Source organism: Salvelinus namaycush, chromosome 1 (genome assembly GCF_016432855.1).
Source record: "Salvelinus namaycush isolate Seneca chromosome 1, SaNama_1.0, whole genome shotgun sequence".
Classification (NCBI taxonomy): domain Eukaryota; kingdom Metazoa; phylum Chordata; class Actinopteri; order Salmoniformes; family Salmonidae; genus Salvelinus; species Salvelinus namaycush.
Window position 1 is genome coordinate 40,906,375 of NC_052307.1, and position 144,179 is coordinate 41,050,553.

Consider the following 144,179-nt stretch of genomic DNA (forward strand, 5'->3'; position numbering starts at 1 on the left):
CAGGGATGCGTGCTTAGTCCCCTCCTGTACTCCCTGTTCACCCATGACTGCCTGGCCAAGCACAACTCCAACACCATCATTAAGTTTGCCGACGACACAACAGTGGTAGGCCTGATCACCAATAAAGATGAAACAGCCAATAGGGAGGTGGTCAGATACCTAGCTGTGTGGTGCCAGGACAACAACTTCTCGTCCAACGTGATAAAGACAAAGGAAATGATTGTGGACTACAGGAAATGGAGGGCCCCCATTCTCATCAATGGGGCTGTAGTGGAGCAGGTTGAGAGCTTCAAGTTCCTTGGTGTTCACATTGCCAACAAACTATCATGGTCCAAACACACCGATAGAGTTGTGAAGAGGGCACGACAATGCATATTCCCCTCAGGAGACTGAAAAGATTTGGCATGGGTCCTCAGCTTCTTAAAATGTTCTAAAGCTACACCATCGAGAGCATCCTGACTGGTTGCATCACCGCCTGGTATGGCAACAGCGAAACGCTACAGAGGGTAGTGCGAACGGTCTAGTACATCACTGGGGCCAAGCTTCCTGCCATCCAGGACCTCTACACTAGGCGTTGTCAGAGGAAGGCCCTAAAAATTGCCAAAGAACCCTAGTCATAGACTGTTCTCTCTGCTACTGCATGGCAAGCGGTACTGGAGTGCCAAGTCTAGGTCCAAAAGGCTTCTTTACAGCTTCTACCCCCAAGCCATAAGACTGCTGAACAGCTAATCAAATGGCAACTGGGACTATTTGTATTGACCCCCCCCCCCCCCCCCTTTTTTTACACTGCTGCTGCTCGCTGTTTATTGTCTGTGCACAGTCACTTTACCTCTACCTACATGTACATAGTATCTCAATTACCTCGACTAACCTGTACCCCCCGCACATTGACTCGGTTCCGATACCCCCTGTATATAGCCGTTATTCTTTTCTTTTTTACTTTAGTTTATTTAGTAAATATTTTCTTAATTAACTCTTATTTTTTGTTGTTTAAGGGCATGTAAGTAAGCATTTCGGTAAGGCCTACACCTGTTGTATTCGGCGCATGTGACAAATACAAATGTATTTGATTTGATTTTGGTTTATTAGGCCAGGGCATGCCTGGCTATAAAGAGGAGATTCTTTGACCTAGTAAAAGTATTTTAGAGTCATAACGTGTTGGGTGGTGTCACGCCCTGAACATAGAGAGCTTTTATTCTCTATGTTGGTTAGGTCGGGGTGTGATTAAGGGTGGGTCATCTAGGTGAATTATATTTCTATGTTGGCCTAGTATGGTTCCCAATCAGAGGCAGCTGTTTATCGTTGTCTCTGATTGGGGATCATATTTAGGTAGCCATTTTTACATTGTGCTTTGTGGGATCTTGTCTATGTATAGTTGCCTGTGAGCATTATATTAGCGGCACGTTTCGGTTGTTTTTGTTGTTTTGTTCTTTGAAGTTTCCTATTCCAAAATAAAGGATGGAAACATACCACGCTGCATCTTGGTCTACTCCTTATAACGACCGTGGCAGGTGTCTAGTACAAAATGAATACATGGGTTAAGCCAAATAACACATGATTGTGTAAAGTATTCTTCCATTGTGTGCCTAGAACTTAGAAAAGCCTATGGTGATTGTCAAGCAATAAATGTGAGTTTTACTACCTGAAATGTATTGCTTTCAGTGTATTCCTTTATCATAAACATTAAAATGTATCATCACTGTCAAAGTACAATCTATATTTAATCCTTACGCCTGTACAACAATACATGATTAATCAGATTATCTGTTCCTAAATTCAGTCTTCAGCATAGTGACAGATGATGTGAGGGGCAGAAAGAGTGGAGATGAGAGATGGAGGGGGGGGGGGGGGGTGCTGTGGTGTATTGCGTTGTGTAGCTGGAAGAGTTGGGCTGTCTAGGATAGCTGGGGAAACATTATTATTCTGTAATGTGTTGTGTAGGGTTATGTTATGTATGGCCGTGTAGGCTTGCTGGGGAAATCTCTGATCCCTGGGGGCATTGCGTCAGGCACATGCACCGGCTGCCCCCCGCAGACCCAGCCTTTTGTTATGCTGATGGCGGGAAACTGCTTGGCCTTTTGTCCAAGGCACAGAGGAAGAGAAGCAGAGATGGAGGGAGGGAGAGAGGCAGGGAGAGACTGAAAGAGAGACACTGAGTAAGAGAATGAAAGTAAGGTGACGGAACAACGAGGCAAAGAATAATTGGTAAGTTAATAGGAGGGGAGAGAGAGAGAGAGAGAGAGAGAGAGAGAGACAGGCACACAGACAGACAGAGGATCCCCAAGGTGTCCTACTCTCCCTGACCTATCCCAGCCTCCCAACACAACGTCACATTCTGAGAGAGACAAAACAAGCAGCCGTCAGCTAGGCTCCTCAGTCGCTTTGAACACACACCGCTCGTACAGAACACACGCATACATACACACTCACACTCACTCATGACCCTGCGCGCCCACAAACTCAGACATACACAGTCAGCGAAACACTCGCCTCAGCTCTCAGAACTCATCCACGTGCTGGTGTGTTGAGAAACACTCTGTCACACACTCCGTCCGTCACTGGCTCCTTGGCTCTGACCGGAGAGAATGCTTCTGCTGTATCGCATATGACTCCATGCCTGCTCTAACTGAAGACTGCTACAGAACACAGAGCAGAGCGGAAGCAGCAAGCAGCAGCTGTGACTGAGGAACAGAGGAGGAGAAACGCTAACCCCCCTCTGAGAGAACAAAAAGCAGCCTGACGTTGTGGCAGCAGCAGAAACAGCCTTTGTCTTGTCCTGCTTGGTTCACATGCTCCCCCCGTAGAAGAAATCAGAAGAGAGGAGACCAGAGGAGAGGAGCCGCACTGAGCACTGACACACTGGCCTACTCTACCAGAGAGAGAAAGGGTTTGCTGTTTGATGTGTGTTATCCTGTTGCTCTTCCCTGTGTGGATTCAGTACTTGGACAGCTCCAGAGCACTAGGTCCGCTCAACAACACAGTGTGTATTTTTGCTGGTCGTGTGTTACAGTCTATGTGAAGTCTCCCTCGTCGAGACTCCATCTCCAGGGAAGCCCTGGACCCCCATCCCCAGCCCTCCATGGCTCTCTCCCTGGCTCCCTGCAGCCCTCTCTCCCTGGGGACAGCAGACAGTATGGCCAGCCTGGAGCACCAGGGGGAGAAGCAGCTCTTTGAGAAGTTCTGGAAAGGGACGTTTAAAGCTGTGGCCACACCGAGACCAGAGAGCATCATCGTGGCAAGCATCACCGCCAGTAGGAAGGTTATCAGGTCAGTTACTGTATCTCGCTATCTCTCCTACTGTAACTAGTTATTTTACCCTTCATTTTGTATTGAACACATCTATAGCTCTCTGAATTCAAGTTATATTTGTGCCTTGGCTTATCTTAGAATAGTGCATATATATGATGATAGCTAGCAAGCAGGTGATTCGATTTTGAATGAAGCAGGTGGTTGGATTTCTTGTAGCTATGTGCACACAGCACTGTCCAACATCAAGAAACGCATGAATAATAATCTAACTGTTTTGGGGGATTTCAAGGGCATTTTAATTTCATGCATTTAACATATCATATGTAAATAAAGGATTATATCACATAAAGGGAATCCCTCACAGCAGACATGCCATGTAAACATGACAGAGGCTTCAGTATAATTGTCCCAGGCAGGCTTTTAAAGGTTACGTGCATGTCTTCTCTTCTCTCTCCGAGCCTCTAATGTCAGCCACGTCCCCTCCAGTGGCATGGTGGCCGTATGTTGCTGCCTCTCTGTGAAGTGCCACCGCCGTGTGTTATGTATTCATGCCCCTTGTCAGTGTGTGTGTGTTATCTATTCATGCCCATTTTCATCATTGCAAAGGTTATCCTCTACGATCAGCCCTCAGAGCAGACAGGCAGGCAGGAGAGAAACAGACAGGGAGAGACATGTGACATCAGTGTATCACTTTTGATCTATTGTCTCTCTCTCTCCTCCTCTTGTCCCGCTCTTCCTGTTTTCCCTGATCCCGTCCTCACAATCAGACACGATCCCCCAGCGCTAACAACTTTATCCCTCACCCTACCGCCCCACCCGACGAAAGGGTTTGTCAAACACTAAGGGCTTTTCACACTACTGAGCCGAACCGAGTCCGGCCAAACCAAGCTGTATCGAGCTGGCCTGGTTATGTTCCAGGTTGCTGGAACCATGCTGAAAAGGCAAAATAGTGAGAAATGGGTATCAATATCTGTAGCAGTGGCTTTTGGGTATGGCCCTAACACACGAGAGAACAATCACTGTCACAATCAACAGTTCTGAAGTCCCACACGCGAAGTTGATCTTCGAGTGTGGCTCAGTTGGTTGAGCATAGCGCTTGAAATGTCAGGATTGTGGATTCAATTCCTGCTGGGGCCACCTGTATGAAAATACATGCTTGCACTTCTGTAAATCGCTTTGGATAAAAGTGTCTGCTAAATGGCATATATTACGATAATTATTGTATTGTTTTGACACCCACCATCATCGCTGAATCTTATTTCACACTGTGTGCTCCTATTAGAATTATAGTTATTTTAATGGGGATTATGATGGTTCATTTCACCTCATATGCTACATGGGTGGGGAACAGGCACATTGAACCATGAAATAGGTCATTAACGGATTTAACTTATCCTTTTAATAGGCTATTCCTCATTCACAAAATGAGTGATACTGTATTTCTCTGAATATTTGGTTTGTCATCCAACCTGTGGCTCGATTAAGGGTTATTTTGTGTGTTGAATATGAAACAGACAATGCAACTGACAATGTAACGTCATCATAGCCAGCCAATTCACTGTCTGTCCCAATCAAAATGAGAAAGACAGTTCTCTCACTATTTCTGGATATATATATATATATATATATATATATATATATATATATATATATATATATATATATATATATATATATATATATATATATATATATATATTTAAATCCCCCAAATATACCGTCACTCATCTAACATGGGCTTATAAGACACAATATATTCAGAAAGGACACAGTTCTCTGAGTTGAACTGAGCAGTGTCATTATAATGCCCAACATTAGAGGAGACTAACGAGGCTGTCTCTTCTGTTTGAGCCCTTCCATAAAGCACGTCCTCCAGCAGCGTCTCTGCCTCTCCTCTTCTCTCATCTCCTCTGGAGGGGCTGGCTCTGAATGACATTGACATTGACGCAAGCATCGCGGGGAGAGGGGAGATGACAGACAGATTTACAACTAGCTAACTAATGTTGTTAATTCAGCTCCAACCAGCCAGCCAGCTAGAGCCTAGGCTGACACTCCTAATTGTTTTCTCTCTCTTTCTCTCTCTCTCCCTCCCTCTCTCACTCTCCCTCTCCATCTTCCTCCCTATTTTTCCTTACTAGATTCTTCCCAGGTCTATAGCACAGGCAGAGCAGAGTGAAATGGTCTAATGTGCTCTGGCAGAATGTGTAGTGTAATGTAATGAGATAGAACAATGCACAAAGACAACACAAGGAGATTGTAGATGGGTGGAGAAGCATCCTACCTGTGTGCTGTATGTATGCTGGTGATGTTCTGTCGTGTTCTGACGGTAACTGGGGAATGCTTAACCCGACAGAACACATAGCCTCAGGCCTAGTTCCTCTCTTCTAATTGTGAGCTTTCTCTCTCCGTTTATCCCTCTCTCATTCTTTCTCTCTTTCGATGCACTGTAAAACAAATCTACTTAATTCAACTAATTATTATTTAGTATCTGGTTCCACAGCCTTTTTAGTTTACTCAACTTTTCGCCATAGTGTTACCTGAACTTAAAATATTTAGTTTGCCAAAACTTAGGTTAGGGACACCCAGACATCGTGCCTTTAACATACAATGTTTACAACGTACCTATTTGTCACAAATTATTACACTGTGCATATGCATTTATACACAAATTATTATTCAACATGTCCTCCCCTGGGATTTGAACTCACAACATGGCGTAGCAGGAAGATAGGAATGCTTTGAATCAAGAGGTTGTGAGTTCAAATCCCAGATGTTGAATAGTAATTACTGTATAAATGAACATGCACAATGTCATCCTATATGTCAATGTGTGTCAAATATGTTTTTTTTTAAAAGCACTTTGGGTGTCCCTAACCTAAGTTGTCTCCAGTTGCAGCCAACTAAAAATGTTAAGTTCAGGTAATACATTGACTGAACAGTTTAGTAAACTAGAAAAGGCTGTGTAACCAGTTACTGAATAATTCTAAGTTGAATCATTAATCTCGCTCTATACCGCCCTCTCCCCCTTCCTCTCTCTCCCTGTCCCTCGCCAGAGAAACATCATTATTCACTGTGTATAACCGAGGGGTGATGAACAATCCTAGTCAACTCCAGGGCAGTGACAGTCAGTGTAGAACAGATGGAGAGAGGGAAGAAGGGGGGAGAGCTGGAAGAGGGAAGGCAGATAGAGAGAGATGTTTAAGTTTAATCAGCGTCTTCCCTTCCTCCTCCTGCCCCCCTTTTATTTTCCTTTTATTTTTTCATTCTTCTCTCTGTCTTTTCATTCTTCCAGCATTACTGGAGCTTGAGAGTCACAGAGCAGTAATTAGAGCTGGTCATTCCATCTCTTCTCCCCCTCTCTTCTTTCCTCTCTCCTCTCTCTTTTCCCCTCTTCCATTGTCTCCCCTCGCTCCTCCCAGTCTTCCCCTCTTTTTCACACGGGTTTGCAGAGGGAGGGATGAGGTTACTAGCTCTGCAGCTGGAGGGTCACGCCCTTAGCTATTATAGCCCTGCAAGCTGTTTTGTTCAGGAGCTCTCTTCATAAAAAATGCAGGCCGCTGTGGTTTAGAGTTGGGGGTTGTGGTGGTTTGTGTGTCTGACCTGCATGCCTGTGTGGGCTTGTTTGTGTGTGTTTGCAGGGGTTAAAGGATATTTGTCCAGCACTGAGGCAGATGGCAAGCTAGGGGAGCTGTGGGAAGAGTAGCGGGGGGCAAGACTCTTACCTCAGCCTTCAGCAGATGCTGCCCTAACGAGGAAAGGAAATGAGAGCTAAGGGATTGGGAGAGGTTGCATCCAAAGGCATTGGGGATACACTTGCTAACACACATAGAAACAGCTACAGCGTAGCCTGTACTGTAAATTAACTAGGAATTGACTGCTGTTGCATCCGAAGGCATAGGGGAAACACTTTGACACAGAGGCATATACATGTGGATGGACATTGATACAGAGGCGTGATATGAACACTTCTCTCAGCTCTAGACCAGTGGGACTACTCCCTCTTGCATCGAAAAGCATAGAGAGGGGATACACTTTCTAACACGCATGGATACAGACTCAGTGTAGCTGTAAATGAACAGGGAATACGCCCTGTCTCAGATGTAGCTAGACCAGAGGCAGTAGTACTTTCTGGGGAGAAGCTGCTCTAGTCTGAACAACATGACAAAGATGATTCAATGATGTATGAGGTGGTGCTGCCGGAGTCAAGTCCTGGCTCTGTATATGCGTCCCAAATGACACCCATATGGGCCTTGGTCGAAAGTAGTGCACTATGTAGAGAATAGGGTGTCATTTGGGACAAAGTCTGTATCATGTACAGTTCTTTTAACAGACTGGATTCGATTCCGTTATTGATTTTTACACGGCCTTTAACATTGAATCAAATCAAGCTGGGTTCTCTTCCCTGACACATTATTTAACATGGCTGTGGATTTGGAGGTTGTTCAGATTATCATTGAATATCATGCCACATTGAAGCATTTAATGGTAACTGGTAACTAATGGTAACCGTCTTATGTACTATAGCTTGCTAGTGTCTGTATGCATAGATGCTGCTGAATCTGTACCTGTACATACATTGACTCGTTGACATTTTCTTTATGTTATGACTCTGAGGCCACTGTGGTGCTAAGCCCCTCTGTGCAGTATTGCTGGGACGGGTTGGATTTCCATGGTGTTGGGCTGGAATGCTCCTGGCTGTGCTGCTATGGTATAGTACAGAGCTGTAGAGTGGCTGATACCCAGGCCCTGTATTTTCTCCTCCAAACCTAGCTGGGGTTCTGTGGACTCTCTCAAAGTACAGAAATGCTCACGGTTGAGCTGCTATGCTACAGAGCTGTAGAGCAGCTGATATGCCATTCCCCTGGGGGTTCTCCGCAGTAATTCCTCCATAATCTAACAGCAGCATTTCAGCAGTATTTCACAGGATGAGAGGAAAGGAGAGAGACACATTTAACCCTTTCAGTAGACAACAATGTCACAACGGTTTTTGACTATTTTCAATACATGTATATTATGGAGTTGTCTCTTGAGTCTATGCATGGTTTTGTTTGAGTATATATATATATTTTTTTGTTTTGTTGATATATTATGGTTCCACTTAGCTACTGTAGTTCACCCACTTTTTAACCATTGTCTAACTAGGCCTTGATTTCCCTATATTTTGTTCTGCTTCGAGTGAAGCTGTGCGCTCTTGAGTGAAATGTTTCGTTCATACATACCAAGCTCCTTGTGAAAGAAAACATGAGGAAAATGCGTGTGAGGTCTTTGTGAAGCGTGACTGACTGACGTAGCCGATGGGGCTGAGGGTTTTAAATGGGCCCTCTGCAATAATTCCGACAAGGCCCTGACAACTATATTTAACCTGGAGATATGTCAAAAAAATAATTATGGGCTGGCGAGGTCGCCATTTGTCAGCTCACAGTGCACTTTTGTGTAAAAATCAAACACATTGATATGTAAAGAGTCTCGTGGCATTTAAAGGCTGTGTTCTACTAGCATAGGTACCATGAAAGATTTGTTCCAGTCTGTCAGTATACCAGCTTCTATATAAACTGTTTGTAAACTTAGTTTATAGAAACTGAAGTGTATAAACCCTTATTTTACCAGGTAAGTTGATTGAGAACACATTCTCTTTTACAGCAACAACCTGGGGAATAGTTACAGGGGAGAGGAGGGGGATGAATGAGCCAACTGGAAGCTGGGGATGATTAGGTTGCCATGATGGTATGAGGGCAAGATTGGAAATTAGCCAGGACACTGGGGTTAACACCCCGACTCTTACAATAAGTGCCATCTTTAGTGACCACAGAGTCAGGACACCTGTTTAATGTCCCATCCGAAAGACAGCACCATACACAGAGCAATGTCCCCAATCATTGCCCTGGGGAATTGGGATATTTAGACCAGAGGAAAGCGTCCCTCCTTCTGGCCCTCCAACACTCCAGCAGCATCTGGTCTCCCATCCAGGGTTAACCCTGCTTAGCTTCAGAAACAAGCCAGCAGTGGGATGCAGGGTGGTATGCTGCTGGCGCAAAATAAGGGAAAGGAAGACATACCGTATGTCCTTAACTGACACGTTGATATAGACTACAGTCTCTAACCCGCTGAGACATTCTCTAGCCTTCTCAGAACCATATGTTCTCGTTGGGGTTGGAAATTTATAAAACTCGGACTATTTTTGCTTGACATTGAACCACCTACGTATTAATCCTCTATGACAAAGTGAAGAAGTTTGATGCTGCTTACTCAAAGGTGATTGTGTACCCAAGGACTCTACCAATTTCCTTCTCCAGAGAGAGAGAGAGAGTGAATGAGTGAGGCACTTTGTATATAAAAGAGAGCGATCAACTGTGGGTCATTGTGCTTGCTTGCACAAAGACATTCACAGACAGAGAGGGATGGAATAATGTGACTCAAAAGCCATATAAGTATAGGCAGAAAGGGAAAGAGAAAAAAAATGAAATAAAGAGAGATACATAGAGAGACAGAAAGAGAGGGAGTACGACAGACCTAAAGAGAGACAAAGGAGAAAGAGTAAGAGAGGGAGGGAGGGGCAAATCAAGCTGGACTTTTAATAAAGTGGCATTGGCGCTCAATACTTTATGTAGTGGAGTAGGCCGCAGGGAGAAGTATAATGAGTGTCAGAGAGAGAGAGTGAGGCAGGGAGGGAGGGAGGGAGGGAGGGACGAGGGAGGGAGGGAGACGTGGACAGAGAGGGAGACGAGAGCGAGATAGAGGACAAGAGAGAGAGACAGAGACCGGTGAAGAGTCAGACCTTACTGTCAGAAATGTGAGTGAAAGCATTATAGTGTTATCGTGAGTTAAACCTATTTTGAGTCTGGCAATTTGCGGAAATGGCAACTCCACTCAAAGTCATTATACTGTTATGTATAAATAAATGTTCCAGTTTCCGATGTGCACATCAATTCATTTTTCTCAGCTGGATGACTTAAAACAGGTTATGACCCCACAGTAAAATGTGTATAGTGGAATAAACTTAATAATGAAGAAATGAAGAGGGTAAGAGAAGGGATGAATCTCCTTTGTCCTTTACTGATATTGCATTAAATTGAAGGCATGACTTCTTCCTTTGAGCTATTCATTATGACTAATCTTGCAGTGGTTTAGGGGGAGAGGGAAATATGGTCATTGTTTCCTATTAGATCTTCATAATCCAAAGAAGCCTAGGTCTCTGCACATGTTCTTATCTGCCGCAGAACATACAACCAGCGGCCAATTGCTCTGCTATATACCAAAGACAATTTGCCAAGATGATATTAAGCATTAAAGACAATATTTTAAATCTTGGTTAGAGCTCTAGCACAGCACAATTATGATATAAAGAGAGTAAATAGCCCACATTTTGTCTCACAAAGTGCCCTAACCAAGAAAAGTTTACATTCACACCTCAATTTGATATAGGACATATTGCAAAGGGCTCAACTTGAGTATAGCAAAAAGATGTGACAATCCTTAAGATTTAAGGGTCAAAACATTTCTTCTTTTCCTTTTCCTTGAAGTACTTAAATTGATCATGATCAGAGCATTTTATGGCCTGTTCTATAGTGGTCAGAAGACTCAGTGGGTGTCACTAAAGATCACTTGCATGGTGTGACCAATGATGTTTATATGTAAACCCTGGTATTTATCTGGGATTTATCCGATAGCTCTGATGCTCGTCGGATGTGGCACGGCTTGCAAACTATAACAGATTACAAAGGGAAACTCAGCCACGAGCTGCACAGTGATGCGAACCTACCAGACAAGCTAAATGCCTTCTATGCTCACTTCAAGGCAAGCAACACTGAACAATGCATGAGAGCACCAGCTGTTCCGGACGGCTGTGTGATCACGCTCTCCGTAGCCAATGTGAGTAAGACCTTTAAACAGGCAAGCTGGCAAGTGTCTTCACTGACATTTTCAACCTCTCCCAGATCCAGTCTGTAATACCTACATGTTTCAAGCAGACCACCATAGTCCCTGTGCCCAAGAATGCCAAGGTAACCTGTCTAAATGACTACGCCCCATAGCACTCACATCTGCAGCCATGGAATGCTTTAAAAGGCTGGTCATGGACCCACTCCCTGGACCCACTCCAATCCACAGTTGATGCAATCTCTATTGCACTCCACACTGCCCTTTCCTACCTGGACAAAAGGAACACCTATGTGAGAATGCTGTTCATTGACTACAGCTCAGCGTTCAACACCATGTTGCCCTCCAAGCTCATCATTAACCTAAGGTTAAGATTAATTACCTCCCTCTGCAACTGGATCCCCCAGGTGATGAGGTTGGGCAACAACACATCTGCAACGTTAACCCTCAACACAGGGGTTGCGTGGCCGTGCACGTTAACCCCATGACTGCTTGGCCGTGCACGAATCCAATACAATCATTAAGTTTGCTGACAACAGAACGGTGGTAGAACTGATCACTGACACCAATGAGAGCCTACAAGGAGGAGGTCAGAGACCTGGCAATGTCGTGCCAGTACAACAACCTCACCCTCAATGTCAGCAAGACAAAGGAGCTGATCGTGGACTACAGGAAATGGAGGGCTGAGTACACCTCCATTCACATCGACGGGGCTGTAGTGGAGTGGGTCGAGAGCATCAAGTTCCTCGGTTTCCACATCACTAAGGACCTATCATGGTCCAAACACACCAACACAGTCGTGAAGAGGGCACAACAATGCCTCTTCCCCCTCAGAAGGCTGAAAATATTTGGCATTGGCCCTCAGATCCTCAAAAGGTTCTACGACTTGAGAGTATCTTGACTGGCTACATCACCGCTTGGTATGGCAACTGCTTGGGTAGTGCGTACTGCCCAGTACATCCCTGGGGCCGAACTCCCTGCCATCCAGGACCTCTATACCAGGCTTGAAATCTAGGCTGGTCATGGACATCGATGTTTCACAAGTTTGGACAGCACAGAACAGTGAGGTACATTACAGTGCAGTTGGGCACAGTGTGATAGAGAGGATAGAGAGGAAGCCCCTAAAAATTGTCAAAGACTCCAGACAACCAATTCATAGACTGTTCTCTCTGCTACCGCAAAAGTGGTCCCGGAGCACCAAGTCTGGGACCAAAAAACTCCTGAACAGCTTCTAACCCCAAGCAATAAGACTGCTGAACAGTTAGTCAAATGGCTACCCAAATTATTTGTATTCATCCTCTTTCTTTTGCACTGACTCTGTTGCACTGGCTCTATGCACACTCACTGTACTCTACCTACACACTAACACATACTACACTGACACTCCAACACACAAATACATAACCACACACACACAGTGCATATGCTCACACAGACACAAAACACACCCACACACACATATTGCCACCATTATCAATCCTGATTGCCTAGTCACTTTTACCCCTGCCTACATGTACATATTACCTCAATCACCTCAACTACCTCGTACCCCCAGCATTTTGACTTGATACCGGTACTGGTGCCCCTTGTGTATAGCCTCGTAATTGTTATTTTATTGTGTTACTATAAAAAGAATTCTGTGCTAATTTTTGTACTTTTTAACTCTGCATTGTTAGGAAAGAGCTTGTAAGTAAGCATTTCACTGTAAAGTCTACACTTGTTGTATTCGGCGCATGTGACAAATACAATTTTGTTTTATTTGATTGCTGATGGTATGTATTGGCCAATGATAGGCTTTGAAGCCACCGGTTGGCCACATTGGCACTCCTCAGAAGAATCAGTCCTCCATAGGAATGAATGGAATTCTACAGTATTGAAATTAAATGTTTCAAGGACAAAATGGCATGTATTTAAGTATATTGTTGTCTAGTGGTGACAGTTACAAAAAATGATGCTTTAAGGAAAATGTTTTTAGATATTTTTTGATTTGTAATTTTATATTTAGCTAACATAATATAATGTAAAAGTATGCATTAAGGTGTCTGTAATAAAATACAGGTGGCAAAAACAAATGTAGACATTAATAAAGGCATTTCCATAGCTTCCAAAATGTTTTTTTACAATAGTGGGGGAGCGCTAAGATGGAGGCCCGGTGGCTTCAAGACAGCGCTCCCTGTCAGTCATGTAGTGTATATATATATATATATATATAAATCATTGGGTGTGACCCGTGCCATGTGGGAGTTAACGAGAGCGAGAGCGAGAGCGAGAGGAGAGCGAGAGGAGAGCGAGAGGAGAGGAGAGGAGAGCGAGAGGAGAGCGAGAGGAGAGCGAGAGGAGAGCGAGAGGAGAGGAGAGGAGAGGAGAGGAGAGGAGAGGAGAGGAGAGGAGAGGAGAGGAGAGGAGAGGAGAGGAGAGAGAGAGAGAGAGAGCAGCACTGCATTGGGAGAAAGCACAATACTCACTATCCTCTGATAAACCATTCCATTGAAACACTGCACAGGGCCCTTACACACATCACTTCCACCCGAGCACTGCTCCCACGGTAACAGCATGGTAACTAATGTAAAATGGAAAGGGAATGGCTGAGATTTAATCTCTCGTGGACAGACTACCTAAACATAACTGGTACGGTAGATCTGTCGGCATGCTATGAATGCGTGAGATAATGAGCAGCATTACTTCCAAGTCTTTGGTTTTTGTCACTGGTTATTTAGACGTATCAGGATCAGGCGAAGGCGGTGCTAAAACATCGCTTCGACGGATGAGAAACACAGTTGAAAATATGCAATCTCAATTTCTAATATGCTCCCCACCAGAACCTAATCGAGCATCTGACCAAATTACACAAGATTTTAGTTCCAGGTTAACCGAGATCAGGTGGGATTAGGAAAACTTCTTGAACCGCAACAGACGAAACGTGTCAATAAACCAACCCACTTTCCACCGCTTTGTCATAATTAAGATCTGGGAATGTGTTTTTTAATGGCTGTCAACTCATCGTTAAGAAACACATTTGCGTCAGTCTCCCATCTGTAATGCAATGAAACTGTGGTGTTGGACAGATCTCCAGTAAACGTGATGCTGAGAAAGTATTAATTGTAATAAGATCAGCAGTGCTTTGAGGAAAGACAGATGATGAGAGATGATGGGTTGTGTCCCAAATGTCACCTATTTCCCTTTATAGTGCACTACTTTTGACCAGGGCACATTATTACCATTCAGACTACACCCATGGGGCCCCGGTCAAAAGTAGTGCACTATAAAGGGAATAGGTTGCCATTTGGGATGCAGACATGGTTATTGCCAGTTCCAACTGGAACATTCCACAAGGTACAGCAGCACCATCACTCATAATGACTGTGCAGTGGAATGACTCCTAGCCAAATAGATTGCACAGAGACCCAAGACTCATTAAAAATACATACACTCTGAGTCGACATATTGGAAAATCCAGAAAAATCCTGCATAATAGCTTGACACCGCATCTCCCCAGTGGCAAATTCAGGTCTGAAGGACGAGGACGGTAGAAAAAAATGTATCCGTCCCAAATGGAACTGTATTCCCTGTGTACACTCTTAGAAATGTGTTTTTTAAATTTAGAACCTAAAGGCTTCTTCGATTTTCCCCATATGAGGAACCTTTTGATGATCCCTTGCTGGTTCCAGGTAGAACCCTTTTGGTTCCAAGTAGAACCGTTTTGGGTTCCATGTAGAACCCTTTCCACAGAGGGATCAGCAAGGGATCATCAAAAGGGGTTATCAAAAAGGGTTATCCTATGGGGTGAGCTGGAGAACCATTTTGGAACCCTTTTTTCTAAGAGTGTAGTACACCACTATTGACCAGGGCACTATGTATGGAATAGGGTGCCATTTAAGACACACACAGTATTTACAACAGGTTTAAACACGGGAGACAGACAACCAGACAACCAAACAAGCTGTGGTCTCTCAATAAAACAGATCTGAGGATCCTCAACGTTTTGTCCGAGGTTATTGTCTCTGTCTGTCAGCTTGCGAACTAAAGCCAGTCCCTACTTGCAGATTTCTTGCTTGGTCTGCACAATATTTTCTTTGTGGCTGCTGACCGGACCCCCGAAGCGATTGGAGAGCCATTATAACAATGCAAACTTATCAAAGTCAAACCCTCGTCACTAACATTAAATCATTTCACTTTATCCTGGTGCCGGGTCTGCCCCGCACATTTCCATGTCATTTCCATTGTTTCGGTTAAGTTCCATTGACCACTTTATCGCATCTATCTGATTGCATTGTGTTTTTCCTGTAACCAAACATTCTAAATTAATGGGGGAATAGGTTGGGATTAACAATAACTTTACAAATGAATATACATTTCACAGGGCATTGATAAACATTGACAAAACAATTAACACGATGAAACAAGTAGTGCACACGAATTGGCGGGAGTCCGTGCGCAATGGTGGAGAGTGACGGTGCCTTTAACCTGTCTTCGCCACACACCCATCCCCTTTACTCTGGTCTCGACATTTAAAACGATGCTCGAGACACGTTCCTCACACACATGCAGCAACATCCTTAACATTGTCAGGATGTAGCAGTGGTCATTTTCCCTTCCACTGAAATCATTACTGTCCAGTATTCCTAACCGCCCCCCTTAAACACACACACTACCCAAACTAATGGTCATGTGATAGCAAGGCAGAATGGCACATTCCAAACAAGAATGTATGGCTCATTGAAAAAAAGCTGAGCTAATATGCTTAATAAGGTCGTGTGAGGATTAGAGTAATTATGTAACTGCTATGGGCTAGGACTGCTTTCTTTATTTTTATTTTCTTCAACAGGGGAAGGTTATTTTCCTCCCCGTGCCCCAGAGAAATCAATGAGAGAGGGCAACGGGAGTTCACATTACACATATGATTGCATCGTTTGTTTACATCATTATTTTGTACAATTATTTGAATAACCAGACCCTATCTCAGTCTCTGGGACCATAGTTTTCTTTGTTGGGTTTCATGGCTTAACATACACTACATGAACAAAAGTATATGGACACCTGCTCATCTAACATCTCATTCCAAAATCATGGGCATTAATATGGAGTTGGTCCCCCCTTTGCTGCTATAACAACCTCCCTTCTTCTGTGAAGGCTTTCCACTAGATGTTGGAACATTGCTGCAGGGACTTGCTTCCATTCAGCCACAAATGAGTGAGGGCGGCACTGATGTTGGGCGATTAGGCCTGGCTCGCAGTCGGCGTTCCAATTCGTCCCAAAGGTGTTTGATGTGGTTGAGGTCAGTTAAGTTCTTTCACACCGATCTCGACAACCCATTTCTGTACGGACCTTGCTTTGTTTAAAAAAAATAATAATTTCACCTTTATTTAACCAGGTAGGCCAGTTGAGAACAAGTTCTCATTTACAACTGTGACCTGGCCAAGACAAAGCAAAGCAGTGCGACAAAAAACAACAACACAGAGTTACACATGGGATGAACAAAAGTACAGTCAATAACACAAAAGAAAAATCTATATACAGTGTTTAAAAGTGGAGTAAGGAGGTAAGGCAATAAATAGGCAAATAGTAGCGAAGTAATTACAATTTAGCAAATTAACACTGGAGTGATAGATGTGCTGATGATGATGTGCAAGTAGAAATACTGGTGTGCAAAAGAGCAAAAAAAAGTTAATAAAAACAATATGGGAATGAGGTAGGTAGTTGGATGGGTTATTTACAGATGGGCTGTGTACAGCTGCAGCGGTAAGCTGCTCAGATAGCTGATGCTTAAAGTTAGTGAGGGTGATATACGTCTCCATATCACCCTCACTAACTACAGCGATTTTTGAAATTCGTTCCAGATAACTGGAAGGAAAAGCGGCCAAACAAGGTGTTGGCTTTGGGAATGACCAGTGAGATATACCTGCTGGAGCGCGTGCTACGGGTGGGTGTTGTTATTGTGACCAGTGAATTGAGATAAGGTGGAGCTTTAGCTAGAAAATACTTATAGATGACATGGAACCAGTGGGTCTGGCGACGAATACGTAGCGAGGGCCAGCCAACGAGAGCATTCAGGTCGCAATGGTGGGTGGTATGTGGGGCTATTTTGTAAATGACATCGCCGAAGTCAAGGATCGGTAGGATAGCCAGTTTTACGAGGGTATGTTTGGCAGCGTGAGTGAAGGAGGCTTTGTTGCAAAATAGGAAGTTGATTCTAGATTTAATTTTGGATTGGAGATGCTTAATGTGAGTCTGGAAGGAGAGTTTACAGACTAGCCAGACACCTAGGTATTTGTAGTTGTTCACATATTCTAAGTCAGAACCGTCCAGAGTAGTGATGCTAGTCGGGCGGGCGGGTGCGGGCAGCGATCGGTTGAAGAGCATGCATTTAGTTTTACTAGCGTTTAAGAGCAGTTGGAGGCCACGGAAGGAGTGTTGTATGGCATTGAAGCTTGTTTGGAGGTTTGTTAACACAGTGTCCAAAGAAGGGCCAGATGTATACCGAATGGTGTCATCTGCATAGAGGTGGATCAAGGAATCACCCGCAGCAAGAGCAACATCATTGATATATACAGAAAAAAGAGTCGGCCCGAGAATTGAACCCTGTGGCACCCCCATAGAGAATGCCAGAGGTCCGGACAACAGGCCCTCCAATTTGACACACTGAACTCTATCTGAGAAGTAGTTGGTGAACCAGGCGAGGCAGTCATTTGAGAAACCAAGGCTGTTGAGTCTGCCGATAAGAATGTGGTGATTGACAGTCGAAAGCCTTGGCCAGGTCGATGAAGACGGCTGCACAGTACTGTCTTTTATAGATGGCGGTTATGATATTGTTTAGTACCTTGAGCGTGGCTGAGGTGCACCCGTGACCAGCTCGGAAACCAGATTGCACAGCAGAGAAGGTACGGTGGGATTCGAAATGGTCGGTGATCTGTTTGTTAACTTGGCTTTCGAAGACTTTAGAAAGGCAGGGCAGGATATAGGTCTGTAACATTTTGGGTCTAGAGTGTCACCCCCTTTGAAGACGGGGATGACCGCGGCAGCTTTCCAATCTTTAGGAATCTCGGACGATACGAAAGAGAGGTTGAACAGACTAGTAATAGGGGTTGCATTAGCGGATCATTTTAGAAAGAGACGGTCCAGCTTGTCAGGCCCAGCTGATTTGTATGGGTCCAGGTTTTGCAGCTCTTTCAGAACATCTGCTATCTGGATTTGGGTGAAGGAGAAGCTGGGGAGGCTTGGGCAAGTAGCTTGCGGGGGGTGCTGGGATGTTGGCCGGGATTTGGGTAGCCAGGAGGAAAGCATGGCCAGCCATAGAGAAATGCTTCTGGAAATTCTCGATTATCGTCTTTAAAATTAGAAGCTCGAACTGTTTGGGCATAGACCTGGAAAGTATGACAGAACTTTGCAGGCTATCTCTGCAGTAGATTGCAACACCTCCCCCTTTGGCAGTTCTATCTTGACGGAAAATGTTGTAGTTGAGGATGGAAATCTCAGAATCTTTGGTGGCCTTCCTAAGCCAGTATTCAGACACGGCAAGGACATCCGGGTTGGAGTGTGCTAAAGCAGTGAGTAAAACAAACTTAGGGAGGAGGCTTCTGATGTTAACATGCATGAAACCTAGGTTGCATCTCTGGAGGCACTAGTTATGCTAGGTGAGGTCACCGCATGTGTGGGGGGGTGAAACAAAAGAGGTATCTGAGGCATGTTGAGTGGGGCTAGGGGTTCCACTACCCTAAACAACAGGAAACAATGCATATTGACATTAGAGAGAGACATAAAGTGAGGCATAAAGCAATCACAGGTGTTGATTGGGAGAGCTAGCTAAGACAACAACAGGTAAGACAACAACAGCTAATCAGCTAAGACAACAACAACAGGTAAAATGGCGATGAATGGGCAGAGAGGGTCAGTTAACTACACACAGGGCCTGAGTTCGAGGCTGGGGCCGACAGATAAACAAAATAAACAAAAATGGCTTCCCTGTGATTAATGAACAGTCCAGCAGGCATCAGCTGTGTAGCCAGGTGATCATAGGGTCCAGTGAACAGCAATAGATGAAACAGGGAAGCCGTTAGGGAGTCATTACTATGCTAGCAAGCGTGAGACACGGCGTTCATAAAGTTAGCAGGCCGGGGCTAGCAGAGGCGTCTTCACCGACGTCCGACATTGGCCGGTTGAGGGCACATCGGATGGAATTACGTCGGCAGACCAGTCGTGATGGATCGGTGGGGCTCCGTGTCGACAAAGGGTTTAGGCCAATTGGCAAAAGAGGTATTGTAGCTGGAGTAATTTTGTTTGCTAGCCAGGATATGCACCTGGCTCGAGGCTAACTGGTGCTAGCTTTGGGACAAGGGCGTTAGCCACTATAGCCACTCGGTAGCAGCTAGCTAGCTGCGATGATCCGATGCAAAGGTCCAGAGCTTACGGCAGGAATCCGGTGACGTTGTGGCTTCTTGTCGTGTTAGTGAAGAGTCCGGGAGGCATCAGCTGTGTAGCCGAGTGATCATAGGGTCCACTAAGCAGGCCGGGAGACGGGCCTGGCTCAAGGCTAGGTTCGGGGCTGGCCCACTCGGTAGCAGCTAGCTAGCTGCAATGATCTGTTGTAATGGTCCAGAACTTACAGCAGGAATCTGGTGATGTAGTGTAGAGAAGCAGTCTAATATGCTCAGGGTTGATATCGCACTGTGCAGACTGGCGAGTATTATCCAGGCTAAAAGCGGCTGGTGTCTGAGCTAAAGGTAAAGGCCGCTAGCAGTGGCTAACAATGACTAAATAGCTAGTAGCTAATTATCTGGTTAGTATCTCATGGCTAGCTTCTGATGGAGGTTCTAGCTATAAGGTTTAAAAATAGCAGATCCGTATCACATTGGGTGAGGCAGATTGCCGGAAGGTATATTTAATTTTAAAATGGAAAAAGAGATTGAAAAATATTGAAATATATACAAAAAAAGACTGGGGCACTGGGGCAGTGTAATTCTGAAAAAGGAAAGGGCCTTCCCCAAACTGTTTTCACAAAGTTGGAAGCACAGAATTGTCTAGAATGTCATTGTATGCTGTAACATTAAGATGTCCCTTTACTGGAATTAAAGGGCCTAGCCCGAACCATGAAAAACAGCCCCAGGCCATTATTCTTCCTCCACCAAACTTTACAGTTGGCACTATGTATTAGGGCAGGTAATGTTCTCCTGGCATCCTCCAAACCCAGATTCGTCCGTCGGACGACCAGATGGTGAAGTGTGATTCATCACACCAGAGAATGTGATTACACCACTCCAGCCGACGCTTGACATAGCACATGGTGATCTTAGGCTTGGGTGTGGCTGCTCAGCCATGGAAACACATTTCATGAATCTCTCGATTAACAGTTATTGTGCTGATATTGCTTCCAGAGGCAGTTTGGAACTCGGTAGTGAGTGTTGCAACCGAGGAGAGAGAAAAAACACTGCACTCGGTGGCCCAGTTCTGTGAGCTTGTGTGAGCTACCACTTCGCGGCTGAGCCGTTGTTGCTTCTAGACATTTCCACTTCACAATAACAGCACTTACAGTTGACAGGGGCAGCTCTAGCAGGGCATAAATTTGACAAACTGACTTGTTGGAAAGGTGGCAGGCCTCCTATGACGGTGCCACATTGAAAGTCACTGAGCTCTTCAGTAAGGCCATTCTACTGCCAATGTTTGTCTATGGAGATTGCCTGGGTGTGTGCTCGATTTTATACACCTGTCAGCAACAGGTGTAGCTGAAATAGCATAATCCACAAATTTGAAGGGATGGCCGCATACTTTTGTATATATAGTGTATGTAGTTCATATATATGCATGACAGACTGAAAAAATATATAATTTCAGCAAAGTAATGTTCAATCAGAAGTAAAATAAATGGGAACACAAAAATAAGTAACTAGTGTAAGCCTTTGAGAATGTTGTCAAACAGAAACGGAAAAAGGGACACGGAAAAAGGGTTGTATGAAAAGGGCATGTGTTCTCCAAAGCTGCATGTTACATACAGTAGTGATGTTCCTGGCTGAGGCTCTACAGGCGCAGTGGGACTGTTATTCTCAGTGGCGTTCCAGTAGCTGAGGATGATTAGGAAGAATGAAGCTGACAGGTTAGCTATCTTCCAGGGCCGGCCTGGATATGTTGGGATACTCTAGGAAGAGCAGTAGTGAGTGGAGGTATAATCAGTTGTTATTGTGTCTGGCCAAATCACATTTAGGCTGGCTTATTAGACACCTATGACAAAAAAAAAAAAAATTGGATTGGATTTATAAGATCATGGATCCTCTGTAATTGGTTGACCTCCTATTAAATGTATCTATATGGATCTGATGGGGATTTGGGAATAGTTTGTCAATTATAGAAAAAAGTTTAATTAATATATCTCATATAATTTCCGTGGCTTAATCATAATCACAACTGAGTTAGAATGGGACGAGGGATGGACTCAATTTCCAAACGTCTTAATAGCCTATCTATTTCATTTTGTGTCAATGGGAAAAAATCGGTTATCACACTTTTCTCTCAGTTCATTTGGAAAACATGAAAGCCTTTGCAGATAATCCCATAATTAAACAGTTATTTTAGGGGTTTCAATTAAAATGTTGAGCTCTGCAGTGTCCTTGTGGTGAAAGAGATGGAATTGCTTTGTCTCAGCAACTCTCTATGACTCACAAATGACACCATATTCCCTTTATAGTGCACTCCTTTTACCAGCGCCGTATAAAAGTAGTGCACTATAAAGGGAAAAGGCAGCGATTTGGAATGCAGGCAGTTTAAGGACATCAAATTGCGGTAAAACCTCTAGATCTGCCTAAGAGGATAGGCTCAGAATGAATGATGTGGCTTTGATCAGAAGGCAGTGATTTCTGGTGTCCCATCTAAATGAGTTTCAAATTCTTCTCTCTGGATTTCTCTTGCTCTTTCTCTCTCTCACGCTCTCTCTCTCTCTCTCTCTCTCTCTCTCTTTCTCACTCCCTCTCTCTCTCAGTAGATGTTGAATTATTTAAGCAGAGTTTGAGATTGGAGTTTTTTATTTTCCGCCTTTCTCTGTTGTTCTTTTCCGAGTAAACCTCTGAAATGATACAAAACTAGAATAACGTAAAATATATATAAGGTATGGTATGTGCTTCAGCCGTACATATGGACTGGGTTTTCAATGCACTCATGAATACATTGATCAGTCACAGTAGTGAGCACCCATTCTTGCTTTTGTCAATGCTTATTTCAAGAATTTATAACATATATTTTGTTAACTGTCAAGTAAAAAGTAAGCAGTATAAAAACTTTAGCTGTGGACTCTGAATTATATGCAGTCGAGTGTGATCCTGATCCCACCTCATTGAATTTAAAATATTCAGTTAGAGTTAGAGGGACGATGGCCTTTAAAGTGATGATGCAGCTAAACTAATGGATCTTGACTGGTGGCATAATTCCGCTCATGATGGCTAAAGGGTATCTATAATAGACTTAGATATCAAAGTCAAGAATGCACGGAGCACACACATATTCTTGTGTATAATGCAATAATCGAACTCTCTGACTTTTCATATTTGCATGCTTCTGAATTGCTTTCAACACCTAATGCTCATACGCATTGCATAACATTGGGTGCAATGTAGCCTATCAAAAGAGTGGAGAGGGCATTGCCTATTGGGGGCGTGACTTTCAATTTGTACCAGCACTGAATTTTAAATGATATCTGCATAAGTACTTTGATACTAAAGAGCCTGGAAAAGTTCCCATTGATGAGATGGTCACCATTTGGTTACAATATTGTTGTCAATGGCGTGCGTACTTGGAGCGGAGTCAGGTGCAGGAGAGCAGAGAGTTGTGAACAGGCGCACACTTTATTTAGGCAGGAGAAACCTCCAGCCAATGCAAAAGTGCAAACGCGCAAACAGTCACAATAATATGGTATAAACACAATAACATACCTCGTGAAATAAAACACGGAAATAAACGCATACGAGTAAAGCGCGTCAACATAGACACTTAACCCCAATACAATCTCACACAAAGACATGAGGGGGAACAGAGGAATAAATACATGTAGTGTGATTGGGGAATGAAAACCAGGTGTGCAGGGAACAAGACAAAACAAATGGATAAATTAAAAATGGAGCGGCTATGGCTAGAAAGCCGGTGACTTCGACCGCTGAACGCCGCCCGAACAAGGAGGGGCCGACTTCAGCGGAAGTCGTGACAGTTGTAACCAGTTAATGTGAAAGTCTTATGTAAGAAAATAGTTTCTGGAGTCATTATTTCATGTTATGGAACAAACGTAATATCTTGATAAACAGGAAATTGATTTCATTGCTTGTAACCCCTGTGAGTAAGAAAGATTATGTTGAAATGACGTGTAAAATACGCATTTCCAGACGTTGAAGTTAGGTTCAATTTTGGTTCTGAATGAAAGATGAAAATATATATTTCCGTACCTTTAAAATACATATTTTCCAGGATGTTGAAAAGGCATCTTTTCCGGACGTTGAAATCAGGTTCATTTTTGGTTCTGAATGAAAGTTGAAAATATGTATTGTCCCAATGTTGAAATCAGGCAGGTTTTTGGTTCTGAATGAAAGTAATTTATAGACGTCAATGTTTGGGCCAAATCAAGGCTGGTCCAGGCCGGACAAAATCTGAACCAAACATAGACGTCTATGATTGGTTTAGATTTTGTCAAGGATCAACAAAAAAACAATGTCCGTGTATGTGGAAGATGTCCAAAAGACGGCTCGTGCTTGCTGGGGTGTACCCTACCATGTCGGCCACAATGGATTATTCTTTTTAAATGGTGGTAGTCCCACCATTTGTAAAACAGGCCATTGCATTGGCTTTATTAGTCTTGATTCCTGTGATGAATCAATTTGGCTATTTACAGTACATTCGGGAAGTACTCCTTGCTGTCCCCAGTCCACCTGGCCGTGCTGCTGCTCCAGTTTCAACTGTTCTGCCTGCGGCTATGGAACCCTGACCTGTTCACCGGACATGCTACCTGTCCCAGACCTGCTGTTTTCAACTCTCTAGAGACAGCAGGAGTGGTAGAGATACTCTCAATGATCGGCTATGAAAAGCCAACTGACATTTACTCCTGAGGTGCTGACCTTTGCACCCTCGACAACCACTATGATTATTATTATGTGACCATGCTGGTCATTTATGAACATTTGAACATCTTGGCCATGTTCTGTTATAATCTCCACCCGGCACAGCCAGAAGAGGACTGGCCACCCCTCATAGCCTGGTTCCTCTCTAGGTTTCTTCCTAGGTTCTGGCCTTTCTAGGGAGTTTTTCCTAGCCACCATGCTTCTACACCTGCATTGCTTGCTGTTTGGGGTTTTAGGCTGGGTTTCTGTACAGTACTTTGAGATATCAGCTGATGTAAGAAGGGCTATATAAATGAATTTGATTTGATTTGGTTTGATTTATTCAGACCCCTTGACTTTTTCCACATTTTGTTACGTTATAGCCTTATTCTAAAATTTATTAAATATTTTAAAAATGTCATCAATCTACACACAATACCCCGTAATGACAAAGCGAAAACAGGTTTTTAGAAATGTTTGCAGATGTTTTATATAAGTATTCAGACCCTTTGCTGTGAGACTCGAAATTGAGCTCTGGTTCATCCTGTTTCCATTGATCATCCTTGAGATGTTTCTACAACTTGATTGGAGTCCACCTGTGGTAAATTCAATTGATTGGACATGTTTTGGAAAGGCACACACCCGTCTATATAAGGTCCCACAGTTGACAGTGGATATCAGAGCAGAAAACAAGCCATGCGGTCGAAGGAATTGTCCATAGAGCTCAGAGACAGGATTGTGTCAAGGCACAGATCTGGGGAAGGGTAACAAAAAATGTCTGCAGCATTGAAGGTCCCCAAGAACACAGTGGCCTCCACCATTCTTAAATGGAAGAAGTTGGGGATCACCAAGACTCTGACTAGAGCTAGCCGCCCGGCCAAACTGACCAATCGAGGGAGAAGGGCCTTGGTCAGGGAGATGACCAAGAACCCGGTGGTCACCCTGACAGAGCTCCAGAGTTCCTCTGGAGATGGGAGAACCTTCCAGAAGGACAACCATCTCTGCAGCACTCCACCAATATGGCCTTTATGGTGGAGTGGCCAGACAGAAGCCACTCCTTAGTAAAAGGCACATGACGGCCTGCTTGGAGTTTGCCAAAAGGCACCTAAAGGACTCTGAGACCATGAGAAACAAGATTCTCTGGTCTGATGAAACCAAGACTGAACTCTTTGGCCTGAATGCCAAGCCTCACGTCTGGAGGAAACAGAGAGATCCTTGATGACAACCTGCTCCAGAGTGCTCAGGACTTCAGACTGGGGCGAAAGTTCACCTTCCAACAGGACAACGACCCTAAGCACACAGCCAAGACAACGCAGGAGTGGCTTCGGGACAAGCCCGGATTTGAATCTGATCTATCTCTGGAGAGACCTGAAAAATATTTGTGCAGCGACGCACCCCATCCAACCTGACAGCGCTTGAAAGGAGAAGAATGGGAGAAACTCCGCAAATACAGGTGTGCGAAGCTTGTAGCGGCATACCCAAGAAGACTCGAGGCTGTAATCACTGCCAATGGTGCTTCAACAAAGTACTGAGTAAGGGGTCTGAATACTTATGTAAATGTTATATTTTCAGTATTCCTTTTTAAAACTTTTGCAAAAATGTCTAAAAACCTGTTTTTGCTTTGTCATTATGGGTTGTTGTGTGTAGATCGATGAGAAAAATAAAACAATTTAATCAATTTTAGAATTAGGCTGGAATGTGACAAAAATATGGAAAAAGACAAGGGATCTAAATACCTTCTGACTGCATGGAAGCTCTGAATATCAGCTACCCAACTTTATCAGGAGTTATCGTAAGCTTATTTGCAATGTGTTTACACAGCGGGAAATGCAGAACTATTTTCTTTTTCACTATGATCAGCTTGTCAAAAATGTTCGGATACAAACTCGAAACCAGTGATCCTGACAATGGGGTGAAACTCCTGGACAACAGTTGTGATTGTCCATTTCATATTGTCCATTTTACTTTGACCTGCCCTGTTTTTTTACCCCTTTTTCTCCCCAATTTTGTGGTATCCAATTGGTAGTTACAGTCCTGTCCCATCAATGCAACTCCCGTACGGACTCGGGAAAGGTTGAGAGCCGTGCGTCCTCCGAAATACAACCCAGCCAAGCTGCACTGCTTCTTGACACAACGCCCGCTTAACCCGAAAGCCAGCCGCACCAATGTGTTGGAGGAAACACCATTCACCTGGCGACCGTGTCAGCGTGCATTGCGCCCGGCCCGCCACAGGAGTCGCTAGTGCGCAATGGGACAGGAACATCACTGACGGAAAAACCCTCCCCTAACCCGGATGACGCTGGGCCAATTGTGCGCAGCCCCATGGGTGTCCCGGTCGAGGCCGGCTGCGACAGAGCCTAGACTCGAACCAGGATCTCTAGCGGCATAGCTAGCACTGCGATGCAGTGCCTTAGACCACTGCATCACTCGGGAGGTCCGACCTGTCCTGTTTCTTTTGTTGTTTGTTTATTAACGTGACAGTGCAGTTTTTATTTGATTGGGCGCCATTTAGGTTAGAGAAACCTTGCATGATGTAAAAAGTGTCCATCTCATTACATTGTCATACATTTTATATCCAGCCTGTAGGCTACAGAAAAGGACACATACTCTTTCTTCTCTCCAACATCACCCTGGAGAGGCGTGCTAGGAAGGGACAAGCAAAATATTTTGCGCCCCTACCTTTGACAGAGTGGCCACTGTTTATCACAGGCCAGCATTAGCGATCATCTAAAAAGCCCATATGCCACTGGTTGAGAGAAATGTACATTGTTTTGGGGCATAACTATGTGAGGTTGTATGTGTTGTTGTTGGAGGTGTGTCTTGGTCAGTTTAGCTCAGACAATCCCGCACTTGTTAATGTTCCGCCATAGTCGGCCGACTAATCCTGCCTACTGAGCGGACCGGCCGTGTTTGTTAATAATAAAATATAACAGTTGGTATTGAATCATATATTTGATTTCCACAAATATATATTTGCTGTACAAATGAAGTATGGACCAAGAAAATGGGGTATAGATCTGTAATAGTTAGACTATAATGTGTACATCTGATCCTGTTTAGTAAGACCCTTCTCTGGATTCCAAGTTCCCACAGGACATTGAGATATTGACTTCCCACTGGGCACAGATGTCAATTCAACATATCTTCCACCACGTTGGTTCAACCTAATTTCATTGAAATGACGTGGAAACAATGTTGATTCAACCAGTGTTTGCCCAGTGCTCTTCATCCCTCAAGTACTTCACTGTGCCTCTCTCCTCCCATCACTGCCTCAGCAGCACCCCATCCTGTTGAGAATATAGCTTGGGAAGATTGAGAGAAGGAAAGATTAGGGGTGATACGGGAGAGAGGGAGAGGAGGTCTAATCTCAGAGTAGCACTATCTAGTATGCAGCGTTCCTCCAGCTCCCTCCCTGCACAAACTGACAGACACTTCAGAGCCATTGAACTGTGTGCGTGCGTACATGCATGCCCGTGTAAGTGTTGAGCCCAATGTTAGGCTCTCTACATCAGATTGAAAGACATCTCTGGCTCTGCTCAGCTCAGTGTCTGAGGCTAGGTAGAGAGGCTACGTCGACACTCCTCCTTCCTCCGACCGACACGCTGCCATCTCGCCTATTACTACTCATTGAGCCCACGTTGCTGCTTCGTCACCCTCCCACCGCACACACACAGTCCTGCTCTCTTAAACTCTCCTTCTTTCATCTGCCAATCCCATGCTGGGTAACACTTTATTTTAAGGATCTGTAATAAACCATTTATAAGGCATTTATACATTGGGTGTTCACCATTTATTAATCCAAAGTTCTACATTAATGAACCATTTACTGATCATTAGTAGTCTTTTTGCAGACCCTAATCTAAAGTGAGCGCTATTTATACTTTATAACTACTTTATAAATGTTTGGAGTGAGCAGTGTCATTTCTCACAAAAGATGGGGCATGCCATTGGTAGACATTCCTGCAGAACCTGGTAAAAGAATAAGCACACAACACAGGATTTTCTAAAGATGAAATATGTCACTTTTTGGGTAATGCGACCAAATTCATATACAAATGTTAGTTATCGAGCTGTCATTCTCATTGAAAGCAAGTCTAAGAAGCGGTAGATCTGTTCTATGTGCGCTATATCTATGCCTCCCGTTCTTTATTATTTATTTTTTAGTCTTTTACTTTTAGTTTTGTACTAGAGGTCGACCGATTATGATTTTTTCAACGCCGATACCGATACCGATTATTGGAGGACCAAAAAAGCCGATACCAATTAATCGGCCGATTTTTTAAAAATGTATTTGTAATAATGACAATTACACCAATACTGAATGAACACTTATTTTAACTTAATATAATACATCAATAAAATCAATTTAGCCTCAAATAAATAATGAACCATGTTCAATTTGGTTTAAATAATGCAAAATCAAAGTGTTGGAGAAGAAAATAAAAGTGCAATATGTGCCATGTAAGAAAGCTAACATTTAAGTTCCTTGCTCAGAACATGAGAACATATGAAAGCTGGTGGTTCCTTTAAACATGAGTCTTCAATATTCCCAGGTAGGAAGTTTTAGGTTGTAGTTATTATAGGAATTATAGGACTATTTCTCTCTATACCATTTTTTATTTCATTAACCTTTGACTATTGGATGTTCTTATAGGCACTTTAGTATTGCCAGTGTAACAGTATAGCTTCCATCCCTCTCCTCGCTCCTACATGGCCTCGAACCAGGAACACAACGACAACAGCCACCCTCGAAGCAGCGTTACCCATGCAGAGCAAGGGGAATAACTACTCCAAGTCTCAGAGCGAGTGATGTTTGAAACGCTATTAGCGCGCACCCCGCTAACTAGCTAGCCATTTCACATCGGTTACACCAGCCTAATCTCGGGAGTTGATAGGCTTGAAGCACAGCGAAGAGCTTCTGGCAAACGCAGGAAAGTGCTGTTTGAATGAATGCTTATGAGCCTGCTGCTGCCTACCACCGCTCAGTCAGACTGCTCTATCAAATCATAGACTTAGTTATAACATAATAACACACAGAAATACGAGCCTTAGGTCATTAATATGGTCAAATCCGGAAACTATCATCTCGAAAACAAGATATTTATTCTTTCAGTGAAATACGGAACCGATCCGTATTTTATCTAACAACCTTCAATGTTATGTCATAATTACGTAAAATTCTGGCGAATTAGTTTGCACCCAAACTGCTGCATATACCATGACTCTGCGTGCAATGAACGCAAGAGAAGTGACACAATTTCCCTAGTTGAATATTGCCTGCTAACCTGGATTTCTTATAATTAAATATACAGGTTTAAAAAAAAAATACTTATGTGTATTGATTTTAAGAAAGGCATTGATGTTTATGGTTAGGTACATTCGTGCAACGATTGTGCTTTTTTTCGCAAATGCGCTTTTGATAAGTCAATCCCCTGTTTGGCGAAGCTGGTCTTCACACAGTTCGCAACGAGCCAGGCGGCCCAAACTGCTGCAAATACCCTGACTCTGCGTGCAATGAACGCAAGAGAAGTGACACAATTTCCCTAGTTTAATATTGCCTGCTAACCTGGATTTCTTTTAGCTAAATTATGCAGGTTTAAATATATATATACTTCTGTGTATTGATTTTAAGAAAGGAATTGATGTTTATGGTTTGGTACACATTGGAGCAACGATACACACCGCATCGATACGCACCGCATCGATTATATGCAACGCAGGACACGCTAGATAAACTAGTAATATCATCAACCATGTGTAGTTAGCTAGTGATTATGATTGATTGATTGTTTTTCATAAGATAAGTTTAATGCTAGCTAGCAACTTACCTTGGCTTCTACTGCATTCGCGTAACAGGCAGGCTCCTCGTGGAGTGCAATGTAATCAGGTGGTTAGAACGTTGGACTAGTTAACTGTAAGGTTGCAAGATTGAATCCCCCAAGCTGACTGTCATGTTTTGTCTTTCATCATGTCTTGTCCCTGTGCTTCCCTCTGCTGGTCTTATTAGGTTCTTTCCCTCTTTCTCTCTCTCTCTCTCCTCCTCCCTCTCTCCCTCTCCCGCTCTCTCTCTCTATCGTTCCGTTCCTGCTCCCAGCTGTTTCTCATTCTCCTAACGACCTCATTTACTCTTTCACACCTGTCCCCTATTTTGCCCTCTGATTAGAGTCCCTATTTCTCCCTCTGTTTTCCGCTTCTGTCCTTGTCGGATTCTTGTTTGATGTTTGCTGCTCCTGTGTCCTTGTTCCGCCCTGTCGTGTTTTTGCCTTCTTCAGATGCTGCGTGTGAGCAGGTGTCTATGTCAGCTACGGCTTGTGCCTTCCTGAAGCGACCTGCAGTCTGTGGTCGCGTCTCCTGTCGTTCCTCTCTACTGACGAGAGGTTTTCAGTTTCCTGTTTTGGATTTACCTTTGATATATCCAGGAGAATCATTGTTTGTTTGATACTGGAATAAAGACTCTGTTTCTATTACGTCGCTTTTGGGTCCTCATTCACCTGCATAACACTGACAAGGTAAAAATCTGTCGTTCTGCCCCTGAACGAGGCAGTTAACCCACCGTTCCTAGGCTGTCATTGAAAATAAGAATGTGTTCTTAACTGACTTGCGTAGTTAAATAAAGATTAAATAAAGGTGTAAAAAAAATAAAAAATTATAATAATCGGTGTCCAAAAATAACGATTTCCGATTGTTATGAAAACTTGAAATCGGAATGGCCGATTAATCGGTCAACCTCTATTTTGTACACCAGCTTCAAACAGCTGAAAATACAATATTTGCGGTTCAAAAGTTGTTTCACAGTAGTTTAGATGGTACAATGATTCTCTAAATTCTTTAAACTTGTTTTGTCACAAACTAAAATTAGGCTATTATAATTGTAGCAACCAGGAAATGGCGGAGCAATTTCTGCATAGTGCACTTTTAAGGAAGTATATACAGTATACATGCGTGAATAACTAGCTTACTAACATTTAGAAATATAGTAGTAAATATTAATCAATAGTGAGCAAACGGTTTGTTAATGCCTTATAAATGCCTTATAAATGGTTTATTATGGACTCTTAAAATAAAGTGTTACCCCACTCTGTAACCCGCGTGAAACAGAGTGCATCATAGGATATCTCCGGCTCCGAGAGCTCTGCGAGCCTCACACTCTTTGCCTTTTCATTAGGGCTTTAAACCTTTACTTAACACCCATCCCGGATCCGGGAGCATCCTCATCGGTAAAAGCTGACTAGCATAGCCTAGCATAGCGCCACAAGTAAATAATAGCATATAAATATCATGAAATCACAAGTCCAATACAGCAAATGAAAGATAAACATCTTATGAATCCAGCCATCATTTCCGATTTTTAAAATGTTTTACAGCGAAAACACAATATGTATTTCTATTAGCTAACCACAATAGCCAAAGACTCAACCGCATATTTTCACCATGTTTCTACCGCATAGGTAGCTATCACAAAACCGACTAAATAGAGATATAATTAGTCACTAACCAAGAAACAACTTCATCAGATGACAGTCTTATAACATGTTATACAATAAATTTATGTTTTGTTCGAAAATGTGCATATTTGAGGTATAAATCATAGTTTTACATTGCAGCTACCATCAAAAATATCACCAAAGCAGCCAGAATAATTACAGAGAGCAACGTGAAATACCTAAATACTCATCATAAAACATTTATGAAAAATACATGGTGTACAGCAAATGAAAGATAAACATCTTGTGAATCCAGCCAATATTTCCGATTTTTTAAGTGTTTCACAGCGAAAACACAATATAGCATTATATTAGCTTACCACAATAGCCAAACACACAACCGCATTTATTCACTGCATAGATAGCATTCGCAAAAACCAGCAAAAGATATAAAATTAATCACTAACCTTGACCAACTTCATTAGATGACAGTCTTATAACATCAGGTTATACAATACACTTATGTTTTGTTCGAAAATGTGCATATTTAGAGCTGCAAACCGTGGTTATACATTGTGAATATGTAGCATCGATTCACCAGAATGTCCGGAGCTATTTTGGACACTCACCTAATCTGACCAAAGAACTCATCATAAACTTTACATAAAAATACTTGTTGTATGGCAAATGAAAGATACACTGGTTCTTAATGCAACAGCCGTGTTAGATTTTTAAATATAACTTTACCATAACAAACAGCTTGCGTTATTGCGAGACAGCGCCCGCCAAAACGGCAGAGAATAGAAATAACATTTTCCACAGAAATACGAAATAACATCATAAATTGTTCTTACTTTTGCTGAGCTTCCATCAGAATCTTGTACAAGGAGTCCTAGGTCCAGAATAAATAGTTGTTTGGTTTTAGAATGTCCTTTTCTCCTGTCGAATTAGCAACCTTAGCTAGCCATGTGGCGCGAACATGCCCATCTTCTCTTGACGCAAAGAACGGAAAATTCCAAAAGTCCCAATAAATGTTGAATAAACTGATACAACTCGGTTGAAAAAAACTACTTTATGATGTTATTATCACATGTATCAAATAAAATCAGAGCCGGAGATACACGTTTTACGTGCTCCTAACATCTGTGTTTTTTAATTCGATTTTTTGCGTTGTTTGTAACTTATTTTAAAACTTATTTTGTACATAATGTTGCTGCTACCGTCTCTTATGACCGAAAATAACTTCTGGAAATCAGAACAGCGATTACTCACCATGAACCAGCAGAAGCTTTTTTTTCTCCCTTTAACGAGTCTGACGAACCCGACGTGAACGACATACTGCTTTCCCGGGAACAGGCCAAAATCCCTGTCATTTGCGTGAAGAGAAGACGGAGAAAGAGGGCAGACGTCGAGCTGCCTTCTGAGAATCCGTAGGCGATCGAATAAACCCCCACTGCCTTCCGTTCTACTAGCTAATGATCAATCATTGGAAAATAAAATCAACAACCTACGAGGAAGATTAAACTACCAACGGGACATTAAAAACGGTATTATCTTATACTTCACGGAGTCGTGGCTGAACGACAACATTATCAACATACAGCTGGCTGGTTATACACTGTATCAGCAGGATAGAACAGCGGCGTCTGGTAAGAGAAGGGGTGGCAGACTATGTATATTTGTAAACAACAGCTGGTGCACGATATCTAAGGAAGTCTCAAGGTTTTGTTCGCCTGAGGTAGAGTATCTCATGATGAGCTGTAGACCACACTATCTACCTAGAGAGTTTTCATGTGTATTTTTCATAGCTGTCCACATACCACCACAGACCGATGCTGGCACTAAGACCGCACTCAATGAGCTGTATTCTGCCATAAGCAAACAAGGAAATGTTCATCCAGAGGCGGCATCCTAGTGGCCGGGGAATTTATGTAGTCTGTATGTAGCCTCGCTACTTTTAAAGCCTCGCTACTGTATATAGCCTGTCTTTTTATAGCCTGTCTTTTTTAAATTTTAAATACATTTGATTTGATTTTTACTGTTGTTTTATTTCTTTACTTACCTATTGTTCACCTAATACCTTTTTTGCACTATTGGTTAGAGCCTGTAAGTAAGCATTTCACTGTAAGGTGAAACACCTGTTGTATTCGGCGCACGTGACAAATACACTTGGATTTGATTTAATGCAGGGAAACTTAAATCCGTTTTACCAAATTTCTATCAGCATGTTAAATGTGCAACCAGAGAGAAAAAAACTCTAGACCACCTTTACTCCACATACAGAGACGCGTACAAAGCTCTCCCTCGCCCTCCATTTGTCAAATCTGACCATAATTCTACATCAAAAATGAAAGCAGGAAGCACCAGTGAAACAGTCTGATGAAGCAGATGCTAAACTACAGAACTGTTTTGCTAGCACAGAATGGAATATGTTCCGGGATTCTTCCGATGGCATTGATGAGTACACCATATCAGTCATTGGCTTCATCAATAGCTGCATCGATGACGTTGTCCCCACAGTGACCGTACGTACATATCCCAACCAGAAGCCATGGATTACAGGCAACATCCATACTGAGCTAAAGGCTAGAGCTGCCGCTTTCAAGGAGCGGGACTCTAAACCGGAAGACTATAAGAAATCCCGCTATGTGAACCATCAAACAGGCAAAGCATCAATACAGGACTAAGATAGTATCGTACTACACCAGCTCCGATGCTCGTCGGATGTGGCAGGGTTTGCAAACCATTACAGACTACAAATGGGAAGCACAGCTGAGAGCTGCCCAGTGACACAAGCCTACCAGACGAGCTAAACTACTTCTATGCTCACTTTGAGACAAATAACACTGAAACATGCATGAGAACACCAGCTGTTCCAGATGACCCTGTGATCTTGCTCTCCACAGCCAATATGAGTAAGACCTTTAAACAGGTCAACATTCACAAGGCCGCAGGGCCAGACGGATTACCAGGACGTGTACTGCAAGGATGCGCTGACCAACTGGCAAGTGTCTTCACTGACATTTTCAACCTCTACCTGTCAGAGTCTGTAATACCAAGAAGACTAAGGTAACCTACTTAAATGACTACCAACCCATAGCACTCACGTCTGTCGACATGAAGTGCTTTGAAAGGTTGGTCATGGCTCACATCAACACCATTATCCCAGAAACCCTAGACCCACTACAATTTGCATACCGCCCCAACAGATCCACAGATGATGCAATCTCTATTGCACTCCACACTGCCCTTTCACACCTGGACAAAAGGAACACCTGTTTGAGAATGCTATTCATTGACAACAGCTCAGCGTTCAACACCATAGTGCCCTCAAAGCTCATCAATAAGCTAAGAACCCTGGGACTAAACACCTCCCTCTGCAACTGGATGCTGGACTTCCTGACGGACCTCCCCCAGGTGTTAAGGGTAGGTAACTACACCACACTGATCCTCAACACAGGGGCCCCTCAGGGGTGTGTGCTCAGTCTCCTCTTGTACTCCCCGTTCAATCATGACTGCACGGCCATTCACGACTCCAACACCATCATTAAGTTTGCCGATGACAAAACAGTGGTAGGCCTGATCACCGACAACGACGAGACAGCCTACTGGGAGGAGGTCAGAGACCTGGCCGTGTGGTGCCAGAACAACAACCTATCCCTCAACGTAATCAAAACAAAGGAGATGATTGTGGACTACAGGAATAGGAGGACCAAGCACACCCCATTCTCATCAACGGGGCTGTAGTGAAGCAGGTTGAGAGCTTCAAGTTCCTTGGTGTCCACATCGCCAACAAACTAACATGGTCCAAGCACACCAAGACAGTCATGAAGAGGGCACGACAAAACCTATTCCCCCCCAGGAGACTGAAAAGATTTGGCATGGGTCCTCAGATCCTCAAAAGGTTCTACAGCTGCACCATCGAGAGCATTCTGACTGGTTGCATCACTGTCTGGTATGGCAACTGCTCGGCCTCCGGCTGTAAGGCACTACAGAGGGTAGTGCGTATGGCCCGGTACATCACTTTGGCCAAGCTTCCTGCCATCCAGGACCTCTATATGAGGCAGTGTCAGAGGAAGGCCCTAAAAATGGTCAAAGACTCCAGCCACCCTAGTCATAGACTGTTCTCTCTGCCATCGCACAGCAAGTGGTACCGGAGCGCAAAGTCTAGGTCCAGGAAGCTTCTAAACAGGTTCTACCCCCAAGCCATAATACTGCTGAACAGCTAATCAAATTGCTACCCAGACTATCTGCATTGCACCCCCCTCTTTTCCGTGGCTGCTACTCTCTGTTATGATCTATGCATAGTCACTATAATAACTCCACCTACATGTAAATATTACCTCAATTACCTCAACTAACCGGTCCATTGTTGGTTCGGGGCTTGTAAGTAAGCATTTCACTGTAAGGTATACAGCTGTTGTATTCAACGCATGTGACTAATACAATTTGATCTTCTCTCTTTTCCTTGTGACATTTATTCAAAACCAAGAGCACTGTACTTCACAACCGAAAGTAGACTAGAGGTTTTCTCACACAGCTACATGTTAGCTCTGTTCTCTCGATGAAACGTTGGATTCCACCACAGAATTAGAACTCATTTTAATTCTATGGATTCCACAAACCCTGTGAACCCAACTTAAACATACGAATTCGACAGGTTCCTTCTGTTCCGGATATTCTTCTGCTGAATATGCATGAGTGAATACTACTGTAGCAGTGCATAGTGAATTAATAGTGACTGAATCAGTGCCGATGAAGCCGCCTTTAACTTCCACAAGGATTATCTCCTAAGAAGGTTTGAACCTCATTGTCTTATAGACGACTATTTAATTCAGCTAATTCAGCCAATCATTTTGAGTCGCATGGCTTTGATTTCTTTTCAATTAGCTTTCATTACCGTTTCATTTCCGTACAGTCTGTTTTTGGGGCATGATCTTAACACAACAGAACGTCAATAAGGTCGCCGACCACCTGGTCCAATGTGTGGTTGTGTCACGCCCTGACCATAGTTTGCTTTGTATGTTTTATGTTTTGGTTGGTCAGGGTGTGATCTGTGTGGGCATTCTATGTTGTATGTCTGGTTTGTCTATTTCTGTGTTTGGCCTGATATGGTTCTCAATCAGAGGCAGCTGTTTTGCGTTGTCTCTGATTGGGAACCATATTTAGGTAGCCTGTTTTGTATTGTGGGTTGTGGGTTATTGTCTATGTCTATACGTTGGTTGCTTGTGTCTGCACTTTTGTTTTATAGCGTCACGTTCGTTTTGTTGTTTTTGTAAGTTTGTTGATTGTTTTTGTCTTCGTTAAATAAATCTACTATGTATTCATCAAACCACGCTGTGCTTTGGTCCGATCCTTACTCCTCCTCAGACGAGGAGGATTACGACGTTCGTGACAGGTTGGTTCTAAATTAATCTGTTTCGCTGGATATTATTAGGGATTCACAGCAAAACCGTGAAATCTATTGTTATTTTTAGATTTAAAAAAATCCTTGACATGGTCAAATAACTCAAGCAGATTTTACCATGTTTTTTTCTAATTTGGCAAACTAGAGGCCATGAGTAACTTGATCAAAGATAATGGTACCGATTGGCCTATAGGTGGCGCTGTTATAAGCAGTCTCACTTAAGCCCTCGTATCTGCTACCCCGTTTGACCTAGAGACTTTAAACTTTGTATGTAGGTGTCTTTCCTCATGCTGAACAAATTTGCCGGAAGGACCCACAATTAACTTTTTTGATATTTCTTAGATTATATATATTTTTCCTTTCCGGAGGCAAAGTCATTCATACCCGTCAGGTGATTGGTTGAGGCTTCTTGGCTGAAAGACGTCACTCTGAGCCCTTACCAAAACACCAAACATGGCGGAAAGTTTCTCTCTTCATCTGAATCCAGTAGTAACCACCATCAGAATTAGCATTTCGCTAGCTAACTAATGCGTGAGCTAGACTGCTTCTAGACTTGGGAGTTCATGGGGGTTTCAGGAACCATTGAGTTAGAATCTAAATCTAGAGCCACATGTAGACACGTGTACACATTTGCTGATATTCCATACTAGTTAGTGAGTTATTTGCACCATTATATCAGATTGTTGGTCAGCAAACAGGGTTCTTATGGTCATGAAAGTCGAGGGGACAGTTGCTCGAGGAGAAAGGGAGACATTGCAACAGCAGGTAGGCTAGCCTACAGCGCATTAGGAAGGTATTCAGACCTTTTTTACTTCTTCCACATTTTGTTACGTTACAGCCTTATTCTAAAATGGACTCAATTGTTTTTTAAATCATCAATCTACACACAATACCCCATAATTACAAAGCAAAAAACGTTTTTTCATGTTTGAAATGTATAAAAAAATATGGCAATGTCACATTTACATAAGTATTCAGACCCTTTACTCAATACCTTATTAAAGCACTTTTGGCAGTGATTACAGCCTTGAGTCTTCTTGGGTGTCACGCTACAAGCTTGTCACACCTGTATTTGGGGAGTTTCTCCCATTCTTCTCTGCAGATCCTCTCAAGCTTTGTCAGGTTGGATGGGGAGCATCGCTGCACAGCTATTTTCAGGTTTCTCCAGAGATGTTCGATCGGGTTCAACACTTGGCTCTGGCTGGGCCACTCAAGGACATTCAGAGACTTGTCCCGAAGCCACTCCTGTGTTGACTTGGCTGTGTGCTTAGGGTTGTTGTCCTGTTGATGAAGGTGAACCTTCGCCCCAGTCTGAGGTCCTGAGTGCTCTGGAGCAGATTTTCATCAAGGATCTCTGTACTTTGCTCCGTTCATCTTTCTCTCAATCCTGACTAGTCTCCCAGTCCCTGCCGCTGAAAAACAAACCCATAGCATGATGCTGCCACCACCATTATTCACTGTACTGATGGTGCCAGGTTTCCTCCAGACGTTGTGCTTGGCATTCAGGCCAAAGTTTTCATCAGACCAGAGAATCTTGCTTCTCATGGTCTGAGAGTCCTTTAGGTGCCTTTTGGCAAACTCCAAGCGGCTATCATGTTACCGTCTGGTAACTCTACCATAAAGGCCTGAATGGTGGAGTGCTGCAGATATGATTGTCCTTCTGGAATGTTCTCCCATCTCCACAGAGGAACTCTGGAGCTCTGTCAGAGTGATCATCGGGTTCTTGGTCACCTCCCTGACTAAGGCCCTTCCTCCCCGATTGCTCAGTTTGGCTGGGCAGCCATCTCTAGGAAGAGTCTTGCTGTTCCAAACTTCTTCCATTTAAGAATGATGGAGGCCACTGTCTTCTTGGGTACCTTCAAGGCTGCAGAAATGTTTTGGTACCCTTCCCCAGATCTGTGCCTCGACACAATCCTGTCACGGAGTTCTACGGATAATTCCTTCGACCTCATGGCTTAGTTTTTGCTCTGACATGAACTGTCAACTGTGGGACCTTATATAGTCAGGGGTGTGCCTTTCCCAATCATATCCAATCAATTAAATTTACCACAGATAGACTTCAAACAAGTCTCAGAAATATCTCAAGGATGATCAATGGAAATAGGATACACCTGAGAACTTAAAAAAACATATTTTTTTTGGAGAATATGGCTGTAATGTACCATAATGTGGAAAAAGGGAAGAGGTCTGAATACTTTCCGAATGCACTGTATAAAATAAATAATGATAACTAGATAGCCAATTCAAAACATATTGTATAGTCTAGTCTGGCTAGCTTTCTCAGTAGTTAACTATGTAGTCATTAGCAGCATGTATTATTGTCTTTGTCATGTCCTATGTTCTGTATCTGTCCTGTGACTGTCCCTGTTTTACTGCCCTCTCTCACGCACACTCCCTCTCCCTACTTCACGCACGGAGTGAAGTGAGAGATGAATTCTGAAAGCGCAAGCATATGACGGTTGATCAAGATTTCAAAACGTAATTACAGGTGAAGTATCAGCTTTCTGTGAGTATTGAAATTATTTCTCAACACTAAATATTGAGGACATAGCACCACTTTACAAACTGAGAATGTAATTGAGATGATGCTCTGGCAGAACAGAGCGGAGCGCTCCATTTGCAGTGAATACATCAATTAGCCTATATAGGGCTAACAATTTACAGTGTTTGTTGGACATAAATATCATGAATTAGATGGCTATCTAGGAACAATATCATATTTAGGGTTAACTAATGTGTTTTGAGTTCTCACTTCCTGGTGAATTATGAAGTATGTGTACAAAAAATATGCAGGCAAATTAATCTCTTAACAGCAAAAATGTATCTGATCATTTTGGATCGTATATTGACATGTTACACATCAAAATATCCATAATGTATTCAAATCAAATCAAATGTATTTATATAGCCCTTCTTACATCAGCTGATATCTCAAAATGCTGTACAGAAATCCAGCCTAAAACCACAAACAGCAAGCAATGCAGGTGTAGAAGCACGGTGGCTAGGAAAAACTCCCTAGAAAGGCCAAAACCTAGGAAGAAACCTAGAGAGGAACCAGGCTATGAGGGGTGGCCAGTCCTCTTCTGGCTGTGCCGGGTGGAGATTATAACAGAACATGGCCAAGATGTTCAATCGTTCATAAATGACCAGCATGATCAAATAATAATAATCACAGTAGTTGTCGAGGGTGCAACAAGTCAGCACCTCAGGAGTAAATGTCAGTTGGCTTTTCATAGCCGATCATTGAGAGTATCTCTACCACTCCTGCTGTCTCTAGAGAGTTGAAAACAGCAGGTCTGGGACAGGTAGCATGTCCGGTGAACAGGTCAGGGTTCCATAAACGCAGGCAGAACAGTTGAAACTGGAGCAGCAGCATGGCCAGGTGGACTGGGGACAGCAAGGAGTCATCATGCAAGGTAGTCCTGAGGCATGGTCCTAGGGCTCAGGTCCTCCGAGAGCGAGAAAGAAAGAAAGAGAGAAAGAGAGAATTAGAGAGAGCATACTTAAATTCACACAGGACACCGGATAAGACAGGGGAAGTACTCCAGATATAACAGACTGACCCTAGCCCCCCGACACATAAACTACTGCAGCATAAATACGAGACACTGTGGCCCCATCCGATGGTACCCCCGGACAGGGCCAAACAGGCAGGATATAATCCCACCCACTTTGCCAAAGCACAGCCCCCACACCACTAGAGGGATATCTTCAACCACCAACTTACCATCCTGAGACAAGGCTGAGTATAGCCCACAAAGATCTCCGCCACGGCACAACCCAAGGGGGTTGCCAACCCAGACAAGAAGATCACGTCAGTGACTCAACCCACTCAAGTGACGCACCCCTCCTAGGGACGGCATGGAAGAGCACCAGTAAGCCAGTGACTCAGCCCCTGTAATAGGGTTAGAGGCAGAGAATCCCAGTGGATTCAGAGCCTTTACGTTTACCTTCACACTCCTGGGCCAGACTACACTCAATCATATGACCTACTGAAGAGATGAGTCTTCAGTAAAAACTTAAAGGTTGAGACCGAGTCTGCGTCTCTCACATGGGTAGGCAGACCATTCCATAAAAATGGAGCTCTATAGGAGAAAGCCCTGCCTCCAGCTGTTTGCTTAGAAATTCTAGGAACAATTAGGAGGCCTGCGTCTTGTGACCGTAGCGTACGTGTAGGTATGTACGGCAGGACCAAATCGTAAAGAAAGGTAGGAGCAAGCCCATGTAGTGCTTTGTAGGTTAGCAGTAAAACCTTGAAATCAGCCCTTGGTTAACAGGAAGCCAGTGTAGGGAGGTTAGCACTGGAGTAATATGATACAATTTTGGGGTTCTAGTCAGGATTCTAGCAGCCTTATTTAGCACTAACTGAAGTTTATTTAGTGCTTTATCCGGGTAGCCGGAAAGTAGAGCATTGCAGTAGTCTAACCTAGAAGTAATGTTACGATGTTGCAATGTTACGTAGATGGAAAAAAGCTGTCCTTGAAACAGTCTTGATATGTTCGTCAAAAGAGAGATCAGGGTCCAGAGTAACGCCGAGGTCCTTCACAGTTTTATTTGAGACGACTGTAAAACCATCAAGATTAATTGTCAGATTCAACAGAAGATCTCTTTGTTTCTTGGGACCTAAAACAAGAATCTCTGTTTTGTCCGAGTTTAAAAGTAGAAAGTTTGCAGCCATCCACTTCCTTATGTCTGAAACACAGGCTTCTAGCGAGGGCAATTTTGGGGCTTCACCATGTTTCATTGAAATGTACAGCTGTGTGTCATCCGCATAGCAGTGAAAATTAACATTATGTTTCCGAATGACATCCCCAAGAGGTAAAATATATAGTGAAAACAATAGTGGTCCTAAAACGGAACCTTGAGGAACACCGAAATTTACAGTTGATTTGTCAGAGGACAAACCATTCACAGAGACAAACTGATATCTTTCCGACAGATAAGATCTAAACCAGGCCAGAACATGTCCGTGTAGACCAATTTGGGTTTCCAATCTCTCCAAAAGAATGTGGTGATCGATGGTATCAAAAGCAGCACTAAAGTGTAGGAGCACGAGGACAGATGCAGAGCCTCGGTCTGACGCCATTAAAAGGTAATTTACCACCTTCACAAGTGCAGTCTCAGTGCTATGATGTGGTCTGAAACCAGACTGAAGCATTTCGTATACATTGTTTGTCTTCAGGAAGGCAGTGAGTTGCTGCGCAACAGATTTTTCTTTTGAGAGGAATGGGACATTCGATCTAGGCCGATAGTTTTTTATATTTTCTGGGTCAAGGTTTGGCTTTTTCAAGAGAGGCTTTTTAACTGCCACTTTTAGTGAGTTTGGTACACATCCGGTGGATAGAGAGCCGTTTATTATGTTCAACATAGGAGGGCCAAGCACAGGAAGCAGCTCTTTCAGTAGTTTAGTTGGAATAGGGTTCAGTATGCAGCTTGAAGGTTTAGAGGCCATGATTATTTTCATCATTGTGTCAAGAGATATACACTGCTCAAAAAAATAAAGGGAACACTAAAATAACACATCCTAGATCTGAATGAATGAAACATTCTTATTAAATACTTTTTTCTTTACATAGTTGAATGTGCTGACAACAAAATCACACAGAAATGATCAATGGAAATCAAATTGATCAACCCATGGAGGTCTGGATTTGGAGTCACACTCAAAATTAAAGTGGAAAACCACACTACAGGCTGATCCAACTTTGATGTAATGTCCTTAAAACAAGTCAAAATGAGGCTCAGTAGTGTGTGTGGCCTGCACGTGCCTGTATGACCTCCCTACAACGCCTGGGCATGCTCCTGATGAGGTGGTGGATGGTCTCCTGAGGGATCTCCTCCCAGACCTGGACTAAAGCATCCGCCAACTCCTGGACAGTCTGTGGTGCAACGTGGCGTTGGTGGATGGAGCGAGACATGATGTCCCAGATGTGCTCAATTGGATTCAGGTCTGGGGAATGGGCGGGCCAGTCCATAGCATCAATGCCTTCCTCTTGCAGGAACTGCTGACACACTCCAGCCACATGAGGTCTAGCATTGTCTTGCATGAGGAGGAACCCAGGGCCAACCGCTCCAGCATATTGCCTCACAAGGGGTCTGAGGATCTCATCTCGGTACCTAATGGCAGTCAGGCTACCTCTGGCGAGCACATGGAGGGCTGTGCGCCCCCCCCCAAAGAAATGCCACCCCACACCATGACTGACCCACCGCCAAACCGGTCATGTTGGAGGATGTTGCAGGCAGCAGAACGTTCTCCACGGCGTCTCCAGACTCTGTCACGTCTGTCACATGTGCTCAGTGTGAACCTGCTTTCATCTGTGAAGAGCACAGGGCGCCAGTGGCAAATTTGCCAATCTTGGTGTTCTCCGGCAAATGCCAAACGTCCTGCACGGTGTTGGGCTGTAAGCACAACCCCCACCTGTGGACGTCGGGCCCTCATACCACCCTCATGGAGTCTGTTTCTGACCGTTTGAGCAGACACATGCACATTTGTGGCCTGCTGGAGGTCATTTTGCAGGGCTCTGGCAGTGCTCCACCTGCTCCTCCTTGCACAAAGGCGGAGGTAGCGGTCCTGCTGCTGGTCCTGCTGCTACGGCCTCCTCCACGTCTCCTGATGTACTGGCCTGTCTCCTGGTAGCGCCTCCATGCTCTGGACACTACGCTGACAGACACAGCAAACCTTCTTGCCACAGCTCGCATTGATGTGCCATCCTGGATGAGCTGCACTACCTGAGCCACTTGTGTGGGTTGTAGACTCCGTCTCATGCTACCACTAGAGTGAAAGCACCGCCAGCATTCAAAAGTGACCAAAACATCAGCCAGGAAGCATAGGAACTGAGAAGTGGTCTGTGGTCACCCCCTGCAGAACCACTCCTTTATTGGGGGTGTCTTGCTAATTGCCTATAATTTCCACCTGTTGTCTATTCCATTTGCACAACAGCATGTGAAATTTATTGTCAATCAGTGTTGCTTCCTAAGTGGACAGTTTGATTTCACAGAAGTGTGATTGACTTGGAGTTACATTGTGTTGTTTAAGTGTTCCCTTTATTTTTTTGAGCAGTGTAGTACTAAAACACTTGAGTGTCTCTTTTGATCCTAGGTCCTGGCAGAGTTGTGCAGACTCAGGACAACTGAGCTTTGGAGGAATACGCAGATTTAAAGAGGAGTCCGTAATTTGCTTTCTAATGATCATGATCTTTTCCTCAAATAAGTATTCCCTGAACATGTTAGATGAAATAGCTAACTTCTTTCATGTCTTACTTGGCAGACCAGAAAAGTCAGTCTAGTGTCCTAACGGAAAGGAACTGTGCGTAAAACATATACATTACAGTACCAGTCAAAAGATTGGACAAACCCACTCATTCCAGGGTTTTTCTTTATTCTCACTATTTTCCACATTGTAAAACAATAAAGAAAGCATCACAACTATCAAATAACACATTTGGAATCATGTATTAACCAAAAAAGTGTTAAACAAATCAGAATATATTTTATATTTGAGATTCTTCAAAGTAGCCACCCTTTGCCTTGATGACAGCTTTGCACACTCTTGGCATTCTCTCAACCAGCTCAATGAGGTAGTCACCTGGAATGCATTTCAATTAACAGGTGTGCCTTGTTAAAAGTTAATTTGTGGAATTTCTTTCCTTCTTAATGCGTTTGAGCCAATCAGCTGTGTTGTGACACGGTAGGGGTGATATACAGAACACTATTTGGTAAAATACCAAGTCCATATTATGGAAAGAACTGCTCAAATAAGTGAAGAGAAATGACAGTCCATCATTACTTTACGACATGAAGGTCAGTCAATGCGAAAAATGTAATGTACTTTGAAAGTTTCTTCAAGTGCAGTCACAAAAACCATCAAGCGCTATGATGAAACTGGCTCTCATGAGGACCACCACAGGAATGGAAGACTCAGAGTTACCTCTGCTGCAGAGGATAAGTTCAGAGTTAACGGCACCTCAGATTGCAGCACAAATAAATGCTTCACAGAGCTCAAGTAACAGACACATCTCAACATCAACTGTTCAGAGGAGACTACGTGAATCAGGCCTTTATGGTCAGATTGCTGCAAAAAAACACTACTAAAGAACACCAATAAGAAGAAGAGACTTGCTTGGGCAAAGAAACACAAACAATGGAAATTAGACCGGTGGAAAATCTGTCCTTTTGTCTGATGAGTCCAAATTTGAGATTTTTGGTTCTTTGGTGTCTTTGTGAGACAGAGTAGGGGAACGGAGGATCTCCGTATGTGTGGTTCCCACCGTGAAGCATGGAGTATGGGTGCTTTGCTGGTGACACTGTCAGTGATCTATTTAGAATTCAAGGCACACTTAACCAGCATGGCTACCACAGCATTCTGCAGCGATACGTCATCCCATCTGGTTTGCACTTAGTGTGACGATAATTTGTTTTTCAACAGGACAATGACCTAACACACCTCCAGGCAGTGTGAGGGCTATTTGACCAAGAAAGAGAGTGATGGATTGCTGCTTCAGATGACCTGGCCTCCACAATCACCCAACCTCAACCCAATTGAGATGGTTTGGGAAGAGTTGGACCGCAGAGTGAAGGAAAAGCAGCCAACAAGTGCTCAGCATATGTGACCCGATTCATGAAACTAGGCGTATGTCGCAAGTCACAACTTCTCAGGAGAGCTGTTTGAACGTAAAAAGTATTTTTTTGGCAGAAATGCCTTCTCGAACATGTGAACTTTCATGTGCCTTAATATCAAACTTGTATGCCATCTGTAAATATGAATAAAATTGTTAAATTATGAGCCTAGGTGGTTTACCCACAGAAAAGTGAGCAACCTTCCCGCTAGTCATGATTGGCTGAGATAACGAGTGGGCTGGACATGCCTTGAGATGAGTTTGGATTGGTCTAACATATAGCACGCATCTGTCTATTGGAGCTGATCAGTATGTTTTGGTAATCGCATCGAGCACGGCTTTGGAAAAAAAATGTGCGTAGTAAAACTGCATAAACCTCATGTCAAGTTAAAGTGTACTGTTAGCTAGCTAACGTTATGTGTATGCTCGCCACTTTCTGGAGGACCAAGTTTTGAAATCAGTGGAATTCGAGTATGATAGCTAAGGAGATGGAGAAAACACCAGTCTGGATTATATTGTCGTTGTGAGTTGTGATTATGGTCCATTGTTTAGCTAGCTAGCTAGCTACATGTCTTAACAAAAGACTCCACTCTAATTTTGACAAAGTATTACATTTCAAGTTAAAGTGTACTGTTAGCTAGCTACTTAACGTTAGCTGGCTGGCTTGCTAACTAATGTTACATCACGCGTTGGGATTCATTGTTTACCTAGCTATCTATCTAGCTACATTTCTTAACAAAAGACTCTCGTCTTAGTGTGCCAGAGCGCAGAATAACTGATGCATTTTTGAACGCTCAACACCTGTTGAATATGTCCGGTGTCAGTAACTGTCAGCAACAAAGCGTAATTCAATTGTTGCCAGCAGATTCTCTGTATGGTAATAATAATGATAATCATGAATTTAACTTTGTAAACTTTGTAAAGCGCTCAAGTTTGCCACTTGAGCGAGAAAATCAGAGGGTTTCTCATAAAAGTTAATGTCAAGCCCTGTAGATGATTCCACCATGGGCAATAACTGTTTACTAGAACTGAACCATTGGACATGAGTCAATGACCTTTGGTATGTAAACCTAATCTATCTGTCCTTAGAAGCTGTGTGAATATAAAGTCACTACAACCTTGTCACACCCTGATCTGTTTCACCTGTCTTTGTGCTTGTCTCTACCCTCCTCCAGGTGTCACCCATCTTCCCCATTATCCCTTGTGTATTTATACCTGTGTTCTCTGTTTGTCTGTTGCCAGTTCGTTTTGTTTCGCGAAACCTACCAGCGCTTGTTGCCCTGCTCCTGTCTGTTCTTGCACCTGTTTTCTAGTCCTTCCCGGTTTTGACCATTCTGCCTGCCTTGACCCTGAGCCTGCCTGCCGTTCTATACCTTGCCCCACCTCACAGGATTATTGACCCCTGCCTGCCCTGTCCCTGAGACTGCCTGCCGTTCTGGACCTTTTGCACCCTCTCTGGATTTGCCTGCCCCTGTACTAGAAATAAACGTTTGTTTCTTTGACACTGTCTGCATCTGGGTCATACCTGATATAAAGAGCATTTGTGACCGACCACCTTGACTCAGTTTAATGTAGCAACATTTTAACTTGTGTTTTTTACATTGGATAAAAACTGAGACACAGAGCTATACCATGGTATATCATACACTGCATTTGAGGAACAATGGTAAAGTAATTCTTCTTTGAAAGTTGATACACTTGTAACCTCACTTTTGAGAAAATGGCCATTGAATGTTTTGGTACCAACTGGAGAGCTCTTCTTTGTCTACACCCATTCAGCATTGTTCACACCCTCTTAAGATTTAGCCCGACCCATCTCTTTAAGAGTTGATCCGGATGTTCTGTACTAACAACAGCAGTCTAGTTTCCAAACTAACTTGTTACTTCCAGATACAAAGAATAGCTCACTGAACATTACTCGCCCTAGCAGAGCAAGTTAAGCCATTTTTATATTATCCAGAGAGCTGGTGACTGTAACTGTGCTGCTGGCAACAATTTAATTATGCTTTTTTGCCGACATTTACTGACACCGGCATATTCAACTGGTGTTGAGTGTTTGTAATATCATCAGTTATTCTGCGCTCTGGCACACAAATCGGAGTAGATGGCCAGACTGAATTTACAAACTCACCCGAAATTTTACTTGCATAGTGGAGACTTTTGTTAAGACATTTAGCCAGCTAGCTAGGTAAACAATTAACCATAATCCCAACTCATGATGTTACTACCCTGCATGAACCTGAACCTATCAACCATGTTCAATGTTAGCTAGTTAACATTAGGTGAAAACTAGCCAAGCAAATGGCTCTGAGATACGAATATTAACATCATACACGTAATGTTAGCTAGCGAGCCAACCAGCTAACATTAGCCAGCTAGCTAACAGTACACTTTAACTTGAAATGAAAACGACTTTGTCAAAATTACTAATGCGTAATATCTGAAAATGTATCTAGCTAGACTATCTTACCCGTATACATCATGGTTGGATGCCTCTCCCTGTCACGGATGCCATGGTTGGCCTTAGTTTGAAGATGTAATCCAGAGACAGGTGTTTTCTCCATCTCTTTGGCTACCATACTCGAATTCCACTGATTTCAAAACTCGGTCCTCCAGAAAGTGGAGATAAGCCTTGTTAGACAGGATTACCGACACATACTAACTAGCTCAAATAGATTGAAGCCTGCTATATGGCAGACCAATGTCTTTTCTGTGGCTAAACCAACTTGGCGCCTAATTTAACAATTTTATTCGTATTTACAGATGGCATACAAGTTTGTTATTAAGGCATATGAAAGTTCACATGTTCCAGAAAGCATTTCTGCCAAAAAAACACAAAAAATAAGATTACGTTCAAATGGCTCTTGTGTGAAGTAGTGACCCGCGACATACACCCAGTTTCCTGAAACGGGTCATATTTACACTATACAAGCAGCACTAGCCTAGCCACACTAGCCTCGCCCTCCTGTGGGTGCTAACAAGCTAGCAAGCAAGCTAGGTAGTGCTATGTATCAACAGTCATTGTCAGCCAATCCAGTAAGAATTGAACGTTATGGTGAGTTTCGATTGGTCACTCTTGTTGCGATATCGCGGAGGATTTGAATAACTTTCCCCAACTTTAGTCCCAATTGATCAGCTCCCTTGCCCATGCTCGCATCGCTCAACGGTTCCCCGCCCGCTTTCCTTCCATTGAAAGTGAATGGCTTCCAATGCCTCTTCCTGGTGTAAATGTCCCGTTAGATGGCTGCACCAGACCAGTTGGTGGTACTGTAGATGCCATTGGCACCAGTGGCACCATAGGATACTAGAGCAATAACTATTGATAAAGTGGACTTTGTCTCATGCAAAATAAATATCCACATAAAGGAAGATAGTTCCCCCATGATAGAGTGCTTGCTTTATTATCCAACTGATCTTGTGTCCTTTCTGTCATCCTGTGAACCCCATTCATTGCTGCTCGCAGCTATCTTTGGATATGCTTTGCTATGATTGATAAAAAATAAAATAACAAATCTATCAACCTCAGATCAACCTCTGCATTATGTTGACTCACTCATAAATCTATAAATGATAAGATGAATACAGACTCAATCAAAAGTTGCTTAATCAGAGTTGATTCTAATTCTCAAGCAGTTGAACATGAGATCCCCACATTTCTTTGTATAACACCTTTTCTAATAATAGGTTCAGTAAGCATAAACAAACTATGTACCACTCATCTATTAATCATGTATACTGTATTACTGACCTCACGTATGCCCAAAAGGACAACAGAGGTCACATGATTAATACAACTGAACACTCCATGGCTGCCCCGAAGGCCTTGACGTCTTTACCTTTAGCACATTAAAGATAATAGAATAATAATTTAACTAACTAACTTGTCCTTAAGCTGGCAACCTGGCGCGCACACACAAACACACACGCACACACACACACACACACACACATCCATACTGAACTTTGTATTGGGCCTCCAGCAAATTTAATGAACCTCCCTCCCATAAAAACGGTAATAGACTTCCTACGATGGGCCACAAAATAACATGGATGGGAGAGGAGGAGGAGGAGGAGGAGGAGGAAGAGATGAGCCAATTAATAAGTCTGCGTCTTCGAGACGAGAGCGACGCCCTCCCTACTTGGCAGGGATGTGCCTCACGGAGAAGGTCAATCTCTCGTTGATCAATGGTCCCCATAGGGGAATGACAATTATGTGTACCAACACACAGTAAGAAGGACCTATAGGTCTCCTCCAACCTCATAGTGTACAGGAGAGAAAAACCACTCAGGGACATTGTTTCCTCCAAAGGAATCTTGTGGAATTTCCATTGCTTTGGTATAAATAGGGACTGTTTATCTTTGCCCTTAGAAAAAAAACAATACAGTTTCACCCTGAAATGCAGTACAGTAGATACATGGATCATTTCCTATACTTTATGGTACATAACATTCCATTTTCCATTCCATTATCTTGATTGATCTTAATTTGTAATTTAGAATGTGCATAACATAAAGATTTCTATCATATCTCATGTAAAGGCATGGCATTGTACAGTAGCATACATACATAGCATTACATTACGTCATCAGCCTGCTCCTCTATGGAAATAACTAGCCATGGTCTCTCTCTCTCTCTGTGTAGGAGCTGAGAGAGAGAGAGAGAGAGAGAGAGAGAGAGAGAGAGAGAGAGAGAGAGAGAGAGAGAGAGAGAGAGAGAGAGAGAGAGAGAGAGAGAATCTTCTGTGGTTCTCATTAAGATGGTGGCTATATCAGGCACACAGGATCGACATGGGATTAAATCTGCCCTGTCCATCTGCCCCGTTACACTACACAGGTGGCCAGGAGATGGCAGCTTCCTGTGGGACAGATATAGACCTGGTACCCTCGGGGTAGACTCAGTTTGTGTGTGTGAGAAGTGGGGAGACCCCTGGTGAGAGCTCACCTGTTCAGACAGACTGTTTCTGAGCCAGCCTAGCGTGAGACCAGGTACAATGTGTTCGAAAATACACAGGTGAAGTGTTTGTTCCCGGCCCAGGTGTAGTGTATGTGTATAACAAAGAGGGTCCTATTCAAAACCAGTAATTGGGTTTGTGGAATAAGTCAATACTTGTGGAATAACTCAGGCTCCCGAGTGGCACAGTGGTCTAAGGCTCTGCATCTCAGTGCCAGAGGCGTCACTACAGACCCTGGTTTGATTCCAGGCTGTCACAACCGGCCATGATTGGGAGTCCCATGGGATGGTGCACAATTGGCCTAGGGTTTGCCTGGGGTAGGCTGTCATTGTAAATACGAATTGTTCTTAACTGACTTGCCTAGTTAAATAAAAAATATTGTGAATGCTCCTTTGGATTCATGCACAGGTGCTCAACAAAATAATGTTTGCAGTGAGTACATAGAAACATAACCTATTTTCCTGTCAAAAGGAGGATGGTATGTTTTGACTTTGTGACATACCTTTTCGGGATTTGGGGGCCCTAAGAATGACTTTGTTGAACCTCTCAGGAAATATAAACCAAGCTGTTACTGTATGTAGTGTGTTTAGGATGCATGCAGGACTTAATGAATAACCCAGACCACAGTAGTATTACAAAGCCACTCTCAACACTTGAATGCCATTGTTTATGAACCCAGGAGTGAATACTGATCTATCCTGTCTCCACATTATCCTAATTTACACTTGGATCTTTTATAAGAAACTGACTGACAAAAAAAACACCTCAGCAGTCAACATCTCCAGATGTTGCTTGTCACATTGTCACATCATTCATGTCTCTCAACCACACCGCCAGATTGGTCAGCTCCTATTTAGTCTCTTTTAATATTCCTGATATACTATATATTCATATTCTATTCGCTTTCATTATTTAATGACGGAGGGATCGAGTGAAGTGTGTTCGGTGGCCGTACAGTGGACTTTGTGAATAATTCACCGGGTTGTTTTACATAGCAAAGGCTGTCCGGGCTTAGCGAGGGATGAGGGAAGGGTATGGGGGGGGGGGGGGGGGGGGGGGGTGTAGAGAGAGAGAGAGAGAGAGAGAGAGAGAGAGAGAGAGAGAGAGAGAGAGAGAGAGAGAGAGAGAGAGAGAGAGAGAGAGAGAGAGAGAGAGAGAGAGAGAGAGAGAGAGAGAGAGAGAGAGAGAGAGAGAGAGAGAGAGAGAGAGAGAGAGAGAGAGAGAGAGAGAGAGAGAGAGAGAGAGAGAGAGAGAGAGAGAGAGAGAGAGAGAGAGAGAGAGAGAGAGAGAGAGAGAGAATGTTCAGATTTATGGAACAAACCAATCTCTCCCCTCATCCTCTCCCAACCCACTCTTCTCTCTAAATGAATTTCCTCGGTACTTCCAGCTCCTTGTCAGACTTTGTAACTATCTTTCCTACACACAGCAATCTATTGCCCCATTGGGTTACACTCTCCTCTCTCCCTGCCATGCCTCACTGCAAGCCTGATATGTTTACTGACACAAATTAGCCCGTTACCCAAGAACCTCATTACTGCAGAGTTCTGTTGTGTCCAAAGCTGTTTCCCCCACACCGTAGTCGGTGTGTCTGGGCAAGCTTTGACAGTGTGGACTTACCCACAGAGTGGATACAAGGAAACGTGATGGGGCATAATTGGGGAAGAATAAAAGAAATAGAAAGATAGAATATAGAAGAAGGTCTCTCTCTCTCTTTCTCTCACACACTCCCAATGCTGCGGTTTGCGGTTGATGGTCTGTCAAATCGCATTTTAATTTGGATACTGGATACTGTTTCTTAAGGTATGAAAAACGAATATTTATTTGTCTCTTACACAGCTGCTGACAGAATGCTACTTGTCTAATTGAGGAGGGAAGTTTTACCTAGAAAGCAATTCATAATAATATTATCTTCTCCCTGTCTTCTGAATTTATATGAACAGTCTTTCTGGCAAGAGAAACTTTATTTTAAAAAAAATAATAATAATTCACCTCTGGAATTAAGTATCCCTGCCCAAAGTTTCCCCAGTTACCTTTGACTATCACCATCTATCCCCAAAGCATCCAAGTGTAAATGGTGTCCTATTTCAAAAGGAGACAGAAACTTTTCACAAAGAAGCAGCTGACAAGTAGAGCGGTCCATCTCAAGCTCAGCCATCTGCCTGTTGTTAAGTCCTAACTCCCTGCCAGGACAGGACCCCTATTGGCTCCCTAGTCCAACTCTCTAGCCACTCCCTTAGCACCTGTTTGGCACTGGCACTGGCTCCTCCTTAACATGCACAAAATCTCGGAACCAACCAACACTGCTTGCTTTGCTGACACTACACCACTGCTTTCTTTTTTCTCCCCACTAACCTCCAATCACACTATAGGTCCAATCCTCTCCTCTGCCAGACAGCTGGCTCTCTGGTGTAGTGGCGGACATCTCTGGTGCCACAGTGTTGTAATTAGAGGCAGGGTAGAGCATGCATCAGTTATTTCTGCTTGCTTCTCCATAGACATTAGCACAGACACACACACACACACACACACACACACACACACACACACACACACACACACACACACACACACACACACACACACACACACACACACACACACACACACACAGATCAAACCGGGGCAGGAAGACAGGAAGAGCCACCATCATCACAAGTTGCAAGCCCTCCTAATTAAACACTGTTTCCCTTTCCCTCCTTCCTTTTTCTCCTACTCTCCTCTCTCTCTCCCTTTCCTTCCTTCCCCTCCTCCCCCTGCCCCTCATCCGCCCTTCTCCTCTCCTCTCTTTCCCTCCGCCTTGGCACAATATAATGCCTAATTACTTATAACTAACTTGATTGGGGGGGAGACTAATTGACACACTGTCGTTTAGAGTTTATAACCCGTGAAAGAGCAGAACCACTTTAATTTTCCCTTGTTAACGATCCAAGCAAAAAATACATACAGTGCTCTCTGGTATTTATAGATGATGAAATTAGCATAGTTGATTTTGACCTTGATGGCGGTGCCAATGTCAGAAGGGCGAGGATGTCAGAGGCCCATTATGCCTAATGGGCCTCTGTTAATCAGAACATTTTCATGGCAGAAAGCGGTTAGTCAGGATGCTGATTTGTACCCATTGTTTTTTAGCCAGGAGGAACTGGTTCTAATTCCGCTGCAATCAAATCCCTTAGTTCTTCCTGCTTGGAAGTGGAAACAGGAATCTGGAACTGGATCTGTTGGCCCTGTCCTCCTGTTGGAATCATCAACTGTCCCTGCCACTAAATTGGCTTATAAGTCATGGTAGCTTTTTTGTGACGCTAACAGAATGTTAGCAGTCTGAGGTGATAGAGGCAGCCATTTTGGGGAGTTTAGGGGAGGTGCCGTGTCATGAAGTGTCTAGGGCAAAGAGAGAGGCTGAAATTCCTTGACATCTAGTTTATCTGACTTAATGCAATTATGAGTATTTGGTGAACTTCTACCTTTGCTGACACACAGTGATTGCCAAGTTTTATTCGATTTGTGAAAAGGGAAGACTGTCAAGGTCAAATCAGATCAGAAGTGATACGTGTTATGCAACGTTTATAACGGCGTTTCTCAAATGTCATTCCTCTCTGAAGCCCCTTCTCTCTTCTGCCTGCTCTCAGGCAGCGGTTGGTTTGTAATAAGAGAAATCAGAAAAATAACAGCCCTTGTGAATTTAATTTAGGTACCACCGAGAGCCCTCTGAACGCCTCTCGGGGGAATCGACAGAGTTTTGCCGGTGTCTGCTGAAGCCTTTGAACTATGAGTCATATATCTGTGTAAATGCATTTTACCAGGCATAGTAATTGAGTAGAAGAGTTTAATCGTTAGTTGGTTTCACATCTTTTATTTTCACAGCTCTGATGTGTAATAGATCCGCGTCCGTGTTAAGATTATTTTAAAATTCATTCAGATAACTGTACCGTATGATGAATGATGCTGAATTTCAATGTGTTTTCAGTTGCTGGGCAGAATATGATTGCATTATATTTGAGGACCAAATACAGCATTTGAGTGTATTTATTTAGTCCAAACCACCACAAAATGTCCTAAAATAGCTCTATTTAAATGAAACCCGAAAACAACAGAGATCTAATTAAATTCTAATAGGAGTTCTAATATTTAATTCTGTGCCTAAAACCTTGTGTGTTTATTAGACTTTGTTGTGCTGTTGTGAGTAGACCTGATGGAGTGAGACCTGGGATCAGGGTTTGCTTTTCAGCTCTGCTCTACCTCCGTTTTGCTCATGTATCGATCCCATTACTTATCAGATACGTCAGATCACCCAGAGCCCTGATCAAAAGTAGTGCACTATATAGGTAATAGGATGCCATTTGGGACGCACTGGAGGCTTACATAACACCGTTGGGTCTGTCTGTCAACTCAGCCGCATAAGAGCTAAGCCCCAGCCAATGACGCGTCCTATTCACAGACTGCCCAGACAGCACAGTCAAGTGCTCTTACTTAGTTACTCATCTACCTCAGGAGGTTAGAAGTTTAGGATACAGGAGTCTCCTGTACTATGTAGATATTTCATCATATCATGTAATTTCATGTGGCACTATTATGGTTTTAAATGGATATGAGGTCATATTGAGTTGTGCATGCTGTGAGTTAGAATTGTATTGCAATTTCAAAGACTATGCTGCAGTAGGAAAGAGTTGATTGAACTGCAGCACGCTACCAAGCCTTCCTTATGGCTAATTAAACACAACATTCTCCATTAAAGTCCCCCCTTCCTCTCCAGTCATGGCAGCCTTCCATTCATCCTTCCTAACTGACCTTTATTTGTCTTGTAGCGAGGAAAGAATACCGTTCGTGAGCAAACAACACTTCCATGGCCGAAGGCCCTGAAGCTAGGCAAGGGTTTGACCTAATTTGTTCTGTTTGGACAGAGGAAGTGATTGCCAGGGCGTCTTTCCAAATGGCATCCCATTCCCTTTTTAGAGCACTACTTTTGATGAGAGTCCTGTGGGCCATCGTCAATAGTAGTGCACTACAATAAGGTGCCATTTGGGACGGAGCACAATAGATGGAGAGTGGACGAGACTTGCCTTAATTTGATTGATGTGTGGTTCACAGAGCGGTGTACTTTGTTGTAATTACTCTTTGTGCTAGCTGTGATAACGGAAATTAATCAGTCCATTACGTTGCTCCACTTTATCATCAAGCTGCAATAATTGACTAAACCAACCTCAATTGTCTTTAAAGTCACTTCGCTATCTTGCTACATTGCGCTTTACTGGCCATCTCAATTGTTTGAAAGTCTAGAAAGGGCTAGCATTCAATGCAGCTGATAGTACAGGCAGGTGAGAAGGTTGGATTTGTTTCTTCTACCCAATAACTTCTCTGCCTATTTGCCTCTTATTTTGTTTAAGCGTTCTACTTGAATTTTACCCCCTTATTCACCATCTGTTTTCCTTGTTCTTTGTGTAAATCTCAAATTATTTGTTTATCTCTCTTAAAAATCTGAAATATGTCTTAGTATTTTTTTTCATGGTTTTGTTTTATAATCAGTTAAAGGGGAGGTGCCTACAAGCCCCTCTGGATTTCTTACCTTTCATGCACAGGTTATTTTTGTTCATCTTTTAAAACTTTATCATATATATATTTATTTTTTTCTTCTTGTGTGCAAAAAATAATAATCAAAAAAATAAGACAGAATACAATGACTGGAGAAGTAAGACAATGAGACGTTTGAAACCAATGTATTTCACAAATCCTCAGAGTTGTCTGTTTATAGTGCATATAAAATAGTTCATATAATATATAGACCTTCCTTCTAGCATAAAAGCAGAGAAAATGTCATCACCCGTCCCTGTGCGGTGATCACTGAACCTATCAAAAACCCTGTGTAGTTATATCTGAATATCTTGTCAAAATCCTTATAAGTAAAACTGGACACAAGGTTTGGCGAAAACCCTTAGAGACGAAGAATAACCCACGTCTAGCGACCAGCGATACCTCCTAATTGTGTCTGAGCGACCATTAAATCCTTGATGTCCACTTCTATCATCCTACCTTCCAATCAGGCAGTGCAGGGGTGCGTCCCAAATGTTACCCCATTCCATATATAGTGCACAACTTTGGACAAGAGCGCTATGGGCCCTGGTCAAAAGTAGTGCACTATATAGGGAGTAGGTTGCCATCATTTCAGAAACATCCCAGAAGAAGGCGGTGGCCAATTTGAGCTTGTCTCGGCTGCCCAGAAGGATTTGCATCCATCCCTGTGAATAGCAATTAATTCTGGCAGCTAGGAGTGTTACTAAAAATCAATTACCCAACTACGTTAATTTGGGATTTTCTCTGAGAAATTGTCTCTTGCAGGAGAGGGCCAGGGAGTGTGTGATGAGATTTTTCTCTCCGTGAGACAATGACAATGAAATAGCACTTTTACTGAAACAGACTGAATGTTCTAGATCAGTGGTTCCCAACTACGGTCCTCGAGTACCCCCAACATTACACATTTGTATTGTATCCCCAGACGGCTGCTAGATGGTTGCTATGTGGCTGCTAACCATCCATGAACGTAACACAGTAGCCTGTGTGACACAGCACAGGCAATGACAAAGATCATTAGTACCATTAGTACCAGCATTACAAGTTACTTCAATAATATACAGCTCTGGGAAAAATTAAGAGACCACTCCAAATTAAGAGACCAATCTTAATTTGTTCCAGAGCTGTATTAATGTAGCCTACTGATACACTAATGATAGTGAGTATGATAATGAGATAATGAGTGAGTATGAGTATTTTCTTTGCAAAGGTGGAGAAGGAAGCAGCACTAGAGCTTCAGGTGCTCCTGCAGAACTGGAGATGGTGGTCAGTTCAGAGTCAGATTCAAAGCAGGAACCTTCAGGTATAACTTAAGAGCACAAACCTAAATATGTAGGCTATGATTTTAGATTAGTATGTGCTTTATTTATGAGATTATCAGTAGGACTGTAATCAGGGGGCACACAATCGATGACTGCACAAGCAATACAAGTTTAAGTTTAGGTTATTTACAAAGTTAATCTCATTCTGCAGAGCAACCAGATATGCAGAGAGAGAGAGAGAGGTACATAGAGCCCAGTATAAGGAAGATAGAAAGGGACAGCGAAAGCACTGAAAATCCATTTGATTATTTTGCCCGTTCTCAGTACATGGATTTTGACTTATTTTTTTCAGTACCAAACAAAACAAACCCCACAAAGCGTCATTCCCAATGTATTCCACTCCAAAGATGGCACAAACATAAAATGGCTGACATACAAGGAAGTAACTCACTCCTTGCTCTGCTCAGTATAATCTTGCATTCGCAAAACCTTCAGCCAGTGATAGTGCATTTGTCAAAGGAGGCATGCAGGCCTGGAAACATGCCCATCAGAGAGTACAGGAACATGAGAGAAGCCAGACCCATAGAGAAAGTGCAGAAGCCTTTTTCCTCAGAGCCAGCAGAGCTGACATCCGTACCCTTCTGAGTCATAAGCAAACGTCAGTTCAACAAGACCAGGTCAGAAAGAGGAGGCAGGTCATGGAACGTGTGATTGATGTAGTTAAAGTCATTGGTAAATGTGGGCTTAGCTACAGAGGACACAGACACGAAGCTGTATATAACTTGGGAAACATGTTTCTTAAGCGTATATTGTTGCTAAGCAAATATGATGTCTGCCTACAAGAGCATGTTAGTGATTGCATTGAGAAGATGGGAAGTAAAGGAAGAGGGTCCTTGGTAACTATGACGTCCAAAACAACAGCAAATAAAGTCATTGAAGTCATCAGAATGTGGATTCAGCAGATAATTGCTGTTGAAGTGAGAAAGGCAGGGATGTTCTCAATTACAAATGGACACAACACAGGATTTAACATCCAAAGACCAGTGTGCAGTAGTTCTGCGATATGTCACTGATGTTGTCCACGAGAGACTCATTGTGGTCATTGACTGTGAGTCATCGTCTGGACAGTACTTTGTGGACCTTGTGAAACAGACCCTTGAGAAGATGGATATAGATATCAAACAGTGTGTTGGTAATGCAACAAACGGAGCAGCTAATATGCAGGGGCAATACAGGGGCTTTTCTGCATTGCTCACAGGAGAGTCTCCTAACCAAATACACATATGGTGTTACTCACATGTCCTCAACCTTGTGCTAACTGAAAATAATTGATGGAAAGAATTGAAAAGGATGTGACCATAAAACCTTGCCATCTGAAGCAAGGCTTCAGGGTACAAGGATGCTCTCCTAAAGTATGAAACCATAATTACAGCTGAGGTTTGTAATGCAGTGCTGTGTGCAGATGTCTCCTGCATGAATCCTAAGCATTTTCCTGAGATCAGAGAAAAGGGCCTCCCAAAGACAGCCATGAAGGAGCTCCGCAAATGCTTACTGGAATTTGATGAACATGCCACTGTTGAGACATAGCAGGCGGAACTGATCAGCCTTGCACAACAGTGGAAAAGACTGCCACCAGTGATGAATCAGGGGAAGGCTTTGAGCATCCTAATGGAAGTGTGGAGTTGGTGAGCAGAAGTTGTTCCACATGTAAAAACTGCCTGATATGCTGCTATCTTCTCCTGTCTCAGTACAATCTGCTCACGGATGCGTATCACATCATTGGTTTGGGCTACAAGTTCCTCCTCACCCTATCCATCACTCAGGTGACTTGTGAAAGGACCTTCTCCACCCTGAAATTCCTGAAGAACTAAAAACCTCCCTCACTCAAGAGAACCTTGAAGCGTTCCTTTTGATGGCAACAGAGAAGGAGATTCTTGACAAAGATGGCATCATTGACAAGATGGCATAGAGCAGTGAGTTACTGCTCCGCCTACTGGTTTACTAGTGGTAATTACTTACTGGTTACTCTGAAGTAGCTATGCTACGACTCTTCCTTAATAACAGGCTGACAAGGGTGAAAGAACATTTGCTGTGAGTTAAAGCTTTTGTACAGAGGCATGTTTTGTGGACTTTCGTATTATACTTGCAGTTATGTAGCCAATGTTCAATTTCATTGACTCAGCGTATAGATGTGTTTATTTTTGTGTTGTTTGCTTTATGGACACAAGTGAGTGAACATTGTAATCTACATTTTTTTGTAGAGGAGTGCTTTTTTGACTTTTGTATTATACTTACTTACTGTACGTTGTTGTAGTTTATGTTCAAGTTCAGTGAATGTGTGTGTGTGAAGTTTTCTGATACTTTTGATATGCTTGATGCTTGAATATAAAGATACTAATTTGAACATTTGAGCTAACTCTGTATATCTCATTCTCTTTTTAAAAAGTGAAGGCTAATTGTTTTGTGTGTCTAGCCTTGTAAATTTTTATGTGCTATGGTTGGTGTATTTCTAGTATTTCGAGTCTTTGATGGTGCACCCATAGCCATAGCATACCTTGAAAACTCAGTGTTAGGATAGGCTACTTGTTGGTCAGTCCCAAATGTTTGTATTTTGTAATGTGGATAACTTTCTTCCCAGATGAACATAGTGGCCAAATGTATAACTAGTTTGGTACCCGTTACATCAACAAATAGGGTTAGCCTACAAAATTAGCGGTCTGGTGGTTTGCGTGAACAGGGTGGCCTGGGATGGAGTCAAATTCCCGGCCTGAATTATTGTTTCAGTTCGCCCCTGGTCATGGCTCACATCAACACCATTATCCCAGAAACCCTAGACCCACTACAATTTGCATACCGCCCCAACAGATCCACAGATCTCACCACTGCCCTTTCCCACCTGGACAAAAGGAACACCTATGTGAGAATGCTATTCATTGATGACAGCTCAGCGTTCAACACCATAGTGCCCTCAAAACTCATCAATAAGCTAAGGACCCTGGGACTAAACACCTCCCTCTGCAACTGGATCCTGGACTTCCTAACGGAACGCCCCAAGGTGGTAAGGGTAGGTAACAACACATTCTCCACACTGATCCTCAACAAAGGGGCCCCTCATGGGTGCTTGCTCAGTCCCCTCCTGTACTCCCTGTTCACTCATGACTGCACGGTCATTCACGGCTCCAACACCATCATTAAGTTTGCCGATGACACAACAGTGGTAGGCCTGATCACCGACAACGACGAGACAGCCTATAGGGAGGATGTCAGACAACTGGCCGAGTGGTGCCAGGACAACAACCTCTCCCTCAACGTGATCAAAACAAAGGAGATGATTGTGGACTACAGGAAAAGGAGGACTGAGCACACCCCCATTCTCATTGACAGGGCTGTAGTGGAACAGGACGAGAGCTTCAAGTTCATTGGTGTCCACATCATCAACAAACTAACATGGTCCAAGCACACCAAGACAGTCGTGAAGAGTGCACGACCAAAACCTATTTCCCCTCAGGAGACTGAAAAGATTTGGCATGGGTCCTCAGATCCTCAAAAGGTTCTACATCTGCACCATCGAGAGCATCCTGACTGGCTGCATCACTGCCTGGGATGGCAACTGCTCGGCCTCCGACCACAAGGCACTACAGAGGGTAGTGCGTACAGCCAAATACTAATACAATTTGATTTGATTTGATGTTGCTCTATTTGTGAGTACACTGGCTGAGCTTGGTCTCATCCATATGCAAAATCTAGTAACACCACAGTCCACTTAAATGGCTTGCTTGTTTGTGATGACAAGCAGGTGTATGAGCGTATGTACCTGCATGTTTAATAATGAGTGTGGGTCATGGATAGGTGTGGGTGGGTTTGTGTATTGAGAGGGAGCCACGGTGGAGGCTCCTACTGTTGTGTGTTGACCGCGAGTGGAGTGACCTCAGTAATCATCGTTGCAGCTCTCCTCCTCTGCTTTCATTAGACACTGACCTAATAGCACAGTGGGTAATTACCTCTTCTTCACAAATATGAGCCACTGCATGCTGCAAAAAAAGGACAGATATGTGAGGGTTGACACAGAGAACACATGGAGACACAGTACAGGGTCGGGTTCAATTCCATTTTAATTCCAGTAAATTCAGAAAGTAAACCAAATTCAATTCCCCAATTCCAAATGTTCTTAATTGCAAAGCATTGAAGAGAATTGGAATTGGAATTTCACTGAATTGACTGGAATTGAAACGGAATTGACCCAAACCCTGATACAGTAGTATTCCACGTGGACCTATTTCCCACTACTGAGCTGAACCTGGGCTGGGTTAGCCTGGTTCTGCATCCACTATAGTTACTGGAAAAATACTGGAAAAGACGTTTCGTACGCATTTCGCAGACCAATCCAACTCTACATGAAAAGTGTACATGTTCATTATTGGAGTAGTGTAGTACCCCCGAGGCAAGTGTATTCACATCATTCATCTAATTGCTATCTAGGAAAGTCTTTGGGTTATAATTAAGTTGTCCCTAGAATATGGAACTTGGACAAACAATACGCCTTCATTTAAATAGGGTGTGCTAGTCCATCGGGTGTTTAATTGTGGTGCTAGATCATGTCTCTTCCACTCCTAATTACCATGACTTTCATCGCCTATAATAATGATTATCCATTGTTCCTGCGAGCTTTGACATGGGTAATGAACAGCATATTAGCCTTGCTGAACTTCAGAGGAGTGTCTTGGGACCGAATGAATGCTCAAATCACCCACAGCAACTGGGGAAGGAAGATCCCTAAGACACACTAACACACACGTTCCCTTTACTTCGACTCTGTTACCATGTCCATATTAGCATGCCAATTTACATAAGTATTCAGACCCTTTGCTATGAGACTCGAAAATTGAGCTCTGGTGCATCCTGTTTCCATTGATCATCCTTGAGATGTTTCTACAACTTTTATTGCAGTCCACCTTTGGTAAATTCAATTGATTGGACATGATTTGGAAAGGCACACACCTATGTATATATATATATATATATATATATAAGGTCCCACAGTTGACAGTGCATGTCAGAGCAGAGACCAAGCCATGTGGTCAAATGAAATGTCCGTAGAGCTCCAAGACAGGATTGCGTCGAGGCACAGATCTGGGGAAGGGTACCAAAAAATGTCTGCAGCATTGAAGATCCCCAACAACACAGTGGCCTCCATCATTCATAAATGGAAGAAGTTTGGAACCACCAAGACTCTTCCTAGAGATGGCCGCCCGGCCAAACTGAGCAATCAGGGGAGAAGGGCCTTGGTCAGGGAGGTGACCAAGAACCCGATGGTCACTCTGACAGAACTCCAGAGTTCCTCTGTGGAGATGGGAGAACCTTCCAGAAGAACAACCATCTCTGCAGCACTCCACCAATCAGGCCTTATGGTAGAGTGGTCAGACGGAAGCCACATGACAGCCCGATTGGAGTTTGCCAAGAGGCACCTAAAGGATTCTCAGACCATGAGAAACAAGATTCTCTGGTCTGATGAAACCAAGATTGAACTCTTTGGCCTGAATGCCAAGCGTCTGGAGGAAACCTGGCACCATCCCTACGGTGAAGCACGGTGGTGGCAGCATCACCCCCCCCCCCCCCCCCCCCCCCCCCCCCCCCCCCCCCCCCCTTGAGTGTTGGACCGAGTAACCTAACCTTTACACAAATGCAGAGTACTATATACAGCTGAACTCTAAACTCCTCATGACTATCTCTATCTCGGTTACACCCACCACATCTTGTCTATGTGATGCAGTCTTTAACTCATTTGTCAGCTCAAGCCATTTCTGGTGACCATAAGCCCAGATTAACTGCAGGGAACTAGAGTGGAGACCATAAAAACACAGACACTAACAGGACAGAAATATCATCCTATTTGTTAAGTATTAATTGCTAACTATTAATATCAAACAAATCATGTAAATATGTAATTACCCAAAAATATTTGAGGCTGTAATCGCTGCCAAAGGTGCTTCAACAAAGTACTGAGTAAAGGGTCTCAATACTTATGTAAATGTGAAATTTCAGGGTTTTTAAAAAATAAATTTGCAAACATTTATAAAAACCTGTTTTTGCTTTGTCAGTATGGGTTATTGTGTGTGGATTGATGAGGGGGGGAAAACAATTTAAGACACTTTAGAATAAGGCTATAAAGTAACATAATGTGGAAAAAGTCAAAGGGTCTGAATACTTTCCGAAAGCACTGTAAGTAATTCTACTGTAAGTGGTATGCTAGGCGATATATACTCTATATTTGAACATATCCCTCCAAATCCCTTTTTCCCCCATCTCCACTGTGGTTTCAGGGTAATAGTACATGGACAGTGGGCTTCTCTATCTGAGTTTCCATTACTGACTCAGACAGAGTGATTTGTTTATGAGACCACTGTACCAAGGCTCCCCCAAAGTCACTGATCATTCACTGATAAAGTGAATGTCACTAATAATTCTCAGACCACCATTTTGTATGCAGGATGGGTTCCTGTCACACCATGTTTGTTTTCTCTGCCTAAATCGACTGTTTAACCTACATGTACTATGTCAATGTCAATGAGGAGGACCATAATCCAAATGTTGACATCTCCTTTGACTTGCCCTCTCCCTGACCGGCTGTGGTCGTGTTGTTTAATTTATTGATCCACCATCTTGTTTTTCCTGTTTTCCCTTCCTGTTTGAGGCTAGATGTATCGATCCTTCCTGGCATCTCCTCTATTAAAGCTCTATTAGACACGCACAGGTCTTCTTGGCAATGGCAGTATGTCTCCTGTAGATGTGCACTGAAACTAAAACTAAAACTTTAATAAACTTGAATTTATATGGTAATTTGGGTATAGTCAACAGTAAAATCATCTGAAACATTTTACTGCAGCATACTGTAAATGATGGTGCTCTGTGGAAAATATTGTGCATGGGGAAAGAATTGCTGTATTTGGAATGGTACTGCAATTCAATTCTGCAGAATACAGTACCGTACCGCATCTTTGGTGCGCCAAAAACCTTTTGACCACTAGTGGGTGCATGGTATTGTTGTTTTTGGTGCATCAAAATATTTTGAGGTGTGCCTTGCAATAGGCTATATTTGTTGCACCTGTGAGTAAGAATGCTGTACCAATTTAACTTCTATGTGGTTTTAGTGCCCCATCAATATAAAATGTATCGGGGAAAGACTGGAATTGCAGGAAGTCTTAAACCTTGGTTGAGCATTTTGCCATGTCCTTTTAATCTGTTTTGCCCTGTAGAAGCTGCTAGTTTGGAAGCCTTTGTTAAGGCCTCATTAATATGCTGTAATCTGCAAACACTTTACCTGGCAGCCAACCTGCCTGCTTGCATCAATCCCTTGTAATTACAGTAAAATATTGTGAAATACAAACCCCTCCCCTCAATGAATTTAATTTATTAATTAATTCATACCAACTATGGTAGCATTTATTTTTCCACCGTATAATACAGTACATTTTACGGTATTGTACTGTGTGTCATTACACAGTACTTGCTTTGATACCGTATTTATATCACTGTACAGAGTACTGAAATATGAAATACAGAATTTTACTTGCCACTCAGCTGCCTGTAAGTTACTGTCAAATTCACAGTAACTCCTTTACAGTGTGTGTGTGTGTGTGTGCATCCCCGTGTGCACATGGCTTGCATAGCAGCCACAATTACCCACATCTTGCAAAACAGAACGCACATCCCTTCACAGTGACCATGAGAAGTGGATGAGAAGGACTGAATGGAATCTTACATCCATGATTCATCTCGGCACACCATACCGGTTAAGAGTAGGCCTACAAAAGAATCATACACAGTACTCACAAAGCCTGGGGGGCATAAAATGCTGTAAGTCCTACTGTACTTGGAAGAATGTATCCAGTCACAGCAGGGCATCAGTAGTGGAAGGGATGGAAGTTGGAACATAATGCTGGTCTAGAATCAGAATCCCTCTTTGTTACATCCTTGTGGAGGCTCCATTCAAAACTCCGCTCCACGCTGCTCCCATCTACCATCTCTCCCTGGACATTCTGCCATCAAATCACAAGCAAATCGTCTGCCCTTTTTTCCTTCACGTTTTGTGTAAACACTCCATTTGGAAGTGTCTGTGCAGAGGGAAGGAAAGAGAGAAATAGACACACACCGATGCAGGAGGCAATTATGTCAGCTTTTCTTGCAGAGTGGCGTACAACTCTGATTTACTATTTCATTATAGAATTTTTTTTCACCCTGTCATTAGAGGTACTGTGTGTGTGTGTTTGTGTGCATGCGTGAGTGTGTCTTTGCATGCATGCACAAGAGTGTGTCAGCCTGGCCTCAGAGCCATACGAAACATAATTTACGTATTTTTGAGAAACTCCAAGATGGATGATAATGGTCTAGTTACTTTAGATAGAAACGAAAGTAGGGAGGTTGGTCGGGAAGGATGGGTGTGCGTAATTCGCGACCGTCTAGCAAAGGTTGCGTGTTCAAGTCGGGGACATTTTAGCAAACCCTCTCCCTAACCCTTATTCTAAACTTAACCCAGTTCACCTAACCTGCTACATAAATTCACCTAACCTTTGTCGTTTTAGTTCTAAGCTTCAACATAAATTATCCTAACTTGTGTCATTAGTTCTCCTAACCACAGATGTAAATTCTCCCTGTAATTCTCCTTTGTTAATATGGCGCAAAAGTAACCTTGTCTCAGAGAAAGACCTATAATACCATACATCCCCAGGATGTATGATAAAATACTTCTTCCAATTCGTATTGCACGACCGGGTAAGACGTATGACACTATATGCCCTATAAAGCATATGATATTGCACTATTGCTAATCCATTCATAATGTAACATAACGTAATATATCATACTAAATGGAGTGTCATAGATTTACTTACAGAATAATACACTGTAATAGATTGTTAATTTCTGTACACAGACACAATAATGCATGTAAGAATGCACGCACACACGCCATCCCCCGAAGCCTCCCCCTTCATACACACTCTTTTGCTCTCTCTCTCTGTCTCTCTCTCTCTCTCTGACCCTGGGGAGTTTGCTGAGGTGAAAGTAATGCCCCCTTTAAGCTCCTCTCTCCTGTTTGTAATGTAGATTCTGCTCCATCTGTTGTTGCTTTCCCCCTCTTCCACATGATACACCACAATAGCAGCAGTACTACATAACGAAGCAACAGAGCACAGGGGCCTATGCCACTGTTCCAGGAAGCATGAGTCACTCTGATAAAGACAACAACAAAGCTAAGCCACAGTCAGCCTGGTTATACCCCTTCTATAAGTGTTCCACAAAAGCAGAGATTGCATATGATTATATATAATATCATTAGAGTATGTCATTTGTATGATTGGATGACTGTGTTCATCTTTATTTGGGAATGTATATGTAGGATTCAGACGAGCTTCAATGCCATACAACTCTCCTTCTGTGGCCTCTAACTGCTCTTAAACGCAAGTAAAACTAAATGCATGCTATTCAACCGATCACTGCCCGCACCTGCTCGCCCGTCTAGCATCACTACTCTGGACGGCTCTGACTTAGAATACGTGGACAACTACAAATACCTAGGTGTCTGGTTAGACTGTAAACTCTCCTTCCAGACTCACATTAAGCATCTCCAATCCAAAATTAAATCTAGAATCGGCTTCCTATATCGCAACAAAGCATCCTTCACTCATCCTGCCAAACAAACCCTCGTAAAATTGACCATCCTACCGATCCTCGACTTCGGTGATGTCATCTATAAAATAGCCTCCAACACTCTACTCAACAAACTGGATGCAGTCTATCACAGTGTCATCCGTTTTGGCACCAAAGCCCCATACACTACCCACCATTGCGACCTGTACGCTCTCGTTGGTTGGCCCTCGCTTCATACTCGTCGCCAAACCCACTGGCTACAGGTTATCTACAAGTCTCTGCTAGGTAAAGCCCCGCCTTATCTCAGCTCACTGGTCACCATAGCAGCACCCACTCTTAGCACGCGCTCCAGCAGGTATATCTCACTGGTCACCCCCAAAGCCAATTCCTCCTTTGGTCGTCTTTCCTTCCAGTTCTCTGCTGCCAATGACTGGAACGAACTGCAAAAATCTCTGAAGCTGGAGACTCATATCTCCCTCACTAGCTTTAAGCACCAGCTGTCAGAGCAGCATTTTTGTTGCTGAGAATTTTCCCGGAACAGCAGTAGTGTATTGAAGGTTTAAATTGGCTTCTAAAGTTTGTAATTTCCATTGAAAATGTCAGACTTGATTTGCACAAACAAAAAATGTATCAACCCCTACAAAAGATGTCCATGAATTAAAATCTAGATAATAATTCACATTTTCTGTCACACCCTGATCTGTTTCACCTGTCCTTGTGCTTGTTTCCACCCCACTCCAGGTGTACCTGTGTTTTCTGTCTGTCTGTTGCCAGTTTGTCTTGTTTGTTCAAGCCTACCTGTCACGCCCTGAAATTAGAGAGCCTTTTTATTTCTCTATTTGGTTAGGTCAGGGTGTGATTTGGGTGGGTATTCTAGTTTTTCTATTTCTTTGTTGGACGGGTATGGTTCCCAATCAGAGGTAGCTGTCTATCGTTGTCTCTGATTGGGGATCATACTTAGGTAGCCTTTTTTCCACCTTTAGTTTGTGGGATCTTGTTTGTGTGTAGTTGCGTTCTGCACTGCATGTAGCTTCACGTTCGGTTGTAGTTTATTGTTTTGTTTCGTGTTCATCAAATAAAAGGATGTACGCTTACCACGCTGCACCTTGGTCTGATTCTTCTGTCAACGGGCGTAACAGAAGATCCCACCACCAAAGGACCAAGCAGCGTGGCCAGGAGGAGCAGGGATCCTGGTCCTGGGAGAAAAGGGAGGACATCATGGACATGGGAGGAGGTTATGGCAGGGGACAAGACCCTGCCATGGAAGCAGGTGGAGGCAGCGAAGGAGGATCAACGACGACTCCAGGGTTCGCAACCACAACGCAAGCACGAGAGGCAGCCCCAAAAAATGTTTGGGGGGGCACACGGGGTGGTTGGCGGAGCCAGTTTTCAGACTAGAGCCAACTCCCCGCACTCGCTTTAAGGAGCGTGTGACCGTTCAGGCACCATGTTATGCGGTGATACGCACTGCGTCTCCAGTGCGCATTCACAGCCCGGTGCGCTCGGTGCCAGCTCCCCGCACTTGCCGTGTGAAAATGAGCACCCAGCCAGGACGGGTTGTGCAGGCTCAGCGCTCCTGGTCTCCAGTACGCCTCCTCGGACCAGGATATCCTGCGCCGGCTCTACGCATTGTGTTTCCAGTGCGCCTTCACAGCCCAGTGCGTCCTGTGCCAGCGCCCCGCACCTGCCGGGCTAAAGTGAGCATCCAGCCAGGATGGGTTGTGTCAGCTCTACGCTCCAGACCTCCAGTGCGCCTCCACGGCCCAGTATGTCCTTTGCCAGCTCCACGCACCCGGCATCCAGTGCATCTCTCCAGCCTGGTACGCCCTGTGCCTGCTCCACGCACCCCGTCTCCAGTGCGTCTCCCCAGCCTGGTACGCCCTGTGCCGACTCCACGCACCAGGCTTCCAGTGCGCCTCCGCAGCCCGGAGCCTCCTGTGAGGGTTCCCAGTCCGAAGCATCCAGTGATGATCCATGGCCCGAAGCCTCCAGTGATGATCCATGGCCCGAAGCCTCCAGTGATGATCCATGGCCCGGAGCCTCCAGTGATGATCCACGGCCCGGAGCCTCCAGTGATGATTCATGGCCCAGAGCCTCCAGAGACGGTCTGCAGTCCAGAGTCTCTAGCAGCGGTCTGCAGTCCAGAGTCTCCAGTGCTTTCTGCACTGCATGTAGCTTCACGTTCGGTTGTAGTTTATGGATTTGTTTCGTGTTCATCAAATAAAATGATGTACGCTTACCACGCTGCACCTTGGTCTGATTCTTCCGTCAACGAACGTGACACTACCAGTGTTTTTTCTCAGCTCTTGTTTGTCCCTAGTCTCTCTTTTTCTCATCCTCCTGGTTTTTGACCTTTGCCTGTCCGGACCCTTTACCCGCCCGCCTGACCAATCTCTGACCCTGAGCCTGCCTGCTGTCTGGTATCTTTGCTCCACCTCTGGATTACGACCTCTGCCTGACCTGAGCCCGCCTGTACCTTGGGCTCTGCTCTGGATTATCAACCCCTGCCTGCCTTGACCTGTCGTTTGCCTGCCCCTGTGGTTACAATAAACATTGTTACTTCACACAGTCTGCACTTGGGTCTTACCTTGATTCCTGATATTTCCTTTTGCTGCAGGATTATTTTCCTGCTGTAGCAAACTGGCTCAAATTAAGAATACAGAATATCATTAGAGTATATCATTAGTATGATAGGATTTCAAGCAGAAAAGGATGATTGTGTTCATCTTTATTTGGGAAAACGAATGTCTTGAAGGAATGTATGACCCAAAACTGACATACCTTTGTAATACCATCTCTGTCAGGGTATTCTTTCTAATTATGAGGGTGGGTCATGTTGGATATCTACATTAAAAAATATATATAGCTCTTCATGGCATAAGAACCTTTTTATTGTTCCATACTGCCCTATATAACCCCTAAACAGTTTTCACCTTTTTGCAGGTTTTGACCAACTCCTGTCCAACGTATAATTCCTCTTACAGATATTGGAACTTAATTTGACCAGTTTTGCCGCAGAAAGAAAATAATCCTGCAGCAGGAGGATTTGATTATATTTTTAAAAATGGATCATTCCTACTGGAAAAAGTGTTTTGTTAGGCTACAGTAAGCTACACTTAGTGTACAAAACATTAGGAACACCTTCCTAATATTGGGTTGCACCCCGTTTAACCCTCAGAACAGCCTCAATTCGTCGGGGCATGGACTCTACAAAGTGTCATAAGCGTTCCACAGGGATGCTGGCCCATGTTGAAGCCAATGCTTCCCCCAGTTGTGTCAAGTTGTCTGGATGTCCTTTAGGTGATGGACCATTCTTGATACACACAGGCTTTACAGCAGCGTTGCAGTTCTTGACACACTCAAACCCATGTGCCTGGCACCTACTACCATACCCTGTTCAAAGGCACTTAAATCTTTTGTTTTGCCCATTCACCCTCTGAATGGCACACATACACAATCTTTGTCTCAAGCTTAAAAATTATTCTTTAACCTGTCTCCATGACACCAATAAGGGATTATAGCTTTCACCTGGATTCACCTGATCAGTCTACAGTATATCATGAACAGAGCAGGTGTTCCTAATGTTTTATAGACTCTGTTTAGAGCCCGGCCAGCTCTAGGAAGAGCCTTGGTGGTGCCAAACATCTTCCATTTAAGAATGATGGGGGCCACTGTGTTCAATGCTGCATAAATGTTTTGGGACTGTACCCTTCCCCAGATCTGTGCCTCCACACAATCCTGTCTCGGAGATCTACAGACAATTCCTTCAACCTCATGGCTTGGTTTTTGCTCTGACATGCACTGTCAACTGTGGGACCTTATATAGACAGGTGTGTGCCTTTCCAAATCATGTCCAATCAATAGAATTTACCACAGGTGGACTTCAATTAAGTTGTAGAAACATCTCAAGGATGATCAATGGAAACAGGATGCGCCTGAGCTCAATTTCGAGTCTCATAGTAAAGGGTCTGAATACTTATGTAAATAAGGCATTTCTGGGGGGGTTTAACTGTTTTTGCTTTGTCATTATGGGGTATTGTGTGTAAATTGTTGATGATTTAAAAAAAATGTAATCCATTTAAGAATAAGGCTCTAACGTAACAAAATGTGGAAAAAGTCATGGGGTCTGAATAATTTCCGAAGGCACTCTATGTCGTAGTGGAGACCAATATCTATCTTGTGTTAGTAAGCTATATAAAATGACGATTGTTGATGTGTATGGCGACATTTGAGATATTTTTTTGTACATTTGAATGTCGCAGTAGTAGGACGTACAGTAGTGGGACATTTATTCTGTCTGGTTTGAGAGAGCGAGAGAGAAAGAGGAATTTGTGTTTTCAGTGAATTTATGTAAATCATGAGGCTCATTTAAGATACCACACCAACAAATTAAGATTCCACACCTGTACCCGTCTTCTACCTGTCTCGGGGTAAACAAATTCAGGTTCTGTCAGAATTCCCGAGGATTACAGGCCACATAATTCCTCTTCAAATACAAGACAATTCTGGAAAGATATTCCATCACAGCGCCTTCGGAATAAAAACTGGTCCATGACGTCAATGCCAATAGCAATCTAGAGAACAAATAGGATCTACTTTTTCTCCTAACAGAATAAAAAATTAATTAATCATCATCTAGTTCGTATTGAAATATTCATTTCCTCTATCAGCCTCAGTCTCCTTCCCTTGATTCCTTGATCATGTTAATCACCCAACCCAGCAAGCGTCAGCTGTCTTCATTTCACCCATCACCTTGAAAACTCACCACCGTGATGGAGACAGCCTGCACTTTTACATTATTAGTTTGACACTACAGGCTGTACAGACGGTGTGCGTGCCTACGTGTGTGTACGTGTACACTCGCTCACTGTAATTGCTTGTGAGTGGGTGTGTGGTTTTTTTCTGTGTGTGTGTGGCCCTCAGTCTATAATACCGAGGTGGGAGAGAGAGAAAGCAGAAAGCTCTGAGCGGAAGGAGAAGAGGCAATCAAGTCTTAATCTCAGCTCCTGATTATCTTCTCATTACAATCAGACAGAGACGCTCGAAAGGAGGAAGATGTATAATTACGCTTCAATCTCCCATGACTAAAACACAGTATGGTAATAAGGAAAGGGCACAGAGAAGTCTGTGTCTCTAATGTCACCCTATTCCCTATATAGTGTGGTACTTTTGACCAGAGCCCTATGGGAAAGTAGTGTACTTATATCTGGACAGTCATGTTACATAGGTTTGATATTGTGATGAAGCCAAGACTGTAGGAGTCAATGCAAAAAAAGGCTAAATAATTTTCATATGATTTTAATACAAAATTTTATAGGAAACGGTACAGTAGCTTTGTGTCCAAATCATGATCGTCCATAGTTAAGTGCATAGTTAAATGGAAATGCATGTATTGGAGTGCTGTTATATTCATTCATTACATTCATTACTACATTACTTATTTCCATAACACTGTTTCCATTCTACATGTTGGGAGAATGAAGTGGTAAATCTGTGAGTAAGAGAGCATAGTAATATAGCACGGTGATAAAATGTGATTGAATTGTTTTAGCTTTTGGGTCTGATAGTTGCTACTATGCAATGAGTATAAGTGGTAGTTTCTTCATCCCTATGGAAGGACAAGCTCAAGGTGCTCTGCCTCTGTCTGTGCTTAACTGTTCCACTGTTCCACTTGCCAACGCCTCCCCATTGCTACGCCTGCCAACCTCGAGACCTCGAGATGCAGAAAATAATTGCAGAGAATGTCAGGTCAACTGAAGCATGTAAATAACTGCATTTCAACTGACAGCTCATTTGAATGGAGAATAGCTGGCCTCTAGCTGGCCTCCAGGAGCTGTAGAGCATTACTTTTGACCAAGACCCATGTGGCTCTGGTCAAAAGTAGTGCACTATATAGGGAATAGGGTGCCATTTAGTACGCAGCCAGGGTCTGGGTGGGAAAAATAGAAGAAGAAAAACATCCTGTGGAGTGAGTGAAAGGAGGAGAAATAAAGTGATGCATCAATGCATTTCAAACGGTATAATGAAAACAGCTAACAGTTCATATTCTGAGAATATTTCAAATGGAATGTGTTCCAGAGAGTCACGTGCAGCTGACAACAACAAAGAGAGAGAGAGAGAGAGAGAGAGAGAGAGAGAGAGAGAGAGAGAGAGAGAGAGAGAGAGAGAGAGAGAGAGAGAGAGAGAGAGAGAGAGAGAGAGAGAGAGAGAGAGAGAGAGAGAGAGAGAGAGAGAGAGAGAGAGAGACTAAATCCATTCTTCTTCTTTTCTATCAATCCACAGCACGGAGACAACAACCTGCCAGCCACTCAAAGCCGATGAGAGAAAAGGGGAAGTAGCGGACACCAAGGTGGACACAACCACAGACAGAAATGGATGCATTAGAGACATAGGACGACACAAACATAGCAGCTATCATCGGACGCGGTGGTGAGTGCCTCTCTGTCTTGCAGTCGCAGCTCCACCAAATAAATGACTGGATTGTACAAGCATTGCTTCAGCGTAGCTTGTATGGGGGCTCAATTTCAATTTGGGATTGGGGGGGGGGTGATCAATTTCAATTTCAAGCACTTGCCACTTCTATTTCAGCATTTCAAATGGTGAAGAAGGGAAGTCTTTGAAGGTGAACGGTCTTTGTAGATGATAAGGAGGTTTGAGAATTAAACATTTGCCTTCCACTTTTTACACTATTATCCAGCTTTCTTTGGCACAAACGTTTGAACAGCCTTGTTTGTGATCAAGTGTTGCATGGGGGATAAAGCTACGAATATCCAGAATACACCTTGGGGGATTCTCTCCCTGTCTACGTCCCAAAGGGCATGCTATTCCTTACATGTTGCACTACTTTTGACCAAAAGAAGTGTATTATATAGGGAATAAGGTTTGATTTGGGACACAGACCCAGACTCTCTCTGAAGACAGAGGTAATCTCAGCTTCCTGGTGCGTCGTGCTGAGAGGGACGTAAACAGTGTTATCAGCCCCGGCACAGTGCAAAACACAAAGGTGTTGTGAAATATTTTGAGCACAGTGACTGTTGGTTCTCCCCTTTCATGGACACCCCCTACACGCCCTACCCTCTCTACCCGCCACCATCCAACCCACTAGTTTCCTTTCCTTCACACCTCAAGAATAGTCTGTACCTCCCAAATGGCACCCTATTCACAATAGTGCCCTACTTTTGACCCAGAGCCCAATGGGCCCTATTCAAAAGTGGTGAACTAAATAGGGCAGGGATCATTAACTAGATTCAGCCACGGGACAATTTTTTTATTGTGCGGATGCTCATGGGGCCGGAACATAATAACAAATCATTTGTAGACTGCAAATTGACCGCAAGAAGCCCTAACAGATAAAATATTTGACTAAAACATAATAATTTCAAACCTTGATAACGTTTGTATACGATCACATATATATTTGTATTATGTGTTGCTTAAATTTGGCCCGTGGGACGCCAGTTGGAGAAACCTGATATAGGGAATAGGGTCCCATTTGGGAAGCAGACAGAATCCTTTGCTATGTCATTTTAAGGTGAGAAAATCAATTTGGTCAGATATTTTAAAGCTGGAATAAGTCTTCAGACACCTTCAAAGCCGGCATGGTAATACAGCTGGAGGCGGTAGCCGATATGTAAAACACGGGAGAAGACATCTTAAGTGTTACCGGGATCATAAGCAGTGGAAATCATAGACTGGCTCGTTGAACTTTAAAGAACAGCTGCAGCTGCACTTTGGTTTAAAGCTTAACATAAAGAGAAAAAGTAGTCTCTGATGTGCTTCTGACGATTATGATCACGCTTTTTACACAAGAGAAGCGTATGGATAAAAGCACTTTGTAGGGCTGTGGTTAAGAACTTGACTTTAAAAAGAGCAAACTGTGTTTTGCATAATAACTATGGCCAGGAGTTTGGCCTGGTCAGGAGGACAAACTCCCGGCCCTAGTAACGGCTAATAAAAAGTCTTGGCCTTAGCTATCCCTGCTTCTGTATTGAGTGTTTTTATTGGGCAACCAGGCAGCTATATCATGGCTGTGCATCAATAGCTGACAGGTAGAAATAACACACGGGCAGTCCCAATTCACTTCCAACCCCTTCCCTTGGCCCTAACATTACAATGTTTGCCCATCTGAAGGGTCTGGATAGGTATAAGCAGTGTAGTGATGGTGCTTTCACCATATTGCTTCCACCTTACAGATTTGCATTTAAGGGAAGGGCCAAGTGGAAAGGCTAGGGAGGGAATCTGGACCAGTTGTAAACCGCACCAGTAGTCTGGATAGGTATAAACAGTGTAGTTGTGGACCTCTCACCACATTGCTTCCCGGGAATAGGGAGCGGCTATAAACCTTGCCCTGGCTGTGTGCATCAGTATCTGACAGCTAGAAGTAATGGCCTCCATCAGAGGCCTGTTTATCCCGACTGTGCCCTGAAGGTCAAAGCGCTGAGGAGAAAGGACAGAAGCTAAAACCAAACCTGACACCACAATCATTAGAGTCCCACCCCACAGCACCAGCAAACATCACACAGCGGGGAACAGGGGTAGCCCGGGAACATGCAGGAAATACACAGAGCTATGACGGCAAAACTGCTGACTGACATCGACCAACTTACCTTCGAAAAATCTGTTGTAACAGTGACAGTCTGTGGAAATGAGCTCTAACTGCTGTTATTTCTGTAGATGGCTAGCTAGCTGCTAATGATATACATATAGCTAGCTACAGTTGAAGTTGGAAGTTTACATACACTTAGGTTGGAGTCATTAACTTGTTTTTCAACCACTCCACAAATTTCTTGTTAACAAACTATAGTTTTGGCTAGTCGGTTAGGACATCTACTTTGTGCATGACACAAGTAATTTTTCCAACAATTGATTACAGACAGATTATTTCACTTAGAATTCACTGTATCACAATTCCAGAGGGTCAGAAGTTTACACACACTAAGTTGACTGTGCCTTTAAACAGCTTGGAAAATTCCAGAAAATGATGGCTTTAGAAGCTTCTGATAGGTTAATTGACACCATTTGAGTCAATTGGAGGTGTACCTGTGTATGTATTTCAAGGCCTACCTTCAAACTCAGTGCCTCTTTGCTTGACATCATGGGAAAACCAAAAGAAATCACCCAAGACCTCAGAAAAAAAATGTAGACCTCCACAAGTCTACTTCAACCTTGGGAGCAATTTCCAAACGCCTGAAGGTACCACGTTCATCTGTACAAACAATAGTACGCAAGTATAAACACCATGGGACCACGCAGCCATCATACCGCTCAGGAAGGAGACGCGTTCTGTCTCCTAGAGATGAACGTACTTTGGTGCGAAAAGTGCAAATCAATCCCAGAACAACAGCAAAGGACCTTGTGAAGATGCTGGAGGAAACAGGTACAAAAGTATCTATATCCACAGTAAATCGAGTCCTATATCGACATAACCTGAAAGGCCGCTCAGCAAGGAAGAAGCCACTGCTCCAAAACCGCCATGAAAAGCCAGACTACGGTTTGCAACTGCACATGGGGACAAAGATCGTACTTTTTGAAGAAATGTCCTCTGGTCTGATGAAACAAAAATAGAACTGTTTGGCCATAATGACCATCGTTATGTTTGGAGGAAAAAGGGGGAGGCTTGCAAGCCGAAGAACACCATCCCAACCGTGAATCATGGGGGTGGCAATCATGTTGTGGGGGTGCTTGCTGCAGGAGGGACTGGTGCACTTCACAAAATAGATGGCATCCTGAGGAAGCAAAATTATGTGGATATATTGAAGCAACATCTCAAGACATCAGTCAGGAAGTTAAAGCTTGGTCGCAAATGGGTCTTCCAAATGGACAATGACCCCAAGCATACTTCCAAAGTTGTGGCAAAATGGCTTAAGGACAACAAAGTCAAGGTATTGGAGTGGCCATCACAAAGCCCTGACCTCAATCCTATAGAAAATTTGTGGGCAGAACTGAAAAAGCATGTGCGAGGAAGGAGGCCTATAAACCTGACTCAGTTACACTAGCTCTGTCAGGAGGAATGGGCCAAATTTCACCCAACTTATTGTGGGAAGTTTGTGGAAGGCTACCCAAAGGGTGTGACCCAAGTTAAACAATTTAAAGGCAATGCTACCAAATACTAATTGAGTGTATGTAAACTTCTGACCCACTGGGAATGTGATGAAAGAAATAGAAGCTGAAATAAATAATTCTCTCTATTATTCTGACATTTCAAACAAAGTGATGATCCTAACTGACCTAAGACAGGGAATTGTTACTAGGATTACATGTCAGGAATTGTGAAAAACTGAGTTGAAATGTGTTTGGCTAAGGTGTATGTAAACTTCCGACTTCAACTGTACATTTTGATTAGCTGTTGATCCTCAAGGAAGAAGTAGCTAACGTTGCTTCAGTGGAAGGGAATATGAATTTTTCATCCATCTTTATTTTATTCAATCACCATATCCTCCCCAGTGCCAAACCAGAATTTACACTTAACTACAGGTCTAGGATTAGATTATCAGTCCCCAATCCTAACCTAAACCATACGGTGGATGATAATTAATCTTACTGTGGATCAGTGGTTAAGGTAAACTTTCCTCCTCATTTTTACTACTGAGCGAGATGCAAATGGTTTCTTTCTTCTGCAGGGATGGAGTTAGTGGGAGAGAAGTGTTAATGAGTAACAAAGCTTTCTCATTACCGAGACGGTACTTTGGTTCCTTCCCTATAATCAGCCCTTAATGTATTTCAGCTGCTAATTTTTAATGCTATCCAATGCAGCCTCCAACCGACATCGTTAATTCTGCTGAGACAGACGGCCGCGTTCCATCTACATGTAATGGTGTGTGTGTGCGTTTGTCCGTGTATGTGTGTGTACGCGTGCACGAGTGTACTAAACGGACAGACACAGCAAGGCTTGGCATTCCCGGAGGGAAGGACGGGGAGGTATTGTCTGCCCACATACGTTTTCATCTGAGAGAAGGAACGATATAGACTGCAGTCGGTCACACACAAACACACACACACACACACACACACACACACACACACACACACACACACACACACACAGACACACACACAGACACACACAGACACACAGACTGTGTTGTCATATGATCTAATGGGTTTTCTGCTGGAGTGGCATTTATGCCTCTATCATATCCCTCAGTTGCTCGCTGAGTGCTCTGTTGCATCGCAGCATGATGTTTGGAGCCACTCAGATGCTGTTAGACTACGTGTGTTTACACTATTCAGTAGGTGACGTAAAAGGGAGCTCATTTGTAAATCAACAGTGTTTTGACAAATCTGATCACGCACTTTACATATTTCACATCTATACGGAACAAAAATATAAACGCAACGTGTAACAGTTTCAAAGATTATATACATCTGTTGGTCACAGAGAAGGGGCGTGGATAAAAAACAAAACAGGAAGTATCTGGTGTGACCAGCATTTGCATCATGCAGCACAACACATCTCCTTCACATAGAGTTGATTAGGCTGTTGATTGTGGCCTGTGGAATGTTGTCCCACTCCTCTTCAATGGCTGTGCGAAGTTGCTGGATATTGGCGGAAACTGGCACAGATCCTTGTTGATAGGGCCATGCATTATCATGCTGAAACATGAGGTGATGGTGGGGGATGAATGGCACGACAATGGGCCTTAGGATCTCGTCAAGGTATCTCTGTGCATTCAAATTGCCATTGCTAAAATGCAATTGTGTTTGTTGTCCGTAGCGTATGCCTGCCCATACCATAACCCCACCGCCACCATGGGGCACTCTGTTCACATGGTTGACATCAGTAAACTGCTTGCCCACACAATGCCATACATGGTTGTGAGGCTGATTGGACGTACTGACAAATTCTCTAAAATGACATTGGAGGCGCCTTATGGTAGAGAAATTAACATTAAATTATCTGGTTACAGCTCTGGTGGACATTCCTGCCGTCAGCATACCAAATGCACACTGCCTCAAAACTTGACACCTGTGGCATTGTGTTGTGTGACAAAAGTTCAAATTTTAGAGTGGCCTTTTATTGTCCCCAGCACAAGGTGCACCTGTGTAATGATCATGCTGTTTAATCAGCTCCTTGATATGCCACACCTGTCAGGAGGATGGACTATCTTGGAAAAGGAGAAATGCTCACTAACAGGGATGTAAACAAATTTGTTCACAACATTTTAGAGAAATATATTTTTTGTGTGTATGGAATTGTGTTGGCAAATGGGCATGTATGCGTACGTGCCTGCGTCTGTGTGTGTGTTTGTGTGTGTGTGTGTCTGTGCCTGTGCGTGATTAACAGTGACTCACCTGTGACTGCAGTCTCTCTCAGCTCCACCTTGTTTGCCAGAAATATTTACGACAGCGAGTCCTACATAATTTAACCATCTAATTTCATCTCCTCCAGACACCCAGATAATGCTCATTTTCTACCTCATTATTGAAGCCAAGGCAAGGCTGCCCAAATAAATTGCAGTTAAAGGCCCTTTCCTTGGCATCTCTCTCTGTCTCACGCTTCTCTCTATCGCTCTCTCACAATTCCTCCCTTCTTTACCGTCTCTCCCTCTCTCTATATTTCTCTCTCACTCCCTCCCCCTCTCCCTCCCTTCTACCATCTACCTCTGTCTCTACCTGAAAGGCCAATTTAAGGAGTCTGTAGTGCTTAAAAGGGCCTCGTCGCCCTGATGCATTAGCCATTTGCAGAGAGCAAATGAAGTGGACCTTTCAGGAGCATTCATCCTGAGAGGCAGATGGTCTCCGACAACAGTTCCATCTTTATTGACTAATTAAAAGGCTCTGGGTGGAAAGACAATGACTAGGGGAGAGAGAGAGAGAGAGAGAGAGACTACTTGGCTGGAGATAGAGAGGGAGGGGGAGGGAGAAAGGGTGTGAGGTGGAGAGGAGGGTGGGTGAGAGGGAGGAAAAGAGAGTGAAAGAGCAAGAGAGAGAGTGAGCGGGAGAGGGAAAAAGAGGGGATAGAGTGAGAAAGGGAGGGAAAGCGAGATACATTTATTTGAGAGAGAGCTAAGTAGAGAGAGCGAGGGGGGGGGGGGCTATGCCATGCCTGTAAGGTCCTGGCAGGAATGTAAAGCTCAGAATCCATCAGGGCTAAAAAGGTACTACTCCCTAACTTAATTGATTGCTTTGGGCTCTGGAAGTTGTCAAGTTGTAATACCCCGTTCGGCCACATTTTTTTTGTGCCACTAGTCTTGACTGCTGAGGAGTGCTGTGGCTATGACTGAACTTTGTGTTTACTTAAAAATCAAATTTGACATCATAATGTGCTACCAAATAAAATATTTTTGACATTCCTGTACATGACCATGAAAATAGTGCATTGGCAATGCTGTCATCACTAAATATTTACTATGTCAACAATCCCTGTCTCCTGTCTCTCTGTCTCCTGTTCCAGTGTGTCATTTGATGACGATCTCTCCCCTTGGCCCCACGCTCCCAAAGGGAAGAAAAAGAAAAGGAAATCGGAGAGAAAGAGGAAGAGGAAAAGGTCCGTACATAAAAGGAACCAGCACTCTGGTGGCCTGGTGGAAGGGTCTATTGTTGTACGTGTGTGTTTGTACGTGTGTGTTTGTACGTGTGTGTTTGTACGTGTGTGTTTGTACGTGTGTGTTTGTACGTGTGTGGTCATAACTGTTTATGTGGTTTTTGTCATAGGTCTCCGTCCTACAGCCTGTCACCAGTGAGGAAGAAGAAGAAGAAGAAGAAGAAGAAGAAGAAGAAGAGCTCTAAGAAATGCAAACGCCACAGGTAGCTACTTTCTATGGAATGTTGTTGTTGATCTGTATTGAAATTAGTATCTTTGGTCTTTTTCACCAGAAGACAGCATGAGCCCGGCATGCAAGATTACTTTGGCAAACCCTATAAAATGTATAATATGAGGTTTGAGTGAAGCAGAAGTTTCAGTGGTATGCTGTTCTGTCAAAGAAATGGATGAACACACATGAAAGTGTCAACAACAACGTTTTGTTTTTGTTTCTCTTTTCCAGGTACACCTCTAAAAAGACAAAGCACAGCTCTTCAAGCTTGAAACATAAGAGGAAGGGTGATCGAAAGCACAAAAAAAGGTTGGTTGATGTCATTTTCCATCAATTCAGAGCTTTAGATTCATGTCGAGAAGCAACTAGTATGGACGAAACTGCACTGATTTTGTGTTCTGAAGCTGAAAGCACCCACTCTGAAAGCGAAAAACACGATTGAAAGCACGAAACACAATGAAAGAGGAAAATTTACCAAAAGAGAGTAAAAGAAACCAATTTCACGCTATGAACCGACAACATTTATAATTCTGCTGCAGTGAGCAAAGCAGAGCCGAGCATCGTTGCTGAACATAGAACGAGATTCAGACGGTGTGACTGCTTACAGAATGTCAGACCACTGCCTTCCATATATATATACTTTCCATCTCCTTTTTTATCTTGCTCTCACTTCTTTCTTTTTCTTTTGTCCTTTTTCCACCACAATATTTTGTCTTCTTTATATGAAATATATTGATTTGGTGCCAGTAATCAGGGAAGCAGAATACGGAGGAGTAAGCAAGTGCAATATCCATCACAGCAACGTTTGGCCATTTCTTCCTTACTAAGAAAATACTCATTCCCTGGTCTCTCTTCTCTCCTCTCATTTACTCTTCCAGCTCACGGAGTCACACGAAGCGGAGACGACACGACCGGAGGTCAGAGTCAGAGAGTTCCACCTGGCGCTCCTCCAGCACCGAGAGCAGGTAAGGCCTAGCCTCAACACTGCGACAGAAGCTGCCATTTATCTTTTCAGCCCCGGGCATCCTGCCTTGTCTGGTCTGGTCATGCCACAGTGATGACTAATAGGCCAGAGGTGACTGTCTGATCATAGGAACGAGTAACGGGTGTAGCGGTAGCCTCCTTATCACATCTTCACAGGAAATGGCTGGGAAACGTCATCCACAGATCGATGCCCACTCAATTAGAGTGACATACGGCCAGATCGCTGTGTTGCGGTGGCGCTGATAGAGTTTGATGGATTTGGTGGATTAATATTGCAGTTGGTGTGGACTAGAGTTCCGATTTTGAGGTGATTGGTTAGGTGAAAGGATAGGTTCTAAATGATTTGGGAGAGCAGTTTAGTTTTTGCATTTGACTCTTCCATTAGTTTGTAGCCTTCGTTAAGTTTCAATATGACTGTAGTCTGACAATAAATCATTTCATTTTCATCATCTGAATCCTCAAAGACAGACCGAACAATTATATTAGACCTCCCTTAGTGTCACCTCTGCACTACAATAATTAACTCATCATCTGACATAATCCACTCTTTCATACATACACCCCTCATTCATTAATGAATTAATGAATTCATCCATTCATTCTCTCATTCATTCACACTAGTAACATGGGGAGACAGAATTGAGAGCCAAAGGTTTCAAATTGAAATAATCTTAAACCAGAGATGATTGCTTTTAAATCCCTTCTGGATCTCTCCATTATTGGGAGTTTCCCTGCGATATTCAGCAGAGGAAATCATTACTGAAATTGAATAGCGGCAAGCTTTACGCCGACCGACCGTGTTCCACTGAAAGGTGCCGAGAGTCTGTTTGCGTCGCAAATGGCACCCTATACCCTTTATAGTGCACAACGTTTGACCCCATATAGTGCACTACTATATAGGGAATAGGGTGCCATTTGGGATACATCCTCTGTCGTAGGGGGAGACAAGGGGGGAACAATCAGAATCATTTTCAATACCCAGGGATTCCATACCAACTGTCCCCTGGAAAACGATTATACACCAACTGCATTTCAGAACTGTATAATTATTTTGGAATTGTATAACTGTCAGGTCCACCAATAAAACCCCACTGAGTTCTCCAGGATCGTGTTCACAGCTCTAGCTCTAGCTAGTTTTGAAATGTGAAATGCCATGGTTTGGCAAGGCTGGCTGTGTAAGTTCTCCTTCCCCTTAGCTCGGGTGGTGGCAGTATCTGTGCTAGCAGTGTTTGCCCGTATCGGAGGGTAAGGCTATATATCAACCCGGTTTGTCTGAGCTCTGCCAAGCCGACACACACACGCACACACACACAAGCTGCTGCAGGCATTAGTCTGTAATCAGATAAGGGTTGATCCCTGTTCAGCCTTAGATCACATTCACTATGAGGCTGATGCCTGGTTCTCCTGTACAGTCTGGGGTATATCCTGAGCTGGCCCTCTGTCCCCCTGTCCCTACACAGTTTTTCCAATGGCAAAGTAGACCATAACCAGTTAGAACATCATTTTGGTTGGTTGGTGAAACAACTTTCATCACAATATGAGGGGAAATTGCATTTGAAGTCAATTTGAATACAGTTGTTCAAACAGTAAACATTGACCTAGTGAATACATGAGGCCAAATGTGTATTCTCAACGCTGCACAATAAGTGCTATTTTGAGTAAACGGTTTTGTCCCAACCTATCCCTAACACGCACAGATGCCAATTTTGTCCAGACAATTGTGGCCAGAAAATACTGTCAGCTGGCAAGCAAGTGTTGCTTGATTTGTAGACTATGATGAAGTAGTGAGGTTTTTACTCCTTAAAATCTGTGTCCACAGCCATCATCTGCACAAATCAGTGAATCACCCTGTGTTGGGAGGCCTAGCTGCCCAGAGGGAGGACCCTAGTACAGCGCACCTGGACCACAGAGCGTTTGAGTGGGGGTCCGCCGCCAAGTCAGTCTGTAAAACGACTCCAATCTTTCGCTCCGTCCTTTCTACTGGCACCGTAAGTGTTCATCGGGATTCTGAGCCTTAACAAATGTACCAGTGGTGTAGTTTTATTACTCTATTAAGGCCATGTAAAACTGCCTCCTTATCTCAAAAACATTCGGTGAATTTATAACAAAGCAACTGGACCGTGTCCTTTCCCAAGATCAAAAATGGCTACCAGAAATACTGTGCTGTATAAAAACACGCATATAGCACAGATATGCATTGTATTTTTGGAAGATATGGTCTTTCGAATTCAATTTTGGTCCTTTGTGGGTGAATTCCAATCACTTCAGAATCAAATAGATTTTACATGGCCTGTCTGAATCATGTTGTTTCCTTACCTCTTTTCTATGACCGCCACGTTTAGCGGTAAGGTCATCTGTTCTTGTTTTTCCATTTTATCTAACCAACACCATCAAATAAATACCAAAATAGCAGAAACAGTACCCGAGGAACTTGCTGGAGGTAGGCAGATATTGATAATGTGCCGAGGATGCATTCCAGCTCTTTTGTGAAAAGCTAATGGGGCAAGAGTGAGAGGAAATGATCAGCACATTGACTGCAGGCAAGATTACAACACATACTGTAGCAGTTAATTTGTTCTTGAATTCAGCTGTTTTTCCTGAGCTCAAGCCCATCACTAATTGTTGTCATCAAAACAATACTCTTATTGACTGTTTACGAATTGCTATTGGCCCTGCACTGTAGCAGTATTAGAAACTATGTCTTGGGTGATAGTAGTTGATCAGGTATTTCAGATCCGAAATAGGAGGTTGGCAACATCTAACTTTGCCAAGTGGCGTTTCTCTCTTTTATTGCTTGAAACTGCTTGGATTTGAAACCCAGCTCAGCACCGTCCGTTCGTTGACTCATTGTCTCATGCTTGCTGAGGCATGAAATACATTCCATTTCTCTCCAGTGATCATTAAATTATGCTAATTACACCCCAGATTTTTTTTACATCACAAACCACAGGTTTTGTAATTTAAATGTAATAAACTAGGCCTACGTTGATGCATGCTTTGTATTCTAAACTCAAACCTTTTTTCTGAGAGGGGTTTCTACAATTGGTTATCTAATATAATTGTACTATGTTTATCACTTTTTGTATTCATTTTATACAGGATTTAATTGAATTAAAGTAATATTGTTGCAGGAACCTATATAAACTAACTCTTTCATAGAATTTATTTTCACAGGTTTTAAGTGAATGAATCATCAGTGAAAGTATAGTCCTTTCTGTAGTTATATCAAAAGGAACAGAAATTAACTATTTCATAATTGGTCTTGACCATTCATTATTTGCTGGGGGCAAACTTCGGAACAATCTTTTGAAAGTTATTAGAGCAATGCATGATGGTCAATGGTGTTCTACACTGCATTTTTTTGTGTCCCACATTTGTTTATATAAAAAACTAAGCCGTTAACAACCCAATATTGTTAACCAACCAGGTTGACACTGAAATACTCAGTATAATAGTAGCCTTACGTTTTTTTTTGTTTTTTTTATTAATGCAAATACTGTTTTATATGCTTGTTTTCGCTTATGTTGAATGATTAAAGCACTGCACAGAGGTGCAGAATTTTGTTATTTTTATTAAAATGTCCAGGAAAGCATTTTGTCTTCATAACAGATCCTAATGAAGCTAAACTATGTGGGTATTAGGAAGATTGAGGAACAAGATTGGATAGATTGAAGCATATTTGTCTGTAGCCTGTGACGGATGGTTTGGTTTTGATGTTTCCCCTGGGGTTTTCAGTTTTAATCTGGTCTGATGTTGCAGACCGGGGACTCGATTATCTGAAAAAGCCTTAGGGCAGTCAGAGTTTAAGTAATCTACTACAAATTATTTGCAATTGATAGGTAAAGAGAGATTATAATCTGTTTGGAGGGAATTTAGTTTCGCTAAACATTCAATCATTTAGTATCTTATTTCACATGAGTTTCGTTCCGCAGGAAAACATTTCTAGCATTCCTGTATAGTCCTCAGTGACAAGCAACCACTCTTGCTATTTTAGAGTAAAACGAACTCACTTACTTTAGTAAAAAAAAAATGAAAAAGCTACAGTGTAGTTTACAAAGTTGGTTTGAATACCTATTCTAAAGTAGATTCAGTTTGTAATAAAAGGCCTTACAGACGTGCGGTGTAACTATTCCAGATTGAGTGCATGATAGAAACTTGTTATGGGCTTCTAGTCCCAAGAAAACTCCTAACCAATCACACTTAAGGGAAGAAAAAGGACCATGCCAATAACAGTCTAACTGGCTCTGGGTTTGAAGAGAGGGTTGTTGTCTTTTTCTTGCAATTTACAACTCTAATGATGCACTTATGTTGCCCGCTCTTCCCTTTTTCTTACACCTTACCTACTTAAGGAGGAAATCTTGATTGGTAAGTCGATGCTATCCGCAGACGTAGGGATTTACTGTACCTAGGGTTCGCTGCAGGGTAATTATTTTCTTCTTGCAGGGAAAAAGCACAATCATCTGTCCTATTCTGAGGGCTTTCTTAGTTAGACTGATGGGATATCTCTTTGTCTGCAATCCTTTTCATTTCTACATAATACCCATTTTGTGATGTTTGTTCAATGTTCTATAAAACAGGCTTTGTAATGGGGCTATTGTTTTTTGTTATTTTCTTCTTCTTCTTTCTTTTTCTCTCAGTCGACTTGGCTAAAGCCGTTGGTAGTTTTATTCACACATTAGTTTCTCTCTTTCTTTTGCGTTCTTTTGTTCTTCCTTTCATATGTTTGTTTTAGTTCCAAATTAATTTACTTTAAACCTTTTTTGTTAATTTATTTATATTTGGTTCAGTTTTGTTTTTCTTTCCAACTTATTTGCATGCCACAAATTTGCATGACGTCTTTAATCTTTCCAAGTTCTCTGTCCCAAAATAATAATTTATTCTCTGTGTTTTGAAGGGAAATACGTGCCTTTGTAGAGTATCACAGTGCATCGTACAGGTAATTGCTTGAACCTATCCAAAACATCTCTAGAAGTAAAGCAATATCCTCTTTCTGTCTGTTTACAGGTCTTGCAGTCAAAACCTGGCAGTGAGGTTTTAAACACGACAGTGGTTCACCATCACACTCTGACCAATCAGAGCAAAGGACCACAGGACTACGATTCCGGGAATGACACGTCTTCACCACCGTCGACCAAAACCAGCATTTCACGGACAAACGTCATCGGTGACAAAAAGGTCTTGTGTCAAGCGCCGGCTTCCCCAGAGAAGCTGAAGTTTACAGATGGCGATAACGCATCCGACTCTGGGAACTCTGTGACCAGCTATGCTTCCCTGTGTAAACCTCTGCATGTGGAAGGTGGTTTGTCTACTCCCATTTTCAATGGGAACGGCAAGAGGTGGGCTTCCTATCTTTGAGGAATATCATACTGTAGATGACGTAAAGTGATGCTTGAAGTCAAAGATCAGAAATGTTCCTTAATTTAAGCCAGCCATGTACATACTGTAAGGAGGACATCAACATATTTTTACAATTGCAGCAGAAATTGATACATTGGTGTAATTCCACTGTTATCGTTGCAGTGAGCCGGTAACAACCTCAGTATGTGGGGCCAGGGTGGGGAGACTTCAGAAGACAGTCTCTTCTCGCTCTCCTTTGAGGATGGTGGCCTCTTCGCGTAAGCGGACTAGAACCAACTCGTCGAGCAGCAGAAGTAGATCCTCAGGGAGCTCAAGACATTCCGGACGCTACTCTCGAAGCCGATCACTGTCATCTGCCAGGTTGGTTTCATTCAGGTTTTAATGTTCTAATGTACTTCACTGATACCTTAAGCAGCCACTTGAAATATGTGGGCTTCGCTGAGCACCGTTGAAGTAAATCTGTTCTGCTTGTTTTAAGGTCGTACTCCCGTTCACCAAGCTACTTGGCTGGTTTGAGAAGGAAAGGTAGTGAAGGCAGTGGAAGGTCCAGAAGAAGCTACTCCAGATACAGTAAAGAGAGGTAAAATATGTTTCACCTATCTACTTGCTCCACTAACTACTTCTGGCATAATGATAGCAGGATGTGCAAGTGTCGTGGGTTTAAAATGTGTCTGAATTACAGAATTGCTTATGAGTGATGCCTTACTGTGCTTCTTTTGCATCTAACATAGGATTCGAGAGAAGAAGAGGGACCCCAGCTCCTGTGAGAAGGATGTGAAGCACAGCAGTCAGAAGCGAAGCGGGAAGAGGCATAGACGCAGGTCCTACTCTCCAATGAGGAAAAGGAGGAGAGATTCACCCAGTCACCTGGAAGCCCGGAGGATAACTAGGTATCCTTTTCGCTTTCTCTCTGATACACATTCACATTTCTTACAATACATGCATTCTTTCATTCGTGCACCGTAACTCTTTTATTTGACTTTGTATCAACTTATTTACTCAAACCACAAACTCAACAATGGTTTTCCCGCAGCAGAGTCCCTCTTCTTTTAACCTTCGACAATGGCCTCCAGTTTGTCTAAGAGACTTTTGGCGGACTGTGCTGTGAAAAGAAGGCCATTTACCTGCTACATTTTCTACTAGTCTAAACAAGCTACAATGGATAAAGCGAGACAGCTCAATGAAACAGTTGTGCTCATGATTATGCATTGAAATGTTCCAGGCGTAATGTTGTTTTAAGGTGTGACAGTAATGCTATATCTTAAAGAAGTTTATCCTGACATGAACACGAGCTGAAATACAATTTTGTGAAGAAAGTGTAACATAGCAATCCAGGCATGAATACTTAGGCCCCTTGTACTGTATGTTAACAATACGGTATGGTTTGGCATCAATATCCAATTGTTTTTTTTGTTTTTCTTTACTTTATCTGCAATTGATTGCTTTGGGACTTAAATTACTTACTCTTCATGTATTGATTCACACATTCTCTTCAATGCTAACCATACCTCCCTGATTTCCCATAGTGCCAGGAAGAGGCCCATCCCCTACTTCCGGCCCAGTCCTTCATCCAGCAGTCGCTCTACCAGTGTATCCTCTTGGAGCAGCCTCTTCACACGGAGTCGCAGCCCTAGGTCCAGTCCTGGCCTCTGCCTCAGTAGTTCAAGGAGTAGGAGTAGGAGCAGGAGCCGAGGAAGAAGTAGGAGTAGGAGCTACTTCTCCTACCGGAGCTACAGTCGCAGCTCCTCTTGGAACTCCATCTTTGGTCGCCGGAACCGCAGTCAGAGCCGGAGTCGCAGCTATGACTCGTTGGACGGTTACAGCAAGGGCAAGAACCGGCACTGAGTTTTTAACAGACTGAGGAGGTTACAGAGGAGACTGCATTATCATTTCCCAATCTCCCAGTGGAAGTATGAGGTAATGTTTTCATCTCTTTGCGTCTTTTTTGTGTTAGATGCCTGAGCCAGTCCCTTCAAGTAAGTGTATTTTTTTGTGTCATTATTTGTTCAACAATGTCTTGAATAGAGGCAGTTGTCTTGTCCGTAATGTATTGAAGACAGAAACCACTGGAAATAGATTGTTTGTTTTCTTTGGTTCGTTTTTTTCAGTCCACTGTGTCCTCGTCATGCATTAGCATTCAAAATGGCCAGAGACTGTTTTTCCTTGTGACACTCTTCCTCTGATGTCTGTGTCTGAAACGAAGGATGGAGGAGCATTGTTCAATTGAACCCTCTGATAAACTCTTATTTTATAACAACTCTTAAGTTTCTGACCATTTCAGATCTGGGATGTGCACTTCAAAGTTGTTTTGGGGACAGAGGGAGGGTGAGAGCGAGGGCTTTTCAGGAACATAGGAAAAGGTGTATTGCTTCTCTGATCTCAGCTCTTAACAATGTGGAGCAAACACATGCCTCTGAGAAATGATGAGAAGGGGGAGGAAGAGGAGGAGGAGGAAGTCCCGATGACAAACAAACTGCCTATCAGCTCAGATTTATTTATCCTCTATTCAAGTGGAAAACAATTTAAATGTAATTCCTTATAAGATGATGGTGAATGATCAAACCACTGCACAGAAGGGCTGAAAAAGTGGGTTTTCATAAAAATGTCTGTCTTCATAACAACTCCTCTAGTGAAGCTAAACTATGTGAGTTTACAAAATAGATTTTTTTACACTGTTTTAGTAGCTGCTAGGTTGTCATATTTATTTATCTAGATAGTTATTTATTAATTAAAATATGTATTTATTTATTTATTCAAATGATCTGTGTTCTATTTATTTTATCATTTTGAATGAAACTTGAATAAGAGTGCAATGAGAGAGTGTTCAACTGTTTTACTTTTCAGCATATGTTTGACAGAGAGGAGATTCACTATTGGATAAATCTGTTATTTTGTTATTCAGATTTTTTGTGTAACGGTCCCAAATTGCACTGTTCAATAATGTGTTTGGTATTTCAGAAGCAGAATCAAACACATACCTCACCTGTCTTGTTTGCATAGTCCGCCCACCAAAGGTCAAGTTTGGAAACACACATTTTTGTGTCATGCATATTTATAACGTGTTTACAGTAATATTTATGCTTTCGTGTTGCCTCTCAGCAATGGTCTATGTTTCTATGCAATGCCATTATATTGCTGGGTTTATACAATTATGAGTATGTTGCGATTTAAATTTAAAAAAAATCCCATTCAAACTCTACAATGGACAGTCTGATTCTAGCCCATGTGCCAGTCTGTTTGTGCTATCATGCCAACTCACTGTCACCCATTGACAGTAACAGAGTTGGCAAGCGAACAAGCAGATCTGGAACAAGGCTAGTCTGACTTTGCACAATAGACAATGTAATAGCATATCGATACAAACAATGTTACTTTACTTCACTCCATCTCAACTATTCATTCCTCTGTTCTCTTTTGGGGAGAATGCTATTTCTTCAGAGGCTATGCTATAAATAGCCACATCAACAGAGATGACAGAAAAAGCAAATAGGAAAGTACTAAAAGCCTGTGTGGCAGACTTTTAGCCTCAATGGATACTCCCATATACTCTTTCAAGGAGATCTATGTGGGTAGATTAAGCAAAAAAAAAATGAAAACATTAGCATTTAGAATAACTGTCTTTGCCCTTATGTTTAATTTCTCCATTAGGTCCAATCTATCACCCTGTCTATCTACGTTCAGAATCTGCTCCTGCTCCGGGTCTGCTCTCTATGCATTGTACATATAACAGTCTGAAGTTATTTATCTGAAGGTTCAGAAACTTGTCCAAAGGTTTGGAGAGCTTGGAAGGAAGATGATGACACAAGAGTTCGACAACCCATTTGACATATTCTACTGATGACATGCTTTTGCGGTAGTGCTGAGTGATTGACCGAAATGTAGGTTTATTTTCATTTTTTTAAATAACTAATTGATCAATGTCAGTTCAATTGTTTTAATTGCTTTTATTTCCATTTTTTTCCCCTGTGTGCTCAAAGTGTGGTTTGTGCCGTTTCTCTAGAGATTTCTATCTGGGAGATGTTGTCCAACCATAGAGAATGATAGAGGCCTCTAGTGGCCAAAAGGCTGTATTAGCATGGGCAGCACCATTGAGAGCTTCCACCATTTTAATGTAGTCAACTGGGTGGGACTTCCAAATTCATTGGCTGATCCCTCCTGGTGGCCCAGTTGGAGTCATGTCCAACCGAGTCATCAGGAGGGTTCAGCCAATCGTGAATAAGAAAATGGACTACTTCAAAATGGAGATTACCTCAATGGCGCTGCCCATGCTATCACGGAGACTATAATACCATAGATACAAAGATGAGTCCTCTATCACAATGTGTCAAAGTCATAGTTAAGACCAGAATCCATTGCGCCTACAGCTGCCTGTTATCATTGGTTCTTGCCGGGCAAGACTGTGGGGCCGTCAGACCGACCCAGCGAGAAAGAGCAGAGCGATAGAGAGACAAGAGAGGGATAGAGAGGTATCTCTACCCAACAAAAATTCGAATTGATTGGGGTCACTACCATCATTGGGGTTTTATTAATGATATAATGAAGTCATCATCATACATTCTTAGAAAAAGGGGTTCCAAAAGGGCTGTTTGGTTGTCCCCATACGAGAACCCTTTTTGGTTCCAGGTAGAATCCTTTTTGGTTCCAGGTAGAATCCTTTTTGGTTTCAGGCGGAACACTTTTTGGTTCCAGGTAGAATGCTTTTGGGTTCCAGGTAGATCTGGAACCAAAAAGGGTTCTTCAAAGGGTTATCCTATGGGGACAGCCAAAGAACCCTTTAAGGTTCTAGATAGGACCTTTCTTTTCAAAAAGTGTACTAAAAACAAATATGTAATTTACACAAGCAAAATATTTTATTTAAGTAAAGTAATGTGAATAAATGATGGCTAGAGCCCAATAAAGGATAGTAATGGGCAGTCACTACCATCAATTGTTTTATTCTGTGTTACAGCATTGAACCCACATAATGCATTTATTGTACAAAAACAAAAACATGATTATTTTTCAAAACTGAACCGACCTAAAAAAAAACACACTATTTGCTGAGCACTATTTTGAGGTGAACCACTCTTCCCTTTTGCCCTGATATACCATTCCATGATGTACAGTATGTACACTGTACAAATTAAGATGAATTATTACTGTGGTGTAAATATGCATCTGCACTGTATAGATTCATTATATGAGGGATGTGGCATAATTCATTCAGAATTTGTTGAATAGTCATTCAAATGATCAATGCAAAATGATGCACTGGTACGGTATGGTTTCTCCTACTGTAAATACTTTGCCTCATTGTTGTCAACTCATCTGTAAGCTCTCTGATTTTAGTGTTAAATAATGTGCATTCATTCTTTAATTTTCCATGTGAAAGAACGATAATGCAAGACTGTGAGCCAGGATGCGTTTTCCCGCTGGTGTCAGTGCGAGCTTGACTTGTTGTAATGTGTCAGCTGAAATTGTATTGTCCTTCCTTTGAACCTTAAATAAGCCCGTATGCCTCCCCTTCCTCTATCTTGTAAGTCTGTAAAATCCATGTAAAATCCTAAATAAAACTGTATTTCATTCATAGCCTACAGGGTTTACTTGCCATCTTGTTTCAATACCTATACAAAAAAAGCTTAACTATGATGTAGGACGATAGTAGTTGCTTACTGTTTCTTTACTGTTGGGCCAGATACAAAGATACCGCAAATACATGTCATTTACATACTGACGAATTTGACTCATTAGCAATTCGTTTTATCCGTATAGTGACATCAGCGTGTTTTCCCCTTGCTCTCCTTCGCCTCTCCCCCTCAGGCACGCTTGAAGCCATGCGTTATTTTCTATTAAAAAGATGAGTCACCGGGGAGCGATCATTTCAACAGACAAGAATTTGTTGGACAAGTAACACACCAGCTAATGGCTAAACTTGGACGGAGAGGGGGGGTCTTCTGTGGTCAACTGTTGCGTCGCGACCGGTTGCGCCCAGAGGCACCACTGTGCACATTCACCGTCAGGGAGAAGGTAGCCATATAAAACGGTTGACCAATCGGCATAATGTCAGTTCAACTCATAGAGGGTATTAAACTTCTAGGATACTAACTGGAGGGGTAGTTATAAATCAATGTCCTTGGGTTGAAACCGTTATTTTTGGTGATCCAATCCGTAACTGTCATGAGCCCAACACAGGAAATTATCAAATCAACAACTTTTTCTTTCTCATAGACTACTCAATATTTATAGAATTCGTAGAGCTGTCAGCTTGGGGAGAGTAAACTTGGAAAGGGTAAACATTTTTTCTTACTTTTCTTCTTTGGGACAACGACCGGTAAACATGGCAGAAGGAGACTTCTACACTCTTGGAAGTAGGCAGAGGGTCCCCCGAGATCCTTTCAGAGAGAGTCCGTCTCTCGCCTCCCGATTTATGGACGATGACTTTGGGATGTCCCCTTTCCCCGAAGACTTGTCAATGGACTGGCCCGGCTGGGCTCGGCCTAGCCGGCTCAGCACGCGGCTTTCCGCACCGTTTACTGGCACTCTGCGCACTGGGTTTCAGCCAACGCGCACATCGACTGGGCAGACGCCGGTGTATTGCACGAGATACAGCGAGTCCCCCCGCAGCTCTCCGACCCAAACACCGGGAGAGCCATGGAAAGTGTGTGTGAACGTCCACAGCTTTAACCCAGAGGAACTTAACGTCAAAACCAAAGATGGGTTTGTAGAAGTGTCAGGTGAGGAAATCTTCGAAACGTAAATAACAAAAGTTACTAATATTGCCTTTACAAATCCAAACTAACCCAACTAATACCACCAGAATTGCTTGGAGGATAAATAAGAAACACTAACAATGTTATTTTCGTTTTAAGTTGTACCCAGCTAGCACATTTAGTTCCTTGGAAATTGTGGAAACGTGTTTTTGGTTTCACATTGGTTGTGGGAAAGAAGCCATACTTTCCTGACCAAGTTAACATTTGTTCTACGGTTCTGAGAACGTTTTACTCTGGTTCCTTGAAAGTTTTCCTGGGAGGTTTTATTAATGCTCTGAGAACCGAAATGATAGGTTATTTGGAGGTTTTTGAATAACTTTGTAAAAAAATCCTCTCAATAACACTGCTAGCTTATTTTGTGTAAACTTTTGTGAACTCCAAGCAGAGATAGGACACATGGAAATTAATGCAAATACATTTATTTTTTATTGTGACACCAGTACCTATAATCTTCTGTTCTCTATCCATGGGTTACGTTCCAAACACCCTTGCCTCGTCCACTTACCCTTGGGGGAATCTCCGTCGTCATCTTGGAGGGTGGTCCAAATGATTAGCCAAGCAAGGGAAGTTTGCACCGTAAGCGCCTCAGCCCTTGTTTTTAGTCGGCTTTGCGAGTGTACAATTATGTTCACTCCGGGCCTGAAACTCCCCATAATTAAATTTGTTACGATTGTACATCCGCTAAGAAAAGTCCGCAAAATTTTTAAAAATACATCAATGTAGAAGTCAACATACACGTGTAAGTAAACACGAATGCAAATAATTTTGAAATTGTGCTACTAATGCACATGATGGCACAAACACGTCTCATAAAAAGTAAATATGTTTTTCTTTGGTTATCTTTTGGAAATTGTAGAAATAAAACATTTTCCTTCTTCAGAAGATCCAGCTAGGCAGGCTAACGTTAGTTAGCTAATTAATGTGCTAGCTATCATACAGTAGGTGTATATTAATAACTATATATTTAATAAGTAGACATGCACTCATAATTGACTGTAGCGCATATAAAGCACCTACAAGCTACCGGTGGCTGAAAACACAATCATCGCAGGATGAATGAGTGACGAATTTCCGGCAAAGGGTGGTCAATTTAAAAATCATTCCTTTCTCCCTCGCCCCTTGCCCTGCAAGTGTATACTTGTCAGACGTCATGATACGTCATCAGAAGTGTCCACTTAATTTGAGGGCTGAGGGGATAGGGTGTGTTTTTTAAGTGTTTGGACTGCGGTCCATGGAGTTACTCCACTGTGCCACCAGGATAGAGCTAGCATGCCATGTTTTTTTATGCATACAATGTTATTTCTTGTCTATTCAAACAGACTCCATTTCAAAGGAAACAAGCAATCATTAAGATCAGGTGTGGCTAATTAGTGGGTGCGGCCAACACACCTGAGCACACTTAACAAGATAGAGGAGACAGTTTTGTTGATGAGTTTTGTTGATGCTGAATGGAATGTATAGGTTTTTAAATAATATTTTTAGAACGTTCTCTGAACGCTACCAACATTTTCTTCTGGTTTTTATGGAACATTTTCTTCACATTCTGAGAACTTAATGTATGTTTTTACATTTCTGAAATTCCCACAGAAGAACATTGTTTCTTAACGTTCTTGGAACAATTTGAGAACATGACTTTAAATGGAACCATGAGGAAACCTGTAGGAAACGTTATGCTGAAGTACTGAAATTCACACAGAAGAACGTTGTTTCTTAACGTTCTCTGAACTATTTGAGAACATTCCCAATGTCAAACCATTTGGAAAACATTCCGAGAACATTACCCACATTTAAATACAATGTAACCATGTTTGAAGTTTTATGAAACGGTCTGTTAAAGTATTGAAATACAGTACCAAGAAAATAAAACATTTTTGTCAAGTTCCTTAAATGTGCTAAGAATGTTCCAAAGCCAAGCAATTATCCTGCACCATTCCCAGAAAGTTGTGAGAAGGTTGTATGCAAAAGTACCATAGGAAAACCACGCTTTCACCAACTCTTATAAACATATGATTATCAGAATGTTGTGTTCTAGCTGGGTAAAGTACCACAATAGATAAAGTAACACAATAGACATTATTGACAAAATAGTTATATTCATATTTTAAATATTTACATAAATGATTCACATAGCCAGCTCATATCAGCTCATATCAAGGGATGTTATGATATCCTGCCCTACAGTATGGGCAGTAGGACCCATGACTTGCAGATTGCTAGACCAGTTCATCAAGCCTCGGCACCTGTTTAGATTCCTTCAGAATCACTCACCAATGCGCCAGATATAGATTTAAGTGAGGAAGGCCCATGACAACAGTATCTGTCCACAAGAAGATAAGCAACACACTACTGTTAGTGTTTAACACTGGAGAGAGAATGTTCTGGAACTATTATTCTGCCTGGTGATAGCTGACTAGACCCTTCAGTATTTATTAAATCATAAGATTGTTGTACTACCATACCCTGATTCTAGGAACCAAAAACATGAAACAGCTAGGTTCTGGAAGTATTATTCATTATTCATTATTCATTATTCAGTATTCTACCCATTGATGGCTAACTACATCCCTTCAGTATTTAGCCAATTCATATACCAGTAATTTTAGAGTTTGTTTTGTTACCATGCCCTGAACTGATTTACAGAACAGAACTGCCCTGATTGTTGAACCTAATACTTTTAAGGGCTATATTAACCTCCTGTCCAGGGCATCCATATAATCTTTGAGTTTGTTATGTATAACCAGGTCCTGATTGTATAGGCAGAATAAGCCTATACAATATTTCAAGCTCTCCATGGCTTCTTTAGAGAGTAGACTAAATATTTAGGGAACAACTGAAGAATGCCAGGGATAACCAGCACCTAGGCAAGGTCTGAGGGAAGTAGAGGGTAGTGTAGGCTACAGAGAGAAGATACTAGGCCCTATACAAGCTTTTTATAAACACATTGTTGGCATGCCAGTTGGGTCATTTAGTCAGCTAGCTGCCTATCTCCGTGGCTCTGCCTGCCTGCCTCAGTGACCTCGTTCTAAAAGTCTGCCTGTGTGGGCGTGTCACAAGCATGTTCAAGCCGGGGTTGACGTGGCCTCTCCGGGCTTTCTCTCATGTCACAGTTTGTACAAAGCAAAAGTTAACCTAACATTGGCTGAACAGGGTTTTGCCTCATCATAGTTTCTAAGCTGTCCAAAGCAGTGTGTCCTTGAGGCTGCAGCAAAAACTATGTTTAATTAATGGGTGTAGCCTACTGTATATTTGCAATTAAGGTCTGGGTGTGTTGCCAGGGCAGTTTGGAATGTGACATCTGTACCACAAGGGACTGAGGGAGGGTGAGAGGTTCTGGGAGACTGAGAGAAAGCCTGTGGTTGTGTTTTTATTCTCTCCAGACCAGAGCTCACACTGCAGGGGTATAGCGTTGCACATAGCTGGGCGGGACCGAGCAGAGCGGCAGAGGGGTGGAGGGCAGCGGCTGCTACACTGACATTTAGCATGTAGAGCAGCTGCACAGACAGAAGTCATAAACAGAACTTTATTAAGATGAAGCCTTCATTCTGGGGCTTTCCAGATCTATCTCTTTATCTCACTCTCTGTTTGTCAGGAATATATGTGTTTGGGTTGGTGAGGTCATACTTTGAGAAGAAGCAGGGTTAAGATGGGAGGAGATGGAATGGTGTCTTTCGTCATCATTCCTGTGAATATATGACCCACCCTTACACCAGGGACACGACTATGTATGTACGCTGTGTTTACATCAGTCCACAATCCTGGGAATTAGATAATGATACTGCTATAAACATCTTTAGAAAAATATTTGAGAAATATTTTTGCCAATTATTGCAAGGGTTTGGATTTCAACACCCAGACCCACTTATCAGAAGCTGTCTATTATCTCATAAAAACGATACGGATATGTCACGCCCTGACCTTAGAGAGCCTTTTTATGTCTCTAGTTGGTTTGGTGTGATTTGGGGTGGGCATTTTATGTTTTGTTTTCTATGTTTCTTTATTTCTATGTTTTGGCCAGGTATGGTTCTCAATCAGGGACAGCTGTCTATCGTTGTCTCTGATTGGGAATCATACTTAGGTAGCCCTTTTTCCCTCCTTTCAGTGTGGGTAGTTATCTTTGTTAGTGGCACTTTGCCCTGTAAGCTTCACAGTTGTTTTTTCGTTTGTTGTTTTGTTGGCAACATTTTAAATAAAAAGAGAAATGTACGCTCACCACACTGCACCTTGGTCCACTTCTTTCAACGGCCGTGACAGGATAATATGTTCTAAAAGCTTTGACAGGGCATATACTGTATATATACTGTATATATATATATAGTTGAAGTCAGAAGTTTACATACACTTAGGTTGGAGTCATTAAAACTCGTTTTTCAACTTCTCCAACAATTTCTTGATAACAAACTATAGTTATGGCAAGTCGGTTAGGACACCTACTTTGTGCATGACACAAGTAATTTTTCCAACAATTGTTTACAGACAGATAATTTCACTTATAATTCACTGTATCACAATTCCAGAGGGTCAGAAGTTTACATACACTAAGTTGACTGTGCCTTTAAACAGCGTGGACCTTGTGAAGATGCTGGAGGAAACAGGTACAAAAGTATCTATTTCTACAGTAAAACGAGTCCTATATCGACATAACCTGAAAGTCCGCTCAGCAAGGAAGAAGCCACTGCTCCAAAACCGCCATGAAAAAACAGTCTACGGTTTGCAACTGCACATGGGGACAAAGCTTGTACTTTTTGGAGAAATGTCCTCTGGTCTGATGAAACAAAAATATAAGTTTACATTCACCTTAGACAAATAAATATAAACTCAGTTTTTCACAATTCTTACATTTAATCCTAGGAAAAAATTCCCTGGCTTACATCAGTTAGGATCACCACTTTATTTTAAGAATGTGAAATGTCAGAATAATAGTAGAGAGAATGATTTTTTTCAGCTTTTATTTCTTTCATCACATTCCCAGTGGGTCAGAAGTTTACATACACTCAATTAGTATTTGGTAATATTGCCTTTAAATTGTTTAACTTGGGTCACACGTTTTTGGGTAGCCTTCCACAAGCTTCCCACAATAAGTTGGGTGAATTTTGGCCCATTCCTCCTGACAGAGCAGGTGTAACTGAGTCAGGTTTGTAGGCCTCCTTGCTCGCACAAGCTTTTTCAGTTCTGCCCACAACTCTTCTATAGGATTGAGGTCAGGGCTTTGTGACGTCCACTCTAGTACCTTGACTTTGTTGTTCTTGAGCCATTTTGCCACAACTTTGGAAGTATGCTTGGGGTCATTGTCCATTTGGAAGACCCATTTGCGACCAAGCTTTAACTTCCTGACTGATGTCTTGAGATGTTGCTTCAATATATCCACATAATTTTGCTTCCTCAGGATGCCATCTATTTTGTGAAGTGGACCAGCCCCTCCTGCAGCAAAGCACCCCCACAACATGATGCTGCCACCCCCGTGCTTCACGGTTGGGATGGTGTTCTTCGGCTTGCAAGCCTCCCCCTTTTTCCTCCAAACATAACAATGGTCATTATGGCCAAACAGTTCTATTTTTGTTTCATCAGACCAGAGGACATTTCTCCAAAAAGTACGATCTTTGTCCCCATGTGCAGTTGCAAACCGTAGTCTGGCTTTTTTATGGTGGTTTTGGAGCAGTGGCTTCTAGGAGACAGAACGGGTCTCCTTCCTAAGCCTTATGACGGCTGCGTGGTCCCATGGTGTTTAGACCTGCGTACTATTGTTTGTACAGATAAACGTGGTACCTTCAGGCGTTTGGAAATTGCTCCCAAGGATGAACCAGACTTGTGGAGGTCTACAATTTTTCTTGGACTTGGCTGATTTCTTTTGATTTTCCCATGATGTCAAGCAAAGAGGCACTGAGTTTGAAGGTATGCCTTGAAATACATCCACAGGTACACCTCCAATTGACTCAAATTATGTCAATTAGCCTATCAGAAGCTTCTAAAACCATGACATAATTTTCTGGAATTTTCCACGCTGTTTAAAGGCACAGTCAACTTGGTGTATGTAAACTTCTGACCCACTGGAATTGAGATACAGTGAAATAAACTGTCTGTAAACAATTGTTGGAAAAATGACCTGTGTCATGCACAAAGTAGATGTCCTAACCGACTTGCCAAAACTATAGTTTGTTAACATGAAATTTGTGGAGTGGTTGAAAAACGAGTTTTCATGACTCCAACCTAAGTGTATATAAACTTCCGACTTCAACTGTATATATATGAAGTGATGTTTAGTCTATTGGTCTGTTTTCTGTGTCTAGTAACAGAGATATGTTCAGGGTCTTATCTTCCTCCTTGACCTGATAATGACCAAGCAACAGAGGTTACACCATTTGACAATGTATTATTGGTTAGGGTTATTGAGCTCTGCTCATTGGATTTCATGTTGTTTTTTTCACAGGGAAACATGAAGAGAAGCAAGAGGAAGGAGGTATAGTGACAAAGAATTTCACAAAGAAGATACAGTGAGTATCCATAGCCACATGCAACGATGATACCAACAGCAACAACAACAACCAATAAACACATACTCCCTTAGGATTACTTTGCGTAGCGTCCATATCTCACAGGTAATCAAACATTTCAAACACATCATATGATCCCATTTCAAAGTTGTCACTCGTTCCTCGATGAGCAAAACAACAACCTTTAGCCTCCCCACAGGGAATCTATCAGATATTTCAAACATCTATTTTGATACGATCCAATATAACCAAATAAAAAAACGGATAAAGGAACACCTTACTGCACAATGGGGACTGTGAAGAGACACAGCCATTTTATATATCTTCATTGGTAATTTGCACTGTACTATGTATTAGACCTAGATATTGTGTGTATGAACTGATATGTAGGCTATGTGTGAAGTTTTAAATGTATGTAGTTCAGTCCTTGACTAATAATGTCCTGTACTATGTATTATGTCAAATTTCATGTGGACCCCAGGAAGAGTAACTGCTGCTTTTGTAGGGATCCTAATAAATAGGATTAGTTAGTCAGGATTAGTTACTGTCTCCCCACAGGTAATCCATCAGACATTTCAAACATCTACTGTCATATGATCTCATATCAAAATGCCAGCTAAATGGCCCAGTAACCCAAGGCAGCTAGGGCACAGAAGTTTCCATACGGCCATGCCCCTGTTAATTAGGACTATGGAACATCAAACAGTGGTGCTAATCACAAGTATGGGAGCACTGGCTACCTATCAAATGGCACCCTTTCCCTACATACTGCACTACTTTTGACCAGACCCCTATGTGCCCTGGTCAAAAGTAGGGAATATGGTGCCATTTGGGATACACCCACTGTCTTACAGGCACGGTGGAGGTGGCGTCACTTCAATGTTATTAATTTATTCTTGGCTAATTAGTAGGCAGCTAGTCTGCACCGGCACCAGCACTACTCTCTCTCTTCATATCACCAAGTCTTGTAATTGTAATCCCTCAGATCACACACACACACACACACACACACACACACACACACACACACACACACACACACACACACACACACACCATTCTCCAGCTAAGCGAAACCCAAAGCAAGAGACAGACTTAGAGATAGAATAGTGGGTATATAAATAACTGTCCTCAATACAGAAATCATCTGGCTGTAGAGTACAGTAGGCTACCCTCAGTGGAGAGAGAGAGGAGACATTCCTGTATTGCCTAACTAATCTAATATATTGTTATTAGTGAAAAAGACTAGGGGCTTGAGTCAATCTGTAGCGCTGAAGATCCGCGATTGTAATTTCTAGGTAATTTCCGATTGAGCCAACATATGCAGCATTTACCATGAATGGAATCTCCGCAAACGCGGAAACACTGCCATTGAATTTATTTTGCGCTATACTGCGGATCTTCAGCTCTACGGATTAAATCAAGCCCTAGAGCTTGTTATTCCTTGCAGAATATAAAATTCTGCTGTGCGTCGGAGCCCAGCCCCGCCCCCCCCATAAAAAAAAAAGTATTGTCACATTCACCGGATAGGTGCAGTGAAATGTGTTGTTTTATAAGATCAGCCGTAGTAGTAGGCCACCCCTGGAGCAAATTAAACAATTTTTCACCTCGTCAGCTCAGGTATTCAAACCAGCAACATTTTGGTTTCTGGCCCAACATGTTAACCACTATGCTACCTGCCACCCTTACAACAATTTTTAGCTGTGACTATGTTCATGATATAACACGGCTGCTTGTGCCTTTATTTCTTAATGAACTTATTGTGGTCTTTCTAGCATAGGATCTTAGAGAGAAGAGTGCATACAAATCATTAACTATTTAGGATTTTTCTCTGACTCTTCTGTGGTAAAGGTATAGTGCATCAACAAGGTTAACTACTTATGTTATTCCAACCTGGGGTAGACGTAGCATAGTAAACGAAAATCTGGGATACTTAAATGAGTATGATATGTTACGTTTGGAATTGTATTATTCATTTGTGGGTGTCCATCATTAGTTTCATATGATATGTTACAAATTATAATTCATAAGATATGTTACGAATTACAATTCGTATGATATGTTATGAATTGCAACCTATACAATATGTTACAAATTTGCAATATGTATGATATGTTATGAATTCCAATTTGTTGTGGCTAACGTTAGCTGGGTGGCTAAAGTTAACGTTAGCTAGGTGGCTAACAGTAGCTAGGCTAGGCGTTAGGGTTAAGGTTAGGGTTAAGGTTAAGGGCTAGGAGTTAGGTTAAAGGGTTAGGGGAGGATTTTGCTAATATTCTATGTAGTTGCAAAGTAGCAAATTATCTAAAATGCTAAAGTTGCCTGTGATGAGATTTGAACACGCATTATTTGGGTTTCTAGACATTCGCGTTATACACCTACCCATCCACCCCGACCAACCACCCTACTTTAGTTGTTGCCTTAAGTAACCTTCTGTCTTATTTAACCATACCAAACATAACATATCATACTCATTTGAGTGTCCCATATTTTTGTTTACTATGTTACGTCTAGTCTTTGAGACCAGGCTGGCTTTTGTCATAACTCTCCTGTGAAGATCTGAAGGATCAGGTTACAGTCGGTCTGCTCCACAGCGCCCTCTCTCTCCCGCAGAGGTGGAGGGGGCCGCTTTATGGCGGTCGTAAAATACTCTGCTTCTGGGCTCTGTAGTATCGAGATTGGAATGTGACTGTGGAACACAGAGAGACACTTGGACATCAAAAAGTTGAATAATTGAACAGTATTTCTGTATTCCAAGCAGTTGGGGTGGTCCATGGACACTTAAGGAACAGTCATGTCGAGTTTGTTTCATTTGGTGACCTCATGAAGGACAGGAGACACACATGACTGCTTCTTTGTTTGTATACACTTCTCAATTATGGGGTTTACATCTGATGTTGTATAAAATAAATTATTAAGCATACGAATACTTTTGGAAAGATAACAATGTGATCTTAGTCTTCTAAATGAGAATTGTTTTTCATAGTAACTTATGATCAGTCAGTGGCCACGCCCCCGTGAGCACAGACATTACACGGTGTCATGGAATGCCCCCTTTTCTACTGTATAAAGCCACCGGTGCCAAAATTGACATTAGACCAGAAAACATGGAAGCTGTCGCCTCATGTTGAAATGGTTGGCAACTCTACCAAAGGACAAGACCAGAGAACGTGGAGATCATTCCCACGTTGAAATGGCTAAGAAATCTACAAACTAAAGAATAAATATTCAGGCTGCAGCTGTTTAAGTACTTTAGTCTGGTAAACGCAACCGGTCGAACGACCGAATGGCACTCTGACGTATGCATTATAACAAGCTACAACTACGAAAGACTTTGATCTCTGGGGGAACGCAACCAGAGACTCTCTGATTAACTATTATCCAGCAGACGGACCAGCAATCACAGAGAGGGACAACAAAGGCATAAACTAATAAATATGTCATTTGCAATTTCTTTTCGATTGGGCGGCTGTTCATGTTCAAAGTATTAGCATTTCCATGAGTGTAGTTATCAACTCTGAATTTCCCGCTCTTGAGCTGTCCCCACCCCTTTCCTTTGTCTACCAAGCTGTCATATCGGTTTCGTCCACTAGGGACTTTTCTTTGTGTCATGTTAGTAACCAATGTACGACCTACTGTGTGTGTGTTTATGTAATTCTGTGATTGATTAGTTATTTAGTAAATAAATAATTAAGCCAATTTATATATAACTGATTCATGATTTATGATGCTAGTGTTCGTGCAGATATCCAAGGGTTTGCCACATTCAGGAATGAGACTGATGAGGTAATAATACATTAATAGAAGACTGTAATCGATAAGATAATAAATTATCTGAAGAGTTATATTCGGGAAATTGTAACTCTATAAACAACATTTTCCATAGGTGCCCCGACTTCCTGGTTAATTATCATTCCATGATTCGTTTAATCACAGAATAATTACACAACGAGAATTGATTTGATAATATAACAGTCTACAAATTTAACTTCTCTGCGCTACGGATCCCTTTTACGGGATCATTTTCCTAAACAACCGCTGAATTGCAGGGCGCAAAATATTACTACTATTATTATTACTAATTATTAATATTATTACTACTATTATTACTACTAAAATATTTATAATCATGCAATCACAAGTGAAATATACCAAAACACAGCTTAGCTTGTTGTTAATCCACCTATCGTGTCAGATTTTGAAAATATGCTTTACAGAGAAAGAAATCCAAGCTTTTGTGAGTGTATCAATCAATGCTAGAACAGCTAGCCCATAATTAGCATGGTCACGAAAGTCAGAAAAGCAATAAAATGAATCACTTACCTTTGATAATCTTCGGATGTTTGCACTCACGAGACTCCCAGTTACACAATAAATGTTCTTTTTGTTCGATAAATATTACTTTTATAACAAAAAAACGCCATTTGGGTTGCACGTTATGTTCAGAAAACTACAGCCTCGTTCCGGTCCTGAAAGGCAGAAGAAAATTCCCAAATGTATCAGATTCAAATATATTACTAAAAATATTTATAATCATGCAATCACAAGTGAAATATACCAAAACACAGCTTAGCTTGTTGTTAATCCACCTATCGTGTCAGATTTTGAAAATATGCTTTGCAACGAAAGCAATCTAAGCTTTTGTGAGTGTATCAATCAATGCTAGAACAGTTAGCCTTATATTAGCTTGGTTAGCTTGGTCACGAAAGTCAGAAAAGCAATAAAATTAATTGCTTACCTTTGATAATCTTCGGATGTTTGCACTCACGAGACTCCCAGTTACACAACAAATGTTATTTTTGTTCGATAAATATTACTTTTATAACAAAAAACGCCATTTGGGTTGCGCGTTATGTTCAGAAAACCAAAGCCTCGTTCCGTTCGACGAAAATTACAAAAAGTATCCGTAGAAACATGTCAAATGTTTTTTATAATCAATCCTCAGGTTGTTTTTAACAAACATAATCGATAATATTTAAACCGGACCGTAACCTACTCAATAAGAGAGAAAAAGAAAATGGAGCGCTACCCTCTCGCGTGCAGGAACTAATCTGAGGACACCTGACTACTTTTGAATAAAAGCCTGAAACTATGTCTAAAGCCTGGTCACAGCCTGAGGAAGCCATTGGAAAAGGAATATGGTTGATAACCCTTTAAATGGAAGAAAGACAGGCCAGGAAACACAGATTTTAAAAATAAATATCACTTCCGGGTTAGATTTTCTCAGGTTTTCGCCTACCGAATTAGTTTTGTTATACACACAGACAATATTTTGACAGTTTTGGAAACTTTGGAGTGTTTTCTATCCTAATCTGTAAATTATATGCATATTCTACAATCTGGACCTGAGAAATAGTCCATTTACCTTGGGAACGTTATTTAAAAAAAAAAAAAAAAAAAATCTGACCCCTAGCGTCAAGAGGTGACAGCAAATGCTACGACACTATTCTAAAAAATAAATACTCATTGTATTCCTATGTGTTTTTCTGTGAAGGTCTCTCTCTATGCTAGCTATTTGGTTTGTTATTCGGGGCTGTGTGTGGATTGTATGATACGTCTTTGAGACCAGGCTGGCTATTCAAGAAACAAATACTCAATGTCTCTCTGTGTCTCTTTCTCTGGAATGTAATTCCTATGTGTTTTTCTGTGAAGGTCTCTCTCTGTGCTAGCTATTTGGTTTGTTATTCAGGGCTGTGGGTGGATTGTCATTGTCACTTTACCTCCTGTCTCTCTCTTCCCGCAAGCCCTGTTTCACTGCCTCTCACCCGAAAAAAGCATATTGGACAGTTTGGGCAGCCATACAGAATCAATGGGAGAGATAAAAAGCTATGTAGCCAGAGGTGAATAAAATCCCCAGCCGGACAGATACGATTATGCAGTCGGGTGTGTCACGTAATAAGCCGGCTGAGTGATTTGACTTTGTCAGAGAGACTTGCTGCATTTGGCTCCCTAAAACAGGGGACTGTGAATTGGAGCCTTGAAGCCTTGAAGCCTGGGATGATTTATTATGGGGTCTTCATTCATTTCTAACTTTCCACACTTGAGTATGTCTGTGGTATCTATTTCCCCTTGATATGCCACTCTTTCGCCTTGCTCTCTGGCTTCCTCAGACTCGGACAGGCAATTGTCAGTTATGTGTAAAGACAGTAGAGAGACTGTAGAGGGGTTATGATAATGAAATGGAGGCTGGACTCTAGGTCTGAGTCTATGAGTCTCTGCCCTTTAAAAAAAAACACGTCAAATTTGCAGTTTCACACGTCCAATTTGCAGTTTCACATGTGAAATCACATTTTCACACGTGTTAAGCTTAAATTTCACACAGGAAACCATATTTTCACATGTATTACATTTAGAGTTTACATGTTACCACCACCTTCACATGTGAGGAGAATAATGTGTTTTCACCTCACATGTGAATTGCAGTTTCACATGTGAAATATGCAGTTTCATGTGATAAAAACGTTGTGAAAATCGGGTGTGCAGATTCACATGTGGGGTTGAAATCATGCTATTCTCCTCACATGTGAAAAGATGGTGTTAACATGTTGCAGTAGCAATGTTTCCACCGGGAATTTAGGGTGACCACATCTAAAAAGCCCAAATACGTTACAAATACGGCTCAAATAAGGATTTTTTTGAACGATAACACGATTAAATGAACCACCTCCCTCTTTCCTGCAATTCTCCCTATCTTTGGTTATGTTACGCTGGCCTTTGCTTTCGCTGCCTTTTCTCCAGTTGCAAGTTTTGGCACATTCATTTCAACAACATAGCACCCTGCTTCTCACTGCTGTTTTGCCTCTGAAACTACAGAAGCAGGGTCAGTCCAGGTCAGTCTCTGGATGGGAGCTGGAAGTGGTGAAGAATAAACATATGAAAAAGAATGTCACATGTGGGGAAACATTTTTTTCACAATGGAAAAACCTGAAAAATGTACGTGAAACTTCGCACGTGTCCCAAAACCACGTGTCTGACTCGTAATTTTTTTTACAACAACAAATATTAAATCATTAATTTGTTTCACGTGAATTCAGTCCTATGTAGCAAAATTTGTAATTGTGTTTTTTACATTGGATAAAAGTAGAAACCATAGAAAATGGTACATACACTGCAGTTGAGGAACAATGGGAAAGTAATTCTGCTTTGATAAACTTGTCACCCCACTTTTGAGAAAATGGCCCTTGAAGCTTTTTGGTACACCTACTGGAGGGTTCTTCTTTGTCTACACTCATTCAGCATCATTCACACCCTCTTTAGCCTAAGCCCCAACCCATCTCTTTAAAGATTCACATGTGAGGCCATGTGCTAAACAGAGTGAGTAGTGTAGTAAACAACAAAAGTAGTAGCCTACAATAAGGAAAGATTCCAGATAAAAATATATTTTATTGTCCTTGGCCTATATCCTAATCTGACTGCAGTGCAGGTCATGTTCTTCACATTACCGTCTCTGGTAAACACACACTCAAATAAAATAAAATAAAATACAGAATAAAGAAGGTGTAAATGGTACAGTGAAATGGTTACTTGCATATTTGCATAGTAGCGATATCAAAAACAGAAAGTGTCCAGATAATTATTAGATGACGCTTACCCAGACACATTTGTCTAAATTGATGGGTCATGTGAAAGAAATGCTATAATCATCCCCCAGCCAGCTAAGTGGATGGGTCACTATTGTCTAGACATGTACACATGTTCATGAAATACAATAGATGGCTGTAATCACCCCCAGACACACCTGGCTGACTTGATGGGTCTTGTAATCATTTGGTGAAGTGGAGTCTTTTTGTTTAGCTAAACAATGAACTGGCATAATCTCAACTCATATTAAAACTTCTTATGGCTGCAATCCCGTCAACGGGATCGATATGACAACAGCCAGTGAAAGTGCAGGGCGCCAAATTAAAACAACAGAAATCTTATAATTAAAATTCCTCAAGCATACAAGTATTTCACACCATTTTAAAGATACACTTCTTGTTAATCCCACCACAGTGTCCGATTTCAAAAAGGCTTTACAGCGAAAGCACCACAAACGATTATGTTAGGTCACCGCAAAATCACAGAAAAACACAGCCATTTTTCCAGCCAAAGACAGGAGTCACATAAAGCAGAAATAGAGATAAAATTAATCACTAACCTTTGATGATCTTCATCAGATGACACTCATAGGACTTCATGTTACACAATACATATACTGTATGTTTTGTTCGATAAAGTTTATATTTATATCCAAAAACCTCAGTTTACATTGGCGCCATGTTCAGAAATGCCTCCAAAATATCCGGAGAAATTGCAGAGCCACATCAAATAACATAAATACTCATCATAAACTTTGATGAAAGATACATGTTTTACATAGAATTAAAGATACACTTGTTTTAATGCAACCACTGTGTCAGATTTCAAAAAGCTTTACGGCAAAAGCACAATATTCAATAATCTGAGAACAGCGTTCAGCCACAAAAGGAAGCCATACAGTTACCTGCCAAATTGTGGAGTCAACAAAAGTTATAAATAGCATTATAAATCTTCACTTACCTTTGCTGATCTTCGTCGAAATGCTCTCCCAGGACTCCCACTTCCACAATAAATGTTTGTTTTGTTCGGTAATGTCCATCATTTATGTCCAAATCGCTATTTTTGTTAGCGTGTTTGGTAAACAAATCCAAAGTCAGGAAGTGCGTTCACTAAAAGCAGACAAAATGTCAAAAAGTTCCATAACAGTCAGTAGAAACATGTCAAACGATGTATTGAATCAATCTTTAGGATGTTTTTAACATAAATCTTCAATAAAGTTCCAACCGGAGAATTCCATTGTCTTCAGAAGTGCGATGGAACAGAGCTCCCTCTCATGTGAACGCGCATGGTCAGAGCATGGTCAGGTCATGGTAGACCTTACTCATTTACCCCACTTCACAGTAGACGCATCAGACACGGTTCTACAGACTGTTGACATCTAGTGGAAGTCGTAGGAAGTGCAAACTGACCCATATCCCACTGTGTGTTCGATAGGCGATGAGTTGAAAATTGACCAACCTCAGATTTCCCACTTCCTGTTTGGATTTCTTCTCAGGTTTTTGCCTGCCATATGAGTTATGTTATACTCACAGACATCATTCAAACAGTTTTAGAAACTTCAGAGTGTTTTCTATCCAATACTAATAATAATATGCATATATTAACAACTGGGACTGAGGAGCAGGCAGTTTACTCTGGGCACCTCTGGGCACCTTTCATCCAAACTACTTAATACTGCCCCTGCAGCCATAAGAAGTTAAACTGATTGTCATAGCGGTAGTATAAATATGCAGGTAGCTAAAGCTAACCAACTATGTTCAATGTTAGCTAGCTAGCTAACATTAGGCTATTACAAGCAATGCATATAGTTATATGCTTCGAATAATATTACTACACAGATCATACACGTAACGAGCCAGCAAGCTATCGTTCACTAGCTAGCGAACAGTACGCTTTAACTTGCAATGAATATTACTTTCTGACTAAATTAGAAACTTATAATATATGAAAATGTAGCTAGACTCTTACCCATATAAATGGATGAACGGTTTACGGCAGACTGGAACCATTTAACTCTGTTTGTAGCTACATCTTGTTTGGCCAGTATTGTGTCAAGTCACTCCGGTTCACACTGACCGTGGCATGTGCAGAAAGTAGCCTATCACAACTCTTTCCAACTGATCTGTCGATAGCGCCTGCTAAATTCAGGGCATCAATGTTGTTGAGAAAAGTAGCAAAACGTTTGTAATTTTCGATGGCTAATGTTATATCTTTCAAAAAAGCCGTGTTTGAAAGGATAATCAACACATACTGAGCAGCTCACGTTATAGACAGAAGTGAGCTACATGGCAGACCAATGCAAACTCATCTCCCGGCATGTCCAGCCCATCCATTATCTCAGGCAATCATGGCTAGCGGGAAGGTTCCTGACTTTTTCCGTGGCTTAACCAACTAGGCTCATAATGTAACAATTTTATTCGTATTTACAGATGGAATACACCTTTGTTATTAAGGCACATGAAAGTTTACATTTTCCAGAAGGCATTTCTGGCCAAAATAAATATTTTTAAATATGTTCAAATGCCTCTCCTCTGAAGTAGTGACGTGTAGCTTCCTTAAAGGGTCACACATGTGTCTGAAAACCATCTTTTTTTCATATGTGATTTTTTTCATGTGTTTCTTTTGTAAGGGTGTTGTTTATTTAAGCATAGGAACACTTGGCAGCTCATATGGAAACTCCAGCGACGGACAGAGAGCTTTATATGGCCAAGCTGCTTGACAAAGACCAGAGACCAGTCTGTCTGGGGTCTCTCTCTCTCTGTCTCTTTCTCTCTCTCTCTCTCTCTCTCTCTCTCTCTCTCTCTCTCTCTCTCTCTCTCTCTCTCTCTCTCTCTCTCTCTCTCTCTCTCGCTCTCTCTCTCTCTGTGTGTATTGCAGATCTTAACTCGAACCAGTGTGCCTGGCACCTACTATCGTACTCCATTCAAAGGAACTTAAATTGTTTGTCATGGCACACATACACAATCCATGTCTCAATTGTCTCAAGGATTAAAATCCCTCTTTAACCTGTTTCCTCAACATCATCTAAACTGATTGAAGTGGATTTATCAAGTGACATCCAATAAGGGATCATAGCTTTCACCTGGTCAGTCAATGTTGTGGAAAGAGCAGGTGTTCTTAAAAAGCTGTAATATGTAACTTTTTGGGGCAACCCAATTAAATAGTTCTCATTAAAAGCAAGTCTAAGAAGCGGTAGATATGTTCTGTGACCTATTTCTATGCTTCCCGTTCTCAAGTTTTGTTTTGTTTTACTTTCAGTTTTGTACACCAGCTTTAAACAGCTAAAATACAATATTTTTGGCTGTAGAAAATATATTTCACAGCTATTTAGATGGTACAATGATTCTCTACACTATATTTGCTTGTTTTTTCACATAAACTGAAATTTGGCGCACTATTAGAATTTTAGCAACCAGGAAATGGCGGAGCGATTTCTGCATACTGCATCTTTACTGTTTCGTACACTCAATGTATTTAAAATAAGGAAGATAATGTATGTTTAGATCATGCTTATGAAGTATTATATAACATGTGCTACTACAGTGTCATAAACTAGATTAGACCAGATAAAACTCAGCAAAGGTTAATCCCATGCTGACATTTGTTAGGAATTGATAGCAGAGAACACAAGACCTTTAACTTTACCCAGAGCCATATGCTTCTGTCTGGGCTATATACTCCAAGGATATATCCTATCTAGCAACCAAGGTAATCTTTAAATCTCTGTTTGTTTATCTCATATTGATCCAAACATATTAGTGGTTTGTCCAAAATGGCACCCTATTTCCTATAAAGTGTACTACTTCTGACCAGAGCCCTATGGGCCGTGAATAGGGTGCAATTTCAGAAGCAATCTCTGTCTGTTTATCTCATATTGGTCCAATCATACCAGTCCTCCTCTCTCCATCCTTCTCTCTTGGCCCTCTACTATTTTCTATTTTTACCAATGACCTGCCACTGGCATTAAACAAAGCCTGTGTGTCCATGTATGCTGATGATTCAACCCTCTACACGTCAGCAACCACAGCTAGTGAAATCACTGCAACCCTAGAATGGGTAGCCTATAATAAACTGGTACTGAACATCTCTAAAACTGAGAGCATTGTATTTGGTACAAATCATTCCCTAAGTTCTAGACCTCAGCTGAATCTGCTAATGAATGGTGTGGCTGTTGAGCAAGTTGAGGAGACTACATTCCTTGGTTGTACCTTATGGGTAGCCTATAAACTGTCATTGTCAAAATATATGGATTCAATGTTTGTAAAGATGGGGAGAGGTCTGTCCATGATAAGAGATTCTCTGCTTTTTTGACACCACACTCAACAAAGCAATTCCTGCAGGCTCTAGTTTTATCCTATCTTGATTATTGTCCTGTCATATGACCAAGTGCTACAAATAACCTAGTTACGCTGCAGCTGGCCCAGAACTGAGTGGCACGTTTTGCTCTTCATTGTAATCAGAGGGCTAATATCAATAATATGCATTCCACGCTCTCTTGGCTAAGAGTTGAGTCTCTTGGCTAAGCATCACTTCTTCTTTTTATAAGAAACATTTGTGTTGGAAATTCCAAATTGTTTGCATAGTCAACTTACACACAGCACTGACACACACACTTACCCCACCAGACATGCCACCAGGGGTCTTTTCACAGTCCCCAGGTCCAGAACAAATTCAAGGAAATGTACAGTATTATACAGAGCCATGATTGCATGGAACTGCCATCCATCTCATGTACTGTATGTACTGACATGTGTAACTGATTGATGCAAACGCACATGCACACTACATGTTAATGTTTTTAAATGTATGTACATTTTTTAAGTATTTTGTCTGTATTGTATTTTCCATTATGTGTCGGACACCAATAAGACTAGCTGTCGCCATTGGCGTCGGCTAATGGGGATTGTAATAAAATAAAATAAAATCCTCCAGAATCCTCATAAACATTTTGACAGGCGGTAATGATATCTCACTCTCTCTCTAAACTATTTTTCTCTGTCTGTCACTCTGTCCCTGTCTCTTTCTCTCTCCCTCTTTCCCTCTCTCTCAAAACACATTTATGAGGAAGCCATTTATGCTAATTTAGTCATAAACTAGTTCAAAAACCAAGGGGGAAAAGTGAGAGGGAAATTGGCTGTTACCTGTCTGTCTGGCTGTTGAGATGAGCTGATTAGAAAAGTATGCAAATGGAAATTTCAGGTGATAATAAACTTGCATCAGACAGCCATTTTTAATAATTGGAATCAGCCCTCATTTCTCAATCCTGCACCTGGAGCGAGTATGTCTCTTTTTTCTCCTTTTTTTTCTCCCTCACGGCGCTGCGATGATGACGGCAGCCAGAACATTTTAATGAAAACCTGAAAAATGAGCGTTGGCCAAAGAAAAAAAAAATTGCTTTCAACATTAATTTAATCTGGAGCCAAGGTTTCTACTTACGGATTGTGTTAAATCCTCTGTTTATAACTGGAGGCTGTTATGGGTATCGACAAGATGTCAATCAAATCCATTTGTTAGCACCAAACAGTAGTTGCAGTACTGCTGAGGTAATTCAGAAAAGGTTGCAAAGTTTTTAAAACCTCCAAGCACAGTTGTATACACAATGTTTTGCCTTTCCTTCCACACCAGTTCTCTCTATCTTTGTAGTTACCAACTTTTTCAAGACCCTCAAGCTTAAAGTTGTATGTACAAGTCTCTCAAATGTTCTTTCTCTCCCTCTCAGGATTCCAATCGACGTGGACCCTCTGACGGTCTTCGCCTCCTTGTCGCCAGAGGGTGTGTTGATCATCGAGGCACGGCAGAGCCCTCCCTACTACCTCTTCAGTAACGAAGGTCCTCAGGGAGAGATGGAAGAGGCCAGCCAGAGCCAGGAGGCCACCATGGTCTAGGTTGAAGCCCAGGACCGAGCTCTCTCCCCTGGGGAGACACAGGCTCACCCGGGCCCCCCTCGGGACATAATAGAGCATCCAGCAGAGTAGAGAAAGGGCTAACACAGGTTCAAAGCCATCGAGACCTTCTGCGTTATGTTGTTGGGATGGGTCCGAAATGGCACCCTATTCACTATTAAGTAGTGCACTGAATATGGTCCCAAAGAAGCACTCTGATTTTCTTTTTGAGTGTTAAGTAATCACTCAATCACTCCCCTAAAATATATAATAATAACATGGTGTTTGTGTATCTCTTGGCAGCGAAGGCTACTTGGATCTGTCACAGATTTAATTAAAAGTCACAAACTAAATCAATCCTAATGTCTCACAGTAGAGTTGCTATATACAGTATGCATCCAGTCCCAGATGCAATACTGAACTGACTCCAGATCCTAAACTGAGCAGCCTAGAAGCAAGCTGGGGCCCATTCTGTCTGGATAATCCTGTGATGCCTTGGTTTTCTATCCGTATCGCATTTGTGATGAAAACGTCATTTGACAGGATGCTTCATATACACCATATTATGTTAAATGTGTATTTGAAAGAAGCACATTCAAATGGATAATCAAATAAAGTTATCCCATATGGCTTAATTTCTGAGTGGGAAGACTTAATGAAAGGGATATTCCCATCATTATAGTATGTAACCTACTGTACGTGTGTGTTGAAACTGTATTCTACCCTAATGTAGGCCTACTGTCTGTAAATACATTGCACTTAACAGTACGTGCCAACCCATAGACACATCTATTTGAGTGCCATGATTACCCTACCTAGAGGTCTTACAAACGGATGTTCGTTGCATTTTTCTATTTGTACATGTAATGATGACGCTGTGTTCGTTCTTGGTGCAAAGGGAATGCATTTTTGCTAGACTTCTCTACTCCCTCCCCCCTCTCCTTCCTCTGCCCTCCCTCATCTCCTCCATCCCTCTCTCTCCCCCTTTCCCTCATGTCTTTGTGTTTGTTTATGCAATAAAACCTCCCATCAATCCCAGTGTGTGTTCACATCTGTGTGTTTTGTTCTGTCTGCCATGTACAGTATGGGCCAGATTCCAAGATGTCTGCCCAACAGTGCCCAACAACAGTAATTGGGTAACAGCTTAGTGTAAGTGTGCATCTCAAATGGTACTCTATTCCCTTTTATAGTGCACTACTTATGGTCCATAGGGCTCTGGTAAAAAGTAGTGCACTTTAAAGGAAGTTGGGTGCCATTTGGGACGTAGACAAAGGATTGATTGATACAGGAGAGGTCCTGCGTAAACACAAACTCACTTCCTTGACAACTTCCTTCACAACTGCATTACTTAACAGCTCTGCGCTGGTCCGCAAATCGCAAGAAGTATGACTGTCCTGACTTCTACAGAGGCCATATCACCGTAAATGCTGCACGGCCAATGCAGACATCGGATTGACCATGCAGTGACTTTAATGCTGCCCGGTTGTACAAACGTAGGTTACTGTATGATAATATGTATCATGAAACATGTCTAAACCATGAAACGCCACGATAAAGAATCCATGTTCCTATGTACTCATGGTAGGTAAACAATTACTGTGTGGATGTGATAATCAACCATCTAGAAAAGGTTATTTGGAGGTCAGCGTGTCAATATGATCACAAGGAATACCAAAGCATATGGAATATTGATTGTAAATCGCTCTGGAAAAGATTGTATGCTACATGACTTAAACATAATGTAAATGAATGTGACACTACAATTGGACATAGCTTTATCCTTTTTCTTTTGCCATTGGTTTATTGGAGCGCCAAACGTTGCATGGTTACAGTGTGAGTATGTATGTCAGGGTATATTTAGTTATGCAAGCTTTTGCTGCTGGCTGATTATGAAGTAGCCTGGTCCCAGACCTGTTTGTGCTGTCTTGCAAACTCCCTATGGTCATTGTCGGCAGTGGGCAGAACAACAGATCTGGAACCAGTCTAGTCATGAGGAGGAAGACTGCAGAATGTAGATGCGATGGGAAGGATGATTTGATTCACAGGGAATTCCTGATGGGATGATGAAATGATGGCCATGGCTCTTTTTCTTTTTACTTGGTGTACTCCTGTTGCTCCATATCAGGGTGCTCTTGGGTTTCCAGCTCCTGGGAGTGGTGGGCCACCTCTGCTGGTGGACTCATGCCTGGCTCAGGATCCTCAGGCTGTGGGAGCTCTTCCGCCGTCTCCCCTGTGCCCTCCGGGTGCTGGAGCTCTCCGCCATGGTCATGGGCCTGGTCTGTGTATTCCCCCTGGTCAGATGTGACTGTGTCTGGGGTGTCTGGGCTGTCAGGGGTCTTGAGGTGCTCAAAGGGCTCTGTGGAAGTCGGAAGACCTTCCTCTTCACTAGCTTCATCATCTGCGGACCCAGAAGGATGTCTCGCCATCTCCCCAGCTGGCTCAGTAGGGGTCCTCTCATCTGCATCTCCTCTCACCTCCTCATGCCTCTCGGGTCCTGCCGCGCCGCTGTCTGGTTGAGCCTCTGGGTGAGCCTCTTCTCCAGGGACTTCCCGTGCGAACTCATCCCTGCGCTCGAGTGCCTCTGTTGGGGGTAGTGTGCCAGGCTCTGTGGGGGTGAAGTCAGCAGCCGCCAGGGACACAGGAGCCACAGCAGGGGCAGATGGAGAAGGCTGGGGGTCCCGGGTCTCTGTGTCTGTGTCTGGCTCGGTAGTCCTCTCTGGCTTGGCACCACCCTTCTCTCCCTCTTCTCTTTTGGCCTCTTTCTCCATCTAAATAGACATGTAGCAGTAAAGAACATAAAATAAACATACAGGTTATGATTAAGGGTCATGTGTCTATTTGTGTTCTAATGTATGTGACAGATAACAATAAAAAGGACATGGACAGACACAGAGATACAGTTTTGTTATTACTCCAAACTAGGATATACCTCCTATGCTTCCGACTTCCTATTCCGTACCGTACTTTATTTTAAGTGTCGAAGGCAAGGAATTGTCCAACAGACAATGAGTACTATATACAGTTGAATTTCATATTTCGCCTCTAGTTAGTTGTTCACCTGACCTGAATGGGAATGATGACGTCAGCAGGGATGGTGGGATCAGGAAGTGAAGCTTCCACAGACAGGATGCCATCACCAGACAGAGAGGAGCGGATGATCTTAGGATCAATACCTTTTGGGAGCCTGGGACAGTATCCAATCATGTTATCATACACATACAATGAATACAATATTAAAATACATAATATTTATAATTCATCATGTCTATAAGTACAGTACTCATAAGATTCATTTATAATGTCATAAACATTAGTATTGCTTTACTTTGGTGTAAACAGTAGTGTAACATTTGTATTCTAAAAATGATGTGTCTCTTCTTGCTACATTAAAATGTATAATACAAACTGGTGAAGCTTAAATACATTTCTCAAATTATGATTATCAATAAGCTTTCTTGTGGAAACTTACGTGTATCTCCTGGTAAAGCATCTAGCAATAAAGCCATGCTTGTCTGGTCTCTCCTCGTGTTTCCCTAAGGAAGAAATATCAATTATATTAGCAATATGAATACCCACAGTGGATCTAGATATCAACACTGAGGATGTGTCCCAAATGACACTCTGTTCCATTTGTATTGCACTACTTTTGACCATGGCCCATTGGGTAGTGCACTATATAGGGAGTAGGGTGCCATTTTGAAGAAATTGATTGCTGTATGCCACCATAGTCCTACTCTCTTAATTTCCCTGAGCTGTTGTGTTCCACTAACTCACTCAAACTCTATCCTGTGGGCATCATGTCTAAACACCAGACTGTTTATGGTTTGATTGTATAGAGGGAAGCTTCTCCATACATCTTTACAACACTGAAGCAAATCAGTCTCAGTACACACTATTGTTGTATAACATAACAGCAGCGTTCTGTTCAATACAGCAGCCCTTTACTTTATAATATACTTTATCTGTGCTATAAAATAAGCATATAATGTCAGTTTCATTACACTGTATGCATCTATTCTATAACAAAAGAGTAGCATTTCAGTATACATTTCAATAGCTTCACTACAGGTGTAGGCCTACCTTCGATTTCCAGGAAGCCTTCCCGGGTCCTGAGAGTGATCTCTACAGGGGAGAAGTGACTGACGTCCAGGGTGATCCTCCACTTGTACCCCTCCTCCCGGACCTCTGACAGCCCTTGCAACCCTGCAGACTCTGCCCTGCTCAGCCTGGGGCCTGGCTGGTGCATGGAGGAGGCCGGGACCAGGAAGGAGGGCACCAAGAGGGGGAGAGAGGGCATGTACCCAGGCCAGGAGCTGGCGGCCAGGCGTCTATGGATGTTATCTATCCAGCTAAATTCACGGAGGTCTCCGGCCTCTAGGGACGGTGGCAGGCCAAAGTCCTGGTTGGGGAGGAGGCAACTGGGGCTCGGGGACTGCCACCAGCTCCGGAGGGCAGACCAGAATAAGTCCCGGGAGTAGTCGGGGCGTGATGGTGCCGATGGGGCCGCTGTGTACGCTTTGGTCTGCTCGGTCATGATTCAGAAAAATATTAGAGGAGCAAATAAGAAACGCAGAAGTCGTCTTTAATGAGGAAGAGTCGCAGGGGGATTAATTCTTATAACAAAGGAGAGGAGGGGTTTCAGAAGAGAAGGAGCACTGTGCAGTGAAGACCGAGAAGTCTCCAGGGTTCTTTATATACCCTCACTGTCTGTTTTAGCACTTATTAAGCACTAATGGTTATCCTATGAGAGGGGAATGTGAGGGTGAGGTGATGGGTGCGCCTCGAGACAGGGCCAGGGAGAAGGGGTCATACACTCTGGCACCCTATTCCCTTTATAGTACACTACTTTAGGGCGCTAGTCAAAAGGGCTCTGGTCAAAAGTAGTGCACTATATAGGGAATAGAGTAGCATTTGGGATGCAGACAGAAACAGAACTAATTACATGTATTTATAACTGTGAGGGGGAAATGGCAAATAGCTGCTGGATGACTCCAGACTCTGTATGAGTTGGAGGAGCATAGTCCTGCCCCGGCTGTGAGAGCCCTGGCCCATCATCTCACGTCTGTGTGTGTGTGTGTGTGTGTGTGTGTGTGTGTGTGTGTGTGTGTGTGTGTGTGTGTGTGTGTGTGTGTGTGTGTGTGTGTGTGTGTGTGTGTGTGTGTGTGTGTGTGTGTGTGTGTGTGTGAGGTGGAGGAGGTCTTGTCCAGGCCCAGCCCCGACTGTGACAGACCTGGCCAATCTTCTCACGCCCTAGTGATCTTTATTCTCTCTATAGGGTCTCAGCTGTATGATGAAAGGTGTGTAAGTCAGGCCCTTTTCAAATACTTCCTTCCTCCCTTTCATCCTTCCTTCCTACCTTCCCTGAAGAAATCCCTTATCTGATATGATTGGCTATGTGAACGCTATGTGATAGAATCATTGCTTACACCTATCCATTTGTGTTAGATCAGTGATTACTTCAAGGTAGGGAGGGAGGAAGGAAGGGTGTGTGTTTCCAACAGGACATCAGTGTCCGCCCTCAGAGTTGAGTCACAGCTCATAGAGATGCTGTTTGTTTTGGAGCATGAAATGCCTCCCGTGGTCTTTTGGGATGGAAATGTTCTGTGTCATCGAAAATGTTTTTGTGCAGTGTGTGTGTGTGCTTGTGTTGACTTGGGGTGAAAAGCTGAAAAGCTTATTTTTATTAGTTTTGGCAGTTTTCAGTGGGGTTATTAGCATTCCCATCTTTTATCAGCTATGACAGAGTTGTAATTGTTTCATCTGTGAGACGCCTTGAGATACTGACACACTGTCCATTGGAGCACAAACCCGATTGAACAGATGTCTCTGTCGTTCAGCAAGATGTCCCAGCATCAGTTTCTACTTCAAGGATCAGGCAAGATGTTGTTAGCAGAGGTTGAATTGGGGTTTTGTGGAAGATTGCTGTTGTTTACAATTCCCCACTGTCTTCTTCTAAACAACTAATATAAACTCTAGGCAAGATTGTGAATGCATGGAGGAAAGTAATGATATGTATATCGTCAAAAGGATGTTTGAGATTTACAGTGGTGAAAGTCCTACTAGGCATGTGCATGTGTTATTGTACCAACAGTAACATCCTAAAAAAGTCATTGAATAATAAATAATAAAAGAGAAAGTTATCCATATTCCAAGGAATCCCATACAAGCATGTGCATTGTTATTGTGTTTTCGAGATAGTTGGGTCTGCCATGACATATAGACTACCACCTTGCACTTTCTGTGTGGGCTGAGTTTCTCTGTAACCACGGGAGACAGGTCCTACAACAAAATGCGTGTGGGTTCAATGTCGACGCCGGTGCCAAAGTCTAGCAGGCCATTCTGCGGTTTCTTATTTTTATTTTCAAAGATAATCATCGCAACTTCAATAAAAAAAAATTGAGTGCTACGATATATTTTTTTTTAACTTGTCCTACACAACGTTTTGTCTACAACTTGAAAGCTTTGTCTGGTGTTATTACAATGACGACTCATCGAAATGCAGCACTAGACCCGCGTCACTTCGTAATAATCAAACCGCTTCCGAATCTTAAACCGTCGGGAGAAATGCTCCAGGCCCAGAGCAGAACGGTGTGGTCCGCCTGTCAGCCGACCAGGGAGCAGGTGTTCTGGGATAACTATCACCGACGACAGTGGCAGCTGAGCCGGCAGGGCTATAGGGCAGTCCCCTGGAGACCCTATGAGGAGGTCGGACAACCGCTCTACCTTGAAACCAAGAGACTGCTAGAATCACTGGGACAACCTGTGGAAGAGGTGATTGTTTCCCCTTGGCCTTGTATGTATCTGGAGATTGTGTCTAATTGAATAAGAATAATTTAGGCTACTGAGTAGGCCTAGTTGATTTATGTGACAGTTTATGGTAGGCCAGCCTAAATAGCTCACAAAGTATGCCTAAATATGTATTATCCTTCATAGGCCTACCATGTAGCCTACTGCCAGTTCCATTACACTAGGCCATGACACTCCATCACAACATGAATTAGCATTTTTGACACTAAAATTAACACCAATGTTTTTTGCCAGTATATCATAATAATGATGAGTGAAGATGAACGTTTTAGTTATTGGATAAGTAATGTATTATTATTTCATGTTCCTTCCTTCTCTCTCTCTCTCCCTCGTGTGCACTCTCTCTCGCCCTCTCCTTTCATGTACCCTCTTTTCTACCATTGAACTCGGTTTCCCTGTATGCAAGTAATATTTTCTCTCTGGTGGGAGGTGGTGTGTGTGTGTGTGATGTGTGTGAGCACTCATTTCATGGCATCCTGTCTATCTCCCCATTTATCAGTCCTGATCCCTTGGACTGACCGGGCCGTTCAGCATCTCACACACACACACACACACACACACACACCCTCAGGCCCGACACGTAACTCCATTTACTGTTAATGGACAGTGATCCTCTGTGCTAAACAGATCAGTGACACGGAGAGTGTGTCTGTCTGTCATCACAAATCAAATACTCCCTCAGCCCCAGCTCTCATGCCTCACAATTACATAAAAAAACCCTTCTCAATTCTGTCCCTAGCCTCCCAAAGCAAGAGGGTTCAGCTCAGTGAAAGATGCAGACACACATTGGCCAGTTTACTTTAACCAGCCTCTGTGGGATTCCAGTAGCTATGCGATTTTCACCTTTAATGTTATCCCAGCTAGACCTTTTGTCTATAGAGTGAATATTCCATATCCTGTTTAGATAATGCACAGGCATGGAGGCCCATTGTTTGTCTTCCTCTATACACAGCCTCTCTACATAGTCCCTAATAAATGCATCTGAAGTAAGACATAAGAGGGCGGGCACAATTTATAAGGCAATTATACCTGTTTTTTAGGCTAGCAGCAGAGGCCATCACAGCAAATCAGCAGGCTTTAAGTAGCAGCAGCAGATACATGGGGTATTGGCACCTAACACATCATGGGATAATGTGAAATGGGTGGTTTATTCCTGTGGACATTGCATTCATCATAGTTATCGGGGACGCTCAGTTGCTGAGGCAGCTAGTCAGCTTGCCTGGCGAGCAGAGCGGAGGGAGCAGGCAGAGTCCACATTAAAAGTGACAACATTAAAATGGAGAGGAGGCTTATATTCTTGAATGCTGGAACCTTGGTCCCCCCCCTCTCTCTCTTACTCTCTCGTTCTCTCTGTCTCTTTGGAGTCATCTCATTCAAGTGGTGTCAGAAGCAGTAGGAGACAACGATGATATAACGTTAATCTTACATGAGGAATTGCTATTTGTTCACTGAGTTGCATCCCTTGAATTGTGTTAGTGAAGTTGTATGATCAATTGTTACAAAGGCTGTATTGAGCAGTCTTACTACACCTACCATAGGAGGCTGATGATGGGAGGACAGCTCATAATAATGTCCGGAACGGTGCGAATGGAATGTACCGTGTCCACTTTAATTTGAGGGTACATTTTTGTACATAGTCCCCCCATTTTAGGGGACTAAAACTATTCTAAACGGTTCACCCGATATGGATGAAAATACACAAAAATTAAAGCTGACAGTCTGCACTTTCAACTCATAGTTGTTGTATCATTTCAAATACAAAGTGCTGGAGTACAGAGCCAAAACAACAAAAAATGTGTCACTGTCCCAATAATTACTGTATTTGATACCATTCCACTCACTCCACTCTAGCCATCACCACAAGCCCATCCTCCCCAATTAAGGTTCCACCAACCTCCTGTGTCAATTACTGTGGGTGTCAGAAGTATTCACCCCCCTTGGACTGTTTTCACATTTTGTTGTGTTACAAAGTGGTATTGAAATGAATTTAATTGTTTTTGTCATTGATCTATACAAAATACTCTGTAATGTCAAAGTGGGAGAAACATGTATTTATTTATTATTCACCCCGCTGAGTCAATACATGTTAGAAACACCTTTGGCAGGGATTATAGCTGTGAGTCTTATTGGTTAAGTCTCTTAAGAGCTTTGCACACCTGGATTGTACAATATTTTCCCATTATTCTTTTCAAAATTCTTCAAGCTCTGTCAAGGTTTTGGGGATCATGGCTAGACAGCCATTTTCAAGTCTTGTTATAGATTTTCAAGTAGATTTAAGTCAAAGCTGTAACTTGGCCACTCAGGAACATTCACTGTTTTCTTGGTAAGCAACTCCAGTGTAGATTTGGCCTTGTGATATAGGTTATTGTCCTGCTGAAAGGTGAACTCCTTTACCCATGTCGGGTGTAAAGCAGACTGAAACAGGTTTTCCTCTAGGAGTTTTCCCATGCTTAGCTCCATCCCGTTTCTTTTTATCCCGAAAAACTCCCCAGTCTTTGCCGATGTCAAGGATACCCATACCATGATGCAGCCACTACCATGCTTGGTAATAAGGAGGCAGTTACTCAGTGATGTGTTGTGTTGTGTAGGATTTACCCCAAACATAAGGCTTTGCATTTAGGCCAAAAAGTGTATTCCTTTGCCGTGCGGTATTACTTTAGTGCCTTGTTGCATACAAGATGCAAGTTTGGAATATTTGTATTCTTCTTTTTACTCTGTCATTTAGGTTATTATTGTGGAGTAACTACAATGTTGTTGGTCTATCCTCAGTTTTCTCCCTTCACAGCCATTTACATTTTTTTAAATTACCAATGGCATTGTGACATCCCTGAGCATTATTCTTTCTGTCCTGCAGCTCAGTTCAGAAGGACGACTGTATATTTGTTGTGTATGGGTGGTTTAATACATCATCCACAGCATAATTATTAACTTGACCATGCTTAAAGAGATATTCAATGTATGTTTTGTTATAGTTACCCATCTACCAATCACTGCCCTTTCACTGAGCTTTTGAAAAGCTCAGTGAAAGCTTTTCAAACCCTATTATTTCACACAAAGTGAGTCCATGTAATTTATTATGTGATTTTTAAAGCAACATTTTACTCCTGAACTAATTTAGGCTTCCCTAAACAAAAGGGGTGAATACTTGTTCAACAACTATATTTGAGTAAAAAAAAAAGGTGTTAACATTTGTAGAATTTTCTTTTCACTTTGACATTATGGAGTATTTTATGTAGATCAATGACAAAAAATAACAACTAAATCCATTTCAATCCCACTTTGTCACACAACAAAAAAATGAAAGAATCCAGGGGGGGGGGGGGGGGGGGGGGGGATACTTAGGATACCCACTGTGTAATTGTAAGTCATCTCGGGAAAAAAATACGCAAATACCTTTTGCTACAGTTCTCAGTTTTGATATGACCATTTTTTAAACTTAGATTGTGAGTATGCAAAACATTTTTTTATTTAGATTGTGAGTCAGTGTTGTATCGAGACCACATATTGAGTGTCTCAGTCTTGTCTCGGTGTTGGGTACATTTGTACTCGGTCTTGACTCGGTCTTGGACAGTGAGGACTCGTAATTTCTTCCAGAGACCAGCCGAGACCAGCGAAGTTAAAAACTCATAATTATCAGCTTCCATTCAGTCAACGTATAAAACCGCTTAGCCAGGCCAAATATATACACTCCTTTCTTGAAACATTAATACAGTATCTTAACAGCCTTTATATCTATTAGACACGTTAGCGCAGTGGCGAACCTATAGGCCTTCAGTATGTGACATGTTCTTGATTCTGAAAAGACAGCAACTGTAATACCAGCACACTCATGTAGTGTAACGGTTTTCTTCCTGGGATGAAGGAGAGGACCAAAATGCAGCGCGGCTAGTGTTCAACATGTTTAATAGACGAATAAACAGTAACACTACTACAAGTAACAAAATAACAAATGTGAAAACCGAGACAGCCCTATCTGGTGCAGACAAAACACAGAGACAGGAAACAACCACCCACAATCCCCAACACAAAACAAGCCACCTATATATGATTCTCAATCAGGGACAACGATTGACAGCTGCCTCTGATTGAGAACCATATTAGGCTGAACACAGAAACAGACAAACTAGACACACAACATAGAATGCCCACCCAGCTCACGTCCTGACCAACACTAAAACAAGCACAACACATAAGAACTCTGGTCAGGACATTACATGTAGGAGTGCACTTTTTGTAAAACACAAAGGGCCAGTGGTGTAGTTGAGGCTATATGCAGGTATAAGCCATATACCCACCTTATTTTCAGTGGGTATTGCATATACTCACTTCTTAATCCCAACTGATGCATATCAAATAAAATAAAAAATGTATTAGTCACATGCGCCGAATACAACAGGTGTAGTAGACCTTACAGTTAAATGCTTACTTACAAGCCCTTAACCGACCGTGAAGTTTAAAAAAATATGGATAAGAATAAGAGATAAAAGTAACAAGTAATTAAAGAGCAGCAGTAAAAAATGACAATATATACAGGGGGGTGCCGGTACAGAGTCAATGTGCGGGGGCACCGGTTAGTTGAGGTAGTATGTACATGTAGATAGAGTTAATTAAAGTGACTATGCATAGATGACAACAGAGAGTGGCAGTGGTGTGGAGAGGGGAGGGGGGGGCAATGTGAATAGTCTGGGTAGCCATTTGACTAGATGTTCAGGAGTCTTATGGTTTGGGGGTAGAAGCTGTTTAGAAGCCTCTTGGAACTAGACTTGGCACTCCGGTACCGCTTGCCGTGTGGTAGCAGGGAGAACAGTCTATGACTAGAGTGGCTGGAGTCTTTGACAATTTTTAGGGCTTCCCTCTGACACCGCCTGGTATAGAGGTCCTGGATGGCAGAAAGCTTGGCCCCAGTGATGTACTGGGCCGTTCGCACTACCCTCTGTAGTGCCTTGCGGTCGGAGGCCGAGCAGTTGCCATTCCAGGCAGTGATATCAAAGTAGTGTAGTGGAGGTATACAATTTATCAATTATGTAGTACAATAGAGAAATCATGTACAAAACAGCCTACACAATCACAAAGCATGTGCAATATATTCACATGCGCGTTGCACACATAGCCTAGTTTCAGTGGAATTTAATCTGCAGGCAGCAAGAGTGTGCAGCTCTCGACTGGTTTTGGCATGGAGCAGCTCACAGAAGAATGACATTGGTAGCCGGTAGGGTAGGGTAGGAAAGACATTTCAATTTATGATATCTACCAGTAAATGCTAACTAAGGCAACAATGGGTATGCAAACCATGTATTGAAAAAGTTAAATCCTATTTGTGATGTGCAAGTGTCATCATGCACTATTTGCATCAGGGGCGTAGACATGGATTGGCCTGGGAGGATAGAGGCCCACCCACTGGGAACCGGGCCCTGACAGCCCCACCCAATCGGATTGATGTGGTTTATGCATTGTTGTGGGCTTAGACCATCACATTTAAAAAATATATATATAAAAATAAAAAAAATCTGATTTTGAAAAAATCTATTCCATACCTTCGCTGGGTGGGCGTTTGGGAACTTTTTGGCAAAATTTGAATATACCCACTTCTCCAGGCACCACTACACCACTGCATAGAGCCGATGGAAAGACAGCAGTCACAGACGGCATGATGTTAAAGGATAAGCAGTCCATAAACTCAAACATAATAATCCAGTAGGTCCCAGTCATAAGAATCCAAAAACACAACCATTAAGCATTTCCCAATCGAAATGTACAACTATTACTTCCCATTGCAAAAAAACATTTCATGTTTAGTGCACTCACCAGATGATGATCAATTAAAACTGAACTTCTTGTTGAAAGTTATTCTTGAAAAGGGAGAAGCTAACAAATTAGCAACTTCATCCTCTGCTGCAGCCACTGCAAACTAGCCGACAAGAAAAGCTAACTAGCTAGACCGTGGGAAAAATACTGCTCGCTATTGCGCAGTTACCTGTTGGCCTTCAAGAAGGGAGAAGTTTCCATTAGTTTTCTAAAAATGGTGCCACCCATTAAGTCAAAATGTGATTGGCTGATTCCACTGTCACTCCAAAATCTGCCCTAATACAGTTAAATGGCAGATGCCTTTATCTAGCTTCTAATGGCTGATTTAGCTAGCTAGATGTATCTCCCCAGAGACCAGCAAAGAAAAGTCCTGATTGGATATTTTCTTCTCTTCAGTGTTAACCCTTTCCTTTCCCCCAAAAAAGAGAATAAATCAGAACATAATTGAAAATAATAATAGAATTATCATTATTATTATATTATTATAATCATTATTTTATAAATCCTTAGCCCTTCTTATGAAGGCATAGAAGGCCCATTGTTCCCCACTGTGTTTGGGTTAGTAATAATTTGTAGAGTGACTCTATTTTCCCTCAGCATGCATTTTTTTAATATTTAGAATTTCTTAAAGAATCCATATGTTGTTCTGAAATATGAACACAGAAATACTGGACATTTTGAAATCTAATTATGGTGTTGATTTGACAAAATTACAATCATGGTCTTGAATTGGACACAACTTGTCCCTCTCCCGGTCTCGGCCTTGACTCGGTCTTACCCCCACACCCTCCGGTCTTAGTCTTGACTCAAACTCGATTTGCTCCAGTCTTGGACTTGAATTGGTCTCGCTTTAGGTGGTCTCGAGCACAATACTGTTGTGAGTATACAAAACATTAAGGTCACCTGCTCTTTCATTGACATAGACTGACCAGGTGAATTCAGGTGAAGCTATGATCCCTTACTGATGTCACTTGTTAAATCAACTTCAATCAGTGTGCGCGTGCATGCGTGTGTGCAAGGGGCAGCACAAGGGCAAGCCAGAGTCAGATCCGGGAGGGAGTGGTCTGCGACATGCCTCACTGTGATGAATGAACGACCTGTCAACTCCCCAGTCTCACACCCTGCCTCTCTACTCTCTCAGAAATTAGCAGCAACAGGCTAGAGTTTGAATTAGCCAAAGGGCTTTAGGGTCTATCTGTATCTGTGGAAGTCATGCCTTATGATTTACTGAGAGTTAGGAGTATGATGATTTGAACCATCCTCTGGCACCTTTGGGGCAGTTTAGGAGGCATCATCGACACCTACGTATGCTATGCATTGATTAACAGAACACATCAGCCCATCCCTCTCTTACAGTCGTTTCCTCTTGTTTATTTTATTACAGGCTTCAAAGGCTGATCCCTTACCAGAAGAGGATGTGCCTGTTAGCACCACCCCATCAGATTCCCCAGGAGCAAACAAGGTGTGTGTGTGTGTGTGTGTGTGTGTGTGTGTGTGTGTGTGTGTGTGTGTGTGTGTTCTCGTTTTTGAGATCGTATTAGGACCTCAACTTATATAAACACCTTCCATATTAGGACCTTTGACCAAGTTAGGTCCAAAACCATGGTCTCAACTAGGGAAACCATTGGAATAGCCTGCAAATAGCATGCTAATATGCCTGGTTTGAAAATCACACAAAACTGTCAGGGTCCTAAGAAGGGGGTATTTTTGTAAGCCACCTGGTGGTAACATACCATACTGCAGCGTATCAAAACAAATCAAATCAAATGTTCTTGTCACACACACACACACACACAGTCTTGTATTTGTAACCATTTTAGGACACATTGTAGTAATATCTAACAAGTAATCTAGCAATTCAACAACAACCGTTCCAGAACAACTACCTAATACACACAAATCAAGTAAAGGGATGGAATAGAATATATACATATAAATATATGGATGAGTAATGACCGAGCGGCATAGGCAAGATGCCATATATGGTATAACATACCGTATATAAAGACACATGGTTAGCAGATGTTATTGTGGCGAACGCTGTAAATCAGTCAGTTCTTAACGTAAAGACTTGAAACTCAGGATTCTGTAAAAGCCTACCCCAATGAGGATATGTGTTTATTTTCAGCTTCCTGTGACAACCGGAAGTGCCTTGAATTGGGGTCATAGGGGCTGTTTCAAAGGGTTAAAAAGGTCACATCTTTCTAAAATGTCATGTGTGTGATTAGGCAACCCTCATGAACCGGTACATATTATAAAAACAGATTTTTATCCGGTTTTTTTTGGCTCTTTTTGGAGGACTTACAAGTTCCACCTAGGTAGTGCTATGTATCCATGTATAGTCTGAATTTAATATATTTCCAGATTATGGTTGGGGGCCATATACAGAGCCACATATGTGAAGAGCAGCTGTCTCTGACGTTTTTGGGGAACGATATTGACATCCAGAAAGGTCTTAGCACAAGGCCCAAAACGAAGCCTGACCTAAATGTGAGGTGCTTTTGGGTGACAGCGGCAGAACCGTTGAGGCTAGAAGCACAATTCAATCACAGGAACCTTCCCAAGGTCCTCCCGATCTGTGCAAGCCTAACCTTGACAGTGTGGAATTAACCCTTAACAGTGAAAACAGGGTGTTTTCTTCTAACAGTTTACATTGACATCTCTCCCCATAGGAATACATTGCCTGCTGCCCTAAATTCAACCTGATGCCTATGTGGGTTATGATTGCCATCTCAAGCTGTCTTCAATGACAATCCATCAGGCCACTATGAGGATTACCTGTGTTGAGTTTAAGCTTCCTAGAGCAACCGGAAGTGGTTAAATTACCCTAAAAGTGGTTTTGATATACCCAACCTGCAGTTTGTATAAACACTGAGTTCAACCCTCTGTAAATCAGTCAGTTCTTAACGTAAAGACTTGAAACTCAGGATTCTGTAAAAGCCTACCCCAATGAGGATATGTGTTTATTTTCAGCTTCCTGTGACAACCGGAAGTGCCTTGAATTGGGGTCATAGGGGCTGTTTCAAAGGGTTAAAAAGGTCACATCTTTCTAAAATGTCATGTGTGTGATTAGGCAACCCTCATGAACCGGTACATATTATAAAAACAGATTTTTATCCGGTTTTTTTGGCTCTTTTTGGAGGACTTACAAGTTCCACCTAGGTAGTGCTATGTATCCATGTATAGTCTGAATTTAATATATTTCCAGATTATGGTTGGGGGCCATATACAGAGCCACATATGTGAAGAGCAGCTGTCTCTGACGTTTTTGGGGAACGATATTGACATCCAGAAAGGTCTTAGCACAAGGCCCAAAACGAAGCCTGACCTAAATGTGAGGTGCTTTTGGGTGACAGCGGCAGAACCGTTGAGGCTAGAAGCACAATTCAATCACAGGAACCTTCCCAAGGTCCTCCCGATCTGTGCAAGCCTAACCTTGACAGTGTGGAATTAACCCTTAACAGTGAAAACAGGGTGTTTTCTTCTAACAGTTTACATTGACATCTCTCCCCATAGGAATACATTGCCTGCTGCCCTAAATTCAACCTGATGCCTATGTGGGTTATGATTGCCATCTCAAGCTGTCTTCAATGACAATCCATCAGGCCACTATGAGGATTACCTGTGTTGAGTTTAAGCTTCCTAGAGCAACCGGAAGTGGTTAAATTACCCTAAAAGTGGTTTTGATATACCCAACCTGCAGTTTGTATAAACACTGAGTTCAACCCTCTGTAAATCAGTCAGTTCTTAACGTAAAGACTTGAAACTCAGGATTCTGTAAAAGCCTACCCCAATGAGGATATGTGTTTATTTTCAGCTTCCTGTGACAACCGGAAGTGCCTTGAATTGGGGTCATAGGGGCTGTTTCAAAGGGTTAAAAAGGTCACATCTTTCTAAAATGTCATGTGTGCGATTAGGCAACCCTCATGAACTGGTACATATTATAAAAACAGATTTTTATCCGTTTTTTTTGGCCCTTTTTGGAACGTTTACAAATTCTATCTAACTAAGGGTATTCGTACATTTCTAGTCTTCAAAGCTATTGAGGGGATTTGTCTAGGGGGTCATAGCTTAAACATGTCTATGGCAATGAGGGGAGATGCGTATGTGAGTCTCGAGCTAATCAGACCATTGATATAAGAAGGCTTGCCCCTGGACACTTGTAACTTAACTGGGTGGCACAACGTGGCACCCCCGACATCATACTTGAATACTGAGCCAATAGCAGCATCTATATATTAGAAATGGCCTTAGGCCCCATAAAGTTCATAAACGAGATGGGCGTGGCCACCCTACCTTCATACTTGAGGCTTTAGCCAACCGCAAAATAGATATACAGTACCAGTCAAATGTTTGGACACACATACTCATTCAAGGGATTCTATATTTTTACTATTTTCTACATTGTAGAATAATATTGTAGACATCAAAACTATGAAATAACACATATGGAATCACATAGTAACCAAAAAAGTGTTAAACAAATAAAAATATATTTGAGATTTGACATTATTTTAAGTAAACACCCTTTGCCTTGATGACAGCTTCGCACACTCTTGGCACTCTCTTCGCACACTCTTGACAGCTTCATAAGGTAGTCACCTGGAATGCATTTCAATTAACAGGTGTGCCTTGTTAAAAGTACATTTGTGGAATTTCTTTCTTTCTTAATGCGTTTGAGCCAATCAGTTGTGTTGTGACAAGGTAGGGGTGGTATACAGAAGATAGCTCTATTTGGTAAAATACCAAGTCCCTATTATGGCAAGAACAGCGCAAGTAAGGAAACAGAGACAACAGTCCATCATTACTTTAAGGCATGAAGGTCAGTCAATGAGGAAAATGTCAATAACTTTTTAAAAGTTTCTTCAAGTGCAGTCACAAAAACCATCAAGCGCTATAATTAAACTGGCTCTCATGAGGACCGCCACAGGAAAGGAAGAACCAGAGTTACCTCTGCTGCAGAGGATGAGTTCATTAGAGTTACCAGCCTCAGATTGCAGCCCAAATAAATGCTTCCCAGAGTTCAAGTAACATCAACTGTTCAGAGGAGAATGCGTGAATCAGGCCTTCATGGCCGAATTGCTGCAAAGAAACCACTACTAAAGGACACCAAAAATAAGAAGAGACTTGTTTGGCCCAAGAAACTCTAGCAATGGACATTAGACCGGTGGAAATCTGTCCTTTGGTCTGATGAGTCCAAATTTGAAATGTTTGGGTCCAACTGTGTCTTTGTGAGACGCAGAGCAGGTGAACGGATTATCTATGCATGTGTGGTTCCCACCGTGAAGCATGGAGAAGGAGGTGTGGTGGTGCTTTGCTGGTGACACTGTCAGAGATTTATTTAGAATTTAAGGCACACTTAACCAGCATGGCTACCACAGCATTCTGCAGCGATACACCATCCCATCTTGTCTGCGCTTAGTGGGGATATCATTTATTTTTCAAAAGGACAATGACCCAAAACTCACCTCCAGGCTGTGTAAGGGCTATTTGACCAAGGAGAGTGATGGAGTGCTGCATCAGATGACCTGGCCTACACAATCAGCCGACCTCAACCCAATTGAGATGGTTTGGGATGAGTTGGACCGTAGAGTGAAGGAAAAGCAACCAACAAGTACTCAGCATATGTGAGAACTCCTTCAAGACTGCTGGAAAAGCATTCCAGGTGAAGCTGGGTGAGAGAATGCCAAGAGTGTGCAAAGCTGTCATCAAGGCAAAGGGTTTGAAGAATCTCAAATATAAAATATATTTTGAGTTGTTTAACACTTTTTTGGTTACAACATGATTCCATATGTATTATTCTCAGTTTTGATGTTTTCACTATTATTCTACAATGTAGAAAATAGTAAAAATAAAGAAAAACCCTTAAATGAGTTTGTGTGTCCAAACTTTTGACTGGTACTGTATATTAGAGTTGGCTTTAGGCACTTAAAGTCACAGATCTAGGATCAGTTGACCTCCACATAATGTTAACATGAGCCACTAATATCTTACTTCAGTATTGTCTATAGCAGTTTCTTCATTAAGACTTATATTTGGCCTTAATATACACTGCTCAAAAAAATAAAGGGAACACTTAAACAACACAATGTAACTCCAAGTCAATCACACTTCTGTGAAATCAAACTGTCCACTTAGGAAGCAACACTGATTGACAATAAATTTCACATGCTGTTGTGCAAATGGAATAGACAACAGGTGGAAATTATAGGCAATTAGCAAGACACCCCCAATAAAGGAGTGGTTCTGCTGGTGGTGACCACAGACCACTTCTCAGTTCCTATGCTTCCTGGGTGATGTTTTGTTCACTTTTGAATGCTGGCGGTGCTTTCACTCTAGTGGTAGCATGAGACGGAGTCTACAACCCACACAAGTGGCTCAGGTAGTGCAGCTCATCCAGGATGGCACATCAATGCGAGCTGTGGCAAGGAGGTTTGCTGTGTCTGTCAGCGTAGTGTCCAGAGCATGGAGGCGCTACCAGGAGACAGGCCAGTACATCAGGAGACGTGGAGGAGGCCGTAGGAGGGCAACAACCCAGCAGCAGGACCGCTACCTCCGCCTTTGTGCAAGGAGGAGTAGGAGGAGCACTGCCAGAGCCCTGCAAAATGACCTCCAGCAGGCCACAAATGTGCATGTGTCTGCTCAAACGGTCAGAAACAGACTCCATGAGGGTGGTATGAGGGCCCGACGTCCACAGGTGGGGGTTGTGCTTACAGCCCAACACCGTGCAGGACGTTTGGCATTTGCCAGAGAACACCAAGATTGGCAAATTTGCCACTGGCGCCCAGTGCTCTTCACAGATGAAAGCAGGTTCACACTGAGCACATGTGACAGACGTGACAGAGTCTGGAGACGCCGTGGAGAACGTTCTGCTGCCTGCAACATCCTCCAGCATGACCGGTTTGGCGGTGGGTCAGTCATGGTGTGGGGTGGCATTTCTTTGGGGGGCTGCACAGCCCTCCATGTGCTCGCCAGAGGTAGCCTGACTGCCATTAGGTACCGAGATGAGATCCTCAGACCCCTTGTGAGACCATATGCTGGTGCGGTTGGCCCTGGGTTCCTCCTAATGCAAGACAATGCTAGACCTCATGTGGCTGGAGTGTGTCAGCAGTTCCTGCAAGAGGAAGGCATTGATGCTATGGACTGGCCCACCCGTTCCCCAGACCTGAATCCAATTGAGCACATCTGGGACATCATGTCTCGCTCCATCTACCAACACCACGTTGCACCACAGACTGTCCAGGAGTTGGCGGATGCTTTAGTCCAGGTCTGGGAGGAGATCCCTCAGGAGACCATCCGCCACCTCATCAGGAGCATGCCCAGGCGTTGTAGGAAGGTCATACAGGCACGTGGAGGCCACACACACTGCTGAGCCTCATTTTGACTTGTTTTAAGGACATTACATCAAAGTTGGATCAGCCTGTAGTGTGGTTTTCCACTTTAATTTTGAGTGTGACTCCAAATCCAGACCTCCATGGGTTGATAAATTTGATTTCCATTGACCATTTTTGTGTGATTTTGTTGTCAGCACATTTAACTATGTAAAGAAAACAGTATTTAATAAGAATATTTAATTCATTCAGATCTAGGATGTGTTATTTTAGTGTTCCCTTTATTTTTTTGAGCAGTGTATATGACTTTGTGGTTGTGGGTGGATTTCAACTGCTGGCTGGAATTCTCACTCAACTGTACCACTAATATGAACCTGTTCTACAGACTCTTGTAGACTACTATGCACTGAAAAACAGTTAATATGTTACAAATCAAAGCTTAACATTGAAATTTGTGATTTCAAATGATTAAGTTAAATTCAGATAGGCATGTTATGTGCTCTCTAACACAAACATAAAATGTGTTGTTATTGCTGTAGACCTTTTAACAGATCTAGGAGCAGTTGACCTCCACAGAATGTTAACATTAGCCACTAATATCTGACTTCAGTACAGTCTATAGCTGTTTGTTCATTAATACTTATATGTGGCCTTAATATACAGCATATGACCTGGTAAAGGAGAGGGGGATGGGAGGCTGCTCAATGATTGGCTGTAGTGTAGGGTGTGTCATACAATGTATCAAAATTTCAACTGCTGGCTGGAATTTTCACTCAACTGTACCACTAATATGAACCTGTTCTACAGACTCTTGTAGACTACTATGCACTGAAAAACAGTTAATGTTACAAATCAAAGCTTAACATTGAAATATGTGATTTCAAATGATTAAGTTAAATTCAGATAGGCATGTTATGTGCTCTCTAACACAAACATAAAATGTGTTGTTGTTGCTGTAGACCTTTTAACAGATCTAGTTGACCTCCACAGAATGTGCACATTAGCCACTAATATCTGACATCAGTATAGTTTATAGAGGTGTATCTGTCTGTCTGTGTCTTTCAGTTTCTATTTAGACTACATCAAATATGAAGAAGCTGTGCAGCCACACCATGTTCAACATGTTACCTAATTAGCTAGCTAGCTGACAATCTGGTTGACCTGTAGCATATAAACATTTGTTGGCACAGAAAGAAAGGGGATATGAAAAATGATTGATCAAATTCCTCCTGCCACTATCTGACTGGGTTAATAACTTAATATTAAGTTAATATGGACCCATTGTCTTAGACTTGAACTCTTGGACCAAACAGTGGGACTCTGATTTCAGCCATAGGGACTTGTGACTCGACTCCTGACTCCAACATTGGTGACTTTGACTCAACTCAGAGTAGCCATAGGGTCTTGTGAATTGACTCTGACTTTTGTGACTCAACTACAACACTACTGCCATTGCATGGCTACTACTACTGCTTCAACTACCAATTCTAGCAAGTTGTACCCCAGGTTGGGTACACTTTTCTGCTGCTCCCTCAAAAGCATTAAGCAGACATTTTGATTATACCTCCCTCCCCATAACTCTCTGTTGTTAATATCAGTAGGCTGTTTGAGTGGTCTGTGGGCAGGTAATTCATCTGATTGCTGATGGGTTAGGTTGCTAGATCGAATATTAACCTGCCATAAGCTACTTTTGTGTCAGCAAGTCTCCCCAGTGAAAAATGTACATATCCACCACTCCATCTCTCATGTACAGACCATTCAAGTAGCTGCACTTAACACCTCACTGATACTGATTGTGTAAGCTACAAACCCAAATTGTCTAAGGAAATGTGGCTAACAGTAATAACATTGCAGACATATTCAGAAATCTGGGCTGATGGAATCATTGTTATGCATATCTACTGGCCATAATTTCCGCTTGAGGTCCTGCCCCTCCCCCACTGCAAAGTGCACAAAAGTACCAAACTATCAAAGGTTTTATAGGTCAACACAGTCCCCCCCCTCCCCTGTCCTTTGTATATTATTTATATATACTTGTGTTCCCATATGTACTTCCTGTATTGATTTGTTGTTAATAAAAATATAATAATAATAAAAGATACACAGTTCCCCCTCCCCCATGTTGCAGCATAAATCTCTGCCCAAGGTTGCCATGTACACTATTTTGTGGTTTATTGATGTACTTTTAAAACTTTGCGGCAGGTGAAAGGTTTTGGTCGCTAGGTGGAAGTTGTTATACTACTTCTATATTGCAACGTTACCAACATGGCATTTTTAAAAAATCATTAATTTCCCTGTATTCTGCTAAAATTGTGCTAGTGAAGGTGGGTTTTGAAGTCTGGTTTTGAGCAGACTCCTAGAAATTTGAAATTGACCTGGCAAGCCTGTCCCTGCCTGAGCGTGATCACCACTGAAGTAGCTGTGCAGCACGTGTTTTAAGGAAGAGGAGGATGGTTGCAGATGTTTGCATTCATGCAAGAAGGTAAGCTATTAACTAAACTGTTAACCAATATTTTAGCTAAAATTGTATTTGGTGTATTGACAAGCAATGCATGTTCTCGTTGTCTTTATTTTTAATGAATTAATGTCAGTCATGTATGTCTTTCGGTGGAATCCAACATGCATTGACATGTCTGAAAGCCGCATTGTGTCAGATATACTGCGTCATGACAGATTGAAATTGGCAGGTTTATCCAAACAATTCATTAATGCGCAATTGTTACTTTGCATGTTTCTACCTTATAGTTATTTGTGGCTTGCTAACGGTTAGTGTGCTAGCTAACTGTTAGCGTGCTAGCTAACGGTTAGCGTGCTAGCTAACGGTTAGCATGCTACCCATGCTAGTTAAAAAATAATAATATGCTAGCTATGGTTGCAAGCTAGCTAATAAGTTTAGCATAATTGGTAAACGTGTCTTTGATTCAGAATACATGATTGTGGTTAACAATGTTACATGCATTGGAAAATAATATTGCTATAGTGTAACAAGCTAGCAAGAAAAGCCAGTTCCTTTTCATCTATTTTGTCAAGTTATAAGCCTGTATGTGTGTTAAAATATTTAAACCCCCTCATTAAATTCATGTATTGAAGTTGCGCCCGTTTTTTATAGCCCTTTCTTACCCAAATACCGTTTTTTACATTGAAATAATTCAGATGAAAATAAGAAATATGTTAAACTAATTAAGAAATAAGTGACCAGATTTTTTTTATTGAAAACCATGGACATTAGTTTGGGTGGGGGGAGGGGCGTGGTGCGGTTCCTAGTTCTTTTTTTTTTTGCACATAAAAGAGTGAAACACCACAACAAGAATAAGGGTTGTGGAAAGTGTCAATTTTGGTAGGACTGTGACAATTCACTGTCTTGAAAAATACATACATACAATACATACATATATTGGCAGATTCTTTAACCAAATCCCTATTTCTTACACAGATTTTTTAAGATCTAAAACATAATGGAAGATAAGAGTCCAGGAACCTACAAAGTAACCAATGCGGTATGTTTTCTGATTTGCCTAGTATTTAGAGTACGCTTGCCTTGCTTTAGCCAAACCACTCATACTGATTCTCTTTTAGTCCATCCATAAAAACAGATTCAGCTTTAGTTGCATGCAGGAACTTGCATAATGTGCTTATGTTATGCTTATACTTGCTTTTTTACCTTGAAAGTAGTTTAAAAAAACAGAAATTGTAATAGATGTTTGTTGGACCTCTATTAGTCAATGATAACAGTCATTGGTGTCCCCCAGCCCATCCCCTGTTGTGTGCCGAGCAATCTTGTCATTCTATTAAGTCTCAACTATTCTTTTTGTCTTCCTTTACAAAGGCACTGCAGAGGCTAAGAAGGCGCATGTAAAATCTAAAGAAGCATAGTTCAACTTGTGAGGCCAGATTTGAAAAGGAAAAGATAAATCCCGAAGCGCAGGTTTGTCAGTTGTTTAGAATGAGGATACTGGGGATGGTTGAATCGTTATCATATCCTATTGCCTAATTTGCACATGACTAATATCATTTTATTGTATCCTTAGATGTCAGACACCGAGGCTGCCAGTACCTCTGAGGCTGCCAGTACCTCTGAGGCTGCCAGTACCTCTGAGGCTGCCAGTACCTCTGAGGCTGCCAGTACTTCTGGGTCGATAGTCAATGTGTTGGATGATGCACCACCGTTGATCAGAACAGACAGTATATACGTAAGTTAAAGTGTCATTCAACACCAGCACATACTGTAAGTTCTTGTGAATCAGCTTTGTAAATCAAAGATGGGCAAGTGTGCACTTTCATCCCATATTCATAGTATTATAACATAAACAAGTAGAGGAGCACAGTCGTAACTAATCAAAATGTGCCGGTGTCCAAATACTTTGTCATCTGTCTAGTTATCCAATATAATTTTTTTCTTCAATACAGTTGACCAAAGCTATGCTTGGATACAAGACTGATGACTCAATAACCAGCATTGGCAACAGTGTAGATGGTTATGTCCCAGGATCATCAGAGGAAGGCAATTTTTATGAAGAAAATCTGACAGGTATGTCTATACTTTACATACACATGGACCTATTCTTAATTACAATGTCCTGTTTGAAAATTACATGTTTTCCACTGATGTTTTCCAGGAGAGATGTCAGTGATTCGGGCCAAAAAGCCAATGACCAAGGGAAAGCTGGGGCAAAAGAGAGACTCACACGGTAAGCATGTTTCCTGCTGCCTTCAGTCAGTGTAAGTCTGATGGCCTTGAGATAGAAGCTGTTTTTCAGTCCCAGCTTTGATGCACCTGTACTGACCTCGCCTTCTGGATGATAGTGGGGTGAACAGGCAGTGGCTCGGGTGGTTGTTGTCCTTGATGGTCTTTTTGGCCTTTCTGTGACATCGGGTGGTGTAGTTGTCCATGAGGGCAGGTAGTTTGCCCCCGGTGATGCGTTGTGCAGACCTCACTACCCTCTGGAGAGCCTTACGGTTGTGGGCGGAGCAGTTGCCGTACCAGGCGGTGATACAGCCCGACAGGATGCTCTCGATTGTGCATCTGTAAAAGTTTGTGAGTGTTTTTGGTGACAAGCCAAATTTCTTCAGCCTCCTGAGGTTGTTTTGTTGATGTTGAGTGTGAGGTTATTTTCCTGACACCACACTCCGAGGGCCCTCACCTCCTCCCTGTAGGCCGTCTCATCGTTGTTGGTAATCAAGCCTACCACTGTAGTGTCGTCTGCAAACTTGATGATTGAGTTGGAGGAGTGCATGGCCACGCAGTCATGGGTGAACAGGGAGTACAGGAGAGAGCTGAGAACGCACCCTTGTGGGGACCCAGTGTTGAGGATCAGCGGGGTGGAGATGTTTCCTACCCTCACCGCCTGGGGGTGGCCCGTCAGGAAGTCGAGGTCCCAGTTGCACAGGGCGGTGGGTCTCGAGCTTAATGACGAGTTTGGAGGGTACTATGGTGTTAAATGCTGAGCTGTAATCGATGAACAACATTCTTACATAGGTATTCCTCTTGTCCAGATGGGTTAGGGCAGTGTGATTGCGATTGCGTTGTCTGTGGACCTATTGGTGCGGTAAGCAAATTCGAGTGGGTCTAGGTGTCAGGTAGGGTGGAGGTGATATGGTCCTTGACTAGTCTCTCAAAGCACTTCATGATGACGGAGGTGAGTGCTACGGGGTGCTAGTCATTTAGCTCAGTTACCTTAGCTTTCTTGGGAACATGAACAATGGTGGCCTTCTTGAAGCATGTGGGCACAGCAGGCTGGGATAAGGATTGATTGAATATGTCTGTAAACACACCAGCCAGCTGGTCTGCGCATGCTCTGAGGACGCGGCTAGGAATGCCGTCTGGGCCAGCAGCCTTGTGAGGGTTAACACGTTTAAATGTTTTACTCACGTTGGCTGCAGTGAAGGAGAGCCCGCAGGTTTTGGTAGCGGGCCGTGTCAGTGGCACTGTATTGTCCTCAAAGCAAGCAAAGAAGTTGTTTAGTTTGTCTGGGAGCAAGACATCGGTGTCCGCAACGGGGCTGGTTTTCTTTTTGTAATCCGTGATTGACTGTAGACCCTGCCACATACGTCTTGTGTCTGAGCCGTTGAATTGCGACTCTACTCTGTCTCTATACTGACGCTTAGCTTGTTTGATTGCCTTGCCTAGGGAATAGCTACACTGTTTGTGTTCGGTCATGTTTCCGGTCGCCTTGCCATGATTAAAAGCAGTGGTTCGCGCTTTCAAGTTTTGCGCGAATGCTGCCATCAATCCACGGTTTCTGGTTGGGGAAGGTTTTAATAGTCACCGTGGGTACAACATCACTGATGCACTTTCAAATAAACTCGATCCCAGTCCACGTGACCGAAGCAATCTTGAAACGTGGAATCAGATTGGTCGGACCAGCGTTGAACAGACCTGAGCACAGGCGTTTCCTGTTTTAGTTTCTGTCTATAGGCTGGGAGCAACAAAATGGAGTCGTGGTCAGATTTGCGAAAGGAGGGCGAGGGAGGGCTTTGTATACGTCGCAGAAGTTAGAGTAGCAATGAACCAGAATCATGCCAGCCCGGGTCACGCATTCCATATGCTGATAAAATTTAGGGAGCTTGTTTTCAGATTAGCCTCGCTAAAATCCCCATCTACAATAAAAGCAGCCTCAGGATATGTGGTTTCCAGTTTACATAGAGTCCAATGAAGTTCTTTCAGGGCCGTTGAGGTATCTTCTTGGGGGGGATATACACGGCTGTGATTATAATCGAAGAGATTTCTCTAGGTAGATAATGCGGCCGGCATTTGATTGTGAGGAATTCTAGGTCAGGTGAGTAAAAGGACTTGAGTTTCCTGTATGTTGTTATGATCACACCCCGAATTGTTAATCATAAGGCATACACCCCCGCCCTTCTTCTTACCAGAGAGATGTTTGTTTCTGAGATGCGTGAAGAAACCGGGTGACTCTACGTACTCTGATAACGTATCCCGAGTGAGCCATGTTTCCGTGAAACAGAGAATGTTACTATCTCTGATGTCTCTCTGGAAGGCAACCCTTGCTCGAATTTCGTCTACCTTGATGTCAAGAGATTGGACATTGGCGAGTAGTATACTCGTGAGATGTGGGCGATGTGCCCGTCTACAGAGCCTGACCAGAAGACCGCGCCATCTGCCATCTGTGGCGCCGTTGTTTTGGGTCACCTACTGGGATCTGATGCATTGCCCTGGGTGATAGTCGAAACAGAGGATCCGCTTTGGGAAAGTCATATTCCTGGACTTAATGTTGGTAGTTGACGTTGCTCTTATATCCAGTAGTTCTTCCCGGCTGTATGTAATAAAACTTAAGATTTCCTGGGGTATCAATGTAAGAAATAACACATTAAAAAACAAAATACTGCATAGTTTCCTAAGAACGCGAAGCGAGGCGACCATCTCTGTCGGTGCCATAAGTATTCTGGCCGTACTGTGCTGGTCCAGATCTGTTTTGTCTTCATCAGTTAGTGTATTTCCAACCATGCCAGCACAGAACGGTTCAGTTTGGATTGTACAGTGGTGTGAAAAAGGTTAGGATGGAGTCTGCCTTCATTTCAGCATGGTATTGTGCTTTCCCCTCTCAATACATGGCTGTATCTGTAGGGTTTGGGTGGCTGTAGCCGTCCCTCTCATACCATATTCAATAGGCTTGAATGGCACAGCTGTTATAAACCTGCATTTTGAGTTTTTCCAACAGTTATCGCTTATGGATTGGTTGATAGGTTGGATTGGGTGAAACTGACATGATTTCCACTGATGTTTTCCAGGAGAGATGTCAGCGATTCGGGCCAAACAGCCAATGACCAAGGGAAAGCTGGGACAAAGGAGAGGCTCACACAGTAAGCATGTTTCCTGCTGCCTTCAGTCAGTGCGTTTTCACTCTGTAGTGTCAGCTTATGGTACTGTGCTGGTCCAGATCAATCCTGTTTTCATCAGTTAGTGTATTTCCAACCATGCCAGCACAGAACGGTTCAGTTTGGATTGGACACAAGTCAAGACGTTAGATCTGAACTAGTGTGTCAGGATAGATGATAACACAGAAGGATTACCACACTTTACATTGTTTTTCCTGGGTGAGGGAACTTAATTTAATAAGTATTGCTTTTATTAGAAGGATTACATTGCAAACCTTTTGATGGGCTTAGATTTCATACAGATTGACTCTGCCTTGATGTCAGCATTGCACATTCTTCTCTCACATCCTTCTCTATGTAGTTATTTAGTTGGGATTGTTAGTTTAACCTCAACACTCTCTGCAGATACAGCTGCAACCTGGTAGAGTTAATACAGAGATGAACACATACTGTATTGTACTCAACCTTTATTTAATGTAGTCATTCATAATGTCATCTCTTTCCAAAGGTGCCAAAGGAACAAAAAGGTTTTGGTCGACAATAGAGGTGGATGCAGTTGAAGATTCCTTGATGAATTTTATCCGAATGGGAAAAAGGCCTGGAAAACAAGACTGTGAGAAATGCATTGCTGCTTCTCCCCAAGCGCTAGTAAACAGGGACTGGAGAGCAGTAAAGTTCTATGTACACAACAAAATAGTTGCAGATCAGAGATAATAAGTGTATAAGATGCTTCTATCTTGGTGTACCTCTGAGGATTTAATGGGACTTACTTGACTTAAGCTCATAGGCAGTTGATGAATGTCCTCCATCTCACTCTGTTTGGGGGAAGTTTTCCCAGGTGGGTTGTTCACTTTTGGAGTGACTAAGGTCTCAAGAATACAAAGCCTGCTGACTTTGAATGTTACAGAAAAATAAAATACATTTTTCTAAACTATTAATCTGTTACTTGGATATAATGACTCCATTACTGAAATGGTTGTTCCAGTTTAAATACTTTACAGTAGAACTACACTACAGTAGAACTACACTACAGTAGAACTACACTACAGTAGAACTACACTACAGCCGTTGAGTTGCCATCCGTGTTGCATCATTGTGGCATTCTACATGCAATATTTTCAGTCATAAAATAGAATGAATGCATCAAATATCGATGTAATAAATGTATCACTAGTCACTTTAAACAATGCCACTTTATATAATGTTTACATACCCTGCATTACTCATCTCATATGTATATACTGTACTCTATACCATCTACTGCATCTTGCCTATGCCGTTCGGCCATCGCTCATTCATATATTTATATGCACATATTCGTATTCATTCCTTTACACTTGTGTGTAAAAGGTAGTTGTTGTGAAATTGTTACATTACTTGTTAGATATTACTGCACGGTCGGAACTAGAAGCACAAGCAATGCGCTACACTCGCATTAACGTCTGCTAACCATGTGTATTTGACCAATTTGATTTGATTTGATTTGCAATGTGCGGTCTCAAGTAGGTGGTAAAATTACAAGTGATCTTTTTTCAAGAAGTCAGCAACTTTCGGTGATTTCCTCATATTAGATTTTTTTTCTAGCTCATGAGTGTAATTTCTGTGCTTCTATGATGTCTGGAAAGCAGGGTCCTAAAAAGGTATGTAAATGTGAGGAGTCCTAAATTGGTTAGAAATGCAAGACTGTGTGTGTGTGTGTGTGTGTGTGTGTGTGTGTGTGTGTGTGTGTGTGTGTGTGTGCGTGTGTGTGTGTGTGTGTGTGTGCGTGTGCGTGGTAAGGAAACAGGGTGTGCCTATTCTCAGTTTTAGTTTTTATACCCTGTTATCTTGTATATACACTTACAGTTGCCTTTACTGCATCATTTGCTATGAGTAGGCTATAGAGCCTTTATATGACATGCTGCTCGATTATGCAGAGGGATTAATTGTATGGTTATCTGTCATTTCCATGAGCGATGTAGCATTAGCACGTTAGCAGCACAATATTTTCTCCTGGCCCGATGCCTGGCTCTTAGCCATCAGAGGTCAGACGAGGACACACACACTAGTCGACTCCGCTGAGGCTTTTTATGCAAAGAAGGGTTGTTCAGAGCTACAGGGTTAAAAACTGTCTGCTTGTCCTTTTGTTTGTTGTTGATGTTGTTGTTTGCTGTTGTTGTTTTCTAGAGCTTGCCATTTCGTTGCCCCCAGGCAGGGAAGAGAGAGGATGCAGTATCTCTTAGGAAGCATCTGGGACATACCAGGTGAGGCTGGTGTGTGTGTGTGTGTGTGTGTGTGTGTGTGTGTGTGTGTGTGTGTGTGTGTGTGTGTGTGTGTGTGTGTGTGTGTGTGTGTGTGTGTGTGTGTGTGTGTGTGTGTGTGTGTGCGCATGCGTGCATACATTTTTTTACCAGAGACTATCTATTGACTCTGCCAAATTTAATTTCACATATTGCCATCAGCACATCTCGATACATCACATTTTCTGTAGATAAGCCATTATATATCACACTTATACAAAAATGTAATCACTCATATTTTAAAGCTCCTGAACAGTCGTTCTGAAAAGTACTTTT

The 144,179-nt window shown here is 42.4% G+C and overlaps 3 protein-coding genes across 4 annotated transcripts; all 3 read left to right on the forward strand.

The window, feature by feature from the left end:
* Nucleotides 1-49,660: 49,660 nt before the first annotated feature.
* srrm4 (serine/arginine repetitive matrix 4) lies at nucleotides 49,661-88,993 on the forward strand. Its single transcript, XM_038998559.1, has 10 exons — nucleotides 49,661-49,797; nucleotides 80,446-80,538; nucleotides 80,706-80,798; nucleotides 81,038-81,115; nucleotides 81,685-81,771; nucleotides 83,610-83,778; nucleotides 86,795-87,126; nucleotides 87,311-87,508; nucleotides 87,880-88,038; nucleotides 88,675-88,993. Exons 1-10 carry the CDS (start codon nucleotides 49,661-49,663, stop codon nucleotides 88,991-88,993), a joined length of 1,665 nt encoding a protein of 554 aa, XP_038854487.1.
* Nucleotides 88,994-93,040: 4,047 nt separating this feature from the next.
* On the forward strand, nucleotides 93,041-114,880 carry LOC120055342 (heat shock protein beta-8-like). Its single transcript, XM_039003217.1, has 3 exons — nucleotides 93,041-93,861; nucleotides 100,322-100,385; nucleotides 113,686-114,880. The coding sequence occupies exons 1-3, from the start codon at nucleotides 93,465-93,467 to the stop codon at nucleotides 113,849-113,851; spliced, it is 627 nt and encodes a 208-aa protein (XP_038859145.1). The 5' UTR covers nucleotides 93,041-93,464; the 3' UTR covers nucleotides 113,852-114,880.
* A 19,344-nt stretch (nucleotides 114,881-134,224) lies between these two features.
* Nucleotides 134,225-142,558, forward strand: LOC120043901. 2 transcript variants are annotated; one of them, XM_038988515.1, is made up of 8 exons: nucleotides 134,225-136,273; nucleotides 137,225-137,288; nucleotides 137,618-137,716; nucleotides 137,820-137,981; nucleotides 138,199-138,319; nucleotides 138,408-138,479; nucleotides 141,538-141,609; nucleotides 142,133-142,558. In XM_038988515.1, the coding sequence occupies exons 4-8, from the start codon at nucleotides 137,820-137,822 to the stop codon at nucleotides 142,336-142,338; spliced, it is 633 nt and encodes a 210-aa protein (XP_038844443.1). In that variant the 5' UTR covers nucleotides 134,225-136,273; nucleotides 137,225-137,288; nucleotides 137,618-137,716; the 3' UTR covers nucleotides 142,339-142,558. The 2 variants fall into 2 exon arrangements, with proteins under 2 accessions (XP_038844443.1, XP_038844435.1); XM_038988507.1 differs by having other exon boundaries at nucleotides 134,225-137,288.
* Nucleotides 142,559-144,179: the final 1,621 nt, after the last annotated feature.

Coding starts and splice junctions, on each gene's coding strand:
- srrm4 (XM_038998559.1), top strand. CDS start 49,661: ATGGGCCACAAAATAACATGGATGGGAGAGGAGGAGGAGGAGGAGGAG. Junction 87,127..87,310: donor TTCAATGGGAACGGCAAGAG/GTGGGCTTCCTA, acceptor TTATCGTTGCAG/TGAGCCGGTAACAACCTCAG. Junction 88,039..88,674: donor GAAGCCCGGAGGATAACTAG/GTATCCTTTTCG, acceptor GATTTCCCATAG/TGCCAGGAAGAGGCCCATCC.
- LOC120055342 (XM_039003217.1), top strand. CDS start 93,465: ATGGCAGAAGGAGACTTCTACACTCTTGGAAGTAGGCAGAGGGTCCCC. Junction 93,862..100,321: donor TGGGTTTGTAGAAGTGTCAG/GTGAGGAAATCT, acceptor TTTTTTTCACAG/GGAAACATGAAGAGAAGCAA. Junction 100,386..113,685: donor AATTTCACAAAGAAGATACA/GTGAGTATCCAT, acceptor TCTCCCTCTCAG/GATTCCAATCGACGTGGACC.
- LOC120043901 (XM_038988507.1), top strand. CDS start 137,820: ATGTCAGACACCGAGGCTGCCAGTACCTCTGAGGCTGCCAGTACCTCT. Junction 137,982..138,198: donor TCAGAACAGACAGTATATAC/GTAAGTTAAAGT, acceptor TCTTCAATACAG/TTGACCAAAGCTATGCTTGG. Junction 141,610..142,132: donor ACAAAGGAGAGGCTCACACA/GTAAGCATGTTT, acceptor CTCTTTCCAAAG/GTGCCAAAGGAACAAAAAGG.